This window comes from Oncorhynchus keta, chromosome 1 (assembly GCF_023373465.1).
Source record: "Oncorhynchus keta strain PuntledgeMale-10-30-2019 chromosome 1, Oket_V2, whole genome shotgun sequence".
Lineage (NCBI taxonomy): Eukaryota > Metazoa > Chordata > Actinopteri > Salmoniformes > Salmonidae > Oncorhynchus > Oncorhynchus keta.
Window position 1 is genome coordinate 37,610,493 of NC_068421.1, and position 123,999 is coordinate 37,734,491.

Sequence of the window (123,999 nt, forward strand, 5' to 3'; positions counted from 1 at the left end):
TCCGTACGTCAGCAACAGTCTTTCTCTGTTCCGTCAGAAGTATATTTTGTGTCGATGCATCACCTGCCTCTACCAAACACCTTGACATTTGATGTTGCACTTCCACTTGCCCACAAGTTCTCGATTTTTCTTTCTCTCGTCCTCCTTCATCTCCCACCCCCTTCATGTGGTTAACCTTGCTAAAACATCTAACAAAGAAATTAGTCTGCTTAGCCTTTACTCCCAAGACCTGAATAATGTTCATCTCGCTCTCTGTTACCCAGAGACACATCTGAATGTTGCACTTTATAGAGCTGAAAACACAGACAAAATGGATGCAGTTAAAAGCTGCATAGGAATAAAAAGGTGGGTTTCTAAGTGCACTGTAAATGTGCAATAGTATTTTCTGTTCAACTCACGGCTACCATACATTCAACATAGAAATAAACAACCCATGCACCCCACACAGACAGCATCAGTTGTACCAATCAACATTAGTTGTACCAGCTGTGTATGAGCTCAATGCTTAATGTGCATGAAAAATACCAACTTCAGTGGGAGACCTTTGCCACGTTATTTTGTGTTTTTACTTGTTGTATCACACAGAATCTTCTAGAAAGCATGGAGTTGCATTTGGTCAACACCAGAGACGTACTGCGACATCATACCACACCAATGTGGTAACTTTAGTTGTGTCACTGCATCAGTGGATGAATCAGCCATTCATCATCTTTGTTACCCTGCCATGGCTTCTATACTTTCTCACTTCCGTCTAAATTAATCAACTAACTGACTCAACAGAGCTAGTTGGCATGCTGACAGCTCAGTGTCTGTAGGTCTCTCCCTCAGAAGGAAAAATATGCTTGTTTTAGTGTGTATTGCTATAAACTCCATCTGTGGGAACTGTCAAAAGACAGACCAATACACACAGTAGGAGTCAGGAGGTGGGTTTATATCAAACAGAGGTTGGAGAGGAGAGGGAAGTTAGTAAAGTGCAAACTAAAGGGAGAAAATCCAAAACCAGACAGTAGAGCACAGTCCTGGTTATTCTATGCAAATCTGCTTCCAGACTGAAGCCTAGTGATGGGTTGGAGCCGGCCGAACTCTCATTGGTTATTCTACCCCCCCGCCTTTCATTATGGTTCATCTCTTTAGCTCCGCCTGGTACACACAAATATGGACGGGATACATGAAAGAGAAAAAACTCAATGAAAGTCATACAAACCAATCACCTGGCCACTCTTAAGAACCTGTTCCATAGAATATGCTGTATTTACATTTGGGGATGTCTTCCAGCCCTGCAGGTCAGAGGTAAAATAGCATAATTCATCACATTATTTTAATAGAGCCACATCCTTGAAAATGACAACTAATTAGCATATCCAATGTAAATATTCATGCCAGGTTATAACACCATTTGCCATTAGGTCTGCATAGTTATAACAGCTTTTGTTAAACCATCACAGTTAGATATTCCATCCCTCCGCCAGTCAAAGTCCATCCCTCCGGCACATCAAAGTCCATGAGGTGTAGAATGCCTATCATCCCTAATACAGGATCTGCCTACTATTCTAGGAGACAGACAGAAATATATACAAGTTGAAATACAGAGGTGGATAGAGGAATAAAAGTCTCATGCAGGCTCCAGACAACTCAGGGACAGAACAAAGGACTCACGCTACCGGCTGGCTCCAGGTTAATGAGCAGTCTGGGGCCCCTGTTTTGAAACAGTGCAAAGTGACATATTCCATCACACACCAACACTGCTGTTAGTGATCCCTAAGAATCCAGGTTAACTGGACACATGTTGAAATGCAATACTAAGAAAAAGCCAGAAAGTAGTGTATCAGATAGCATTATAATCATGATCCTGGGAAAAGAGTCAAGACAGAAAAGAGGGCTCAGGGTGTTTCTGATGCAGCAAAAAGCTGAACCTGCAGGTTATAATCAAAGAACAAAATAATCTGAGGAAAGTCCTGGACTGAAAAGAAACAGGAAATCAGTACACAAGGTCATGGCTGCAATGTTTTGAACAGTATGATGGTTCAGGGCAGCCTTTATTATGGTTGTGTACACACAAATATGCACATACATGAAAAAGGCACACAAACTCAATGTAGTCTTTCAAGTCACCACCCAAACCACACTCACCATGGCCACTGAGGTGAAGGACCTCTTTGGTAGATTGCTGCACTTGCCTAGATAAATAAAGGTAAAAAAAAAAAATATTGCAACAGTATAAGGTAGTTAATACATCATTACTTCAGTCTACAAAATATGTTAATCTCTCTGTTTTCCTCTTGAATCGTTATTCCTCCTATTCAACGGCAGCTTTAAGGTCTCCTCTCCTCAGTCTCACAAAGGATTATGGGATTTACATCCCTCACGATTAATAAGATTCACACCCGTTTTAAAACGCTTAACCACGACTTGTCTATTTATTCTGTGTCTGCTTCATAAATGTCTGTATTGATCCAGATGTACAACAGGAGGCATACTTTACAAATATTTTTTATTTAAATCACCAATACAACGCATAATAATAATCCATACCATCATCATATATACATATTTTGAAGGAAATATTTCGACTGATAATTTTGGTAGCTTAAGGACGACAATGTTGCTCTACAAGTAAGTAAAACACTTGTCTGATAATTTATCATTTTTTAAATCAGTGAGGCTCTACATCACACACTAAATGGGCATCCCTCCCTGTCTGTTTGTCTGTGTGAGTGTTAGTTAAAGAATCAAAAAGGGAGTGAATAAGAGCATTTGTCACTATGCCCAACTTCGATTGTGTCTCTCCACTTCTCTAGTCAGATTTTGACATCCAGCCTCAGCCTGGGCCTTTATCCGTGTCTGGGCGTCTAGCCGTCGGTCTGTGTGGGGCTGTAGATCAGGCTGTGGTCGTACCCGACAGCAGTAACATGGCAATGAGGAAGCATCTCCTCCAGCAGGATGGCGACCAGCCCAGGGTTCTGGAGCCTGGGGAGGGAGGACACGTTCAGCCGTCGCAGACCCCTGATACACAAGAGGAAGAGAAGGGATGTTTGTATCAATTTGCGACGTTATGGAGTCCATTGACCCGTATATATACACACATATACAAATATATTTAAGACAAGTGCCATGAGGAAATGCATGGACATTTTAGTGATGCCGTCTCTTTCTCAATTAATCTTCCCATGGTTCCTTGTGTTCTCTCCTCACCTTCTTCTCAAAACGCATCCTCCAATCCATTTTAAGGACGAAGCAAGGAGATAGTCTTTTCTCGGTTCCTCACGTACTAATTGATAAAACACCTCTGTTTTTGTCATTTCCTCCCGTGTTGGTCAGTGTACCTCAGCTTCTGCAGTGCGGCCAGGCCCCCCACAGAGATTCGGGGACAGTTCGAAATGTCCAGCTCCTCCAGGGTGTCCTGGAAGATATAGAGGCGGGACAGGAACCAGTCATCCACCTCAGCGCAGCCACTCACAGAGAGAGTACGCAGCCCCCTCTGTTTCACTGAGAAAGAGACGAGAGAAAAAGGAGTTACATTTTACAGCATTGAGCAGTGGTTCCCAACCTTTTCCATTTCGGGGACCACCAAATCACCGCCGACGGTTTGAGGAACACCATCCGCAGAGTCGCAAAACTTTTTAACAAAACCCTGGCGGTCATATTTAGAATACATTTGATCAGTGACTAACAGATTAAAGGCCTATTATTATTTTTATAACAATATGCATTGTGAAAAATTATGTAAAATAGCATTTAATACCATTAATAGTGCCAACTGTTATTTAATGTTGAAAAAAATAATTTTAAAAACCCTGCGGAAAACAGGTTGAAAACCACTGGAACAGAGTACATACATAATAATACATATCAACCACAATGCTAAGTTATCCATTAATATTTAGGAAGGGTAACTTGCAATGTGAAACAAATACAACCCCCCCCAGACATGAATAAAGTGGTATGTACCAAGGTTTTCCAGGCCTGTGTAGTTAATGAGCGTGTTGCCGACATCCACTTCCTCTATGGAGGTGTCCCGGTGGTTCATGAAGTCCCAGCTGAACTTCCCTCTTCTGTCTGATCGGAACCACTCTGACTGCCCTGCAAACCTGGAGGGTCAAATGACTAGTCATCACTAACAAGTGAATTACACAGTGATCAGCAAATACAACAACAAAAAAACTGGAAGCACATCAATATTCACCAACACGTCAAAAAGGGGGCATGCACAGGCGGTTATGGGCAGCCCAAAATGGCGGAACAGTTACCTGAATCCTCCCTTCAGGCTAAGGATGTAATAAGCAGCTGCAATGTTGTCCCCATAGTTTTGCTGGGTGTAACCATAGAAACTGTGAAGGGAAAGAGACAGTGGTTGGGCTGAGAGCAATGTTTATGGAGTTGGGACAGCCTGTTCCAATTCACTCCCTACACATTGGCCTTAGCCTATAACCCTTCATTGCATGAAGATCTAAAAGGGTCTGGATAGCATAAGCAGAGTTGGAGCGTCCACCATTTTGCTTACCAACGCCTTATAGATGGTGCATTGAAGAGTAAGGGCCAAAGGGGAGGGACTGATTTGGGACCAGATGATAACCTACACGTTCATTTTAGACCGTGGCGCGCTGATAGAAACGCATGTAGCTAGAATAAATCGGTGTGTTTTCCTGTTACACATACAAATTCTTCTGTCGTAGACCTCGGTCCTTGAACCAGGAGCTCCAGCTGAGGAGAGTCTCAATGTCATGGAAACGCTGGCTCAGGAAGAGGAGGAGCCTGGACTGTTTTGAGGGCGGAGCCACAGGGCTAGAGCTCCAGTAACGCGACGCGGCGGCCAAGAGGGTCACCTGCCTACAGCTTCGCCGCATCAACTGACAAGACAGATACACAGAACATGGACAGTGAGAAAGGAGAGAGGCAAATGCAAAGGAGGGGAAAATCTACTTGCCATGCTAATATGCGGTAACTATAAACCCAGGAGTTGTGAGAGGAGTGCTTTAGTTTGCACCTCCACTCTTGTCCATGTGTGATGTTGCATAGTTTGGGTTTTGACTTCATAGACCAGTTCATCACTCCTGTTCTTGGAAGGCCCCCATGTATGTGTAGACTTTTGCACTCCAACTGTTGATTTGATTAGTTAGTTAGTTACTTTTCAGCTCTCAACGGCCCACACTGCTCTTGCCCCCCACGAGTCCCAAACAGATCACTTGATCCACAAAAGTATACCACATCCACTTTACTGATAATCTAGAAAAATGTGATAGGTAGCTCCTTTTTAAAGGTCCACCACTGATTTGTCTTTTACTCTATAAAACAACATTTGAGCAGGCAGAGGTGAGGAGACAATATACCTGGAGCCATAGCTATGTGCCATGAGCCAGAGCGCCTGGTGGTGGTTGTCCTTGCTTTAACCTGCTATTTGTAATTCTGCTAAAATATGGATGCTCATGGTACTTATGTACGCATTTTATCATGTAGGTGTTGCAGAATATTTCCTGTCACAAAAAATGTTAGTATAGAAAATATTGCACTGAGACATCACTAACGTTATCGCGATCCTCTCACCGTTATGTGATCCCTCCACATTTTTTGCTATAGCGTGTATATTCTGGACGCTGAACCCAGAGATTACATACAACTTCAAAATATAGGCTACACTAATGCAAAATACCGGTTTTAATTTGTATTTATTAGCGTCAGCGACGTGAGAAGCGAAGGATATTCTTACCATCAAGGGAGCAGCCATGTTGTTGACGTCCTACGGGGAGTGGTTTGGGACAAACTTAGCGCTTTTGCGTTCTATTTACCTTGTAGATATCTCTCAAAACGCAGGGGGGCGCTCGAAGAAGTCTCACAAAATGGAAATACCCGAAAAAAAGAATGAAGCGCAACATAGGTGATTTCACCAAATTATACACTGTACAACCTTTGCATTCGAGAAGCTACTGTAATTTGACGCCAAGGTATGTCGTTTAGGCCTTTCCATAATAAATTAAGATTTATACTCCATCATCACAGTTGTTGTTTGGCAATAGCACTAGACATTGTGTGAATCTGTTTCTTCTCTACCCTTTACTGTCAATGTCGGCTAACTAGACCACAGCCAAAATAACTTGGAGAATAACAGTAGGGTAACCTATTATTAACTGTCTGAGAGCAGGTCAGTCCTTCTAGATTCATTTTAGGACCTGGAAATTGGTGGATTGGTTAATCATTTGGGGGTGCAGGACTGCGGGTGGTGTGTTGAGTGAATGATTTGATAAAGTATGCCTGGGGAATACAGGCAATATGGAGAATTGAGAGCTGTACTAACTGAAAGAGAGTGATAGAATAGCCTAAGTAAGAATGTAAAAGTGAGGCAACATCTCCCCTGTCTCATTCCAATCCATTTATTCCACAATCCCATTCTCCCAATGGCTTCTCCCTCATCTCCCATTATCTCCATTTCCACTCACGTTGCAGGTATAAGAGAAAAACAGGTCTGACAGATGTGCAGACAGCTCGATACATGGAAGAAAAACAAACATCCCCTTTGTCTCTCCTTGTCTCTTCTCCCAGGATCCACTGGGGCAGTGCCAGACCAACAGACGGCTCTCACCTGCTGTCACTGGTAACTAGCAAATAAGTTTAGCCTCGCTGATGATTTACTCCAGTCCTAATATTTATTTTTTCTATATATATATATATATATCTATCTATCCTGGAAGAAGCTAGTTAGCTTACAAAGAATAACAACAAAAAATATCTAGTTAACAGAAGAAAGGAAGACAAAATAAGGACAAAAGAAGGACAGAAGAAAAAGGAAAAGAAAGAGGACAACAAAGTGAAACAGTCAGCACTTCTATTGCAACTTCGTATTTCGTCGTCCTAACGTAGTCTACACTGCTATCTGCCCAGCAGCTAGCCAGCTAGCAAACGTCCACCGTCTACCGAATAGCAGCACTGTAGAAACTATTACACTCAACTGAACGACTTGATTAGTGTAGTGTTAGCTAGCTACATAGTTGTCTTTGCTGTCTTCGTATCCAAGATAATTGTGTAGTTTAGAGCGTGTAGTCTTAGAGTGATTATCTTAATTTACCGAGGTTAGCTAGCCAGCTATTTGTCGTCCTTAACGTAGGAGACACTGCTAGCTAGCCAACAGCTAGCCAACGTCTACTGAATAGAACTTCCGCACTCAACAACCCGGTCGCATTCCGCTTCGCTCCACAGGTAGTATCACATTTTCATTTCATTTCATTACAGCACAACAGTTTGATTTGTTTGATTGTAGCTAGCTACATAGCTAGCTACATAGCCGTCTGTGTATCAAAGATAATTGTGTAGTCTAGAGCGATTTTCTAGGTTAGCTAGCCAGCTATTGTAGTTCTTTTAACGCAACGTAGCGTAATCAACACTGCTAGCTAGCCAGCTAGCCCCCGAATAGCAGCACTGTAGAAACTATTACACTCAACGGAACGACTTGATTAGTGTAGTGTCAACAACGCAGCCACTGCCAGCTAGCCTACAAAGTCAACAACGCAGCCACTGCCAGCTAGCCTACTTCAGCAGTACTGTATCATTTTAATCATTTTAGTCAATAAGATTCTTGCTACGTAAGCTTAACTTTCTGAACATTCGAGACGTGTAGTCCACTTGTCATTCCAATCTCCTTGCATTAGCGTAGCCTCTTCTGTAGCCTGTCAACTATGTGTCTGTCTATCCCTGTTCTCTCCTCTCTGCACAGACCATACAAACGCTCCACACCGCGTGGCCGCGCCACCCTAATCTGGTGGTCCCAGCGCGCACGACCCACGTGGAGTTCCAGGTCTCCGGTAGCCTCTGGAACTGCCGATCTGCGGCCAACAAGGCAGAGTTCATCTCAGCCTATGCCTCCCTCCAGTCCCTCGACTTCTTGGCACTGACGGAAACATGGATCACCACAGATAACACTGCTACTCCTACTGCTCTCTCTTCGTCCGCTCACGTGTTCTCGCACACCCCGAGAGCTTCTGGTCAGCGGGGTGGTGGCACCGGGATCCTCATCTCTCCCAAGTGGTCATTCTCTCTTTCTCCCCTTACCCATCTGTCTATCGCCTCCTTTGAATTTCATGCTGTCACAGTTACCAGCCCTTTCAAGCTTAACATCCTTATCATTTATCGCCCTCCAGGTCCCCTCAGAGAGTTCATCAATGAGCTTGATGCCTTGATAAGCTCCTTTCCTGAGGACGGCTCACCTCTCACAGTTCTGTGCGACTTTAACCTTCCCACGTCTACCTTTGACTCATTCCTCTCTGCCTCCTTCTTTCCACTCCTCTCCTCTTTTGACCTCACCCTCTCACCTTCCCCCCCTACTCACAAGGCAGGCAATATGCTCGACCTCATCTTTACTAGATGCTGTTCTTCCACTAACCTCATTGCAACTCCCCACCAAGTCTCCGACCACTACCTTGTATCCTTTTCCCTCTCGCTCTCATCCAACACTTCCCACACTGCCCCTACTCGGATGGTATCGCGCCGTCCCAACCTTCGCTCTCTCTCCCCCGCTACTCTCTCCTCTTCCATCCTATCATCTCTTCCCTCTGCTCAAACCTTCTCCAACCTATCTCCTGATTCTGCCTCCTCAACCCTCCTCTCCTCCCTTTCTGCATCCTTTGACTCTCTATGTCCCTATCCTCCAGGCCGGCTCGGTCCTCCCCTCCCGCTACGTGGCTCGACGACTCATTGCGAGCTCACAGAACAGGGCTCCGGGCAGCCGAGCGGGAAATGAAGGAAATCTCGCCTCCCCCTGCGGACCTGGCATCCTTTCACTCCCTCCTCTCTACATTTTCCTCCTCTGTCTCTGCTGCTAAAGCCACTTTCTACCACTCTAAATTCCAAGCATCTGCCTCTAACCCTAGGAAGCTCTTTGCCACCTTCTCCTCCCTCCTGAATCCTCCTCCCTCCTGAATCCTCCTCCCCCTCCCCCCCTCCTCCCTCTCTGCAGATGACTTCGTCAACCATTTTGAAAAGAAGGTCGACGACATCCGATCCTCGTTTGCTAAGTCAAACGACACCGCTGGTTCTGCTCACACTGCCCTACCCTGTGCTCTGACCTCTTTTCCCCCTCTCTCTCCGGATGAAATCTCGCGTCTTGTGACGGCCGGCCGCCCAACAACCTGCCCGCTTGACCCTATCCCCTCCTCTCTTCTCCAGACCATTTCCGGAGACCTTCTCCTTACCTCACCTCGCTCATCAACTCATCCCTGACCGCTGGCTACGTCCCTTCCGTCTTCAAGAGAGCGAGAGTTGCACCCCTTCTGAAAAACCTACACTCGATCCCTCCGATGTCAACAACTACAGACCAGTATCCCTTCTTTCTTTTCTCTCCAAAACTCTTGAACGTGCCGTCCTTGGCCAGCTCTCCCGCTATCTCTCTCAGAATGACCTTCTTGATCCAAATCAGTCAGGTTTCAAGACTAGTCACTCAACTGAGACTGCTCTTCTCTGTATCACGGAGGCGCTCCGCACTGCTAAAGCTAACTCTCTCTCCTCTGCTCTCATCCTTCTAGACCTATCGGCTGCCTTCGATACTGTGAACCATCAGATCCTCCTCTCCACCCTCTCCGAGTTGGGCATCTCCGGCGCGGCCCACGCTTGGATTGCGTCCTACCTGACAGGTCGCTCCTACCAGGTGGCGTGGCGAGAATCTGTCTCCTCACCACGCGCTCTCACCACTGGTGTCCCCAGGGCTCTGTTCTAGGCCCTCTCCTATTCTCGCGATACACCAAGTCACTTGGCTCTGTCATAACCTCACATGGTCTCTCCTATCATTGCTATGCAGACGACACACAATTAATCTTCTCCTTTCCCCCTTCTGATGACCAGGTGGCGAATCACATCTCTGCATGTCTGGCAGACATATCAGTGTGGATGACGGATCACCACCTCAAGCTGAACCTCGGCAAGACGGAGCTGCTCTTCCTCCCGGGGAAGGACTGCCCGTTCCATGATCTCGCCATCACGGTTGACAACTCCATTGTGTCCTCCTCCCAGAGCGCTAAGAACCTTGGCGTGATCCTGGACAACACCCTGTCGTTCTCAACTAACATCAAGGCGGTGGCCCGTTCCTGTAGGTTCATGCTCTACAACATCCGCAGAGTACGACCCTGCCTCACACAGGAAGCGGCGCAGGTCCTAATCCAGGCACTTGTCATCTCCCGTCTGGATTACTGCAACCGCTGTTGGCTGGGCTCCCTGCCTGTGCCATTAAACCCCTACAACTCATCCAGAACGCCGCAGCCCGTCTGGTGTTCAACCTTCCCAAGTTCTCTCACGTCACCCCGCTCCTCCGCTCTCTCCACTGGCTTCCAGTTGAAGCTCGCATCCGCTACAAGACCATGGTGCTTGCCTACGGAGCTGTGAGGGGAATGGCACCTCAGTACCTCCAGGCTCTGATCAGGCCCTACACCCAAACAAGGGCACTGCGTTCATCCACCTCTGGTCTGCTCGCCTCCCTACCACTGAGGAAGTACAGTTCCCGCTCAGCCCAGTCAAAACTGTTCGCTGCTCTGGCCCCCCAATGGTGGAACAAACTCCCTCACGACGCCAGGACAGCGGAGTCAATCACCACCTTCCGGAGACACCTGAAACCCCACCTCTTTAAGGAATACCTAGGATAGGATAAAGTAATCCTTCTCACCCCCCCTTCCCTTAAAATATTTAGATGCACTATTGTAAAGTGGCTGTTCCACTGGATGTCATAAGGTGAATGCACCAATTTGTAAGTCGCTCTGGATAAGAGCGTCTGCTAAATGACTTAAATGTAGATAGATAGATAGATAAAACATATGACATTATAAAATCCATGTACACAAACAACAAGTGTGCGGTTAAAATTGGCAAAAAACACACATTTCTTCACACAGGGTCGTGGGGTTAGACAGGGATGCAGCTTAAGCCCCACCCTCTTCAACATATATATCAACGAACTGGCGCGGGCACTAGAAAAGTCTGCAGCACCCGGCCTCCCCCTGCTAGAATCCGAAGTCAAATGTCTGCTGTTTGCTGATGATCTGGTGCTTCTGTCACCAACCAAGGAGGGCCTACAGCAGCACCTAGATCTTATGCACAGATTCTGTCAGACCTGGGCCCTGACAGTAAATCTCAGTAAGACCAAAATAATGGTGTTCCAAAAAGGTCGAGTCACCAGGACCACAAATACAAATTCCATCTAGACACTGTTGCCCTAGAGCACACAAAAACTATACATACCTTGGCCTAAACATCAGCGCCACAGGTAACTTCCACAAAGGTGTGAACGATCTGAGAGACAAGGCAAGAAGGGCATTCTATGCCATCAAAAGAAACATAAATTTCAACATACCAATTAGGATTTGGCTAAAAATACTTGAATCAGTCATAGAGCCCATTGCCTTTATGGTTGTGAGGTCTGGGGTCCGCTCACCAACCAAGACTTCACAAAATGGGACAAACACCAAATTGAGACTCTGCACGCAGAATTCTGCAAAAATATCCTCCGTGTACAACGTAAAACACCAAATAATGCATGCAGAGCAGAATTAGGCTGATAGCCACTAATTATCAAAATCCAGAAAAGAGCCATTAAATTCTACAACCACCTAAAAGGAAGCGATTCACAAACCTTCCATAACAAAGCCATCACAAACAGAGAGATGAACCTGGAGAAGAGTCCCTAAGCAAACTGGTCCTGGGGCTCTGTTCACAAACACAAACACACCCTACAGAGCCCCAGGACAACAGCACAATTAGACCCAACCAAATCATGAGAAAACAAAAGATAATTACTTAACACATTGGAAAGAATTAACAAAAAAACAGAGCAAACTAGAATGCTATTTGGCCCTACACAGAGAGTACACAGCGGCAGAATACCTGACCACTGTGACTGACCCAAAATTAAGGAAAGCTTTGACTATGTACAGACTCAGTGAGCATAGCCTTGCTATTGAGAAAGGCCGCCGTAGGCAGACATGGCTCTCAAGAGAAGACAGGCTATGTGCTCACTGCCCACAAAATGAGGTGGAAACTGAGCTGCACTTCCTAACCTCCTGCCCAATGTATGACCATATTAGAGAGACATATTTCCCCCAGATCACACAGATCCACAAAGAATTCGAAAACATATCCAATTTTGAAAAACTCCCATACCTACTGGGTGAAATTCCACAGTGTGCCATCACAGCAGCAAGATTTGTGACCTGTTGCCACGAGAAAAGGGCAACCAGTGAAGAACAAACACCATTGTAAATACAACCCATATTTATGCTTATTTATTTTATCTTGTGTCCTTTAATTATTTGTACATTGTGTATATATATATATATATATATATATATATATATATATATATATATATATATATAATATGACATTTGTAATGTCTTTACTGTTTTGAAACTGTTGTATGTGTAATGTTTACTGTTAATTTTTGTTGTTTTTCACTTTATATATTCACTTTGTATGTTGTCTACCTCACTTGCTTTGGCAATGTTAACACATGTTTCCCATGCCAATAAAGCCCTTGAATTGAATTGAATTGAATTGAGAGAGAGAGAGAGAGAGAGAGAGAGAGAGAGAGAGAGAGAGAGAGAGAGAGAGAGAGAGAGAGAGAGAGAGAGAGAGAGAGAGAGAGAGAGAGAGAGAGAGAGTGTCCTTCAGTACCGACTGGCCACATAGAGGGGATAGGATTCACACTGTACATGATGCAGTACACACACACAAACAATATGTCTGCGTGTTTCTCAGTGTGTTAGATGGTATTTATGCTGCTGACGCATAAATAGCCCATGATGTTGATGTGTGGAGATAGTCACTGCAACGTGTGTTGCCAAGGATACCAGGAGAAGTTCTTCAGATTTTGACCCAGTGCCAACTGTTAATGCTTTTTTTTTCTTTAATTGGTTTGGACTGTATTTTCAACTTGCGTCTATCGCCCGCCCCGTTTGCTGCAAATTATAGCCCGTTTCGGTTAATTAATAGTTAGCGTTATCCCACAGGTGATGACGCTGCCGAGGGTAGCTTCACCTTTAAAAGGCCTAAACAATGAGCAATTATCTGGTTGGCTGGGTCTCCAAAGTCCCTCTCAGCATGTCTGCTGTTACTCTGACAGTTGACTAAATAGAACCAACTCTTATCAAGTTGGTTTTGTCGTCCATAGCAGAGTTGGGGTTTATTTTGTTTTCAATTCAGTCAATTAAAAGAGTGAATAGAAATGAAATGAATGACGCGGAAATTGGCCATAGCAGACACGCACACACACCTAGTCCTATGATTGTCTTGTGCAGTTAACGGTTTCAATTTTGTACAAATAAGATGTGTCGGTATCTCATACGGAGTGCTCAGTCCCACAGTTCTGTATACTAGTGCCGTTACCTCGGCTTGGTGTCTTGCTGAACCCACGCTACTCTGGAGATTGGAGCTGACAGCTGCAATTACCACAGTGAGGCATGCAAATGATTGCACGATGCTGAGCCAGTCTACCGTTTAACTCAATGAAATGACTTCATTAACTCCACAGCTGTCTGCCACTCAAAATGGCCAACTGTAGCTTGTTGCACAAAAATAGTAAAATACTGTAGACTCCACTATAATTAAATAGTCTCCATAAGAACACTTCACGGTTGAATTTGTGAAAGGGAATGAATGACATTGCACGCCATCCAGTTTTGCAGATCTGCACACACACACACACACACACACACACACACACACACACACACACACACACACACACACACACACACACACACACCACTTAAAAACCCACCATCTGAATTCCTCTGATGTGCGGCCCTGAGTGCTGAGTGTGAACTGTAGTGAGAGCAAGGTTAGAGATACAACTCCACAGGGACAGCACAGCAGAGACACTAACTCTGTAGATACAAGTTCCCTCGAGCCCATAACTCCTCTCTGATCATCCAGGCCGTCTCTGAGCGAGACGAGATGTCAGGGATTCCCCTAGGGAACTGTTTGAAAGTAGCGTTACATAGCATAGCGCTGGATGAATAATGCATTGGCGATAAGAGGCTACTTGGTGCTGTGATATGGATATAGATTATTGTGTGATGCTACGGTTTATGGGTCTGCACGTTTAAGCGTCCGTCATGCCCGTTGTGTGTGTAAAAGGTTCAGTGACTTCTGACACCGATAAAGCTTTGTTCCAGTTGATAGTAAAGGGGATCAGAGACTGAGTGGTATCAGGTGGTTTGGTTGGTGTGGTTTCATGCTTTCAGTTTAGTTTATTTGACTTTGCTAAAACAAAGAAACAGAGCTTTTAATTGCTTAATTTACAAAAAGGCATTCTTTACATTACTGCTATTAAAGGTCCTCAATGATGTCACCATTGCACTTGATTCTAAGAAATGCTATTTTTATTCACTTGGCCAAAGCTTTTGATACGATAGACCATTCCATTCTTGTGGGCCGGCTAAGGAGTATTGGTGTCTCTGAGGGGTCTGGTCTGGTTTGCTAACTACCTCTCTCAAAGAGTGCCTGTCACCAAGGCTGTACCCCAAGGCTCGATCCTCGGCCCCACGCTCTTCTCAATTTACATCAACAACATAGCTCAGGCAGTAGGAAGCTCTCTCATACATTTATATGCAGTCTTATACTCAGCTGGCCCTTCCCCGGATTTTGTGTTAAATGCTCTACAACAAAGCTTTCTTAGTGTCCAACAAGCTTTATCTACCCTTAACCTTGTTCTGAACACCTCCAAAACAAAGGTCATGTGGTTTGGTAAGAAGAATGCCCCTCTTCCCACAGGTGTTATTACTACCTCTGAGGGTTTAGAGCTTGAGGTAGTCTGGACAAATACTTGGGAGTATGGCTAGATGGTACACTGTCCTTCTCTCAGCACATATTAAAGCTGCAGACTAAAGTTAAATCTAGACTTGGTTTCCTCTATCGTAATCACTCCTCTTTCACCCCAGCTGCCAAACTAACCCTGATTCAGATGACCATCCTACCCATGCTAGATTACGAAGACATCATTTATAGATAGGCAGGTGAGGGTGCTCTCGAGCGGCTAGATGTTCTATACCATTCGGCCATCAGATTTGCCACCAATGCTCCTTATATCATCACTGCACTCTATAATCCTCTGTAAACCGGTCATCTCTGTATACCTGTCGCAAGACCCACTGGTTGATGCTTATTTATAAAACCCTCTTAGGCCTCACTCCCCCCTATCTGAGATATCTACTGCAGCCCTCATCCTCCACATACAACACCCGTCCTGCCAGTCACATTTTGTTAAAGGTCCCCAAAGCACACACATCCCTGGGTCGCTCGTCTTTTCAGTTCAATGCAGCTAGCGACTGGAACGAGCTGCAACAAACACTCAAACTGGACAGTTTTATCTCAATCTCTTCATTCAAAGACTCAATCATGGACACTCTTACTGACAGTTGTGGCTGCTTTGTGTGATGTATTGTTGTCTCAACCTTCTTGCCCTTTGTGCTGTTGTCTGTGCCCAATGATGTTTGTACCATGTTTTGTGCTGCTACCATGTTGTGCTGCAGTCATGTTGTGTTGCTACCATGTTGTGTTGCTACCATGCTGTGTTGCTGCCACGCTATGTTGTTGCCTTAGGTCTCTCTTTATGTAGTGTTGTGCTGTCTCTCTTGTCGTGATGTGTGTTTTGTCCTATATATTTATTTCATTTATTTCTATTTTTAATCCCTGCCCCCGTCCCAGAAGGAGGCCTTTTGCCTTCTGGTAGGACGTCATTGTAAATAACAATTTGTTCTTAACTGACTTGCCTAGTTAAATAAAGGTTAAATAAATCCAAATAAAATATTCCCTTGCGTTGTATTATTCACTTCCTTTCTCACACTTCCTTTTTACACACATACACATCTTTATCTCTCTCTCTCGTACACACACACACACACACACACACACACACACACACACATCTTTATCTCTCTCTCTCTCGTACACACACACACATCTTTATCTCTCTCTCGTACACACACACACACCAAACGTGTTTATAGCCAAGTTACTGTTACTCACTGTGTATTTATTATTACTTGTGTTATTATGTGTTATTACTTTTGTATTATTTCTCAATTTTCTTTTTCTCTGCATTGTTGGAAAAGGACCTGTATGTAAGCATTTCACTGCTGTTTATGAAGCATGTGACAAGTAAAATGTGATTTGATTTGACACACATATTTAGGAAGCAATACAAATTACACTGGCTAATAAAATACTTTATGACATATTAATGTTCTATCAGGGTATGCCAGGAGTCATCGTCAATCATATATGCTGTCTTCTCCTAGCTGATAATTGTTTTTGTACGGCCAAGAGAGGACTGGCTCCTCCTATGCTTAGTGAGCAATTTCACCAATCTGATCTGTCTATTCAAAGCGTCTTAGCTAAAAACCCAATGGTTAAAGTGCATGCTTTGTTTTACGGAGTCAAATCCCATTTTCAAAGTCCCTTGGCTTTACTTATTTAAAGATATTCAAAATGCCCATTTCTAATATCTGCATTTCTACGAGGCCTATATATCACAATATGGCATTGACCTGTTATGTGAGAGCAAGTGTCATACTATGGATTATGGATTTGTTGTATAAGCCTCCAGTCTGAACTCTCATTCACCCGTCCCTTGTTATTGGGCGGCCCTGTGCTCTCTCAGGTGATAAGCTGTTTAATGACTGTCTAATTACAGTAAGGTAGCGGAAAGGTCAGGCGATTAACAGCAGCCTCGTTAGGCCATCTTGACATCCTGCTACTGTCATCCACCCAGATATTACTGTCACGGGATGCATCCCAAGTGGCACCCTGTTCCAATGTAGCGTAGTGCACTGTAAAGGCCATAAGGTGCCATTTGGGATGCAGACACACTAACAGGAAGACAGGAGGATAGTCAGTGCCCCTGGCTGCAGACTGGCTGGCCTTTCTGAGGGGCCTTTCTGAGGGGCCATGGTGGTGAGGGGACAGACTGACAGATACAGCCTTCACTCACAGTCTTATCCATAGTTGTGAAAGTCAACACATACCTCTGGTGCTCCCTGCCTTTCTCCACTCTCTATCTCTTCTCTCTCTGTTTTCTCTTCTTGTCACGATCATCGTATGAAGCGGACCAAAGCTCAGCGTGGTATGAATGCATTCCTTTTATTGAATGACGAAAAACACGACGTAAAACCGAACAAGCTAACAAAACAACAAACGAACGTTTCCGCTAATGAAACATAGTGCTAACATGCAACTAGAGATAGACAATCACCCACAAACAAACAGTGAAACCCAGGCTACCTAAGTATGATTCTCAATCAGAGACAACTAATGACACCTGCCTCTGATTGAGAACCATACTAGGCCGAAACATAGAAATCCCAAAATCATAGAAAAACAAACATAGACTGCCCACCCCAACTCACGCCATGACCATACTAAATAACGACAAAAAAAGGAAATAAAGGTCAGAACGTGACACTTCTCTTCTCTCTCTGCAGCTTATTGTCTCCCCCCTCGACTACTCATTAATTCACTCTGACACAACCATAATGTCCTTCCCTCCTTCCCGCCACCACCCTAGACAGCAGATATGTCCCCCCATCCTCCTATCTCTCTCTGTCCTCCTCTCCTCCATATCTGCTGTCAGGGGTGTACTATGTCATGTTGAAGGGTCTTGGTTGAAATGTAATCAGCTTTACACATATTTCATAGCAATTCCTAATGAGAGTGGTAGGTTGATGTCATTAAATCACCAAGGATTGGACTAGAGAGTAGCCTAGTAGCCATCTCCTCCTCCTCCACTGTGAGATATGGATACCCAGTCACAGACTGGAAATAGACTGGGGTTAGCATCATTATCTTTCTATTAGAGAGGAAAACAAAGACAATCTATTCAGATTTTCCAGAATGGGGCTAGTATCGAACCCGGGAAAGACAAGAATACATAAAACAAAAAACAAAAAATGTCTCAGAGGTCCGTCTTTGAGTACATCAGAAAGCACGTCCGTGTTTTAATTAAGCACGGCCCTCCGATGCTCCCCGTTGTTTCTGATGTGACTGACCTTCCTATTGATTTTGTAATGATGTTATCTGAAGCTGCTCTCGGCCAAAAGCACTTTAAGCTTGCTTCGCTGTATTTTCAGTATTTCTCTCGTCCTTAGAAACAACCACTATATCAAATCAAATCAAATCAAATTTATTTATATAGCCCTTTGTACATCAGCTGATATCTCAAAGTGCTGTACAGAAACCCAGCCTAAAACCCCAAACAGCAAACGATGCAGGTGTAAAAGCCTTATGCGTTTTGGTGTGTGTGTGTGTGTGTGTGTGTGTGTGTGTGTGTGTGTGTGTGTGTGTGTGTGTGTGTGTGTGTGTGTGTGTGTGTGTGTGTGTGTGTGTGTGTGTGTGTGTGCGCGTGTGTGTATATGTGAGAGATAGATACTGTTATTGAAATGTATGATCCCTCTTGAAAAATGAAAACACTCTTGTAAAATCCTCAGAGTTTTACCATAACCTAATAAAGCCAATAGACAGACGATATATTCATGAAAGATTATGGTAATGAATACTATAACTGCATATTCAGCAAAGGAAAAATGGAAAAGGCTATTTTAAGGTGAAAATGGCCGGATGTTCTGCTTCGCGTGAGTAGTCTTAGAGATAGGCACTTTAACAAAGAATGTCTATCAAATGCAACACTTGGAATTTAGTTGTCATACATCAAATTGAAGCTGACCGTTCAACTATTCAAAAAATATGGATTTGTTTAATCATTTATGAGTGGGGGGGAATTATTCTGTGCTACCGTTAATGCATAGATGCGGATTTAGTTCCTGCATTTAAAATGATACAAAATCTATGGAGAATGTAACTACAGCCATTGTGTTGAATCATGGAACGCAGTATCAGGTCTGCTTGAGTAGTGCGTTTTGACTCTGTGTGTCACATGTGCTCCCGCTTCGGCCTCTAGGTCACCAGGCTGCTCTTTATGGCTCGCACACCTGTCACCATCGTTACGCGCACCTGTCACCATCGTTACGCGCACCTGTCACCATCGTTACACGCACCTGTCACCATCGTTACGCGCACCTGTCACCATCGTTACGCGCACCTGCGCGTCATCAGACTCCCCTGGACTCCATCAGCTCCCTGATTACCTTCCCTATGTATGTCACTCCCTTTGGTTCCTTCCGCAGGCGTTGTTGTTTCTGTGTCAGTTTCATGCCTGTGCGTTTGTTCGTGTGTTCTTGTTTTGGATTATGTTACGTTTGTTTATTAAAACACTCCCTGAACTTGCTTCCCGACTCCCTCCTTACACTGTGGACCCTATTAATCTACAGTATGATTTTGGTGAATATTGTATCTCTCCCGTGGGTTGTTATGTAAACTCGTAAATCCACAATATTAAATTCCTTGCGTAAAACTTTATGGATTGAGGCTTATTTTCAATGGAAGACAATTCAACCCCCCCGGTGTGACGCACAACAACAAGAGACACAATCATCACCCATCAAACACTCTCAGATCTCCTGTTTCACAAGGACTATCACCACTGTCTTCCATAGTATTCCCTATGGCCCTAAAGACTTAGCAAGGCAGCAGAAGCGGTTCTATAAGTGAGGGGCCAGCCATAAAAGCAGAGGATCTCAGAGGATCTAAGAATTACATAAGGACTGTACAGCTCTCAGAGTTATTATGACAGAGAGTCCAGTGGTCTTTTGGGAGATAATGTAGGCCTATATTGTCTCCCCCTGTTCCTTCTGGTTATGTAAGGACTGTCTTGTTTACAATGGGTTAGAGTTGGGTGGGTTTTAGGGTCAGAGGAATACAAGATATGGAACCTGATATACAGGATGTAAACAGATCTTTTTATTAGTGTGACTAATTGTAAGATGCAAAGTGTTTAGGTGTTTTTCTATCCTTGTGTTAACTTGTAGATGTGTAGCCTATAGTATCCCAGCTCTGCTCTAAGTGGTCCGTCCCCGGCCTTCACTGCTTGTCAGCCTGATGAATCTCTGCCACGTCGATATGCAGGGTGGCGTGCGGCGCTGAGGAGAGGGCCAGACATCGCCCGTGTCATTCCACGGCAACCTTGCCAACCCATCAGTGTGTGTGAGAGTGCGCGAGGGCGCCAAGGAAGGCTGGTGTTTGGTGTGTGCCGCTAAGATCTGCTGCTTCCTATTAGGGCACGCTTCACTTCCTCTCAGCCACCCCACAGCGACGGCCTCTGTCTCTCTTTCTCTGTCTCAGCCTCTCACTTGCACTTTCTTTGTCTCTCTCTTACTTTCACGTTCTCTCTCCCTCTCCCTCTCTCTCTCTCTCTCTCTCCTGCTCAGTTTGTCTCCTCTCCTCTCTCCTCGGTCTCTTCATGACCATCTCACCGATTCTACCTTTTATCATTTCCTCTCTTCTTTGCTTGTCACCCTCAATGAAGTTCCCCTTAACGCTCTTTGTTCTCCTCACCTCTCTCTCTCTCTCTCTCTCTCTCTGAACACCCTCTATTGGTTCCTGTAGTAGTGTCCCCTCCCCTTCCTCCCTCCTTCTCCCCTGTCTTGTGGCCCACCCCTCCCTGCTTCTCAGCTTCACCCCTGAAGACAAGGCAGGAGCACTCAGGCAGAACATCCAGCTTGTTCCCAGCTCTGCAGCCCTCTAACCCTCTTCCTCTACCCCTCTCCTCCTCCTCCTTCCCTGAGTTGTCCTCTAGCCCTCTACTGCATCCTCACACTGCCCCTTTCTTGTCTCCTCTACCCCTTACCTTCTTCATCTGCTCACCCTGTTACTTTCTTCCCCCATTCCTCTCCTCCTATATCTTTAACCCTCTCTCCTCTTCGAACCGTCTTACCCGCAACCCCCTCTTCTTCTGTCCTTGTTCTCAGTCCACTAATCCTCTCCTCCTCCTCCCTCTCTCATCAGCACTAGGAAACATGCTTGTTTTCATCAGGGTACATTGTAACATTGATGGTAATGTACTTGTTTGCACATATAGTTTTTGTTTCTCTTTGATCTATGCACACATTTGATCATCCATATTAGATGCTGCCCTGCAGTGTATTGCATCATATGTATTTTTTAAGATAGATGACAGATAAACCTAAATGGGCATATTACTGGGATAGTTGTAATGATTTGCCAGCTGGTGAATGTATTGATTGTTATTGATTGTTATGAAGATGGTTTTGATCATGCCGATGATGATGATGATTACATTTGTGATGAATGACACGGTGATGGCGAGGATGATGATGATAATAATGATGATGAAGATGGCGGAGATGTTTATGATGACACTAGTCTTGATGATGATGGGTATGGCAGTGATGATGAGGATGATGATGAAGATGACAAGATGGCTGCTGATGTTCATGATGATACTAGTCTTGGTGATAATGATGATGAGGACGAAGGCCATATTGCTGATGGTGATGACACTGGCTGTCACAGTGGTCAGGAAGTGACGCTGTCCCCCGGCCATCTGTCTGCAGATTAATCCTTGCTGCGCTTAGAGATATTACTGCCAGGCTTATCGCCGTGGCAACCGGCCCTCAATCCCAATTCAGTATGGCGACATCAGAGACACACACATACACACACACTGCACACACTTTCTCTGTTGACAGTGCCGCTGCTTAGTGCAACAGACATAAAAGAGGAATGCACACACACACACACACACACAAATGCACACGCACGCTCACACCGAGGTTATAATAGTTTTGTGTTTATCTATTTTTTATTTAAGTTGACCGGAGCTAGCTGCTATCCCACTGGTGCCAATGCGAAAGCCGTAGGATTTTGCCAAATATTAAAGGTTGTCCCTAAAAAAACTCAGTAACTGTAGTACACAACAACCTCTCCCTCAATGTGATCAAGACAAAGGAGATGATTGTGGACTACAGGAAAAAGAGGACCGAGCACGGCCCCATTCTTATCGACGGGGCTGCAGTGGAGCAGGTTGAGAGCTTCAAGTTCCTTGGTGTCCACATCACCAACAAACTAACATGGTCCAAACACACCAACACAGTGAGACTGAAAAGATTTGGCATGGATCCTCAAAAGGTTCTACAGCTGCACTACAGCTGCACCATTGAGAGCATCCTGACTGGTTGCATCACTGCCTGGTATGGCAACTGCTCAGCCTCCGACTGCAAGGCATTACAGAGGGTGCGAATGGCCCAGTACATCACTGGGGCCAAGCTTCCTGCCATCCAGGACCTCTATAACAGGCATCTACATGTACATACTACCTCAACTAACCGGTGCCCCTGCACATTTACTCTGTACCGGTACCCTCATGTATATATTGTTATTTTTTACTGCTCCTCTTTAATTACTTGTTACTTCTATCTCTTATTCTTATCCATAGTTTTTGAAACTGCATCGGCGCATAAGACTTTTTTGAGCATTCTGAGCCCAAACTGACATTTTTCCAATAAATAGATTAGGAGGAAAAACAACTTAGTTGTCAAAGTGCCTGAAGCAGTCGTCTCTGCCTGCTAGTCGCTAGGCTACCCGAGAAAGCATGCTCATGGGAGAGGGGTAACGCCCACTTACCTGAACCGTGACCCTTTTTTTTTTCAATGGGAAACTGCCTTTCTGCTTCATCTCAATTCCTCCATAATCTTTGGTGATATCGAGTGATAGTGATGCACAAATTAGATTCAGTAGTTTGAAAACCCCATTGAAAACCTAGATTGAAAGTTTAGGGAAAAACACTCAAACTGAACATAATTCATGTGCTTTTTATTGATTTTAAGTTTGTTTTGGAGTCAAAGATAATAGTTTCAGTATAGTTTTAGTTTCTCCAAACGTGTTTGTTAATTATGGAAATGAATTTAGTTTGCTATGATTCGTTTTTGTTTTAGTTCCCTTATAATAACCTTGCCCCGCAAACACACACAGCATTCTCTCCTCCCTTTCCCTCGCTATTATCACGGATGCCATTAGTGCGAGCAACGATTTGAAATTGTTATTGTTTTTGGTCAGCTTCACCATTTCGCCAGCAGCACATGTTGATGTGTCATGTGATAATATTATGCTTTAGTTTTTTCGATTCCATTCACCTGGACATTCTGACATCTCAGTATCCCATCTCTCTCTCTCTCTCTCTCTCTGTCTCTCATACACACCAACACATGCAGAACATAGTTTTGACATTTTGACACCAACATCCCTTCAGATAGGGCTGCACACTATCAATCACCATAAGGTCAAGCTCAGCGTGTGTAACATTCCAGGTTTTATTCAGTCTTCACATACAGTACACAAGTCAGAAACAATGGTCAAGAAGCCTTCAAATAAGGTCAGTTGGATATAAAATGAAATCTGCAGTCAAAACAACAGATTTTCCATTAAAAATCACAAACAAGTGGTTTTTATTTTATTTCTTGGCATAGTTTTTTTTTTTTTTTACATCCATGCAGATGTTGGAGATATACAGAGATATGATGAAACAATTAGATGTTCTTCTACAGCTAATATGTTTCCCTTTCTGCTCCTTTAAGAACACACATACCTGACGTTCAGTCATTTTAGTACCCTGTGGTTGCAACCGAGCCAAATATAGACATTACCTCGTCCTCGACCCACTCTCGTACCCGAACGCGTTCTTGATATGATTTTTTATGCCGTAACCGTAACAACCACTCCTGTAAGGAAGCCTAAGTTCATTTTACAGTGCAGCGGTGTTATTGATCAAGAATCAATAGCTTTTTAAAAAAAACGTTTGACTCTAGCTCGCTAACTATGCTACTTTATGACACAAAGGGCCACTGTGTCAGGTGTGGGGACTGCTGCGGTACACGTAGGCTATACGAACTAGTAGGCGTTTTCCCCACACTAAAGCTTCCCTTCTGAAAAACCTCACAGCCTTAGCCCCATCCTCACTAGATCTAGTAGCTCTCGGTTGAATGAAATTACCTCATCAGTATTGAGATTAAAGGGTTGGAAATTGCCCCCATAAACTAAATAAATATGCCTAATCCAGCTCGATGTGGCTGTTTGTCGACTACATCAGCACCATGCATCGAGTGCACTTGTAGCACGTCGAAGCCTCGGACTCAGTGGGTGTCATGTCCTTCACATAACAAGACAGAGTTGGCTTCATCATGGCTCCGACTCTCAGAGTGGAGAGTGGGATGCTAAAGGAATGTAAGCAAGTATCATCATTCGTGGGGGGGCGTCATGTTCGCTGTTGCCTTCTGTAGATATTCCTGAGCTAGAGTTCCGATGTGTTCGTCTTTCAGGCCAGTGAAGTTGACGGCACCGCGTATCACCCATTGGCACAAGGATAAAGGTTTGATTAAGTCCTTGAGCAACAGACACCACGTCCTCTTAGGGAGATAAATATTGGGATAGCGGTATGTTATGTTTCTATGGTGAAGCGGGATGAAGGAGACCAAGACACACTCTCTGTGCTGAAACTATAAAGCCCTTGTTTATAAAACCTTCAACACAGTCGGTCTCGTTAAAATGTTTAGACGGGTCCCTTTGTCTCCAGAGTGGGCGGTGCCAGACCTGATGACGTTAACCTGGGTCTGTTACCTCTCCACACCCCCCATGCCACTGGTTTGATGCAGCCCTACATGTGAGGTTAGGACAGGTGGCGCTGGTGGTAGTAGTGCACTAGAGTGACAGTACAGCAGGTATTTAAAAGTGTCACAACTTCCAGGGTTTGCTCTCTGCCACCACAGATGGTGTCCGTTCCTGCCAATTGGAAGAGTTGTCTGTCCTTGCTTCCATCTCCTAGGAAATAGTTATCTGAACTTGCCTGGTAAATTACGTCATTGATTCAACGCATCACAGGGTGAGGGTAGATTAGCACCAATGTTTCAGGCTAGAGGGCTGGTTGAGGCTTGGATACAAGAAGTTATGCAACAATACTAATGTGTGTACTGATTGACAATGCTTTATGTGCCCGTTTGAGTTATATGCTGTTTCCTGTTTTAAGAAAGGATGCAGGTGTTGTCTGATAACGTTTAGAAAAGTTTTGTTGAATTAATTGTAGAAATATGAATAAAAACCTGGTTTTAAAAGATTGCTAATCATTTAGAAGTGCATAATTCCTGAGACTGTTTGTATGATGTGCAGTAGCCCTCAATGTGTTGACCTGAAGCAGAGGGCTACACAGTCTCCATAATGTTACTGTGTCGTAGGGCTTCACTGATTCATTCATCAGAGCTAATTAATTCGATCGTAATTCATTTACATTACTCTGGAATGTTGTTTCCTCTATTTTGTCAATGTAGTGTTTATTTACCCTGAAACATTTGTCTTACAGTACACAAAAGTATAATTCAGAGCATTCACATCTCAAGTGTTGTTATTCTAAATATTTTATAGCAGGTAATTCAAAGTATCTCAAAATGGTGGTAAAAAAACAGCAGGGCTGAACCCTACGCTACTCCGTTTAGAAAGGACTAATTGAGTTGGTACTGACTTGTAAAAGAGTTGGAAATTAGAGATTCCTGACATCAAGACTTAATATACGTTTTATCTCAAAAGCTTGGACAACGACTAAAAAAAACTCTTATTTTTTTTAAGAGAGTTTTTAAAAAACAGGTAGAAACATGCTTATTCTAGCCATTGTACATGCCTTAAAAAAGAATACATTTGAAAGCCCATGTCATTTGCATATCACTTTGGCAAGGGAGGGATACAATACTAGTGCATTACATTTCAACACACCACCCCAGTTTGCACATTTCAAATGTTTTGTTCTTTACATAGGAAAAAAATGACTTTTTCAATTTGTCTTTCAATTACATCACTGTACAAAAAAAAGAGCAACAGACAATAAAATGAATCCACAAGTCAGGAAAAAAAAGGAAACAAATCAAGAAAAGAAAATTGCATAATTTTCACATATAGACTGAAGAGACCATTGGACCGCTAGAACCCTGTGAAGTGTTCACTTTGGGAAGTGTCCTCATCCCAACCCTGTTATATACCCCTCAATGAGACCAGACAGGAGAGCAGTGGGGAGCAGCCAGAAAGCAGAGACACGTGGGGGGACTGGAGAGTCCTGTATATCCATACTATACTTCAGACCAACCTTACCAAGCCATTTCTTAAAGACAAGGGCCCAGGATCATTTAAAGAAAGCCCGGCCTTAACCTCCTATTATTACACCATCTCAGCGGTCTTCTGAGAACAAGGCTCCGCCACATCCAATCCCACGGACATTCAACGAGCTCTGAAGAAGGGGACTAATTCTATACTAGAGATTACCGACTGGTATCAGAGGGTGAATCACAGACGAGCCTGAATGAATAAAGAGTCTTCTTTGGCCACTTCACCAGTCACACCTCAATAAGACTATACCACCATGTCAGTAGTGTGCTCAGTGAGGATAGAGAGGAGGAGCATGGGTAGCTGGACTCATACATAGAGATACAACACTAGAGGCTGATTTCATAGAGCCCCAAAGCTCTAGACGGGAACAATTTGTCAGTCATCTTACATGGGGACAGTTCTGAACCATTCTCCATAAACTTGGTTGTAAATCCTCTGTAATTGAATGACTAGACTAGACAAAGGCAAGGCCTTTGTTTTTAGAGGCCTTGGCTCTGTCTGAGCGATGTCATGGCTTTCTGTCATTCTGACTTAATGACTTAAATGTAAATGTAAATGTTCTGTTTAGGACATGGTTCATTTCCTGTTATTTTCAAACAAATGTGCTAAAGGCTAAAGGCTTTCTGGCTTTCCATATTCCACTGGTAGTGGCATCCATATTTCCCCTCCCATGTCTGTTTTCTCTGCTTGGCTTGCATCATATACATTTTGAGTGGTGTGAAATGCATGCTGGGACTGTTCCTCCCTGTCCTCCCCTCTCGGCTGGAGTTAGTTTGGCCCGGGCCCAGTCGGTGTCACTGTAAACCCAAACATCTCCAACCTGGGCTGTCTACTCTGTTTTACAGTGTACCAGACGCAAGTGCCAAAAGAACACGTAATGTTGATGTCAATGTCTACCAGCAACTCCCCCCTCTCCCTCTTCTCTCTCCTGCTCCCTACAGAGTGTTTCAGAGATTACCCACTCCAGGCTGTGTGTCCCTTGGCAGTGCTTGGGGTGACCCCCATTACAGGGTTCCCATATGATCGTGGGGTAGAACACAAGGAGAATGTTCCGGCCAAAGCATTTCCATTCGAGCAGAACCATGCTGATGGGGATTCTGTCTCTGGATGGGACATAAACCAAGGAGCACACACGCATGCAAGCACACACACACAGGCACAGTGTACAGTATGGTGAAGCACCTCGCCGGTCATGTTTGGCCTTCTTATTATTTCATCGCCATGGACACTACTACTGCTCAGTGTACAAACCACTCCCTCAATATATCCACAAGGACCCCCCCTCACCTCCACCTCCCATGTCTGGCCTCACTGCAGGGTCAAAGGCCATTGTGCTGTAAATGTGGGATCCCTTTTAGAGCGTACCACTATTGTAGAAAAGCTGAACCCTGTGTTCAGTGGCGTTGAGCGAGTGTGTTGGGCTTTTATTGCTGGTGCTACAGAGCTTTTCCCAACGAGAGTTCCTTTCTCTCTCCCGTCTGTCTTCAAGGATCATGGTGCAGCGCTTATTGTCCTTGGTACTTTCCTCAGTCTCTTACGGGCATGCCTGCTGATCACCACAGATGAGAGAGATGCAGCACAAACCAGTAGATGGACATGTTCTCTGTCAGGAGTACCAGTCATGACAACACTTAGTTCCTTTCAGAAGCACTGCTTGTGTACATGCCTTTTTCAAATACCTCATGCAATCCTCCTCTCAGACACAAATTCAGTTCCATCGATCGGAGGCAAAATGCTTTGAAATGAAAAAAAAAACAAAGTACCCTCATAAAACCCAACCGTGTTTTTTTTGGCCTCCCCTCCCTCCATAAATACAAATACATCTATTTTGACATACTCTCTCATCTAAAAGAGGAAATACTATGCAGGAACTTTCAAACAAGAAGTAAATCCAAAGGACGGTACCAACTTTGTCACAAAGAGAATATAAATCAACTCATAATAATTATATCATAAACATATAAATTAGTAATACAATGATCTGGTCCTTCACCATAGAGATTGCAAGGAGAAGGTTCCTCTTTTACTCTCTCTTATTCCCTATTTCTCGCTCTCCTTTTATTTCTATCTTTATTTCAGTCAGTCACAAACACACGCAACACATTGGAATGCTGGAGAGATGTTGGTGGGGGGTGTTGGTGTGGAGGGGAACGGTTTGTGACTGTGGAGGTGTCGTTTATGTGTGACCTCCTTGGGTTTATCTCTAAAGTTTACACCAAGGAGAAAGAGGAGAAGACATTACTGTCATCCACCCTCAGTCTCAACGGTGCAGGTGCCAGCAGTGGAGAAGTAGAGGAAAAATGTTTTCAATATTCCTTCATGGTGTTTGTGTTAATAATTGTTTGCCAGGAGACAAAATGTAAACAGCAGTTTCTTCTGGCACCAGCTCCAGGACTCCCGAACACTGGCTCTCTCCGTCATCGTCATCTCTGCAGACCAGCTTGAGAGGAACATCATTCTCTCTCCACACCAGCAAAGAGGAGCGAGAGAGTCGACACCGTGTGTGCTGCTTGTGGAGAGTCGGATCATCGTTGCGACAGCTCTTCCGCTCTTCTCAGTTAACGACCCCTCCTCACGACCCCTCCTCACGACCCCTCCTCACGACCCCTCCTACTCTCTTCATCATGGATGACATAAGCCAGAACAGCATCATGACATAGCCTACCCTTCGGTCCCCTTCTCCACCCCACCGCCTCTGGCCCGGAAACCCTACAACAGCCAGAAGCCTCTCCTTGAAGACTTCCGTACAGCACTTTGGGAACGTCCCAATAAATCAAAATCACATGACAAGGTGACAAGAACAGGTGCAGCTGGTCTCATAATAAATAAAAAAAAATACAGCAAATATTCCTTGGCAGCTTTTTTTCCACGTCCCCCTCCTCCTCTTTCCATAACAACTCTAAAAAGAGAGAGTGGAATGGAGTGGTCGCCCCACTCATTCCCTACCCTGCCCCCTCACTTACCCAGCGTATAGCCCTGTCTCCATCAGACGTAGGCGGATTCGCTGGACTGGGTCCTGCCCATGTTGGGGGGCTGCGACATGTGGGTCATGTCCTTCTTGCGGATCTCGCAGATGGACTTGCGGCGGGCCTGCACGCCCCGGATGGCTGCCTTGATCTTCTTCCAGCCCAGGTGGTTGAGCTCTGCCAGGTTGAGCAGCACGCAGATGCCGCTCACGGCGAACATGAAGACCAGGAAGACCGTCTTCTCGGTGGGCCGCGACACGTAGCACTCCACCTCCTTCACGCAGGGGTAGCGGTCGCACTCGAAGATGCCCGGCACGCTGAAGCCGTATAGGAAGTACTGTCCCACCAGAAAGCCGATCTCCAGTGCGTTACGGAACACCACCTGGATAATGTAGAAGCGCGAAATGCCCTCCTGCTGGCGCTGCTTGGACTTCTTGCCATGCGTGAGCCCCCGCGGCACATTGGGGATCTCCTTGACCTCCATGCAGTCATGCTCGTCCTTCCCGTCGCCGTGGTGCACCAGGATGCCGTTGATGTTACGAAGCTTCCTGGTGCCGCTTTGCCCGTAATCCGAACGCTCCAGCAGCGGGTAGAGGAAGGAGTAGCGTCTGTCACGCTGCTTGGCCGACTGGTGCACAGAGTAGGTGATGAAGCACAGGCTGGGCGTACACACCAGAATGATCTGGAAGACCCAGTAGCGGATGTGGGAGATGGGGAAGGCCTTGTCGTAGCAGGCCTGGTTGCAGCCCGGCTGCAGGGTGTTGCAGATGAACATGGTCTGCTCGTCCTCATACACCGTTTCGCCAACGATGGCCACGATCAGGATCCGAAAGATCACCACCACGGTCAGAAGAATCCTGTATGAAAGAGGCACACACAGAGAGACAGAGAGCGACAGAGACAGAGAGTGAGAGAGACAGAGAGCGAGAGAGAGAGAGAGAGAGAGAGAGTAGAAAATACATACAGTGTTACAGTTAACAACTGGAAGGAGTGGTGAAGAGAGAAAGGATAGTAGAAGACCAACAAAACATATTGGATTAAAGAGACTGAAGTAGCTTTGGGCACAGCAGGAGCAAGAGAGAGAGAGAGAACTTGGATAAGAGATGTGGAGTTGTGGGAATTATGAGAAGTGAGTGATAGGTAAGGATGTCACTGTTCCTTTAGATGAGGTAGAACAAGGGATGCATCTGGAGCACATTCATCTGCTGAGCACAATATCTACAGAGCATTCAGAAAGTATTCAGCCCTGTTTACTCTTTCCACATTTTGTTACGTTACAGCCTTATTCTAAATTGGATTAAATCTGGTTTTTTTTCGTCCTCATCAATCTACACACTATACCCCATAAAGACGAAGAAAAAAAAGGTAGATTCATGTAGAACAACAATTATTTAATCAATTTTAGAATAAGGCTGTAAAGTAACAAAACGTGGAAAAAGTCAAGGGGTCTGAATACTTTACGAATGCTTATAGTTGTCTATAACCTCTACTTCACTCTTCCTATTCAAGTTCAACCCATATCCTAAAGCACATCAAACCAGACTTTCCAGAACACTGCACTTTGTTCTCCCACCATCATTCACCTTTTGTGTACAGGAAGTAAGCACAGCATGTATGAAATACTGTTAAACCAACTTAAAATGCAGTATCCAAAAGTGTTGCTTTTAGCCAAGTGAATATTTTTTTTTAAATCTACTTTTACCGTTCATGTCAAGGTTTTTGCTTTTTCATTATGGGGTATTTTACAATGAGGCTGTAACGTAACAAAATGTGGAAAAGTCAAGGTGTCCGCATACTTTCCGAATGCACTGTACGTATATTAGAGAAATAACAATTATTACGTGAATATTTTTTCCGTGCTACTTCCAGTCATTTTATCTTCAGCGCAACAGTTATTTAAAACAGGGACATGACACATCTCTCTGCTTCATGGTCTAATTTTAGCGTCAGGCTCATTTAACATGTAACCCTCATCCCAGTCCCTGCTAAAGTGGATCTTGCTGTAATTAATTTTGTAACACACAATCTCTGTCTTCCCATTTTTCCTTTCCCCTTAGCAACCGATGACACTATGCACCTCGTCTGTGGTTTACATGCTATTTCTGTGCGTGTGACAGAGGGGAGAGAGAGAGATTACAGTGGTAGTGGGGGTGTGAAGCAATTCACTGTGATTTTTCCGCGGTGTGCTTAATGTGACATGTTGAGACGTATGTATTACAAGCGTGTGCGCTGCTTTTGTATAGCGTAGGGCTACGATTTCATTATGCGAGTGGGCTTCAGAGGCACCCTCCTTTTTCACTGTCAATGGAACTCAGACACTCTCACTCAAAGCTCTCTTCTCATTCATTTTTCATACAAACACAGCAGGCATTTTTAACGCAAGCCTTTTGTGTGGCGTAGCCTGCAGCTCTCGAGGAGTTCAGAGCAATTCACACTTGAATTGAACCTGTATTATAAATGATCATTTTTACTCCGCGGGCACAGATTTACCCACCTGCGTCTGACAATACCAATCCATTGGTCCTGGAACTCATTAACAATATTGTGATAATTTTTATGAAGTGATGACAATAGAACAAAGTGGGATTGTCACCTTAGTTGCCAAATAGTTGGATGCGGATCGGTTGATGCGGGTGAATTGGTAACCTACCAATCGGAGCGGCTTTACTGGCCTGCACATGCCACAGCTGTGGTTTCAAGGGGCATATTTCATCTGACCCAAAGTCAGCCGCTACTCACATGTAGGCCTACCTCTCATCATAGACAGAGACTGCAGAGGTTAAAAAAAAATATGCCTGGAAATAAATTATTATTACTATTTAAAGAAGACATGCTCCCAATCGTGCCGGATGGAAATGCAGTAGAGAAAAAAATGAAATGCTTTTCCAGTTGTCGCCAGTTTAGGGCTGAGTATTCACTGTAGCAGTTCTAGAGCATTGTGCCAGCTAGCGCACTGTATCAGTCACAGGATGTGAAAAAGTATTAGGTACAGAGGAAAAACATCAAGTTACTGTCAAATTAGTTACAGACAGAGATTAAAAGTCACACAAAAAAATGCAGGAGCTAGAGATTTCCTTGAATAAAAAAATGCCATGAGAGAACAAAGGGAGAATGAATTATATAATGGCTTCCACAGGCAACCCCACAACCTTAATCTGCACCAGGGCCAATGGAGGATTCTTGCATTAGGCCTAGTAGTTTGTTTAATGCCATCGAATAGCTTTAGATGATCTATGCCCATAACCCCCACCTGCTTCTTCTCCTCTTTTCCCCTCACTATCTCTCTTTCTGTCTTTCTGTGCTCCTGCTCCTACCATCTCACTCCCTCCTAACCCTCCTCTCTTTCCCTCCCCACCTCTGCCTCGCACTACAACAGAATCAGCTCCAAATAGAGACTATTTCTCTTTTGTTTGGGAACCATTTTTGCTACCATTGTCGGCAGACCCTGTTTAACATTAAAAGGAAATCTCCTTTGTGAATCTTGCAAAAACGTCCCAAAACGATCTGAGTAGTTCTCCGGTCCCCCCCAACAGCCTGTATTTGTTTGTCGTTAAATGAACACCCTGTCTGTATTTTCAGCCAATCCCCAGTGATTACATCAAAACATTATGCCCAGAACCCAAACTGCTTCTTTTAATTTGATCACGGTTTCTCTCTCAAATTTGAGGACAAAAGCCAGGGGAAGGTTTATTTGTATCTGCACTGATCAGTAACTAACAATGTGCACCAACATGTGGAATTACACATTCTTTTTCGGAGTGAAGCGTTGTCACAACCGTCCGTGCACAAACCAATGAGCAGCTTGCATTGTTTGCCTGCTAAAAAAGAAATACAGAGATGCCATTTGAAGTGATGCCGCTGTACATTGTTATGGAGGAAGAACAGCCCCTGTTGTACCCTACGGTCATGAATGTCGCTCTTCCCTAAGTGTGACTTACCGATTCAACCGTGTTTCTTTAAGAAACCCCTGGAGATAATATGTTGATTGAGGAAAGTGTGTACGAGAGGAAGGAGGGGGGCTCCATGGTGCCTTTACCCACAAACCCCCTCCCTCCCCTCCTCTCTCGCCTCGCACCCAGCTTCCTCTGCCAGTTACCATGGCAACAGCCGGTGGGAAGAAAAACCAGAGGTGCCCATGAGCTCTGATTCGAGCCGAGGACCAGCTAAAGTGAAGAAAGGCAACTTAACTACCCAGCAAGCTGAGAGAAACTAAACACCAGCAATAACAATGCTACCAAATCAAACTGGAACTGTCTTCTGTCATCTGTGGATGGAAGCCAGAAAACAATCATTCCACACCCAGGAGAGAACATCTCTCACAACCTGTTGTGTAGAATGGTGCAGACATGGTTGATCTGTGATGGAACCTTATTGATAACCACGAACACGACCGATATATACTAATATAAAAAGACACAAGAGAAGTGTATGTGTTCCATCTGTCTTGTCCAGTGCATAGGCTCCCGAGTGGCGCAGCGGTCTAAGGCACTGCATCTCAGTGCAAGAGGCGTCACTACAGGCCCTGGTTTGAATCCAGGCTGTATCACATCCGGCTGTGATTGAGAGTCCCATAGGGCGGCGCACAATTGGCCCAGCGTCGTCTGGGTTTGGCCGGGGTAGGCCGTCATTGTAAATAAGAATGTGTTCTTAACTGACTTGCCTAGTTAAATAAAGGTTAAATAAATAAATTGGCGAGGTCATGTTATTAGAAAGTATTCAAGTCCTTTTCAGTAGGTGATGGCTGAAAAAGCGATCCATACAAAAGAAGCTGTGAAGAGTCAAAGCTGGCTTGTTTACCCTATGATTTAAGCGTTCCCCATGTGATACTGCTGTGTAATCCTCTTAAAGGGCTCCCTCTTTCCCTGGCTTCTGCTGCTGCTTTACCTGGTCTCATCCCTTTAACTCTCTCTATAAAGTGTTTCCCTGGCTTCCTCATGTCTGTCTTGTGTCAGGCTAACAAGGTTGAGCATCAATAGGACCTAGTTGACTTGACAGCAGGCCATTTGGCACCTAGCCCACAGCTACAGTATGTCTTGTTTCAGGTGAGGTCAGAATCTTGTCCGTTTAGCCAATACTGTATCGACTCTCCCCAGAGAATGTAGCCTATTTCCTCAGCTGCTCACACGTCCCCCCACACACACACACAAACGTCCCCCCACACACACACACATCCCCACACACACACACCCCCCACACACACACACACACACACACACACACACACACACGTCCATACATATACACACATGCAGTGTATGAAATCGTACACACATGCTTACACACGTACTGTATATAAAACATCACCATCAGCACAGACACACTTATATTAATACACAGCCACATACCCAGTCAAGCATACACACAAAATACATGATGCTAATAGTCTGATATAATTATTACTGGGCTGTCCATTACAAATCCACCCACCTTAGAGAGCACGGGAAGAACACAGGAATGTCAGACATTACAGACACAATCAGCTTTCTAATGCTCGGCAACAGCTGTGTGTGTGAGTGTCTTTGCGTATCTGTTTACTTGGGTGTGTCTTTGCGTATCTGTTGGCTTGTGTGTGTTTGTGTGTGTGTGAGTGAGGATGGCACTCTGTTGGCAGGGGAGCGGCTCCCCTCTGCTCCTTCTGTCATCGACTGGAATGTGACAGAGATGGAGGAGGTCCAGGATAGCCCTCAAGACCGGAACACACCCTCCGTGGCAGAGCCAGTACACACTGCTCAGTGCTAAGTGTGTGTGTGTGTGTGTGTGTGTGTGTGTGTGTGTGTGTGTGTGTGTGTGTGTGTGTGTGTGTGTGTGTGTGTGTGTGTGTGTGTGTGTGTGTGTGTGTGTGTGTGTGGGGGTTTTTGTGTGGTTTGGTGTGACATATATAGAGCCAATATTGTATGTGTGTGTAGATGGGTAGAAGGTAATGATCCGTGTCTGTGTTTTTTGTGTGTCTATATAGGTCTACAGTCTATGCCGTACGGATGTAAATCTCATTTTTAGACCTCTGATGCGAGACAGTACCCACTATCTACTTCTCATTAGGTCCTACTACTGGCCTGAAAACAAACACACTATCCCTGTGCAGCTGATCAGTACTGAGAGACAGACTGGGGTCATGGCACAGTGGTGTCCTCTCTCGATGGACACACACAAGGGCACTAGAGTGACTGGAGCTGCATTTTGTACTGATGATTTAATTATACACAGCACAGCCATGATTAATCCATATTTACCACACGAGTAGCTCCAAGTACACTCACAGTCTCACGGCAGTCCTTTACAGAGTCCCAGAGACCTCCACTCCACAGTAATCAACTGGTAACAGTATAGGTGTGCTATAGGGCTGGTATCATCATGGCAACACAGCCATCAGAGTAGAGTGCTGGGTTTGGGAAGGTCATGAGCTGGGAGCTGGGAAGAGAGCAACAGTCAGCGATCGGGGTGGGAGCACGGCTATAATCCGCATTTAATCTGCTGTTTTGGACAATCCAGTGTGGCCCATGCCAACGCCAACACCAAAACCCAAACCCAAATCACTCTCAGTCACACATGCTGGAAGCATTCTCCACTGACTCCCAGCCACACATGGTTAGCACACACTCCTCTATCGCTCCTAAATCTATTCTAAACATGTACAGTACAGAGAAGTATTATTCATATATTCTAAACATGTACAGTACAGAGAAGTATTATTCATATATTCTAAACATGTACAGTACAGATAAGTATTATTCATATATTCTAAACATGTACAGTACAGATAAGTATTATTCATATATTCTAAACATGTACAGTACAGATAAGTATTATTCATATATTCTAAACATGTACAGTACAGAGAAGTATTATTCATATATTCTAAACATATACAGTACAGAGAAGTATTATTCATATATTCTAAACATGTACAGTACAGAGAAGTATTATTCATATATTCTAAACATGTACAGTACAGAGAAGTAAGCAAGGACCCCAGACATTATGATTCACGAGACAAGTCACATCAAGATTGATGTGTACAGTTAGTGAATCAATGTAAAAATAACACATTGCTAGTTGTGCATTTCAGTGCGATGAACGTCTACATTTTGGGTGAAGGTTGTACATTTTAATGCTTGTGTGTTTACCTGTTTATAGGTGGGGGGAGAGAGAGGGAAAGAGAAAAAGAGTGGAGGAGAGGTCAGTGACTCTGGCTGTTGAAGGGCTGTTAATGAGCGTTCAGTCCATGAGTCAGCACTTATGACTTCCAGGGGTTATAAATGACCGTAAGACTGACCTTAAATGACCGTAAGACTCACAGGGAGAGAATAGAATAGACACAGTGTCCCAGACCACTCTTAGGCCACTCTTAATTATTATCTTATTAACGCATGTCAACAACTCACAGTCATGGAGTCATAGATTCAGAGAGAGACATACCATGGTTTTGGCCTCACACTAGTGTTGGGCTCTCCACAACAGAACAGTGAGTTTTCATTACCTTACTTAGCAAGAAGCATATGAAAGGTTGTATCAGTTTGTTAAGAGCCTTTTCCCTTTGTTCTAAGCTTCCATAGACTCATAATGAGATCCACTGATTGTACAAAGGCACCAGCGCTCTCGCTCTATCTGTGAGAGTAAGATGGGTGAAGTGTCTGTGGGTATTGATTTGCACCTGGTGCAGATCATATCTTTCCCATACATCTCTGACACATTGTCTTATACCGCCTCTCAATGTTTATCTATTTTAATAAGGTCTCTCTCTCTCTCTCTCTCTCTCTCTTGTTCCCTGAACAGATAGAACTAGAAGGCCTTGAGAGGGAGGGCGGAATTGAGACACAATCTGCTGCAATGTTTGGGCCATAGGCATGATGAGGGCAGATATGGCATCGGTCTCTCTCTCTCTCTCTCTCTCTCTCTCTCTCTCTCTCTCTCTCTCTCTCTCTCTCTCTCTCTCTCTCTCTCTCTCTCTCGTTCACTGAACAGACAGAACTAGAAGGCCTTGAGAGGGAGGGCGGAACTGAGACAACCTGCATCTTATCATTCTGCTGCAATGTTTGGGCTATAGGCATGATGAGGGCAGATATGGCATTGGTCTCTCTCTCCACCTCTCTCTCTCTCTCTCTCTCTCTCTCTCTCTCTCTCTCTCTCTCTCTCTCTCTGTCTGTATGTCTCCTGTCTCTCCACCTCCTCTCTCTCCCTATCTCCCTCTCTCTCTCTCTCTCTCTCTCTCTCGCTCTCTCGTTCACTGAACAGACAGAACTAGAAGGCCGTGAGAGGGAGGGCGGAACTGAGACAACCTGCATCTTATCATTCTGCTGCAATGTTTGGGCCATAGGCATGATGAGGGCATGGGGAGATATGGCATTAGTGTGTGTGTGTTGTCCACTGTGTCCAACGTTGTCCCTCAGGGCTGACAGCAGCAGTTGACAGGCCTGTGTGAGTGAGCCAGACAGCTCAGTCACACACACACACACTTAATCACGCACACAAACACACACAAAAGGTGTGATGACAAAAGGTGTGATGCTCCCATCTGAGGCCTAAGGAGATCAGACACATGAATAATAATAATAATCCCTGTGTGTGTGTGTGTGTGTGACGTGTTGTGTGTGTGTGTGTACAGTCATGTGTGCATACATTCTACGTGCGTGCGTGCGTGTGTGTAATACATGTCCCAAATGTTTGTAACACAATTTACTTGGAAATAGTGGAAATCAATTCAGTATATTCTTGCCAGTCTCTCTCTGCAGCATGGTAAAGCTGAATAGTTCATGGGAAGATAAGTGAATTTGATAACGTGTTAGGTGGAGTGTGAAGTCATTGTCACATTTAGCATGTGGTTATTCATATTTGGCTGCTAACAGTGTGTGGCTTACTCCGTTTTGGCAGTGTAAACATTTGCCTGAGAGTGTAAGAGTAAATATAGCATCCAATTTACTGCAATGGAAATCAATTCGCTTGTGTTTGCATGCATGGTGCCATCTGGCTGAATGACTGTTGTGGGAAGATGTGTGAATTTGTGTGTGTTAGGTGGAGTGTGTGTGTGTGTCACATGTGTGTGTGTGTGTGTGTGTGTGTGTGTGTGTGTGTGTTGGGGCTAACAGTGTGAGTCAAATGAGGATCTGTTTCACAAGTGTCTGTTTATGTTTGTCTATCTGTGTTGAGAGTGGGAGTAAATATAGCATGGTCTGTGTAAGGTGTTTCACTGGTGTTTGTGTTTGTATGTTATGTGCCGGCCATCTGCTGTGTGTGTGTGTGTGTGTGTGTGTGTGTGTGTGTGTGTGTGTGTGTGTGTGTGTGTGTGTGTGTGTGTGTGTGTTGGGGGCGAACTTGTGAGTCAAATGAGGATCTGTTTCACAAGTGTCTGTTTATGTTTGTCTATCTGTGTTGGAGGGAGCGTGGTCCTTTATTGGTCTGTGTAAGGTGTTTCACTGGTGTTTGTGTGCGTGAATAAGTATGTATTTATGTGTGTGTGTGTGTGTGTGTGTGTGTGTGTGTGTGTGTGTGTGTGTGTGTGTGTGTGTGTGTGTGTGTGTGTGTGTGTGTGTGTGTGTGTGTGTGTGTGTGTGTGTGTGTGTGTGTGTGTGTGTGTGTGTGTGTGAGCTGTCTTGCTCTCTCATCAGCTTCTATAACTTTGACTCAACCACACACAGCAGCTGCTGCTGTCAGCCCTGAGGGACAACGTTGGACACAGTGGACAAACACACACACACACACACACTAATGCCATATCTCCCCATGCCCTCATCATGCCTATAGCCCAAACATTGCAGCAGAATGATAAGATGCAGATTGTGTCTCAGTTCCGCCCTCCCTCTCAAGGCCTTCTAGTTCTATCTGTTCAGGGAACAAGAGAGAGAGAGAGACCTTATTAAAATAGATAAACATTGAGAGGCGGTATAAGACAATGTGTCAGAGATGTATGGGAAAGATATGATCTGCACCAGGTGCAAATCAATACCCACAGACACTCATGGATGCTTAGAACAAAGGGAAAATGCTCCTAACAAACTGTTACAACCTTTCATATGCTTCTTGCTAAGTAAGATAAAGAAAACTCACTGTTCTGTTGTGGAGAGCCCAACACTAGTTTGAGGCCTAAACAATGAGGCCTTTACTTAATCTCTGACAAACCATGGTATGTCTCTCTCTGAATCTATGGCTCCATGACTGTGAGTTGTTGACATGCGTTAATAAGATAATAATTAAGAGTGGCCTAAGAGTGGTCTGGGACACTGTGGCTATTCTATTCTCTCCCTGTGAGTCTTACGGTCATTTAAGGTCAGTCTTACGGTCATTTATAACCCCTGGAAGTCATAAGTGCTGACTCATGGACTGAACCCTCATTAACAGCCCTTCAACAGCCAGAGTCACTGACCTCTCCTCCACTCTTTTTCTCTCACCCCCCCCCCCCCCCTTCTCTTAGGATTCCTAATCATCTGTTGATTGTTTACCCAGCTGTTTGGGGTACAGTAAATAGTCGAGTGGAGCCGTCACACCTGGATTAATCCAGTCAGATAGAACCCCATTGAGAGAAAATCACTCAGATGTCTCTGAATGTAACAGCTGTGTATAGGATATCTTCCGGCTTTTTCAAAGTGACATGGTTTATCCAAACACTCATCCATACACCCATACACAAAAGACAAGGGTTTATCTGTATGACTTTAACAGTGATGACAGGGAGCTTAGCGTTAAAGGATTGGAAGGATGAGTAATTTGAATAATGGATAGAAAATAAGAAACGGTGAGAGAGGAGGAAAGGGTTGTGGGAGGAAAGGGTGAAAAGAGAGATATGGAATGAGAACAGACAACTGGAAAAATCCAGAAAGAAACATCCAGTGGGGAATAAGGGAAATGAGAAAATATTTGCATCGAAATGCATTTGTACACATTTTTATACGCTGTGGTGCATGTTGATAGACACATTTACTGGCTGTAGGGCAGGGGTCAGCAACAGGTGTCCCGCGAAACCAAAACCGACCAACATTAAAAGGTTGGTGCCCCAACGTTTTTTGGGGAGGTGGATTTTATACTGAACGAAAATATAAACGCAACATGTAAAGTGTTGGTCCCAAGTTTCATGAGCTGAAGTAAAAGATCCCAAAACTTTTCCATATGTACAAAAAGCTTATTACTCTCAAATTTTGTGCACAAATTTGTTTAAGTAATTGTTAGTGAGCATTTCTCCACCTGACAGGTGTGGCATATTAAGAAGCTAATTAAACAGCATGATTATTACACCTTGTTCTGGGGATAATAATAGACCACTCTAAAATGTGAAGTTTTGTCACACAACACAATAATACAGATGTCTCAAGTTTTGAGGGAGCATGCAATTGGCATGCTGACTGCAGGAATATCCACCAGAGCTGATGCCATTGAATTTAATGTTAATTTCTCTACCATAAGCCACCTCCAATGCTGTTTTAGAGATTTTGGTAGAACATCCAACTGGCCTCACAACCGCAGACTAGGTGTAACCTAGCCCAGGACTTCCACATCCGGGTTCTTCACCTGCAGGATCGTCTGAGACCAGCCACCCGGACAGCGGATGAAACTGTGGGTTTGCACAACCAAAGAATTTCCACACAAACGGTCAGAAACAGTCTCAGGGAAGCTCATCTGCATGCTCATTGTCGTAACCGATTTTGGTGGGCCAATGCTTTGACAGCTACGGGCACGTTGAACAAGTTGGCTCTTCACAGATGAATCCCGGTTTCAACTGCACCGGGCAGATGACATTGTGAACAGAGTGCCCCATTGTGGTGGTGGGCTTATGATATGGGAAGGCATAAGCTACGAACACAATCAGCTTTAATATTGCAGATAGATTGTAGCTTCCATCAAAGTAATTGTCTGCATCATTTCCAATCCCTCATATGTATTTTTTGTAAATATATATACAGTACATTTGGAAAAATATTCAGACCACTTGACTTTTTCCACATTTTGTTACGTTACAGCCTTATTCTAAAACGGATTAAATAGTTTCTATACAAAATACCCCAGAATGACAAAGCAAAAACGTTTTATTTTTTAAAACATTTTTGCAAATTTATATAAACTCTGAATCTGAAATATCACATTTACATAAGTATTCAGACCCTTTACTCAGTACATTGTTGAAGGACCTTTGGCAGCGATTACAGCCTCAAGTCTTCTTGGGTATGACTCTACAAGCCTGGCACACCTGTATTTGGGGAGTTTCTCCCGTTCCTCTCTGCAGATCCTCTCAAGCTCTGTCAGGTTGGATGGGGAGCATCGCTGCACAGCTACAGTTGAAGTCGGAAGTTTACATACACTTAGGTTGGAATAATTAAAACTTGTTTTTTCAACAACTCCACAAATTTCTTGTTAACAAACTATAGTTTTGGCAAGTCGGTTAGGACATCTACTTTGTGCATGACACAAGTCATTTTCCCAACAATTGTTTACAGACAGATTATTTCACTTATCATTCACTGTATCACAATACCAGTGGATCAGAAGTTTACATACACTAAGTTGACTGTGCCTTTAAACAGCTTGGAATATTCCTGAAAATGATCATGGCTTTAGAAGCTTCTAATTGATATAATTTGAGCCAATTGGAGGTGTACCTGTGGATGTATTTCAAGGCCTACCTTCAAACTCAGTGCCTATTTGCTTGACATCATGGAAAAATCAAAAGAATTCAGCAAAGACCTCAGCAATAAAATTGTAGACCTCCACAAATCTGGTTAATCCTTGGGAGCAAGCCGTCATACCGCTCAGGAAGGAGACGCATTCTGTCTCCTAGAGATGAACGTACTTTGGTACAAAAAGTACAAATCAATCCCAGAACAACAGCAAAGGAACTTGTGAAGATGCTGGAGGAAACTGGTACAAAAGTAACTAAATCCACAGTAAAACGAGTCCAATATCGACATAACCTGAAAGGCCACTCAGCTAGGAAGAAACCACTGCTCCAAAACCGCCATAAAAAAGACAGACTACAGTTTGAAACTGCACATGGGGACAAAGATCTTACTTTTTGGAGAAATGTCCTCTGGTCTGATGAAACAAAAATAGAACTGTTTGGCCATAATGACCATCGTTATGTTTGGAGGAAAAAGGGGGAGGATTGCAAGCCGAAGAACACCATCCCAACCTTGAACCACAGAGGTGGCAGCATCATGTTGTGGGGGTGCTTTGCTGCCGGAGGGACTGGTACACTTCACAAAATAGATGGCCTCATGAGGATGAAAGACTATGTGAATATATTGAAGCAACATCTCAAGATATCAGTCAGGAAGTTAAAGCTTGGTCGCAAATGGGTCTTCCAAATGGACAATGACCCCAAGCATACTTCCAAAGTTGTGGCAAAATGGCTTAAGGACAACAAAGTCAAGGTATTGGAGTGGCCATCACAAAACACTGACCTCAATCCTATAGAACATTTGTGGGCAGAACTGAAAAAGCTTGTGCGAGCAAGGAGGCATACAAACCTGTACTTCCGGCGCCGACAGAGATGGCCGCCTCGCTTCGCGTTCCTAGGAAACTATGCAGTTTTTTTTTTTTTTACGTGTTATTTCTTACATTAGTACCCCATTAGTACCCCAGAACCAAAAAATTTGATCATATTACTCCAGTGCTAGCCTCTCTACACTGGCTTCCTGTCAAAGCAAGGGCTGATTTCAAGGTTTTACTGCTAACCTACAAAGCATTACATGGGCTTGCTCCTACCTACCTCTCTGATTTGGTCCTGCCGTACATACCTACACGTACGCTACGGTCACAAGACGCAGGCCTCCTAATTGTCCCTAGAATTTCTAAGCAAACAGCTGGAGGCAGGGCTTTCTCCTATAGAGCTCCATTTTTATGGAACGGTCTGCCTACCCATGTCAGAGACGCAAACTCGGTCTCAACCTTTAAGTCTTTACTGAAGACTCATCTCTTCAGTGGGTCATATGATTGAGTGTAGTCTGGCCCAGGAGTGGGAAGGTGAACGGAAAGGCTCTGGAGCAACGAACCGCCCTTGCTGTCTCTGCCTGGCCGGTTCCCCTCTTTCCACTGGGATTCTCTGCCTCTAACCCTGTTACGGGGCTGAGTCACTGGCTTGCTGGGGCTCTCTCGTGCCGTCCCTGGGGGGGTGCGTCACCTGGGTGGGTTGATTCACTGTTGTGGTCGGCCTGTCTGGGTTGCCCCCCCTTGGGTTGTACCGTGGCGGAGATCTTTGTGGGCTATACTCGGCCTTGTCTCAGGATGGTAAGTTGGTGGTTGAAGATATCCCTCTAGTGGTGTGGGGGATGTGCTTTGGCAAAGTGGGTGGGGTTATATCCTTCCTGTTTGGCCCTGTCCGGGGTGTCCTCGGATGGGGCCACAGTGTCTCCTGACCCCTCCTGTCTCAGCCTCCAGTATTTATGCTGCAGTAGTTTATGTGTCGGGGGCTAGGGTCAGTTTGTTATATCTGGAGTACTTCTCCTGTCCTATTCGGTGTCCTGTGTGAATCTAAGTGTGCGTTCTCTAATTCTCTCCTTCTCTCTTTCTTTCTCTCTCTCGGAGGACCTGAGCCCTAGGACCATGTCCCAGGACTACCTGACATGAGGACTCCTTGCTGTCCCCAGTCCACCTGGCCATGCTCCTGCTCCAGTTTCAACTGACCTGAGCCCTAGGACCGTGCCCCAGGACTACCTGACATGAAGGCTCCTTGCTGTCCCCAGTCCACCTGACTGTGCTGCTGCTCCAGTTTCAACTGTTCTGCCTTATTATTATTCGACCATGCTGGTCATTTATGAACATTTGAACATCTTGGTCATGTTCTGTTATAATCTCTACCCGGCACAGCCAGAAGAGGACTGGCCACCCCACATAGCCCGGTTCCTCTCTCGGTTTCTTCCTAGGTTTTGGCCTTTCTAGGGAGTTTTTCCTAGCCACCGTGCTTTTACACCTGCATTGTTTGCTGTTTGGGGTTTTAGGCTGGGTTTCTGTACAGCACTTTGAGATATCAGCTGATGTACGAAGGGCTATATAAATAATTTGATTTGATTTGATTTGATTTGATTTTGAGGTCATCTTAGGTTTCATTACATACAGTCGAGAAGAACTACTGAACATAAGAGCAGCGTCAACTCACCATCAGTACGACCAAGAATATGACTTTCGCGAAGCGGATCCTGTGTTCTGCCTTTCACCCAGGACAACGGAATGGATCCCAGCCAGCGACCCAAAAAAACGACTTCGTAAAAGGGAGAAACGGAGCGGTCTTCTGGTCAGACTCCGGAGACGGGCACATCGTGCACCACTCCCTAGCATTCTTCACGCCAATGTCCAGTCTCTTGACAACAAAGTTGATGAAATCCGAGCAGGGGTAGCATTCCAGAGGGACATCAGAGACTGTAACGTTCTTTGCTTCACGGAAACATGGCTCACTGGAGAGACGCTATCGGAATCGGTGCAGCCAGCTGGTTTCTCCACGCATCGCGCAGACAGAAACAAACATCTTTCTGGTAAGAAGAGGGGCAGGGGCGTATGCTTCATGGTTAACGTGACGTGGTGTGATCATAACAACATACAGGTACTCAAGTCCTTCTGTTCACCTGATTTAGAATTCCTCACAATCAAATGTCGAACGCATTATCTACCAAGGGAATTCTCTTCGATTATAATCACAGCCGTATATATTCCCCCCCAAGCAGACACATCGATGGCTCTGAATTAACTTTATTTGACTCTTTGCAAACTGGAATCCATTTATCCGGAGGCTGCATTCATTGTAGCTGGGGATTTTAACAAGGCTAATCTGAAAACAAGACTCCCTAAATTTTATCAGCATATCGATTGCGCAACCAGGGCTGGAAAAACCTTGGATCACTGCTATTCTAACTTCTGCGACGCATATAAGGCCCTGCCCCGCCCTCCTTTCGGAAAAGCTGACCACGACTCCATTTTGTTGATCCCTGCCTACAGACAGAAACTAAAACAAGAAGCTCTCGCGCTGAGGTCTGTTCAACGCTGGTCCGACCAATCTGATTCCACACTCCAAGACTGCTTCCATCACGTGGACTGGGATATGTTTCGTATTGCGTCAGACAACATTGACAAATACGCTGATTCGGTGAGCGAGTTCATTAGAACGTGCATTGAAGATGTCATTCCCATAGCAACGATTAAAACATTCCCAAACCAGAAACCGTGGATTGATGGCAGCATTCGCGTGAAACTGAAAGCCTGAACCACTGCTTTTAATCAGGGTAAGGTGACCGGAAACATGACCGAATACAAACAGTGTAACTATTCCCTCCGCAAGGCAATCAAACAAGCTAAGCGTCAGTATAGAGACAAAGTAGAATCTCAATTCAACGGCTCAGACACAAGAGGTATGTGGCAGGGTCTACAGTCAATCACGGATTACAAAAAGAAAACCAGCCCAGTCACGGACCAGGATGTCTTGCTCCCAGGCAGACTAAATAACTTTTTTGCCCGCTTTGAGGACAATACAGTGCCACTGACACGGCCCACAACTAAAACATGCGGACTCTCCTTCACTGCAGCCGACGTGAGGAAAACATTTAAACGTGTCAACCCTCGCAAGGCTGCAGACCCAGACGGCATCCCCAGCCGCGCCCTCAGAGCATGCGCAGACCAGCTGGCTGGTGTGTTTACGGACATATTCAATCAATCCCTATCCCAGTCTGTTGTTCCCACATGCTTCAAGAGGGCCACCATTGTTCCTGTTCCCAAGAAAGCTAAGGTAACTGAGCTTAACGACTACCACTCACTTCCGTCATCATGAAGTGCTTTGAGAGACTAGTCATATAGACCATATCACCTCCATCCTACCTGACACCCTAGACCCACTCCAATTTGCTTACCGCCCAAATAGGTCTGTAGACGATGCAATCTCAACCACACTGCACACTGCCCTAACCCATCTGGACAAGAGGAATACCTATGTGAGAATGCTGTTCATCGACTACAGCTCGGCATTTAACACCATAGTGCCCTCCAAGCTCGTCATCAAGCTCGAGACCCTGGGTCTCGACCCCGCCCTGTGCAACTGGGTACTGGACTTCCTGACGGGCCGCCCCCAGGTGGTGAGGGTAGGCAACAACATTTCCACCCCGCTGATCTTCAACACTGGGGCCCCACAAGGGTGCGTTCTGAGCCCTCTCCTGTACTCCCTGTTCATCCACGACTGCGTGGCCATGCACGCCTCCAACTCAATCATTAAGTTTGCGGACGACACAACAACGACGAGACGGCCTACAGGGAGGAGGTGAGGGCCCTCGGAGTGTGGTGTCAGGAAAATAACCTCACACTCAACGTCAACAAAACTAAGGAGATGATTGTGGACTTCAGGAAACAGCAGAGGGAACACCCCCCTATCCACATTGATGGAACAGTAGTGGAGAGGGTAGTAACTTTTAAGTTCCTCGGTGTACACATCACAGACAAACTGAATTGGTCCACCCACACAGACAGCATCGTGAAGAAGGCGCAGCAGTGCCTCTTCAACCTCAGGAGGCTGAAGAAATTCGGCTTGTCACCAAAAGCACTCACAAACTTCTACAGATGCACAATCGAGAGCATCCTGTCGGGCTGTATCACCGCCTGGTATGGCAACTGCTCCGCCCACAACCGTAAGGCTCTCCAGAGGGTAGTGAGGTCTGCACAACACATCACCGGGGGCAAACTACCTGCCCTCCAGGACACCTACACCACCCGATGTCACAGGAAGGCCAAAAAGATCATCAAGGACAACAACCACCCGAGCCACTGTCTGTTCACCCCGCTATCATCCAGAAGGCGAGGTCAGTACAGGTGCATCAAAGCTGGGACCGAGAGACTGAAAAACAGCTTCAATCTCAAGGCCATCAGACTGTTAAACAGCCACCACTAACATTGAGTGGCTGCTGCCAACACACTGACTCAACTCCAGCCACTTTAATAATGGGAATTGATGGGAAATGATGTAAAATATATCACTAGCCACTTTAAACAATGCTACCTAATATAATGTTTACATACCCTACATTATTCATCTCATATGTATATGTATATACTGTACTCTATATCATCTACTGCATCTTTATGTAATACATGTATCACTAGCCACTTTAACTATGCCACTTTGTTTACATACTCATCTCATATGTATATACTGCACTCAATACCATTTACTGTATCTTGCCTATGCCGCTCTGTACCATCACTCACTCATATATCTTTATGTACATATTCTTTATCCCCTTACACTTGTGTCTATAAGGTAGTCGTTTTGGAATTGTTAGCTAGATTACTTGTTGGTTATTACTGCATTTCGCTACCCTCGCATTAACATCTGCTAACCATGTGTATGTGACAAATAAAATTTGATTTGATTTGACCTGACTCAGTTACACAAGCTCTGTCAGGAGGAATGGGCCAAAATTCACCTAACTTATTGTGGGAAGCTTGTGGAAGGCTACCCGAAACGTTTGACCCAAGTTAAACAATTTAAAGGCAATGTAAACTTTTGACCCACTGGGAATGCAATGAAAGAAAAAAAAGCTGAAATAAATGACTCAACTATTATTCTGACATTTCACATTCTTAAAATAAAGTGGTGATTCTAACTGACCTAAGAGAGGGAATTTTTACTCTGATTAAATGTCAGGAATTGTGAAAAACTGAGTTTAAATGTATTTGACTAAGGTGTATGTTAACTTCCGACTTCAACTGTATTTTCAGGTCTCTCCAGAGAAGTTTGATTGCGTTTAAGTCCGGCTCTGGCTGGGCCACTCAAGGACATTCAGAGACTTGTCCCGAAGCCACTCCAACATTGTCTTGGCTGTGTGCTTAGGGTCGTTGTCCTGTTGGAAGGTGAACCTTCATCCCAGTCTGAGGTCCTGAGCACTCTGGAGCAAATTTTCATCTAGGATCTTTCTGTACTTTGGTCCGTTCATTGTTCCCTTGATCCTGACTAGTCTCCCAGTCCCTGCCACTGAACAACATCCCCTCAGCATGATGCTGCCATCACCATGCTTCACTGTAGGAATGGTGCCAGGTTTCCTTCAGATGTGACACTTGGCATTCAGGCCAAAGAGTTCAATTGTGGTTTCATCAGACCAGAGAATCTTGTTTATCATGGTCTGAAAGTGCTTTAGGTGCTTTTTGGCAAACCAAGTAGGCTGTCATGGACCTTTTACTGAAGAGTGGCTTCCATCTGGCCACTCTACCATAAAGGCCTGATTGGTGGAGTGCTGCAGAAATGGTAGTCCCTCTGGAAGGTTCTCCCATCTCCACAGAGGAACTCTGGAGTTTAGCTGTGCAGACAGCTCTAGGAAGAGTCTTAGTGGTTCCAAACTTTTTCCATTTAACAATGATGGAGGCCACTGTGTTCTTGGGGACCGTCAATGCTGCAAAACTGTTTTTGTATCCTTCCCAAGATCTGGGATCCCGAGTGGCGCAGCCGTCGAAGGCACTGCATCTCAGTGCTAGAGGGGTCACTCCCGACCCTGGTTCGATTACAGGCTGTATCACACCCCGCCGTGATTGGGTGGTGCACAATTGGCCCAGCGTCGTCTGGGTTAGGGTTTGGCCCGGGGTAGGCCGTCGTTGTAAATAAGGATTTGTTCTTAACTGACTTGCCTAGTTAAATAAAAAAAATGTGCCTCGATACAATCCTGTTTCGGAGCTCTACGGATAATTCCTTCAACCTCATGGCTTGGTTTTTTCTCTAACATGGCACTGTCAAATGTGGGACCTTATATAGACAGGTGTGCGCCTTTCCAAATCATATCCATTCAATTGAATTTACCACAGGTGGACTCCAATCAAGTTATAGAAACATCTCGTGGATGATCAATGGAAACAGGATGCACCTGAGCTCAATTTCGAGTCTCATAGCAAAGGGTCTGAATACTTATGTAAATAAGGTATTTCCTTGTTTTTAAAAAATGGTATTCATTTGCAAACCTTTCTAAAAACCTGTTTTCGCTTTGTCATTATGGGGTATTGTGTATAGATTGATGAGGGAAAAATAGAATTAAACCATTTTAAAATAAGGCTGTAACGTAACAAAATGTGAAAAGACTGAAGGGGTCTGAATACTTTCCCGAATGCAGTGTATACATATATATATATATATATAAAATAATAGTGAAGACATCAAAACTATGAAATAACATACATGGAATCATGTAGTAACCACAAAGTGTTAAACAAATCAAAATATATTTTAGATTCTTCAAAGTTGTCACAACGCTATTATCAAGGAATAAGTTGGCTACTTTGAAGAATCTCAAATATAAAATATATTTTGATTTGTTCAACACTTTTTTGCTAACTACATGATTCCATGTGTTATTTCATAATTTAGATGTCTTCACTATTATTCTACAATGTAGAAAATTGTAAAAATAAATCAAAACCCTTGAATGAGTAGGTGTGTCCAAAGTTTTGACTGGAACTATATATATACAGTGGCAAGAATAAGGATGTGCACCCTTTGGAATTACCTGGATTTCTGCATAAATTGTTCATAAAATTTGCTCTGATCGTCATCTAGGTCACAACAATAGGCAAACACAGTCTGCTTAAACTAATAACACACAAACAATTATACGTTTTCAGGTTATTGAACACACCGTATAAACATTCACAGTGCAGGGTGGGGAAAGTATGTGAACCCTTGGATTTAATAACTGGTTGACCCTCCTTTGGCAACAATAACCTCAAGCGAACGTTTACTGTAGTTGCGGATCAGACCTGCACAACGGTCAGGAGGAATTTTGGACCATTCCTATTTACAAAACAGTTTCAGATCAGCAATATTCTTGGGATGTCTGGTGTGAACTGCTCTCTGGAGGGCAGGCCACAGCATCTCAATCGGTTGAGGTCAGGACTCTGACTGGGCCACTCCAGAAGGCGCATTTTTCTTCTGTTGTTGATTTACTTCTGTGTTTTGGGTCGTTGTGCTGTTGCGTCATCCAAATTCTGTTGAGCTTCAATTGGTGGACAGATAACCTTACATTCTCCTGTCGATGACAGCAAGCTGTCCAGGCCCTGAGGCAGCCCCAAACCATTATGCTCCCTCCACCATAGTTTACAGTTGGGATTAGGTTTTGATGTTGGGCTTCTGTGCCTTTTTCCCCCACACATAGTGTTGTGTGTTCCTTCCAAACAACTCAACTGTAGTTTAATCTGTCCACAGAATATTTTGCCAGAAGCGCTGTGGAACATCTAAGTGCTCTTTTGCGAACAATGTTTTAATTGGACAGCAGTGGCTTCTTCCATGGTGTCCTCCCATGATCACCATTCCTGGTTAGTGTTTTACGTATATGGTACTCATCAACAGAGATGTTAGCATGTTCCAGAGATTTCTGTAAGTCTTTAGCTGACACTCTAGGTTTCTTCTTAACCTCATTGAGCATTCTGCACTGTGCTCTTGCAGTCATCTTTGCAGGACGGCCACTCCTAGAGAGAGTAGCAACGGTGCTGAACTTTCTCCATTTATAAACAATTTGTCTTACCGTGGACTTATGAACATCAAGGCTTTTAGAGATACTTTTGTAACCCTTTCCAGTTTTATGCAAGTTAACAATTCTTCATCTTAATTTTGTTCGAGGCATGGTTCAGATCAGGCAATGCTTTTTGTGAATAGAAAACTCAAATTCTGTGAGTGTTTTTTATAGGGCAGGGTAGCTCTAACCAACATCTCCAATCTCGTCTCATTGATTGGACTCCAGGTTAGCTGACACCTGACTCTATTTAGCTTTTGGAGAAGTCATTAGCCTGGGAGGTCACACTTTTCCCAACCTACACTGTGAATGTTTAAATTATGTATTTAATATAGACAAGAAAAATACAATAATGTGTGTGTTATTATTTGAAGCACACTGTGTTTGTCTATTGTTGTGACTTAGATAAAGATCAGATCAAATTGTATGACTCATTTATGCAGAAATCCAGGTAATTACAAAGGGTTCACATACTTTTCCTTGCCACTGTATATTTTTAAAATATATTTTCCTTTATTATGTTCCCCTAACTGTACCACCCATCCCCTAATTGGAGTAAACTAATGGACAACAACACTTAGGCTTCTACTTCCAGCTTTTTCTCTTCTTTTTTTATCCCATCCTTCAGCTACCCTCATCCCCTCCCATCTATCGCTGAAGACCATCCAGTTTTGCTTTCTAGCTGGCATATATTTTTGACTGTGCCGTTTCACAAAAATTCTGAACCTCTATACATTTTACGGACCCAGTATATTTTACATTAGTTAACTTGTTGTTTTTAGTCCCACCCTTCAGCTCCACTCAACTCCTCCCATTTATCTCTTAACACCATCCAGTTTTGATTTCTATTTGCCATATATTTTTCAACTGTGCTGTGATGTTTCACAAAAGTTCTGAACCTTTCCAGTTGCGTTTTATTGATGGCAATTTGATACCCTGACGAGATTCTGAGGCCCATTGTCTGTCGGGCCATTCATCCGCCGCCATCGCCTCATGTTTCAGGATGATGCATGGCCCCATGTCACAAGGATCTGTACACAATTCCTGGAAGCTGAAAATGTCCCAGTTCTTCCAGACATTGAGCATGTTTGGGATGCTCTGGATCAACGTGTAAGACAGCGTGTTCTAGTTCCCGCCAATATCCAGCAACTTTGCACAGACATTGAAGAGGAGTGGGACTACATTCCACAGGGCACAATCAATAGCCTGATCAACTCTATTCGAAGGAGATGTGTCGTTGCTGCATGAGGCAAATGGTGGTCACACCAGATACTGACTGGTTTTCTGATCCACGCCCCTATCTTTTTTCTTTTAAGGTATCTGTGACCAATATGCATATCTGTATTCCCAGTCAATGTGAAATCTATAGATTAGGTCCTAATTAATTTATTTCAAAATATTGATTTCCTATATGAACTGTAACTCAGGAAAATGAACAGTAAAATCATTTAAAACTGTTGCATGTTCCATTTATATTTTTGTTCAGTGTAGTTTTTGGTTAAAAAAAAGACCAGGAATTCAGCTGGAAGAAATATGTAATTTAGGAAGTCTGTTCCCAAGTATTCCCACTAATAAAAAAAGAGACATATATATATATAGTGTACAAATTATATTTATTTTCCAGCCCTCCTACCATTCGCTCCGATCTAGTTGCCTACCCATGCTGTAAGGGGAATAAGCGACTGTAAACACTAGGGGCCAATGTATCTGAAATGAGGACGGTAATAAATAGACCTGTGTGGGACTCCGCAATGACATTACCCTGAGGCAAGGCACAGGGTATGCCATGCCGTGCAGGCTTGCTCCTCTACCTACAGTGCCTGGCAAAAGTGTTAAATGCCACGTTGCACCACAGACTGTCCAGGAGTTGGCGGATGCTTTAGTCCAGGTCTGGGAGGAGATCCCTCAGGAGACCATCCGCCACCTCATCAGGAGCATGCCCAGGCGTTGTAGGGAGGTCATACAGGCACGTGGAGGCCACACACACTACCGAGCCTCATTTTGACTTGTTTAAAGGACATTACATCAACAAAGTTGGATCAGCCTGTAGTGTGGTTTTCCATTTTGAGTGACTCCAAATCCAGACCTCCATGGGTTGATACATTTGATTTCCATTGATAATGTTTGTGTGATTTTGTTGTCAGCACATTCAACTGTGTAAAGAAAAAAGTATTTTTTGTTGTTGTTGAATTTTTACCCCAATTTCGTGGTATCCAATTGTTAGTAGCTACTATCTTGTCTCATCGCTACAACTCCGGTACGGCTCGGGAGAGACGAAGGTTGAAAGTCATGCATCCTCCGATATACAACCCAACCAAGCCGCACTGCTTCTTATTACAGCGCGCATCCAACCCGGAAGCCAGCCACACCAATGTGTCGGAGGAAACACGTCGCCCGGCCCGCCGCAGGAGTCGCTGGTGCGCGATGAGACAAAGACATCCCTACCGGCCAAGCCCTCCCTAACCCGGATGACGCTGGGCCAATTGTGCGTTGCCCCACGGACCTCCCGGTCGCAGCCGGTTACGACAGAGCCTGGGCGCGAACCCAGAGTCTCTGATGGCACAGCTGGCGCTGCAGTACAGCGCCCTTAACCAGGAGGCCAAGAAAAAAAGTATTTAATAAGAATATTTCATTCATTCAGATCTAGGATGTGTTATTTTATTGTTCCCTTTATTTCTTTGAGAAGTGTATTTGCTATGAAGCCCCTAAATAAGATCTGGTGCAACCAATTACCTTCAGAAGTCACATAATTAGTTAAATAAAGTCCACCTGCGTGCAATCTAAGTGTCACATGATCTGTCACATGATCTCAGTATATATACACCTGTTCTGAAAGGCCCCCGAGTCTGTAACACCATAAAGCAAGGGACACCACCAAGCAAGCAGCACCATGAAGACCAAGGAGCTCTCCAAACAGGTCAGGGACAAAGTTGTGGAGAAGTACAGATCAGGGTTGGATTATAAAAAAATATCTGAAACTTTGAACATCCCACAGAGCACTATTAAATCCATTATTAAAAAATTGAAAGAATATGGCACCACAACAAACTTGCCAAGAGAGGGCTGCCCACCAAAACTCACGGACGAGGCAGGGAGAGCATTAATCAGAGAGGCAACAAAGAGACCAAATATAACCCTGAAGGAGCTGCAAAGCTTCAAACCACTTTAAGCTGTACTCTCCACCGAGCTGGGCTTTATGGATTGACTTTGTGAATAGTAATGCACGCTCAAGTTTTCTGATTTTTTTGTCTTATTTCTTGTTTCTTTCACAATAAAACATATTTTGCATCTTCAAAGTGGTAGGCATGTTGTGTAAATCAAATGATACAACCCCCCCAAAATCCATTTTAATACCAGGTTGTAAGAAAAGGAAAAATGCCAAGGTGTGAGTACTTTACCGTATGGTAAACCCTGTTTCTTGAAGCCATCGTTTGGGCTGGTTGCTTCAGCGCAACTATGATTAGTAAGTAACTATAACAAATCCACCAGGTTAAAATATCATACTAATTGGTGTCCAACCACATGGTTTCCATCAGGTTTAACCTGACTGAAGCATGGGTTCCCTCGCATGGGTTCCCTCACATGTTCCATTACCTACTCCTTTATCTAAGTCTAACCCAACTCAAAATAATAAGTGAATCAAATAGTATCTAATTCAAAACAAGAGGTTTTACCAACTGCTACTCCCTTTGTCTGTTGCTGTCTACAATGTTTTCCCACCAACTGTCCATAGCGCGCATCAGTCATGAAGCTGAGTTATAGCCAAATCATTATGATCTCTGCCTGTTTTGAGGCTCTTCCTTCCAACAATGGGCATCAGTTTCGATCAAAGGTTGGTTCAATAGGAACCCTGGTATGTGGCCAGTGTTCAGACATGCTCTCTCCCTCTCCAGCCTGCCTATCAATGGAAGGAAGCTACTATCTGAACTCAGCCAGGAATTCTATTTCCAAGTGGACGACGTCTGATAAATCATACGCATACACACACACACACTGCCTTGGGAAAGGAATGTGGCATCTCTCCTGCGTGTGTTAATGCTAATGCAATTCATGTGATTCATGTTGAAAAGCAGCCAGTTTGTTTTCGTATTGTCCTGAGGGAATGCACAGTGGCATCACCAGGGGGAATAAGGGAGCCATGATGCTTCCTTCCTTATTCCCTCGCATCTTCAGACAGTGACCAATGAGGTGCCCCAAACCACAGTATAAGGACCAATCAGGGACTTGTGCTCAGGGGAATTTCCAGTTTCCACAATGTTTCTAAACAGCAATGATGCCAAGGTCAGATGTCATGTCATGGAGAGCCATCATTGTCTACCGCGGCTGAACAATAGTGAAGGTAATTGCCAGATAACATGCCAGCTACTTACAGTACAATCTTAGAAAAAAGGGTTCCAAAGGGTTCTTCATTTGTCCCTATAAGAGAACCCTTTTTGGTTCTTGGTAGAACCCTACCCATAAGGGTCCTATGGGGACAGGCAATGAACTCTTTTAGGTTCTAGATAGCACCTTTCTAAGAGTGTAACAGTGGATGAAAAGCAAACATGACAAAATGAGTCAGCTATAAAACAGCTGCTTTAACTCGAACTCTAATACTCCACTTGCTTATGTTTATATTACCATCTTACCCTTTCACACCATTGTCATAGAGAGAGAGAGGACAGTTCTTACACTGATACTGTAACCATAGAAATAGAACTACAACAAGACACTAGAATGGGTAAATCAGAACATTACTTGAATATCGGATTAACATTCTAGTAATTACATTTCTATGACTATAACCAGCCTCTGCAGACTGACGCGCTGACGCCTGCCTCTGTCAGAGTGTGAATAACACTTTGCTCGCACTCCTTCTAGCGTTGGAGACTAATTCAGATGATCAGTGTGGATCATGAATGAGTAGGGGAGGTGTGATCCTTCATAGCACCACTACTGCTACCGGATACAGGTTGACTGGTCTGTCTCCTAATGGAGGCACAGATCTGTGGAAGCCAGGGGTCAGGCAGCTTTGGCACTATGCATAATATACTGTAATTCTATAGCGCTAGTTCTGGAGGAACATTCATATAGACATAGCGATGGACACACGGATTATGATAGTGTTACGAATGTGTTATGAATTCGTTATGTAGGTACCCTTCAAACAATGTGTCAGCCTATAATGAATGTGCTGAATAGTTGATCATGTAATGTATACACTCAAAGTATCTACTCTTGTATGACAAATTATGGACAACTAGCTATAGGGCCCAGTACTGTATTATGAGGTAGCCTACAGTCAATATTGGATGTTGGTTTTAATCTCTCTCTCTCTCTAGGCTTACAGTAGATTTGGCAAGACATGATTTTGTGATGAGAAAACATCAACAATGACTGACAGTTACAGCTCTTTTGTACTTCGCTGTGCTGCAGTTGCACTTTTATGCCTCCACTGCATTAGGACAACCAATGACATAAGAACCTTACAATTCATTTGTGATATAATTCAAAACATACACTACCGTTCAAAAGTTTGGGGTCACTTAGAAATGTCCTCGTTTTTGAAAGAAAAGCACATTTTGTGTCCGTTAAAATAACATCAAATTGATTAGAAATACAGTGTAGACATTGTTAATGTTGTAAATGACAATTGTAGCTGGAAACGGCTGATTTTTTAATTGAATATTCATAGAGGCTCATTATCAGCAACCATCACTCCTGTGTTCCAATGGCATGCTGTGTTAGCTAATCCAAGTTTATCATTTTAAAAGGCTAATTGATCGTTAGAAAACCCTTTTGCAATTATGTTAGCACAGCTGAAAACTGTTGTTCTGCTTAAAGAAGCAATAAAACTAGCCTTTAGACTAGTTGAGTATCTGAAGCATCAGCATTTGTGGGTTCGATTCCAGGCTCAAAATGGCAAGAAACAAATATCTTTCTTCTGAAACTCGTCAGTTTATTCTTGTTCTGAGAAATTAAGGCTATTCCTTGCGAGAAATTGTCAAGAAAATGACGATCTCGTGGAACGCTGTAATATAATAATAATAATATATGCCATTTAGCAGACGCTTTTATCCAAAGCGACTTACAGTCATGTGTGCATACATTCTACGTATGGGTGGTCCCGGGAATCGAACCCACTACCCTGGCGTTACAAGCGCCATGCTCTACCAACTGAGCTACGTAGTACTCCCTTTACGGAACAGCGCAAACTGGCTCTAACCAGAATAGAAAGGGGAGTGGGAGGCCCCGGTGCACAACTGAGCAAGAGGACAAGTACATTAGAGTGTCTAGTTTGAGAAACAGGCACCTCACAAGTCCTCAACTGACAGCTTCATTAAATAGTACCCACAAAACACCCGTCTCAACGTCAACAGTGAAGAGGCGACTCCGGGATGCTGGCCTTTTAGGCAGAGTGCCTCTGTTATTTTGCCCATCTTAATCTTTTCTTTTTATTGGCCAGTCTGAGATATTGCTTTTTCTTTGCAATTCCTGGAGTCGCCTCTTCACTGTTGACGTTGAGACTGGTTTCAGAAGAAAGTCTTTGTTTCTGGCCATATTGAGGCTGTAATCAAACCCACAAATGCTGATGCTCCAGATACTCAACATGTCTAAAGAAGGTCAGTTTTATTGCTTTTTTAATCAGGACAACAATTTTCAGTTGTGCTAACATAATTGCTAAATATTTTTCTAATGATCAATTAGCCTTTTACAATTATAAACTTGGATTAACTAACACAATGTGCCGTTGGAACACAGGAGTGATGGTTGCTGATAATGGGCCTCTGTACGCCATTGTAGATATTCCATAAAAACATCTGCCATTTCCAGCTACAAAAGTAATTTACAACATTATCAATGTCTACACTGTATTTCTGATCATTTTGATGTTATTTTAATGGACAAAAAATGTGCTTTTTTATCAAAAACAGGGACATTTCTAAGTGACCCCAAACTTTTGAATGGTAGTGTATATGTAATATAATAAAATAATAACTCAAAAGCTCAGATATGAATGAGGTTTCTCTTTAGTGAGTAACAAAATGTACATCCCAAATTACACCCTATTCACTTGATAGTATACTACATTACTTGTGACCATCGTCATACGTAGTGCACTATACACTAAGTGTACAAAACATTATGAACACCTGCTCTTTCCATGACATAAACTGGCCTAGCTGAATCCAGGTGAAAGCTATGATCCCTTGTTTATGTCACTTGTTAAATCCACTTCAATCAGTGTAGATGAAGGGAAGGAGAAAGGCGGGTTAAAGAAGGATTTTTAAGCTTTGCGAAAATTGAGACATGGATTGTGTATGTGTGCCATTCAGAGGGTGAATGGGCAAGACAAAAGATTGAAGTGCCTTTGAATGGGGTATGGTAGTAGGTTCCAGGCGCTGTGATTTGTGTCAAGAACTGCAACGCTGCTGGGTTTTCCCACGCTTAACAGTTTTCCGTGTGTATCAAGAATGGTCTTGACACAACTGTGGAATCAACATGGGCCAGCATCCCTATGGAATGCTTTCAACACCTTGTAGAGTCCATGCCCCAACGAATTGAGGCTGTTCTGAGGACAAAAGGGGTGGGTGCAACTCAATATTAAAGCCAAATGAGCACACTTTCCACTGCAGTCTTGGAACATTCATTTATCTTTATGCAGATGTCAGGGAGGACCAGTGACCACACTGCCCATAATGAGGACACAACCAACCCCACAGCCTTCTGTAGAGACTTCCCAGAAGACACCATAGCAAAGGAGACCACTTTCTGCTGCATGCAGCTCTGAGAAAACACGCTCTCTGATGCCTTCTACACTTAGGACATGACGCTATCAGAGTAAGAGAGAAAGAGAAAGTGTGAGAGGGTGTGAGAGTGCAAGAGAGAGAGAATAGAGAGAGAGGGAGAGAGAATAGAGAGTGAGAGGAGAAAGTGAGAGGAATGGCCTGGGCGAAAGTCAAATGAGGTCTCTGCCTCCTCGTGCTGTTTCAAACTCTGACAGCTGAAGCCCCTTGGACCAATGGCATCTCTCCTCTCCCCATTCTCCAACATCAATTCTCCCCTCCCTCCCTCCATCATACATCCCATCACTTTGTCCACAGGATTAAAACAAAGCCTCTCAGCTTCTGATCAGCCACTTTGGACAGGAAGCCACAGACTCCATCAGACCATATTTGCAACACATAGAGATGACACACAGAGGGGAAGGTTCATTGAGAGCATCAAACTGACCATGCAGAAGAGAATATCCTTGCAATAAGCCCCCTATCCAATACCTAGCATACAGTGTATTCTAATCATCCCCATCAAAACTGATGGAGGATAGAGTGCCCTTTGCAGCCAACACCAATGACATTTATTAACAATCTGCCCTTTTAAAATGGTCATGTAAGTTCTTATTTTTATTTTTGTATAATTTTAATGTTATGGCCATTGTGTTTGTGATTGAGCCTTCGGAATGGAATCCAAAGACAAAGTGAATGTGACATTAAAGCTTTTGAATGTAATGTAATTTAAACTCTAGATCAGGTCAATTCAAATCTGGACTTTGAAGCCAGTTCCACTACTGATTTTCAGTATTTCCCTCTAACCAGGGACTGATAATGACCTGGGACACCAGGGTGCAATTCATTATCAGGTAGAACACAACCGGCAGTACTCTGGACCTGCAGGCTCAGATTTGAATACCTCTGCTCTAGATATCAGTATGCTGCTTACCTTCCGATCATGGTGGAATGCTGCTGGACGGCAGCCTCCAGAAGGCGCTCCAGGATGGTCCACTCCCCCATGATGGCCGTGGTTCCTCCTCTGGGTACAGGAAACCCGCTCCTCCTTCGGGGCTTTGAGGTGCCCTAGGCTCACCTTCGTCTACCCACCGGAGGGGAAGCGAGAGTGCTGCTGCTGGGTGGGACTGGGGGCAGAGGGCGTCCTCTACTACAGCTCACTGGGCCCCCATGGCTGCCTGGTGGATATCCATGGACCCTGGCTCCACCCCCACCGCGCTGACCTGAGATGACTGGAACGGTGCCGCCGTGCAGACGCGCGTGCACGTACAAGCACTGTATCTGGTGGCAGAGTTGGTGTCCCTATTTTCACTAGTTCTGCCCTCGCGTGGGTTCTCTCTCTCTGCGATCCTGCCCTCTAGGTGTACCTGGCCTTTCTACCTATCTCTGTCTCCAGCTGCTTTCACACACACCTGCTCGCTACCACAACACACATAGAAGAGCCTCACACTCTCTCCCCAGCTGTCGTAATCCCTCAGCCACTGTGCTGTGTCTGGTAAAACACAATGAAACCAGACTCACACACTCTAAACGCCCTGCCATGCACTGAGACTTACAGTGTGCAGGAACAGTGATCCATCGCACCCAGTCTCACAAACACACTTCACGCTCGCACATTGTCCTCAACAGTCAAAGATCAGCGTCTGTCTTCTCGCTCCACTCCTCCCTCATCCTCCTCTTCCCTCCCTCCACTGTCTCTCCTCCGTCCTCTCTCTCTCCTTCCCTGTGGCTAGTCTTGTGCTTCTCTGCCTCTCTCTCCACCTCTCCCGAACAAGCTGCTACCTGCCGCTCTCCCTCCACATTGTCTAGTTTTCTGCTTCACCCTCCCTCTCTCATCTCTCCTCGTTCTGTTCACACTGTCAGCGGAGTAGTGTACCTCTCTCTCTCTCGTTTATCGCTCGCTCTCCCCCTCTCTCACTCTGGCAGAGAGTGAATATCTGCTTCGCTTCTGCTCGTAAGGAACGCTCCCCACTGGTTTCTCTCAGCGTGATAGAGGAATAATAGCTCTTCTTCTCCTCCTCCCTCCCTCTGCCTTCATCTTGCTCCTCTCACAGTTTGACTTCAGTCTCTCCGTCTCCACCTGCCCACTCCCTCTCACTCTCTTACACTCTCGGTCTGTCTGCAGCCACCCGGTTCGCGCGTGTCCAGAGGGTTAGAGAGGAATCATCGCTCTGCTCCTCCCTCCATTGCTCTGTTTATCCCCTCCTTTCTCATCTCTCACTGTTCCACTCCAAATACAACACAACCGAGACACAAACCATTTTCCATTATCACTCTCTTCCAGCCTTGCCTTTCATCCATCCCTCTATTTCCCCCACCTCCTGGTGTGCCTGTTCTACCTCTCCTCTCACCTTCTGTGTGTACACAGAGCGTTCACATTGACAACTGTGTTTATTGGCACTGGCATGGTGTTGGGGGATGCAAATGTAGAAGACTTGTCGTGGTCACCTCTGCTGTTATGGTCACTCTCAAATGCACAAACACTTGCTAATTCTCTGGTGGAAGATGATATTCAACGTTTGGAGCAACGTGGGAAAAGTCTAATGCTGCAGTGACTGTGAGAGCCTGTTGGATCTGGAGTGATTTACTCAGGTGATGCACCCCCCTCTCTTCAGGATCCAGACCCGTATCCTCCCAAATGAATACAGCCGTGGGACTGACTGGTAAAAGCTACTGTATTGTACACAGTTCATATCACTGTTACCCATCCTCTCACGTTCAAGGAAGCATCCACTGTGAGGTTCAGGTGAAGACCATAAATATCTCCCAAGAGGGTCTTTGACATAATCATGTCCTGAATGAGTGACCTATGGTCAGTACCTGTGCAGTCAGTAGGGGAGGGGATGAGGTACTCACCTTCACTATTCGTGTGTATTTGAGAAAGGACAGCTCGAAGACTGGTATATAAGGACTATAGGTGAGAGGACTGATGGTTGCTGACTCAGGGAGCCGCGTCGAGACACACTATAATGAAGTGATGCAGGTGAGCAGTGAGAGTGTTCATAATGTGTAACGCTCTGCTCCACTCACAGCCCACTCACGGCCCACTCACAGCCCACTCACGGCCCACTCACGGCCCACTCACAGCCCACTCACAGCCCACTCACGGCCCACTCACGGCGCACCATTGTCATCTACCTCATGCTAATGCAATCTGACTCCATCAAAGGCTCGCACATGTATGTGGTGAGGGAGAATAGGAGATAAACATCAAAACCATCGCTCTCAAACACACACGTAAATCTATACACTCAGAATGACTGAAGGTCATGGTAAACCAAGATGGCTGGTAGCATCGATAGATTAAACGAGAACATTATTGTCCATTGCGTTGTGAAATAGCCATACCATAGGTATGGTTTACTACAGGCACAGTCTCAGAGGCACCAGTGTGTTGAGTGTAACTACTGTGAGTAGGGGCAGGGCGATGTGGGCATCGGAGGTTGCCTGGCTGGAAGGCACAGGGATTAGCGTTGTGGGGAGGGATCAGAGGCGGGTGGTGGGCCACTCTTTAGGTAAAGATTACATTTGCACCCCGATTAAGGGATAAGCAGCTTTGTCGGAGCTCCAGGCACCCACGGGACCTGGGGATACTTCCATACTGCCTGGCCAGGGGTAATTAAGGTTTAAGGTCTCCCCTCCCTGTCGGTGTCCTCCTCCTCCCCAACTCCATATTAATGCCCATGATTTTGGAATGAGATGTCCATCGAGCCTGGTGTCCACATACTTTTGGCCATGTAGACTACATTATATGGACTCTGTGTAAAATAATAGTGGCGGACATGATTTTTGAATGACTACCCCTTCCTCTGTCCACCATACATCTGTAAGGTCCCTCAGTCAAGCATTGAATTTCAAGCAGATTCAAGTACCAAGACCAGGGACCTTCTTGACAGCCTCAAAGATGGGCAGTGATTGGTAGATGGGTAACAATAAATCAGACATTGAATATCTCTTTAAGATATTAATTATCAAGTTAATATTCCTTCCTGTCAAGTTACTAACACTGCTATGGGTGATGTATTAAACCACCCCGACGCATCAAAGATGCAGTCGTCCTTTTGAACTGAGCTGCAGGACAGGAAGGAAACTGCTTAGGGATGTCACCACGATGCCATTGGTGATTTTAAAAGTTGGCTGTGATGGAAGAAAACTGAGAATGGATCAACATGTGACTCTACAATAATGACCAAAATGACAGTGAAAACTATACATAAAAGATTCCAAAACATATATATACACATACATATATATATATGCAACAAGTCACTAAAGTAATACTGACAACAAAAACAGCAAAGGAATACTCTTTTTGGCCTAAATGCAAATTCAACACATTACTGAATAACTGCCTCCTTATTTTCAAGCATGGTGGTGGCTGCATCATGGTATGAGTATGCTTGACATAGGCAAAGAATGAATCTTAAAAAATATAATCTCATCCACTTTTACAGTATTTTGTGTAGACAATGGACAAATATGTACAATAAAATCCATTTGAATCTCACTATGTAACACAAAATGTGAAGAAATCCAAGGGCCGTGTACTTTCTATAGGCACTGAATAATACATTTGAGACACTATTTTCGCAAAGGTCACACGACCACTAAGATATTTCTATATACCACAAGCACCATGGATACACTATGTACACTAAACCCTTTAAACATTGTTGAAATTGTAAAAATATTTTTGTAAGCAATGTATTATATTTTTAAGCTGTTGAGTAGACTTCTGGTGACAAATTCAAATTTCATGTGGAGACTTATGCTTGTGGTCTTGAGATAATTTTAAGAAATCATACTACACCTTAATAATGCATTACTTATTTGTTGAGAAGCACAAACAGATTTAAATAGCATAATCAGAGTAAAAATAAAAACAATTTCATTAATTAACTTGCTTTAATGAAATCAAGTCAGATTACAGCAAATCAAGTGATTTTGTACACAACAGATATAACTGAAAGAATGTACCCAAGTCCACATGTTGACAAGTGGCTTTAAACGTTTTTCTTCCATTAACAGCCTTGTTATTCACTCAGGAATCCACTCCTAATGAGGGAATTAATCTTGGTTTTGCAAGAACAAAAGACAAGATCACCAACTGGGAGAGACGGACAGGAGAGAGCCCCCTTTCTGAAGCATTTAACATTCCCAACTGATGCCGACAGACCCAGAATCAGTGTATTTAAATATCCAAATGCATTAGAACTGACCCTGAATCTGACGGGCGCCATCTGGATTGGGCTGGTGCATGAAAATATCATTGCACAGCAAATAATGTTCCAAATCGTGGTGACTTGGATCTTCAATATTTTCCAACACAGATTTAAAAGGGTGGCAAATCCATCACTGACTTAAAATGGGCTGAGTTGATTGGAGACATTTGAGGGGGCAAATAGTAGCTCTTTGGCTGGCTGTCGCCCAGTGGCGGTGGGTGAGGCTGTGTTGTGAGTGACATCACAGTCCTGAACAGTTCCAGAGGTTGGTTTGGTCTCTAGGTGATCTCCCTGAAGGCCCTCTTCTCAACATACTTCACCTTGTGTCTCCTCTTGAACCTGCGGGAGGAGGCGGAGCACACAATCAAAGCACTTCAATGGCTTTATCAAATCAAGACTATATTCTCTTGTATAATAAAGACAAAATGAGATGTGGAGGGGAAACAGCACATTGCCCTCAGTTCCCAGGAGGCTGTTTACACAACAGCTCCCTGAGTTCCATGATTGTCTTCACATTTCCGTGGAAATACTGTGAGCGCAAGGATGGGATCATCACTGGACATAGTCATGCTTATGAAGCTGACAACCAAAAGAGAGGTATACTACAACACATGTTAGCCAGCTAACTTTGATAAAACAACAAAAGTAACTATTTTCTGGTTCATTAAGACAGCTAAATGTGTGTTTGGTTGTTGGGTCAATTAGACCAAGCCAATTTAAAGCTCATCATTCAAATTTTTTAAAATTATTTCACAATATTATGGGCTAACGCATAGATCCTGCTTTGTAGTATACCTCTCTGGAAACAGACAATAATGCAAACAAATCTAGAATGTTCTACTATGAAAGTTATGAGTTACTGACATGCAGAAACAACTATGTATAAATATATACCTGACATGAGATGCTGTTTGTTTTACAGAAAGGGAGAGAATAACTTACTTGGCTCGTTCTCTGGGCTCAATCATGTTCCTCTTTTGCATACTCTTGAAGCGGTCCTTGAGGACACTGCCCTCTGGCTGCAGGACACATAATTACATGTGGAGAAGGGAAACGTGTCAGTACACATCAGTAAATCCATATAAATAAAGATTGCTCTGATGAGGGACCTTGCTCCAAAACGGGTCAGCATGTGACATTATTGTGAATTAAGTTGCCGTGCTGTAAATTTTTCAGCATTTCAGTTCCACACACATGTACGTGGGTTCAAAAGGTCAGCCCAGTGTGAATGCATTGTAGACAGTGAGAGGGATGGTCAGTCACAAACCTTGAGTGTCCGCAGGGATCCAGGAATCTCATCACTCAGCTGGATCTCTAGATCCTGAGCCTGGAACCTGGGGAGATATGTGGGGGCCAAGTTCAGACAGAGTATGGAGATCACAGAGAGGACAACGGCACAGACGAAACTCACACTAAGGGGAAAGCAGCACTATGGAAATAAGGCTAAATTACTTGGTTTGTAATGGGGTATAGGTTTTTCTGGAGCCCATTGTTATAGAAATGTCTAAGGCTTCTTCCAGTGAATACTGGGATGCGTTTAACCTGCTTTTCAAATTGGCCAGGAAGCTCTATGGAGGACCTGTTGCATCTCGCTCTAGATATAAATTGTAATAAACAACCAAGATGGTAGATGAGAATAGTGGCATTCTTGTGGAGGTACTGACTTGAGTCTGCCGAGACGTCGGGGCATGGACTTCTCTGCCTCCTGGTTGGCCTTCCGCTGGGCCACCCTCTCTCTGGTCCGCTGCTCCCGCCTCTTCAGGGTCGCCTGGATGGAGCGCAGCTGGAAGAGCTGCTGCTTCTTGTCAGTGAACACCCTTGCCGCCTGCTTCTGTTGTGACTGAACAGCAAAAGAGACACCTTCGGTCAGATCCTAAGCTAGCACATGGAGGGGAAAGGCTAAAGCACATTAGGGGGAAAAGGCTTCGTAGTCTTGCATGCCTTTATCTTGTCGGCTCGCTCTCTCTTCCTTTCTTTCTCTGTCTTTTTCTCCTGCTGCAAGCCACCACGAATAGAAACATCATCCTCCTCCTCCTCTTCCTCCTCCTCCTCCTCCACTAACCCTTCCACTAGTTCCTGGAAGACTGTCTCCTGCAGAGAAACAACAGAAGAAGGTCAGGCAAAAATGGAGCTGAAGGACCACATACAGGTCTGAATTGTGTAATGATGAACAGTGGGTGGGGGGTTCTGTTGTCGTACCTCAGTGGCAGTATCCTCTTGTTTGACAGCAAGCTGCCTCTCTATTCTCAGCTCCGCTCTCTCCCTCTTCACCTCCACCTCATGGGCCTCTAGTAACAAGGCCTGGGAGAAAAAGGTGAGCACTTCAATACATCAACCACAGCATTACTCAACATGAAGAGACAGAACACTACACATCATGGGCGCAGAAGCATTGATAAGTTGGCATTGGCATTTAAAATCACCATTTAAGTGTATTAAGTTACCTGATGGGAGAAGAAGTCTGGGTTGTAGGAGCCTCCAGGGGCTATGACCTCCACTGCCGGGAGAATAGAGGGCTTTGCGTTGAGCTTCTCTGGTCGCTAAGAATGAACAAGACAGCGTTTAAAACTTAAATACAGTAAATATACAAACACTCCTATTTGCCTAAGTATCCCTTTTCACGATACAGCACATACAATACTGAGAGACTATAAACTTTAAGGCAGTGACAATGCTGCATTCTCACCTTCACACGCCGTTTCCCCGTTTGCTCAAGGTAGTAAGGATCTGCGGTCTCTTTGGCTGCAATATGAATAAAAGGTGGTCACAAAGACTGACAGAAAAACTCCAACTATTTATTTGACTTAGTTTAGCATTTTGAATAGCCAAACTTACCCTCTCCTCCCCACAAGTCATAATAGGGTCTGTCTGGGAAGTTGTTGGCTGCCGTCTTTGCCTTTGACGTTTTAGTTGCCGGTCTGCGGTTCAAGAGCCGTTTCTGTCTCCGTGGCAACACACCCATGGCCGCCAATTTCTCAGCATTCTCTGCAATGCGGCGGAGTTTCTTTGCGTTTGGTTGCTGGTAGGCCAAAACACTGGGGGAGAGAGGGAACTGAATTTTAAATAGTGCCCTAGACTTCAGTGTGTACAATCACATCTTATTATGAGAAATAAGCTAACCAGAGTACACTTGTGTACTTATCAAAATACAGCCTTGCTGCATGACTCCAGTTTACAAAGTGGGGGGAAATCTGCGTAGTATTAGTTTGTGCACATTAGCAAAACCTTTCGCAAACAGAAAACAAAAACAAGTTCAGGTAGTACCTTTCCCGTTTGTTTCCATTTCATTACTAGTAAATACGACCCAGTAGAGGGGAAACAGCACATTGCCCTCAGTTCCCAGGAGGCTGTTCACACAACAGCTCCCTGAGTTCCATGATTGTCTTCACATTCCCATGGGAATACTGTGAGCGCAAGGATGGGTTCATCACTGGACACTGTGCCATGCGCAAGCTGACTGAACCGGGCCAAACCATCTCCAGCTAAGGGCCAGGGAAGGATGGGGGTGAGAGGGCAATTGTCAGGGTATATCAGAAAAACTCACTCTTTAGGTGGAGGGACAAGGGAGTCATGCTGCAGGATCAGGTCTATCCTCAGGGGCCGCGACTTTGACTTCTTCCCCTTCTTTCTCTCTTGGACTTCTAGCAGACACAGAAAACACAAACTTCAGTGATTTGACACTCCAAACATTAACAAAGTTGAAGCAGAAAATATATTTGACGTAAACAGTGATATTGCTTACCTGGCAGGACACTTTTTTTCTGCTCTCCGATGTCCACAAAGAACAGGCTATCATCTGGCTTCTCAGATATCAGTCCTCTGTCGAATAAAATATTTTAAAAAAAAGTTTAACTAGGTAATTCAATTTGAATCAAAATATGTAGCTACGGCATAAAGCATGTGTTAAACTCTAAATAGAAGTATTAACGTTAGCTAGCTAACGTTAGGTAACGTTACATAAAAGCAGCCGAATCATAACGTTACTTGTAAACAGGGTAAGAAATGATTCAGTTTAGGTGTGTTGCTCTAGCCAACTCCCTTGGTTAACCAGCTTAGCTTGCTTGCTAATTAGAATAAACAACCCAACGTGTACATTAGCATTGTAAGGTACAACTTCCATTTTTTGCAAGATGTTGACCTGGACTGATTGACATGCAAACCTAGCTTGCTAGAATAATCAGATGTTTGATAATGTCGCAATACCTGCTAAATATACGCTTATTAGCAGGTAATAAAAGCTAGCAAGACAGCTAGCTCTGTTGGCAAACATGCTGCTCACCCTGTAGCTCTTTCCTGAAGTCTCACGTCATCCAAAAACTCTTCAACATCTTGAATATCACTGTGTTTGTTCCAATTCTTTTTCTTATTCTTATTCACACGCTTCCTCCGGCCACTGTTCAAGTCATCTGATTCGGCCGAAGATTTAAAAGATATGAATCCTGGCTGCAACGCTGCCACGCGTTTGAGTCTCTTAACCGCCGCCATGCTGGATCAGCCTTCTTTTCTTTGATGAGGTTTAAGGGCAGTTGGTATCCAATAAATGTTGCATTACCGCCACCTACTAGACTGGAGTATAATTCCCTTAAAGCTTGCTTGAAAAAAATACAAAATTAATAAATACAACAAATATCCTACCATCTAACACTACTAAAAACATAATAATAATGTCTAAATAAAATACCATACTCCACTATTTAAATCTATCTAGTCCTAATTCAGGCCAACAGCCTGAAAGAATGGGACACCACCACTTAAAAAACCCTGTAACTCTTCTGATGTCATGTCTCACACACCCAAATACTTATCTGCAGCTGACACCACAACCTTTATTTTCTTGGACTTACGTTCCATCCCTGCAGTACAGTTGATAACCATTGCCATAAATGCCAAAAATCCAATCTTACTGAAACGTATATCACTTGCTGGTTTATCCCTCTGTACTGGTACAGAACTACTAGTCACACCACTCCTCTCAGGATCCCTCCCTCTGTACTGGTACAGAACTACTAGTCACACCACTCCTCTCAGGATCCCTCCCTCTGTACTGGTACAGATCTACTACTCACACCCCTCCTCTCAGGATCCCTCCCTCTGTACTGGTACAGATCTACTACTCACACCCCTCCTCTCAGGATCCCTCCCTCTGTACTGGTACAGATCTACTAGTCACACCACTCCTCTCAGGATCCCTCCCTCTGTACTGGTACAGATCTACTAGTCACACCACTCCTCTCAGGATCCCTCCCTCTATACTGGTACAGATCTACTACTCACACCCCTCCTCTCAGGATCCCTCCCTCTGTACTGGTACAGATCTACTAGTCACACCCCTCCTCTCAGGATCCCTCCCTCTGTACTGGTACAGATCTACTAGTCACACCCCTCCTCTCAGGATCCCTCCCTCTGTACTGGTACAGATCTACTAGTCACACCCCTCCTCTCAGGATCCCTCCCTCTATACTGGTACAGATCTACTAGTCACACCCCTCCTCTCAGGATCCCTCCCTCTGTACTGGTACAGATCTACTAGTCACACCACTCCTCTCAGGATCCCTCCCTCTGTACTGGTACAGATCTACTAGTCACACCACTCCTCTCAGGATCCCTCCCCCTTGACCCATATTCCTCTACTTTCTTCACTGCCTCAGCATATGACAACTTCTGCACTACTCCAATCTTGGAAACCTCAACCTGCCTCACTCGCACAGGACATTTGTGATCCCCTGCCCAATGGGCACCCCTACAATGAGCACATTCCACTACTTTCCACAATGCTACGTATTCCTTTCTCTCATGCCCTTCTGCACACTTCTCATACCTAGGAACCTCCCTCCTACACACTGATGCCACATGCCCATAAGCTTGACACCTGTAACAATGTGAAGAATTCAGGACAGTAGCTCGTAACATCACTTTGTCAGAAAAAGACTCAACATCAAAACTCAAAAGAACAGACAATGACTCTGCTGTTCCTCCACTCACGCCACTGTCTGCATCGCACCAAACAATGAGCAACACAAACACCGGGAATCTTCCCCTTCAGTTGGTCAGCTTTCACATTTACCACGACCCCATTAAAATCACTCCTTTCAATGGCGCCCTTTTCTTGAGTGCAAAACAATTCCAATCTCTTGCCCCCATTCACTTAACACAGAGCACATGCTCCCTCTGACCAGCAGAAACACATACAATTATCAGACCACTTCTGGTTTCCTTCACCGATTCCACAGCACCCAACTCTGTTTTCACCTGCCCTGAGACCAAAAATGGATCTGCCAATAGGCAAGGGTCCACTTTTTCCAAAAACGTCACTCCTACTGTCACAGACTCATCTTTATCCTGACCCTCGGTGCAAGCCTCAGGCTCCGAGAACTTCACCACACCTACCACATCCAACGTTATGGTGCATTACCGCCAGCTACTGTACTGGAGTGTGGGCCAGAACCAGGCATTAACTAAATCCTACCTGCCAGATCCGTTGCTCTTAAAAAAGACAACAAAATATTTGAGACAATATCTAATGACGTTCTACTCAATATACACTTTAAACTAATGTCCTGTATCAATTTCTCCCTCAAATTAGATCTGAGCCTCTCTCTTTCCCCCTGATACTGCCCACATGGTAGCAATATATGCTCTACGGTCTCTGTTTCCTGGCAATAATCACACTTTCCTGTTGGATGCTTTCCTCCCACATTTAAGGATTTATTCAACTGGCTGGGTCCCACCCGTAATCTTTTAAAAATAGCCTCCTCTCTTCTGTCCCTTCCTGCCGTGGGTTTATAGTACCTCATAAAGCAGGCCCTGTCTGCTACGTGACCTAAGGGACTGGAGACTCCTTAGCACTGCACATGAATCAGAGCGAATAACTACTCTGTCTGGCTTGACTTCCTCCACCCATTGCAAGGCCAACAGCATGGCCAACAGTATGGCCATCAGCTCTGCCGTTTATACAGCCAGATGATCTGTAAATGCGTTTCCTGACTCTCACCCCACATTCCTGCACTACAAATGCTGACCCAGAATGTCATGTCCTCAGATCTTTTGAACCATCTGTGTATATGGCAACAAAATCCTGATACACTGTAGCCAGACGTCCATTAAACAAGTCAGATGGATCAACACCCTCCCTATCTTTCTGTAGTCTCTCCAACGCTTCTAGATCAACCACTGGAGGCGGGAGTAGCCACGGTGGATTTACAGGGATAGCTACCATTGGACTAAACTCCCTTCCATACAGTCCCATCACCTTCGCCTGGGTATTACCCACTCACCCAAAGCTTGTGTTCTGTCTTCGCTCATGTTCCCAGCATGCCCGTAAAATCCCTTTTGCAGGATGAGACACCCCATGTCCCTGTAGGTTGACCCACAAATTCATTGCCAGCTGCTGTCTCCTAATCTGCAATGGCATATATCCCCCATCTCCACCTGTAGTGCAGCCACTGGGAGATGTCCGAAAGGCCCCACTACATATTCTGAGTCCTTGTCCCTGTATGACATCGAGCCTTTCCAATGATGTCCGGGCTGTCGAACCATACGCTATGCTACCATAGTCTATTACAGATCGGATCAATGCAACATACATGGTCCTCAATGAGGAACGCCCAGCTCCCCAATCCTTCCCCGCTGCTCGACACCACCATACACTTCCCTAGTTGCTTCCCTCTGCGCCATGTCCTTACAGTACACCAACATCTCTTAACACATTAGCATTACAACTTCCCCAATCAACTCCTTTATCACAGCCGTTCACCTTGTCGGACTCATCTCCCCAACTCCTCTGTCCTCCCTAAACTTCCGAACCACTTTATGTTCCTACTGACCTCCATACTTGCTTCATTTTCTTCTCCATCACTATCTCTTACCATATCTCACCCAGTCTCAGCGTAGCGGTGCCAACTGCCACCACACCGAGTAAAGTTTGATTGTTTGTTAATCAAAGATGAACCGCTTTCGGCCTCTCTGGCCAAATCTACTACCAGAGCAGTACCCGGGAGTTCAACGAGCGTCTGCGTAGCCCTCCGACGTCTCCAGTCCATGCTCTGCTGGATCAGCTGTAGAATGTTTTTTCTTTTGAGGTTCAGCATGAGCTGATGGGCCTCTATCGCCACCTCGAGGAGGGATTGTGTAAAAACCACCCCTGGAAATAAGATATTTGTAGGCCCAAAATGTATAAAATGAAGATTTTTGCTATGTATTTTTTTCTAGGTATTTTAATACTTTTGCGATTTAAAACTTGTTTATAATACTAAAGCAATGTTTGTCACAATACACAAACCTTCCAAGAAATGTCATCTGAGAATCTAAGTTGTTTGATTTCTTACATTAACAAATTTGGTAACAGAAATCCAGTAATTGCTAATTTTGTAATTATAAACATTTTGTCTCGTGCACTCACATGGAATCACGTGTCCCATAAAACACCTTAAATTAGTCCATAAATGTCATACATTTAAATGGTCAATATCTGCCAATGCAATAAATAGACATTTTAAAAACATCGCACATTATGTAGTATATCACGCTTTTCTGAATGTATTGATCATATTTTTCAGTTAAGATGATTGATAATTGATTGAATGGGTCAATTGATAAACGTGTAGAAAAGTTGGTCTCTCTTGTCGCAGCAGATGCATTGTGGGTAACCTGCCATTTTAACCCAATATAGGACTCCATTCTGTTGTGGGAACAACGCAATAAATAAGGACACGAGACCAGTTTCACATTTAAACATTAGCTGTTGTATCAAAGGTAAGTGTCGCGTTTGAATTATATATTTTTAATTGTGTATTTGTGAATTTTCACTTTTTTTGTTCTTTAGATAGTATCTTTTTGCAACTAAATCCGCGATCATAGGGAAACCCAAGCTCGACGACCGAAAAAGCAAGCTATTATCTGCTTGTAGTAACTAGAGACCAAAGCATTACTGTCGAATTTGACACGGTTATGCACCGGTTCTGAGTGATCTTCTGAGTACTGAAGTTTTCCAATCGATTCCCAGTGGTGTTTAGAACAATCTTCAATGTGTTTGTTAGTATAAAGCGGCAATGTCATCGTTTAAACGTCGTTTTAATTGTCACCCTCTTGTAAAATACATTCGAATTTTCCTTCCCGTTAGTACGTTCCTGTTACAGCAGCCATCGTCTCCAATGCGTAAGAGGCGGGGACCTATTTGGTGAAAAACATTGCTCATTGGCGAAGAAGGAAGAAAATCCCGCCCATCAGATCACTAAACAAGTCCCGATTGGTAGTTGTATGAAACCGTTACGCTGTAATTCGCTCAATTTGATGTTCATCATCGCGTAATTGAGCCACAGACTTGGGTACAATCCGTGTTGTAAACAAATATCAAATTTTAAGCATGTTGATTGGTAGGTTACTTTAAGTGGTATCGGCTACTAGTTCCCTGTTTGTTGTACTCTTAATATAATTTTGGGATTATCCAGTACTAACCGAATCTGATTACTTTTTACATTTGGATTAATTTTCCTTTAGAATCGTTAGACAAAAGATCCATCGAACGCTTTGTGTTATTCTAGTGGTCTCTACTTGTGATCAGGTGGAACAAATGTAAACGTTCCTTTTTCCAATGATGAATTGAAAGTCTGAGATTAGAAAGGTGGTTATGTATTTTGTTATAACAGTATTTCTAAATGTAACAGTCTTGTTTTTCAAAAGTATCTCAACGGATGACAATTTTTGTTAAGGTAACATTAGTTAACTTTGTAATCAGATGACATGTAACAGATTATTCCAAACCCTGTTGATTGGATAGTGTATCCAATCATTAATAGACCAAACAATGTGCTTTTTATGGTTTCATAGAGCTGAAATGTGTCTCACCTAAAATCAAATGCCTCATGAAAGCTTGGCATTTTGAAGTATGACATGTGGCATTTATCAGGCTCACATAGTTTTACGCTGCAATTTGATATCTAGTTGGTTACACTTCCATTAACATTCCTTTCTCAACTTTGCCTTTATTCAGGTAATTTGTAGGAGCCATGGCCCGTACCAAGCAGACAGCCCGTAAATCTACTGGAGGCAAAGCCCCACGTAAGCAGCTGGCCACCAAAGCTGCCCGCAAGAGTGCCCCTTCTACTGGTGGGGTCAAGAAGCCCCATCGCTACAGGTGGAGAGTGAAACACATAGTGCCTGAACAGCCTTTCACCCACCTGGTGTCATGGTCTCCTTTAATAATTGTGTAGATGGAGTAAAGGACCACAGTGGTTAATTAATTGTGTGTTTTACCACAGGCCTGGTACTGTGGCCCTGCGTGAGATCCGTAGGTACCAGAAGTCCACTGAGCTGCTGATCCGCAAGCTGCCCTTCCAGCGCCTGGTGAGAGAAATCGCTCAGGACTTCAAGACTGACCTGCGTTTCCAGAGTGCAGCCATTGGAGCCCTGCAGGTCAGGGTTTAGGATTTCTGTTAACCTGCCAAATAACACTAAAACCAGACCTATCGGGAATCTGTACACTCAAAGGGAAACTTAATAATTTTGCCAATGAGGCCCTTTATCATCTTTTGTTGAGTCTGCTGAACTACTGAATGCCATGTCTGTCCAGTATGAAGAAAGTTAGTTAGGTTTGCGAGCTAATGCTAGTTAGTATTAATACAATGACAAAGTCTATGGGTATCTGCTAGCATGCTCATAGATGTAAACATTTAGTCATTGTACTAATGCTAGTTAGCATTGGCTCAAACTTTCTTCATACTGACTCAGGGGAAGTAAAGCGCCTCATTGCCAAAATTATGAAGTTTCCCTTAAAAGGTGGTGACCTCCTGGCAGTCATCTCCCCAAATGGTCAAAGAATGCATTGGTCCATACCAAGAGAGCTTATGCATGTCAGCTGAATTCAACTTTTTTTGTCTGCAGGAGGCCAGCGAGGCTTACCTGGTTGGTCTGTTTGAGGACACCAACCTGTGCGCCATCCACGCCAAGCGTGTCACCATCATGCCCAAAGACATCCAGCTGGCCCGTCGTATCCGTGGGGAGCGTGCTTAGACGCCACCCTTTTATTTTTTTTTATACCTCAGTCTGTCTTTTCCTCCCTTCCCACTTATCCTTATAAGGAGCTTGATTTGAGTAATGTGACACGTAAACTGTGTAGTCTTGTCCCCCTTAGTTCTCTTAGCAGCAGACTTTTAGGGTACTTTGTATCTGTTTTGAAGCTGATCTGAGTCACACCTTTGTGTATGCAACTCGGCACAGCAAAGGGTGCATGCATGAAGCATCTTGGGCAAGCATTTCCCCCTCCTACTATTACATTATGACAGGGTTGGTTTTCTAATTGATAAACATGTGGTGTTTTTACATGTACCCTTAATTATCATTTTTTTACAACTAGTGTTTCTACTGTTTACATGATACATTTACAAATGGTTAATTGTGTTCTGAAATTGATCAATAAAAATGACTTTGCATGATTCAAAATATTGCATAGGCCTATGTAGCACAATGTTTATGTATTTCTCCCATGTTTTTATCCAGGTAATATTTTAGTTCCTTTCTCAGGTTGTGATGCCCGTTTCACACTGATTTCGTTTTATTTTTTACATTTTTAAGCAGACATTTGTAAAAATCCAGAATTCTCATACAAAGGTGATAAACTACTGTTCCACAACTGGTTGAGTGAAGTGATTGGCCTGTACTGAGTTGTATGCTGCTGGCAATGGTATTTTAAATAGTGAACCGTTTTAATGTTATTTGAACTGTCATATTCATTGGCAAAAGTACCCACTTGTTTTACTTGCCAAGTACAGATTTTTTTTAATAGAAAATGGTGAGTGAAAATCACCAGTATAATACTACTTGACTAAGTATTTGGTTTTAAATATACTTGGTCAAATTCCTTACTAAGCACACGGCACCGTTAGCTTTATTTATTTTTATGACTAGCCAGAGGCACTCCGGCATCATTTACAAGCATGTCCAAAATCTTTACATCACATTCAGACTTTGCGCGTCTTACTATATTTCTTATAATATAATTAAGATGTGTGGATTGTTTAGCTATTACTGCATTGTTGGCGCTAGGAACACATTTCGCTACACCCGCAATGACATCTGCAAAATATGTGACTGCGGAGTGAGTCTGCCTGATCAGAGGGAGTAAGGATGACCAGGGACGTTCTCTTGGTAAGTGCGTGAATTTGACCTTTTTCTTGTCCTAAGCATTCAAAAATGTAACAAGTCCTTTAGTGTCGGGGATAATGTGTGGCGTAAACACTTTGTCCAAAATATTATTAAAGTACAGATACCCCAAAAAACTAAAGTAGTACTTACGCATTTTTACTTAAGTACTTTACACCACTGATTGGAAACCAGACCTTTGACATTGCAGGCTGACATTTGCACAAGACTTGTGAATGTAAGGTTGTACGATGATATAGAAATGCACAATAACTTCAGCATAATAGCTTTCTTGAGCATGGCAAATTGAAAAGCCAAAACGTTTCCACAACATCTTGAGAAAAATATTGATAGCAAGTATGTTATTATGTTCGTATATGAAATTTGGAGACTGATATATAAAGTAACATTCAGTGGCGTACAAAAGAATATCCAAAGATGTGTCTGAAGCAACACAAATGAAACGAAACTAGAAATGTTTGTATACACTATGGCATTCTGGGAGAAATGATTGACATAGCGGCCATTTTCCCGCTGGACGGTTGTTCCCATTGTGGATACGAGGAAGAAAATACTGACACCGCCAGACAAGCGAAACACTTCTCACATTCTTTTTAACCACTTTTGGTGTAGGTAAGTCAAACACTCGACTGCTTTTAATTTACGTGATCTTCACATTCGAAAAGTTTCAAATTGCTTCAATTGTGGTGTAATTTTGTTGGAGATCCATCTCGTTTTCGTCGTAGAGGAAAATAAACCCCACTGTCGAAACGGCACAGAATTGCAGCCTTTTCTACAGCTAGTGCAACTGGAAGAAAAAAAATTCAAATTATGCGCGGGTTCGCTTCGGTTGTACGCATGCATTGGTGGTCGAAGTCCGTTTCTGTGCCTACATACGAGTTCTCTGAGATGTCTTTTATGTATATTAGTTGTTTGATGATATTGTCAAACAGCTGTTTATTTAAATATCAAAGTTTTAGTGGTACTCCTTTGCTCTTCTGCCTATGGTCTTTATCCCGGTTGCGCATCAAGCAGCCGCCATCGTCACAGCGGAGTGGGCGGGGCTACCAACGTCTAGGAGTTGTAGATTGCGCCTCCTCGTGACAGAACATACGCTGATTGATCTTAGTCATATGTTTACACAATAAGATTGACTAACCAACCAATGCCGTCGTTTTCCCCCATTGATTGATTGATTGATTGGCCCACTCGACTTTGATTGGGAAACTCATGTTGTAGACTCTCAACACTTTTTTTTGGTTCTAGATGTGTTCAATGACAGTGAGTGGAACACCCAATTACTGTACAGAAATAATCTTGTTTCACAGGGATTTTCACATTTTGTGAAAGTTTTGAATCAGCTGAGGTAATGGATGAATACAAATCCAGTTACTTATTATCAGGTATAATTGCAATGAAAGTGTAAGCTATAGTAATTTTTGTGGTTCTCCCCTTTGTTCAGGTGATTTGTAGGAGCCATGGCCCGTACCAAGCAGACAGCCCGTAAATCTACTGGAGGCAAAGCCCCACGTAAGCAGCTGGCCACCAAAGCTGCCCGCAAGAGTGCCCCTTCTACTGGTGGGGTCAAGAAGCCCCATCGTTACAGGTGAGAGTAACAGTGAGGCTGAAAGGTCTTGCCAAAGCTGCCCTCTGTCCCTGAGCCACACTAATGTTCCTTATTATGACTCCATCACCACCTGATGCAAGAGAGAAGGATTTAGGCCTAAAGAGTTTGATGACATGTTTGACTCTGGATTTCTGTAATGAATCCATACAGTTGTGCAAAAGTCATGGGATTGTTCTAACTGTGTGTGTTTCCTTCCAGGCCTGGTACTGTGGCCCTGCGTGAGATCCGTCGTTACCAGAAGTCCACTGAGCTGCTGATCCGCAAGCTGCCATTTCAGCGCCTGGTGAGAGAAATTGCTCAGGACTTCAAGACTGACCTGCGTTTCCAGAGTGCAGCCATTGGGGCCCTGCAGGTCAGTGCTAACCCCAACCAAGGGACACAAGCTGTCATAAACCACATATCTCAAGTTCGAGGCAGGAAGACTATAATTGCATTATTACTTTTTTTTAAATCGCACACTAAAGAGCAATGCTTTGATCGTGTGCCTGACTGTATGACAAAATATAATTTTACAGGTTGATATTGTGAGCCGTTTCTCCAACCTGTTCTTTGTTGTCTGCAGGAGGCCAGCGAGGCTTACCTGGTTGGTCTGTTTGAAGACACCAACCTGTGCGCCATCCACGCCAAGCGTGTCACCATCATGCCCAAAGACATCCAGCTGGCCCGTCGTATCCGTGGGGAGCGTGCTTAGACGCCTACCTGATTTACCTCTCCTCCCCTCAACAGTCTGCCCTCCCCTTCCCTCCCCCTCTCCTCTTATGTTGGTAGTGATTTAGAGAAACAATGATTATGATAAGAATGTGTATAGCGGTGTTTTCTTAGTACTCTCGACAGCAGACTATTATAGGGTACTCTTTTGTGCATGTACCTGCTTGTTGCTGGTCAGATCCCCCACCATCACACCATCAAATCAGATGTTCCATCGTCATGATGCCGTGTGGAGAGATCAGATAAAACAAGACAGGGAATCTGACATAGGTTGTGGTCGCAGGAGGAGGGTGTTCAGGTTTTTGTCTGCAGAGTGGAGTACCTCTTTCTCTGCAGGGTGCTAGAACAACTGCCCTAGTCCCCTTCCTCCTTCCCCACTCTTCCAGTGAAATAGAGACTGAGCTGGTATCTTTCATGGCAACACATGAACGAGAGTCCAGCCCCCCTTTTGTGTGTGAGCGTGCAGATTCTGATCAGCACAGCAAATTGTATACAATTCAAAAACATCTCTGGAGCAATTGTTTATTACAATATTGATCATTATCGTGGGTATTATTTTTATTTGTTATGCTTACGCACATTTTTCATAGTGGATAAAAGATTTGTGAATGAAATGGAGGTTGATTCAAATAAAATTTTGTACAGAAAACAAAATTGCCGTAAGCTATCATTTCTACAGGTGTTGAAGCTTGTGATTTGTTTTAGCTGTCGAAGGGGATTCTAGGTAGTTCATTCTCATTTCATTGCCTCTTATATTGGCTCTATTTTCCCTTTGTCTTTGAATTCTCAAATTTGGCTTCTGCGATAAATAATTGGAGACAGCATTTTAAGGCTTTTGCAAACAAATAGTGAATCCAGTGTTCTTTTGTGATCACTCCTGAGGGGCCTTGTTGTGAGGTTTATGGAGCTGGTGGTCGATGCTCTCTTGCAAACCAAAAACAGTCTAATTGGTAAAGTGATCATGTATGTTAATGTTGAGCTGTAATGGTCACGGATATTTAGACCTCGCCCTTTGCTTCTCAGGTTGTGTCACCCTTTTAACTTAAAATCATTTATGTTTCTTAATTGGAATTTGAAATGTTAAGATGTTTAAATAAAACAATGTTTGTAATTTCCAGATATCTCATATGTGGTAATAAATGGATGTTACACACGTCTCAGTTTTGTTTAGTTCATTGACTGAATCAGTTACTACTAACAGATATTTAATATTATGGCCAGAGCTGTAAAAAGCACACATTTGATTAAATATTATTTGTCATATACACATGTTTAGTAGATGTTATTGCGGGTATAGCGAAATTCTTGTGAACAATCCTGAGTTAGGTTTGTTTGCTATTAGCATCACAATCTGGTGTTTTTCTTTAATGCGCTAAATCCTTGTGTAAAGGAGTTACACAGAAGTGTCCAGTACTGAGTTGAGGCAATGGAAAAACATAATACAAATTAAAACATGTTTTTTTCTCGTAATAATTTAGAGCTAAAAAACGACCAATAGAGGGCAGTAAAGTACCACATTTCAACAATGAGCCATATAGACAAGCCATACTCTGAATGAAGTGAAGACTATGGATGGAGGGGTATCCTTAGAGCCCTATACTAAACATTATTTTAGGTATCCCTTCAACAGTATTCAGACCATTGGAGCTGTGCTGCTCTATCTGAGATAAAACTGAAACCTTACAGAAACAGCATTGTATGCCCGCTGTGGTAAATTAGGCCTAGAGCACAGTGTCATTCTATGTGTCCCTGTTTTTATGCGACATCTTCAGATCAGAGAGAGAACATCCCCATAGAGAATGTTGAAAAAGTGCTTTGTTTCTTTATTTGATCAGTCATCACATTGATAACTACATTAACACTAGCAGAACAACTGGGCTCAGCCTCAGAGACCCATGCATTCTCTTCAACATTCACACCAATTTAGATTATGTTTTATTGTAGAAGTTGTGAAAGTCTGTCCTAATGAACTGCTAGAAGTGAAAATATATGATTGAGACAGCAAGCATGCAAGGGCCTCAGAATAGCACATCTCTCACAAGGGTGGACACCGGACAGGAAAAATCAACATAAAGATCGAATCGGCCTTCTTGACTTTTAGAAATCCTCCCTGAACAAGTATGTCTGTTTTCCACCAAGTTGCTTAGCTTGTTCAGGAAACTAGTAGAAACCTGTTCATTATGGTAATTCAGGCGTTGTCCACATAATTCCTATGCACATACCTATGTTATATCGTAGGTGTAGTTTGCAGACTTGTTAATTTTAACAAGTCTGCAAACAAATCTGCTAATAATATAAAAAAGTAGCAACTGATTAGAAATGCTTAACCGGGTTGTTGTCCTCTGAAGTAAATTAGGGTAATTATCTATTGTGTACATCAATTTGTGTGTGAGTGGGTCAGGCAGCAGGACAGAAAAATATTGGTCTATATATATATATATATATATCTACAGAGTATATTCTCCAGTTCAGGAATAGCTGTCCCTCATTCCTAGTTTCCACCCACACTGACCTAATCTAGCCACCGGATCAGTGTCCTTGTCAATTACTGTACCACACCTTTTAATCTGTACACACAGACGCACACTACAATATATACAGTACGTATAGCTTCCATACAGATTAACACCAGCATAAACACACAACAGTAGGCATTCTACAGACAGGAGAGAACAATATAAAAGCAGGCAGATACGTTTATTAAATAAATACCTTTGGAAATATTCAGACCCCTTTAACTTTTTCCACATTTTGTTAGGTTACAGCCTTTTTCTAAAATGTATTAAATTGTTATGTTTCCTCATCAATCTACACTAAAAACCCCATAATAAGAATGCAAAATATGTTTTAAAAAAAACGTTTTACTCAGTACTTTGTTGAAGCACCTTTGGCAGCGATTACAGCCTCAGGTGTTTTTGGGTGTGATGCTACAAGCTTGGTACACCTGTATTTGGGGAGTTTCTCCCATTCTTCTCTGAAGATCCTCTCAAGCTCTGTCAGGTTGGATGGGGAGCATCGCTGCACAGCCAATTCCTTAGACCTCATGGCTTGGTTTTTGTTCTGACATGCACTGTCAAATGTGGGACCTTATATATACAGGTGTGTGCTTTTCCAAAACATGTCCAATCAATTACATTTTCCACAGGTGGACTCCAATCAAGTTGTAGAAACATCTCAAGGATGATCAATGGAAACAGGATGCACCTGAGCTCAATTTCGAGTCTCATAGCAAAGGGTCTGAATACTTATGTAAATAAGGTATTTATTATATATATATTTTTTTTATACATTTGAAAACATTTCTAAAAACCTGTTTTTGCTTTCTCATTATAGGGTATTGTGTATAGATTGACATTTATTATTTAATCCATTTTAGAATAAGCCTGTAACATAATTCCACATAACAAATGTGGAAAAAGTAAAGGGGTCTGAATACTTCCAGAATGCACTGTACGTAGAGATGAAGTGCACTACTACACAGTACATCAGAGATAGTTGTGCTATTATTTTATTATTTTTTCACTATATACACTGAACAAAAATATAAAATCAAAATGTAAACTCTTGGTCCCATGTTTCATATACTGAAATAGAAGATCACAGAAATGTTCCAAATGCACTAAACGCTTGTTTCTCTCAATTTTTTTGCACACATTTGTTTACATCCCTATTAGTGAGAACTGTGGCATATCAGGTGTGGCATATCAAGAAGCTGATTAAACAGCATTATTATTACACAGGTGCACCTTGTGCTGGGGACAATAAAAGTAAACTCTAAAATTTTCAGTTTTGTCACACAACACAATGCCACGGATGTCTCAAGTTTTAATGGCACGTGCAAATGGCATGCTGACTGCAGGAATGTCCACCAGAGCTGTTGCCAGATAGTTGAATGTTAATTTATTTGCCATAAGCCGCCTCCAACGTCGTTTTAGAGAATTTGGCAGTACGTCCAACCGGCCTCACAACTGAAACCACGCCAGACCAGGACCTCCGCATCTGGCTTCTTGACCTGCGGGATAGTCTGAGACCAGCCACCCGAACAGCTGATGAAACTGTGGGTTTGCACAACCGAAGAATTTCTGCACAAACTGTCAGAAACAGTCTCAGGGAAGCTCACCTGCATGCTTATTGTCCTCACCAGCGTCTTGACCTGACTGCAGTTCGGTGTCGTAACCGACTTCAGTGGGCAAATGCTCACCTTCAATGGCAGCTGGAACACTGGAGAAGTGTGCTCTTTACCAATTAATTCCGGGTTCAATTGTACCGGGCAGATGACAGACAGCATGTATTGTGTTATGTGGGGGCGAGCGGTTTGCTGATGTCAAGGTTGTGAACAGAGGGCCTCATGGTGACGGTGGGGTTATGGTATGTGCAGGCATAAACTACAGACAACAAACACAATTGCATTTTATTGATGGCAACTTGAATGCAAAGAGATACCGTGACGAGACGAGATCCTGAGGCCCATTGTCGTGCCAGTCATCCGTCGCCATCACCTCATGTTTCATCATGATGATGCACTGCCCCATCCTGTAGACAATTCCTGGAAGCTGATAATGTCCCAGTTCTTCCATGGCCTGCATACTCACCAGACATGTCCCCCATTGAGCATTTTTTGGGATGCTCTTGATTGACGTGTACGACAGCGAGTTCCAGTGCCCGCCAATATCCAGCAAATTCACACACCCAATGAAAATGAGTGGGCAACATTCCGCAGGCCACAAATCAACAGCCAGATCAACTCTATGCGAAGGAGATGTGTCGTGCTGCGTGAGTAAAATGATGGTCTCACCAGATACCGACAGCTTTTCTGATCCACGCCCCTATCTTTTTTATAAGGTATCTTTGACCAACATACATATTTGTATTCCCAGTCATGTGAAATCCATAGATTAGGGCCTAATGAACATATTTCAATTCACTGATTTCATTCAAATCAAATCAAATTTTATTTGTCACATGTACCGAATACAACATATGTTTGTCACATGCAATACAATTTCACCTTACAGTGAAATGCTTACTTACAAGCCCTTAACAAAAAATGCAGTTTTGAGAACAAATTCCCCCCAAAAAGAATAAGAAATAAAAAGTAACAAATAATTAAAGAGCAGCAGTAAAATAGCAATAGCGAGGCTATATACAGGGAGCACCTGTACAGAGTCAATGTGCGGGGGCACCGGTTAGTTGAGGTAATTGAGGTAATATGTACATATAGGTAGAGTTATTAAGGTGTCTATGCATAGATAATAAACAGAGAGTAGCAGCAGCGTAAAAGGGGGGAGCAATGCAAATAGTCTGGGTAGCCATTTGATTAAATGTTCAGGAGTCCGCTCCGGTACCGCTTGCCATGCGGTAGCAGAGAGAACAGTCTATGACCAGGGTGGCTGGAGTGGCTGGCCTTCCGCTGACACTTCCTGGTATAGAGTTCCTGGATGGGAGGACGCTTGGCCCCAGTGGTGCACTGGGCTGTGCACACTACCCTCAGTAGTGCCTTGCGGTCGGAGGCCGAGCAGCTGCCATACCAGGCAGTGATGTAACCAGTCAGGATGCTCTCGATGGTGCAGCTGTAGAACCTACTGAGGATCTGAGGACCCATGCCAAATCTTTTCAGTCTCCTGAGGGGGAATAGGTTTTGTCGTGCCATCTTCATGACTGTTTTGGTGTGCTTGGACCATGTTAGTTTGTTGGTGATGTGGACACCAAGCAACTTGAAGCTCTCAACCTGCTCCACTACAGCCCCTTCGATGAGAATGGGGGCGTGCTCAGTCCTCCTTTTCCTGTAGTCCACAATTGTATTGATCACGTTGAGGAAGAGGCTGTTGTCCTGGCACCGCATGGCCAGGTCTCTGACCTCCTCCCTATAGGCTGTCTCGTCGTTGTCGGTGATCGGGCCTACCACTGTTGTGTCATCGGCAAGTTTAATGATGGTGTTGGAGTCGTGCCTGGCCATGCAGTCATGAGTGAACAGGGAGTACAGGAGGGGACTGAGCACGCACCCCTGAGGGGCTCCCGTGTTGAGGATCAGCGTGGCAGATGTTGTTGCCTACCCTTACCACCTGGGTGCGGCCCGTCATAAAGTCCAGGATCCAGTTGCAGAGGGAGGTGTTTAGTCCCAGGGTCCTTAGCTTAGTGATGGGTTTTGAGGGCACTTTGGTGTTGAACGCTGAATTTTAGTCTATGAACAGCATTCTCACATAGGTGTTCCTTTTGTCCAGGTGTGAAAGGGCAGTGTGCAATAGAGATGGCATCATCTGTAGATCTGTTGGTATGCAAATTGGAGTGGGTCTAGGGTTTGATGGTGTTGATGTGAGCCATGACCAGCCTTTCAAAGCACTTCATGGCTACAGATATGAGTGCTACGGGTCAGTAGTAATTTAGGCAGGTTACCTTAGTGTTCTTGTGCACAGGAAGTATGCTGGTTTGCGTGAAACATGTTGGTATTACAGACAGGGAGAGGTTTAAAATGTCAGTGAAGACACTTGCCAGTTGGTCAGCACATGCTTGGAGTACACGTCCTGGTAATCCATCTGGCCCTGCGGCCTTGTGAATGTTGACCTGTTTAATGACACTTTGCCTGTTTGATGGTTTGTCAGAGGGCATAGCAGGATTTCTTATAAGATTCAGGGTTAGAGTCCCGCTCCTTGTAAGCGGCAGCTCTACCCTTTAGCTCAGTGTGCATGTTGCCTGTAATCCATGGCTTCTGGTTGGGGTATGTACGTGTGGTCACTGTGGGAACGACTTTATCGATGAAGTCAGTGACTGATGTGGTGTAGTCCTCAATGCCATCGATGCCATCGATAGAATCCCAGAACATATTCCAGTCTGTGCTAGAAAAACAGCCCTGTAGCTTTGCATCTGCGTCATCTGACCACTTCTTTATTGACCGAGTTACTGGTGCTTCCTGCTTTAGTTTTTGTTTGTAAGCAGGAATCAGGAGGATAGAATTATGGTCAGATTTGCCAAATGGAGGGCGAAGGAGAGTTTTGTACACGTCTCTGTGTGTGGAGTAAAGGTGGTCAATAGTTTTTTTCCCTTTGGTTGCACATTTAACATGCTGGCAGAAATGAGGTCAAATGGAAATGTAGCTCAGTAAGATCTTTGAAATTCTTGCATGTTGCGCTTATATTTTTGTTCAGTATAGTATATGAAGCATAACCTGAGCATGGCTGGGTTTCAGCTTTATGTTGATAAAACCAAATGGTATTATTCACTTAATCTGATTCTTTATCTGTTTGCTTGTTTGCAGACAGTTAAATTAGGATTAACACTTCCGAAAGAAGCTTTGACAATTCATTCTAAGTAAGTGAGACCATTCTATGTGAGGCCATGAGAAACCCCTGCATCCGCTCTCATCCAGGCACTCTCTCCTAATTCATTGCAGCACTTTGATTCACTGCGAGTCTTCATAGGCTTGTGGCTCTCTGGACCTTTCTGGGCTGTCGTGTTGGTAGAGACAGTGACAGGACCTACAGGGAGACACAAAAGAGACCGATTTCAGCAACATGAGCATGTCTGACTCTCGAATGCATTCTCAGATCACAGAGAATATATTGCTCACATAGTACCTGCAGAATAAACAAGAAAAAAAATGCTTATCATTTGATATGACAAGAACAATAGAACCAGGATATCTGCGTTGTAGGAGGAAATGGTTATTTTAGTATGTGTGTCCTGGTTTCTTTAAACGCCTTCACTCCCTCTCTCTGTGCATCATACATTGTACATTCCCTTAAACCATTTTATAGCATCACTACTATGCTAAACACTACTGAAGCCCACCCCAATTCTACCCAGCTACTAAAGGTTCCCCCCCTTTCCCCCCCTTGCGCCTCTCCCCTCCCCCTGGCACAGAAGGTTGACCCTCCAGCTCGTGTCACCAAGTGCTGGGACCGGCCCCCCCGCCAGGGCCAATGGGCTACCCGGTGTTGGTGTGCAGTGGCTGTGGGCGGGTGGCTGTGTGTGTGTCAGTGTTGGGTCACGGCGTGGGGATTAAGCAGGTGTGAGTGATTGGGGGTGACAGCGGTCTCAGCATTAGGGGCCTCGGGGGAGATTTCTCGGCCCTGTTTTAGACCCACTAAGCTGGGATTTGGACCGCAGTAGTGTGTCAGCAGTGATGCTGCCCTGCCCGGTCCTCCTTCGACCCACCCACCACCACCCGACACGTCCACCCTCCACTCCTGCCCCCCCCTCTTCTTGTCTGACCTCCTTTCCCTCCACCCTTTTCTGTCTCATTCCTTTCCTCTCAATATTCCTCTCTACAACTCTTCTGCATCATTTAACCTGTGTATATATTTTTCATCTCACTCTTATTCTGTCCCTTCAGCTCTTGGCATCAGTACTGCCACCTCTATGTCACTGTACACACTTACACACGTTCTACTCAGCATGACACCTGTCACTAGGCCCAGTGCTGACTGTGTCTGCTTCCAGCATGCCCTCAGTCTTGCACTTTAAACAGTGAACAGGCTTGGCTCTGGAAGGCCTTGTCATCATAAGCGTCTTTGGTGGTGCTGTTATCCTCATCAGGAAATGTTTTATCAGAGTCAGGCTGCATAGAATCCAGACATATTATAGAGTTGTTTTTTTACTGTTCACATCCCGTTGCAGGCGAAGCCATACATGACCTTAGTTGGATAGCTATAAAGGACACTTTGGAGCACACAGCAAAATCTAGCAAACAGTAACTGGTTCATTGCTCATGCACCGAGGCCTAGTCTAGTGACGGCAAACACAACCTGTGACTCTATTGCCGGGCTGGGTCGAGATCTACCATGGAGATCCAGTGAAGTGAGCTCAAGGTTTACAGGTCCTGTTCGCCAACAGTTAGCAAGACATCCAATAACACGGCTTGTTGCCAGATGGCGGCGTCTGATGTACGTCTGAGGGACTGAGAGAGGGCGTGTTCTGTTGAAGGGTGTACTGTAGCTCATGATGATCTGTTTGTCATTGATCACATGTATGTAGATGTGCCTCTTTTCTTCTTCAAATTCCAAGGGTTCAACTGTCCTAGATGCTCTATTCGCTTATCAATATAAACAGCATTGAATTTGGAAACCTGACCGGAAATGAAAATCACGATTATGAATGACTTTGCATGTGTGACTGTCTACAGATTCTGCTATGTGTGTATGTGTGCGTGTGCGCGTGCGCGTGCATATGAGTGTGTGTTGTGTGTTTGAGTTGGGGCATGGGAGGTGAGAGAGTGTGGTCTGAGATCCCCATTACAGCCAGTCTATTGTAATGCAGCATATTAAGATCCTCACCCGCCAGCGTGTACTAATTAGAGACATTCCACAGGATTAAACAGCCAATTAACAATAAGAGACCATTGTGAGAGTGTGACCTTGTGCGTCACCACAAAGGGGTTTGTGTGTGTGTGTGTGTGTGTGTGTGTGTGTACGTGGGCATGCATTGTGAGTTTTGGTGGGTTAACAAGGTGTTTTGTGGTAAATTGAAAACGTGTGTTAAAGTGTGTTGAAGTGTGTCAAAGTGTGTAAATGTGTCCCTGTGATTTAGTTGTGCATTGAATGAGGATAGATGTGTGTAGAAGATCCTGAACGCCTATGAGTGGGTGTGACAGCATGAATGACACCCTTGGTTAGGGTATCATTTCTCTGTTGTATTGTTTGTATATCGTTATATTTTCAAATTGTGTGACTGTCCTTGTCAATCAGTGTACCAGTGTTCTGTTACTTGTCATGTTGTGGGTTTGTTGTGGACCCCAGGAAGAGGAGCTGATACTTTAGCTAATGAGGATCCAAATAAATAGACAAACAATAATGTATGTGCCGATGTTTCATTGTGCTTGTTGTAACAGAGTGTGTATGTTGCTCTTTCGTGAGTGGTACCTGTGAATGTAGGGCAAGCATGGTATAATGGTGTTGTTAAACAGTATGAGTGTTGTGTGAGTAAAGGGCGGCAGGTAGCCTAGCAGCTAACTGTGTTGTGCCAGTAACCGAAAGGTTGCTAGTTCAACTCGCTGAATTGACTAGGTGAATACAGTGGGGCAAAAAAGTATTTAGTCAGCCACCAATTGTGCAAGTTCTCCCACTTAAAATATGAGAGAGGCCTATAATTTTCATCATCGGTACACATCAACTATGACACACAAAATGAGAAAATCACATTGTAGGATTTTTAATGAATTTATTTGCAAGTTATGGTGGAAAATTAGTATTTGGTCACCTACAAACAAGCAAGATTTCTGCCTCTCACAGACCTGTAACTTCTTCTTTAAGAGGCTCCTCTGTCCTCCACTCGTTACCTGTATTAATGGCACCTGTCCACAACCTCAAACAGTCACACTCCAAACTCAACTATGGCCAAGTCCAAAGAGCTGTCAAAGGACACCAGAAACAAAATTGTAGACCTGCACCAGGCTGGGAAGACTGAATCTGCAATAGGTAAGCAGCTTGGTTTGAAGAAATCAACTGTGGGAGCAATTATTAGGAAATGGAAGACATACAAGACCACTGATAATCTCCCTCGATCTGGGACTCCACGCAAGATCTCACCCCATGGGGCCAAAATGATCACAAAAACGGTGAGCAAAAATCCCAGAACCACACGGGGGGCCTAGTGAATGACCTGCAGAGAGCTGGGACCAAAGTAACAAAGCCTACCATCAGTAACACACTCCGCCGCCAGGGACTCAAATCCTGCAGTGCCAGACGTGTCCCCCTGCTTAAGCCAGTACATGTCCAGGCCCGTCTGAAGTTTGCTAGAGAGCATTTGGATGATCCAGAAGAAGATTGGGAGAATGTCATATGGTCAGATGAAACCAAAATATAACTTTTTGGTAAAAACTCAACTCGCCGTGTTTGGAGAACAAGGAACGCTGAGTTGCATCCAAAGAACACCCTGCGTACTGTGAAGCATGGGGGTGGAAACATCATGCTTTGGGGCTGTTTTTCTGCAAAGGGACCAGGACGACTGATCCGTGTAAAGGAAAGAATGAATGGGGCCATGTATCGTGAGATTTTGAGTGAAAACCTCCTTCCATCAGCAAGGGCATTGAAGATAAAACGTGGCTGGGACTTTCAGCATGACAATGATCCCAAACACACCGCCCGGGCAACGAAGGAGTGGCTTCGTAAGAAGCATTTCAAGGTCCTGGAGTGGCCTAGCCAGTCTCCAGATCTCAACCCCATAGAAAATCTTTGGAGGGAGTTGAAAGTCCGTGTTTCCCAGCAACAGCCCCAAAGCATCACTGCTCTAGAGGAGATCTGCATGGAGGAATGGGCCAAAATACCAGCAACACTGTGTGAAAACCTTGTGAAGACTTAAAGAAAACGTTTGACCTCTGTCATTGCCAACAAAGGGTATATAACAAAGCATTGAGATAAACTTTTGTTATTGATCAAATACTTATTTTCCACCATAATTTGCAAATAAATTCATTAAAAATCCTACAATGTGATTTTCTGGATTTTTGTTCTCATTTTGTGTGTCATAGTTGAAGTGTGCCTATGATAAAAATTACAGGCCTCTCTCATATTTTTAAGTGGGAGAACTTGCACAATTGGTGGCTGACTAAATACTTTTTTGCCCCACTGTATATCTTTTTTGATGTTCCCTTGAGCAAGGCAATTAATCCTAATTGCTTTTGTAAGTCGCTCTGGATAAGTGTCTGCTAAATGACAAAAATGTAAGAAAAATGTATTTTGTGAATGTGTTTTTAGATGTTTTGGATTTCAGTGATGTAGTGCTCATCTCTTCGTGTGCTTCTGTATGTGTACACATGTATGTGTGTACATGATGTGTTTACATGTATGTGTACACATGTATCTGTGTACATGATGTGCATGTTTGCATGCGTTTGTGTGCGTGTGTGCGTGTGCATATATCCAAGTGTATTTGTGTGGCGGGTGGTGTGTGCGTCAGCATGGCACGTGTCAGAGTGTGGTTAGGGATTATAAGGACTCAGGCCTGTTGCTCCACTTCCTTGATTACTACTGCTGTCTGCTGCCATATGGGCCGGGGGAGAGTGCCCAAGCCACTGTACACCCCCTCCTTACCCCACTCAACCCCCCCACCCATCCAGGCCCACCAGCACACCACCACACACACGTTCTGTCAGGACACCTGGTCTCACACACACACACACACACACACACACACACACACACACACACACACACACACACACACACACACACACACACACACACACACACACACACTCCAACGTGCGCCAGCACAAACAATAAAGCTGATATATGCATTCATGCGTGGTCTCATATGCAATGCCTTATGGAGAGCAGAGTGGTCCTACCCTACCCTAACCTACCTAACCTACCCTAACCAACCTAACCTACCCTAACCTGGTCTGTGTCTGGTACCTGCAGCACAACCCTGCCAATCAGACAGGCTCTATTTTAGGCAAGCAGTTTGAATGAATGGTTCAATCTATGAATTTAGATTGTAGATTGAGTCTGTCCAATAATAACTTAACTATCGATTTATATTCCAGTAGTATTGTCAGAATTAGTGTAGTAGATGAGTTACTGATGTGTTCTAGAAATGTGAAAAGAAAGGAAAATATCCTCAATATCCTGTTTAGATGCTCAGTGTGCAGCTGTTCTCCTTTCTTTTACATGTCATGTCTTTAACCTGATCTGTAACTGTGAAACCTGCTGAATCTGCAAATTGTGAATACACTTCACTCTGCATACCTTCATACATCCAGTTCAATCCAGTTGATTACCAACCAGAGCTCTTCCTCCAAACACACTGACACAATTGAAACATCACTTCTCTTCAGAGGAGTCATGCCCATTAGGGGCACAAAGGGGCATGTGCCCCTCAGATTTATCCTGGGGGGTGGGGGGGGTGGGGGGGGCAAGGTTAGTAGACTTTAGACTTTAGAGAGATGTTTACTCTACCTCTGTCCACCACAGAATGCCCTCTCTAAATGGATGTACAGTACAAATAAAAGTACATGTTGTCACCTGCTCCAAGAAGGACTGAAATGGGAGACATACGTGGTCAATCTTGCAGCTCTTATTTCTTGAAGGGGGGGGGGGTGCAAATGATTAGCAATTCAGGGGGGGTCACAAATTCATTTGACAGATTATACATATATGATAAATGCGTTACACCCTGATCTGTTTCACCTGTCTTGTGCTTGTCTCCACCCCCCACCAGGTGTCTCCAATTTTACCACATTATCCCCTGTGTACTCATATCTGCATTTTATTTTGGTTTGTTGCCAGTTCGTCTTGTTTTGTCAAGTCGTCTCAGTGTGTTTCCTGTTTTTCCCTGCTCTCTCGTGTTTTGTTTCTAGCCATTCCGGTTCTGACCTTTCTGCCTGCCGTAACCCAGAACCTGCCTGCCGTTCTGTACCTGTCTGATTCAGACCTGGTTTATGAACTTCTTCCTGCCCTGACCCTGAGCTTGTCTGCCATCCTGTACCTGTCGGACTCTGACCTGTTTACAAACCTCTGCCTTTCCTCGACCTGCCCTTTTCCTGCCCCCTGTGTTATAATAAATGATCTGAGAACTGAACCATCCGCTTCCTGTGTCTGCATCTGGGTTATATCCCGAGTCGTGATAAAATGTATACTAATAAAAGATTGCAGGAATTGATACTAATAAGTACACACACGTATGCTATGTGACATAGTAGCATAGGTTGAAATGTAGTGGATTTTACCAAAGGATCATTGAAAAGGTCATTTGAAACATGGACTATATGCCTGAGTGAAGGCCCAGTGTACTTTGAAGCAGCATGGCAGGTGTTAGCCTGTGTAATCCCCAGACAGGACAGTGTGGTCCAGGGCAAGACAGGGTGTCTACTCTAAACGCCGGTCATTAGCACAGTTAAACTGCTGCCTGCCCTGCTGACTCACCCAGTCCCAGACCCCACCTGCTGCCGTCTGCACAGGATTAGGAATCTGCCCATCTGCCCTCAGACGCAGTCAGCAGCACACGTGTCGTGAGTGTGTGTGTGTGTGTTTTACAGAGTAGTGGCATTGATTAAGACACAACCCAGACTATGAGTATTGATTGGACACATACCGAGATTTAATAGACATCGACTGAGCCACAAATCCTGGCTGGGGACTGTGTATTAACACTGCAACACAATACGACATGTTGCCTTCAGTCTGTGTCTCCTTCAATATCCAATTTCTCTACAAAACTAACTTGAATAATTCAGGAATATTCATAAGACAATCAACAACAAAACCTTTGCAAAAGAGACAGCTAACATCATCTAACCATGAATGCATGCAAACATGAAAACTTTGAAAGCATGATTTAATTACCATTATTTGTAGTATGTCCCATATTGATATACAGCATAGCACACATTATCAGAGTTTGGCAGGACTGATTAGATGCATAACCAACGGACAGATTCATTTATGAGTAAATATCTTAGTGAGCAGCACCAGACCTGCACGTTATAATGAGAAGGCCCAATATTTTAACACAGAAGCAATAGTTCATAGAGATAGTAATTCAAAGGACATTTATACTTTACGAACCCTACCCATCCGTATTATAAGAAACCCTACACAAGGCTTACTACATTGTAAATCTTTAACCTGCCCCATGCACATACAGCTGAAGTCGTAAGTTGGAAGACCCATTTGCGACCAAGCTTTAACTTCCTGACTGATGGTCTTGAGATGTTGCTTCAATATATCTAGATAATTTTCCTACTTCATGATGCCATCTATTTTGTGAAGTGCACCAGTCCCCCCTGCAGCAAAGCACCCCCACAACATGATGCTGCCACCCGGTGCTTCACAGTTGGGATGGTGTTTTTCAGCTTGCAAGCCTCCCCTTTTTCCTCCAAACATAACGATGGTCATTATGACCAAACAGTTCTATTTTTGTTTCATCAGACCAGAGGACATTTTTCCAAAAAGTATGATCTTTGTCCCCATGTGCAGTTGCAAACCGTAGTCTGGCTTTGTTATGGCGGTTTTGGACCAGTGGCTTCTTCCTTGCTGAGCAGCCTTTCAGGTTATGTACCTGTTTGTACCTGTTTCCTCCAGCATCTTCACAAGGTCCTTTGCTGTTGTTCTGGGATTTATTTGCACTTTTCGCACCAAAGTACGTTCATCTCTTGGAGACAGAACGCGTCTCCTTCCTGAGCGGTATGACGCTGCGTGGTCCCATGGTGTTTATACTTGTGTACTATTGTTTGTACAGATGAATATGGTACCTTCAGGGGATTTGGAAATTGCTCCCGAGGATGAACCAGGCTTGTGGAGGTCTACAATTTGGCTGATTTCTTTTGATTTTCCCATGATGTCAAGCAAAGAGGCACTGAGTTTGAAGGTAGGCCTTGAAATACATCCACAGGTACACCTCCAATTGACTCCAATCATGTCAATTAGCCTATCAGAAGCTTCTGAAGCCATGACATAATTTTCTGGAAATTTCCAAGCTGTTTAAAAGCACATTCAACTTTAGTGTATGTAAACCTCTGACCCACTGGAATTGTGATATAGTGAATTATAAGTGAAATAATCTGCCTGTAAACAATTGTTGGAAAAATGACTTGTGTCATGCACAAAGTAGATGTCCTAACCGACTTGCCAAAACTATAGTTTGTTAACAAGAAATGTGTGGAGTGGTTGAAAAACAAGTTTTAATGACTCCAACCTAAGTGTATGTAAACTTCCGACTTCAACTGTACACTGTAGTAGGAACCCTATCCTAACAAATGTACCCAGACTGAATGGCCTGTGATTACAAATGGCAATCTGGGATTGGTAAATCTATTTTTGCTTTGTTTTTGTTTGAATCACAGATTGCTCCTTTAATACATGTTCAAAATGAGCTGTGCTATACTCCCATATCATTAACTCTAATTTATATTATACTCTATTGTACATCAAACATTAAACAATGTATGTAACATAAAGCAGGAACCACTAATGAAAATATAAAGTGATGATATACACTGAGTGTACAAAACATTAGAAACACCTGCTCTTCACATGACAAAAACAAAATGTATTTGTCACATGCTCCGAATACAACTTGAAATGCGCACTTACAAATGCTTATTTAGCCCTTAACCAACAATGCAGTTCAGAATATTTACTAAATAAACAAAAGTAAAAATAGTAAAATAAAACTGAAAAGTAACACAATAACAATAACGAGGCTATATACAATACACGGGGGTACCGGTACCGAGTCAATGTGTGGGGGTACAGGTTAGTCAAGTTATTTTGTACATGGTCTATACCTATTGTACTCAGTGCACGTGACAAATAAAATGTTATTTTATTTGATGTAGGTACGGATAAAGTGACTCTGTATGGATAATAAACAGCGAGTAGCAGCAGTGTAAAAACAATTTTAAATGTAACCTTTATTTAACTAAGAAAGTCAGTTAATAACAAATTCTTATTTACAATGACGGCCTACCAGGGAACAGTGGGTTAACTGCCTTGTTCAAGGGCAGAATGACAGATTTTTACCTTGTCAGCTCGGGGATTCAATCAAGCAACCTTTTGGTTACTGGCCCAACGCTCTAACCACTAGGCTACCTGCGGCAAAGGGGCAGCGTATTAATGTAATAGTACGGTGGCCATTTGATTAATTGTTCAGCAGTCTTATGGCTTGGGGGTAGAAGCTGTTAAGGAGCTTTTTGGTTCTAGACTTGGCACTCCGGTACTGCTTGCCGTGCGGTAGCAGAGAGTTGACTTGAGTGACTGGAGTCTTTGACTGAGACGGTGAATCCAGGTAAAAATCTATGATCCCTTGTTGATGTCACTTGTTAAATCCACTTCAATCAGTGTAGATGAAGGGGAGGAGACGGGTTAAAGAAGGATTTTTAAGCCTTGAGACAATTGAGACATGGATTGTGTGCCATTCAGAGGGTGACTGGACAAGACAAAATATGTAAGTGCCTTTGAACGGGTTGTGGTAGTAGGTGTCAGGCGCACCGGTTTGAGTGTGTCAAGAACTGCAATGCTGCTGGGTTTTTCACGCTCAACAGTTTCCCATGTGTACCAAGAATAGTCCACCATCCAAAGGACATCCAGCCAACTTGACACTACTGTAGGAAGCATTGGAGTCAACGTGGCCCGGCATCCCTGTGGAGCGCTTTTGACACCTTGTAGAGTCAATTTCCTGACAAACTGAGGCTATTCTGAGGGCAAAAAGGGTGCAACTCAATATTAGGAAGGTGTTCCTAATGTTTTGTACAGTCAGTGTATCTGTGCACACAGACTCACTACAGTCACTGCCTGGCTTAGTTACATAGCGTAATCCCTACATCAGTCTAATTTCATTATTGACACAGCCTGACCTTGATGCCACGACAACCACTGACATGGATATTAACACTTCACCATTAACCGTTTACGATTCAATGGAAATGCCAGTATTTGCCAGATTTACACATAAGGACAATCACATACAAAAACACAATCACACAAGACACATAAAGAAAACTATTGGAATTCAAATGTAAAACATAGCACAACAAAAGGGTTGAAAAAACTAAACACACACCTGTAAAAAGTATGTCGGTATGCAGCTGATAATGTCTCTGTGGACAGGTCCTACCCCACGCCCCTCCCACTATACCCCTCCCTTCCTCTCTCTCTACTTCCTCTCGTTCTCTACACTCCTTCATCAGGAATCACACAATTATTATTCCTTCCAACTATAGAAAAGGCCCCCAGTGGGGTCCAAACCCCTTACCCTCCTCCTCGGGGGTTACCTGTTCATCCATCCATCAATCCCTTCATCTATGTACGACGATGGTCCCTCCAGGTCCATCTGTCAATCATATCTCCCAGTGCCACAGAGATCTATGTTCCTGGGTACAACACTTCCCCATTGTATTGGAGAGCAGGCCCCTATATCTTATCAGTCATCAATTCGTTCCAAACAGGTCCTTCGTGTCCTTCCTATGGACTAGCGGACTCCCTCCATCCTCTCCCTTCCTCTGCCAATCTGACTACAAGCCCCACTATCCTCCCTTTATCCCGAGGTAAGATACTTACTTTTCAGATAAAGCATATTATGATAAATCGGCTGAACTCTGTGCGTGTGTGTGTGTTGGTGTTGGTGTCACAATGTGTGTATCGAACAAATACCATGAAGTCAGGGCTCTAGCAGCTGCACACTAACACTGTTGGGGTTTTGGGGGTTTTGGAGGAGGAGGTTGTTGTGTTTGGTTTGTATTTTTTGGCCCATGCTTAATGCAACCAATCACCAATGCTCTATATCGGTGACCTCTTAAACTTTGTAGTGATCATTGGGTAAGCTTCTCTTTCCTGTGCTAACACAATCTCTCTCTCTCTCTCTCTCTCACACACACACACACACACACACACACACACACACACACACACACACACACACACACACACACACACACACACACACACACACACACACACACACACACACACACACACACACACACACACACACACACACACACACACACACACACACACGCACACACATTCCCTGAGAGCCATAGCACTGTCACCCATGAGCATAGGCCCTGTACATCCAAGGTATCGCACACTCACATAAGTACACTCAAATTGTATATGCAACCAATCAAGGTTACATTGTCTTAACATGGCCTGGATGTTAAATAGAGATTAATAGCCCTCACTAATAAGTCACATCCTCACATTCATGACAGTTTTTTCATTGAGTCCCTGAATATCCACAGGCCTCTGCTTGTTTTACAACAGAGGGCCCCTGGAGGGGAAACTGGCTCCACAAACTAATGTTTTGACCCCAGTAAATATATCAATACATGTATAGGCTGATTACTACGTGTCTGGTGCAAATATATATAATATTACACATTTAGACATTGGTTTGGAAAGTAACATGTTCGCATTTGACCTGTTTTCTTTGTAGCCAAACAGGAACAATATGCATTGAAAGAGCTTACATTTTTGGTAATTAAATTAGACAAGAGCAACCATGCAACATATGGCTGCAGTCTTCTGACCAAGTGGGAGAGAAGTCGGGGTCAAATGGGGAATAAAATAGTTTGGAGAAGATGAAAATGTTATCAAAATACAGCAGTTGTTATGCCTCTGAGACTGATTGCATGCCAGTTTAAAATAATATGATGTTTCTAAGTGGTGTGTGTGTGTGTGTGTGTGTGTGTGTGTGTGTGTGTGTGTGTGTGTGTGTGTGTGTGTGTGTGTGTGTGTGTGTGTGTGTGTGTGTGTGTGTGTGTGTGTGTGTGTGTGTGTGTGTGTGTGTGTGTGTGATTAGATATGGTAAGCCTCTTATGTGGTGGTTGTGTCCTGAATTTGTATCTGCCCTGGGTCCTAGTGCAACCATACCACAATTCATTGCACTGCACAGTACATTTCCAAGAGAATCTCCTCCTAAAATATAAATTCACAACTGTTATTAGAGTTGTTATTGACAGCACAAAAGAACAACAGCAATACTTTCAGAAAATAAATCACCAGTTTACACGTTTCTGGAAGACTTGAAATATAATAATGATAGGCTACTGCCAAATGTCTCAAAATGCAGTGCTTCTTCATGCACAATTTGTAGGCTCTATATTTTTTTGTGTTTACAATGTCCTCCGTTTTAAACACAATTTTAGGATAAAGTAAAGTAGACTAGAATGAAAAATAATGAATGAAGAAATAAGCTAGTGTAGGTCAAACACAAACACCTTAACCGAGCGTGTGTCTTTAACTTTTATCGAATTAATTCGATAACCCAAATGCATAACATTTGCATTTCATGCAACAAAATCGGAAATAAAACTAAAGAAATCAGAAAAAGTATGGAATTTTCAATGTTGGGCAAGGAAATATGCCTAACCAAAAGTCAATAACTTACATGAATACAATTTGGTTGTCTTTGAAAAGGCTACCGGTTTGATCATGGTAAAACTAATATAACAATCAGGAAATGCGTGGAAAAACGTACATCATTCATATTAAATACTATATTTGAAAAGCTTTTGTACGGGTTAATTGTTTCTCCCAACGCATAAAAGCATATCCTAAAATTGTAGTGAAGGAATGGTAAGAGAGCGAGACCTAGAAGCGCAGACGAGCAGGTGCACGTGAGTGCGCGTGTAGGCCTACTCTGACACGCGCTCTTTGTTTTGCTCCTCAGAAAGTCTGTAACACGGAGTTTTAGTCTTTAACCATCAACTGTTGCGCTTCTTGTCATATTTACAAACAATAGGCTAATTCGATCGTCAGCTTTCGGTATTATCTATATGAAATGTAAAGACGAAAACCATACCTGATAGCCTAGTTGAGCAGGTGATGTGGCCTCTTGAAACACATATTCCCAATTGGACGGTTAAAACAACACACATACTCACGCTGTGCGCACCGGCAGATGCCGCAGGTAAAGACGTTTATTTGAGATTTAAAATGTTCAACATGCGGGTATAGTCTCTCTCTCTTTATATCTCCGCCGTGGCTTTACAGATTCAGATAAACCCCTTATACAGTTTGGGCAGTACATGGGTCTGTGTGGATTTTAAACTATAAGAAATCCGATTCAATTAACAAGAGCAGAGAATCGGCTTTGGACACTGTGAAATTGTCTGGCCACAGGGATAGGATGAGACACAGGCCGACAATCGCAGGATGGACAAACAACTCATCGCATTTAAATAAATCACCAAGACTTTACAGGCCATTTGCATCACCGGAGTAGACATCTACAACGAATAAAAACACTGGACAACGTAACCTAAAGCAACACAATGTTCTCAGTTCCAACTCAACAACAAGTGGCTTTGCGGTTTATTATAACTTTTTGTCCAATCTTAATGCTGTCTTTAACATTGTTTTACACCACAACCGACGAAACTATCAATCAAAACATTATGGTCATGATTAAATGCAATTAAATGCGCTGAGGGACGTGCGCTAACGAGTACAACTTAAATAGACTTCTGCAAGTTTGCTTATAATAATTCACCCACTTATTTGGAATGAAATGCACCAAGAGACTCTAAAAAATGTATGGCTTTAAATTGCAGTCTTGACCATAATGTTGATAGCATGTTACTATTTTGATAGACAATAATAAGATGCCCTATTAATTATAATATTACAACAAATAACATCATACCATTATTATTATTAATATCATAATTATAAGTATTAATATTGTTATTATTATTACTACAGAAAGATGAATAGTAAAAGAGGGAGTATGTTGGGGATCAGTAGGGGGTTTAATAGAGAACAACGCGGCCTTTATGCAGTTTTAATCCTGCTTGTACACCCACCCCACCCCAGCCCCTTCCATCCCTTGAATTTCCTCACTCAGACGACATCGCCCAATTACTTCTGTGTTTTTAAAGCGGTGTAAAATGTACGAAATGTACTCTTCTGATGGCTATCAAGCTTTCCCTGACAGTGCAGCACTGTTATTCAACTCCTAAAGGTCCTCTTCGTCTCCTGGAAAATGACTTCAACAGAGTTGCTAGCTTGTCCTTTTGTCTTTAACAATTCAAAACGGACTATAACACACCAAACGTATATGCTACTCGGAAATGATGAGTGGCACATCTATTTAATTTAATGAATGAGTGTAACATTTTATGTTTTGGTTAAGTGGATTGGTAGGCTATGCAGTTACTCTACGTTTTAATTCAAAATTGTTATACCAAGAGAGAGAGAGGGAGAGAGAGAGAGAGAGAGAGAGAGAGAGGGAGGGAGGGGAGGGAGGGGTCAGAGTCTACTCGTCGCAAGAACTTCACTCTAATTAGCCAACTTCTTTCTTGGTTCGCTCAGTTCCACGTTCTCACCCCAGCTTATCGCCACTCACGGGAAGCACGACTCGATCCTCTTTGCTTCAACAGACAGGCTCTAGTTCAGTCCAGGGAACGCGATCTGACACCGGAAGAATAAGGAACCATACCTTCCCTTCTTGACGCCGAAGCGCACTTCGAAAGCGCACGTCTTGGATTGAAAGGTTCATCACAATTAGAACGGTGATCATACCACTGGCTAGTGTGTTTAATTGTTGGTTTCAGGCTACTTTGTAAGTGAAATTGAAAGAATACACCGGCACCACAATACCTATTGAATAGATGTGCTTTGAAAGAGCTTGATCAACAGGTGTGAAGGCAGCAGAACAAGGAGGCGCCCTGCACCTGCACTCTTTACCAGTGAGTAGAGTGGTACTACTGTAGCCTCAAAAGTTTGCAAAGTACTGCAAGAGGGTCAGAGACAAAGGAGGAAAACAAAAAGCCGATTGGCATTTATAAAGAAAAACAAGTGATAGAGAGAAAGAGAGAGGGAGGGACAGAGAGAGGAAGAGAGAAACCCGGACAACCCTTGGAGAATAGCAGAAGACCCGGCCCCCGGCCTGAGTGTAAGAGAGAGAGAGAGGGCGAGGGAGCGTTTTAAAGCCGGCACAGGCATGATGTCCTACATTAAGCAGCCTCATTACGCCGTGAACGGGTTAACTCTGTCTGGTCCTGGCATGGATCTACTACACTCTGCCGTCGGATACCCAAGTAAGTCATATTTGTAACTTTTTCATGTTTTAGAACTGTTTGTCTCAACAATTGCCTGAATTCCAAGCGGTACTGATAACATATCCACGAGCACCGAGTGCGTAAAAGGAACAGTGCACAACATCCCCATGATGTTGTTTACGTTCTTATTGTTAGACTTTTGACGGCGAATTGTGGATGATATATAGTCATACTACGGATACCATGTCTTATTCTTAGCTGATCACATGTTGAGGGTCATCACTCACATTGTTTCAAATGGAAATGCCTTCGTGCTCACATACAACAAACCATGTTTGTATTTTTAAAGATGTGGTCAACGTCCATAGTAACTTGTTTCAAGGGCTTGGGAGTAAAATGCCAGCTTTAAAATGAGATGACCTATATACTTCATGTGTAAGTGATAACAACTATTTGTATGAAGAAAAAAAATGCAGATGTTTTATTTTAGATTTTTGATTGACCCAGGGCCTTGCGTTGTGAACACCAGTCTAATTTACAAAGACCTGTAGTTCTAGATATTTTAGGTTCCTGTCAGTTGTGAAATCAAGGTTTATAGAGCTCTACCTTCATGTGAAAACATTCATGTTTTATCAAGAGACATTTCTTCCCTTTATCGAACATATTTGATTTAGTGTTTGTTTATGTTTTATAAAGCAACAGTGTTTAGCTGAATTCATGTATAATGTGAAGAGATAGGAGAAAAATGTAGAACACTCTAAACATTAAATAAAAAAAAACATTTGTAAGAAAGGGAAATATATATATATAGCCTAAATATAGGCTAGAGACATATGTTTATTTCCTATACCATTGGAAACAAAGCACCCATGGATATACAATATATGTTTTAATAGAACATCATATATACCTCAGTATAAGTAATTATTAGTAACATTATATTACACGAATATATACGAATTAAATTCTAAATGAGCCTAATGGAATTTAGACTATTATTTAACTTGGCAATTTGACAAAATCTTTACACCAAACAAGTGATTCACAGTTCGTTCTTCCGTTCTATTTTTCTCATGTTCCATTTGAAAGCATTCTGGCCAAGGGGGAAAAGGTTCACAAAACCAAATATATGATGAGTTAACGAAATATAATAAAAAATAACTTTTGTGTGTGTGTGTGTATTTTAGACATCCCCAGAAAGCAGCGTCGGGAAAGGACCACGTTTACGCGCGCGCAGTTAGACATCTTGGAGGCACTGTTTTCCAAAACGCGCTACCCCGACATCTTCATGAGGGAAGAAGTGGCCCTCAAGATCAACCTACCAGAGTCTCGTGTACAGGTAATAAACAGGATATATATACTTTCATGCATAAATGCCCACCAGAATTGGTCAAATGATCTTGCAAAAATGAAAGTGTGGGTCAAATGTCTATTTACAAATCTTCAGTGATTGTTTGGCCAGAATGGGAACTGAGTTGTCTGAGAACTCACCACATGCTCCTCCACAGGTATGGTTCAAGAACCGCCGTGCTAAATGCCGCCAGCAGGCACAGCAGAGCACAGGCCAGTCTAAACCTCGTCCACCCAAGAAGAAGGCCTCTCCAGCCCGGGAGGCCAACTCTGAGGCCAGTGTCAACACCAACGGGTCCTACAGTCCAGTACCCCCTCCCCTTGGCCCCGCCATCACCCCCAGCTCCAGCAGTGCCAACGCGACCGTGTCCATTTGGAGCCCTGCCTCCATCTCCCCGCTGCCAGACCCCCTGTCAGCCTCCACCACACCTTGCATGCAGCGCTCCTCTGCCTACCCCATGACCTACACCCAGGCCCCGGCCTACACCCAGAGCTACGCAGGCTCGTCCTCCTACTTCACTGGCCTGGACTGCAGCTCCTACCTGTCTCCCATGCACTCACAGCTCTCCGCCACCGGGGGCGCCCTCAGCCCCATCACCTCCATGGGCGGGCACCTCGGCCAGTCCCCTGCCTCTCTGTCTTCGCAGGGCTACACAGCCGCCTCGCTGGGCTTCGGGGCCGTCGACTGCCTGGACTACAAGGACCAAGCTGCCTCCTGGAAACTCAACTTCAACGCAGCTGACTGCCTGGACTACAAAGACCAGAACTCCTGGAAGTTCCAGGTCTTGTAGGTGGGAGGAGGTAAGGAAGGGACCAGCCAGGAGAAGCTCCCATTCCATTCAGTGTTAAAGACTTGGACACATAGATGGTCAACTAATCATTTCAGTCCACGAACTCAATGACTGAGAAAATGTCATTATTTTTTGTTTTATGGAAAGCAATGTGGAAGCAGATCCACTGATGTTGGGCTTTGTGATTTTTGGGAAGGTGACAAGAATCAATATTGTTAAATCAATGATATCCAATCAATACAGTATTATCAACGTGAGGATGCACAATCAATGGGACATTGAGGTAATAAAGTTAGTCATATAGAAGTGATGACAAACAAATCGACATGTAAGAAGATAATTGCGATACTAAAATTGAGAACTGATTTTAAAAAGGAATACATACCACACGATTGAAAGCAATACCTGTAGAATGAAATTAATTTGATGATTACATTTCGAAAAACAGCATAATTAACAAAGGTCCATTCTTGTATGCCATAATCAGGGTTTTGAGGACCAAATTAATAGAGATTTGCAATTTGAAGGCTGGATGAAGTATCAATTTGATGGAGAGAACAAACAATTGATAAAATAAAAAAAGGATATTAAATATTGGTTGCAATGAATCCCATTGGTCAGGTAGCTGATAGTCAACCCCAAGTTGATTTCTGAACAAGATCTATCACTCCTTTAGTGGTCTTGTTGTGCTTAATGGTAACCTAGAATTAGAAAGGAAAAGTGGAATTCCACCCCCAAGATGGGTGGGCTGGCCTTGACTTTAGACCAAATTGGATTCAGTGGTTATTTTTGTCATTACTTCAGGACAATTGAAGGTTGTGTCCATTGTAATGAAGAAAATGACTCTGCCTTGAATTTGATATTGAACAAACAGAGGGAGTTCCAGCAATAGGTGAAGACTGACTCCAATGGGGACAATGTTGTTTTCTTTTGACCTCTGTCATTTGTTTTATGGTTTATTTTTGTTATGAAGCTGCTTTTCATATTTGGTGAATTGAAAGATCCTGGAGCCAAACAGACAGACACACAGGCAGACACACAGACAGACACACAGACAGACACACAGACGTGCATGGGTTTCTCAATAAGCAAGAGGGGATGGGTAAAGCAAGGATAACCTTTGGTACTGTCAAGAAGAGATCATAGGCTATTGTTGTATCCTTTTACCCAGTAGCTTTGAAGGGAGGGGACCTTCGGCAGACAGTGTGTTAGAGTGAAGTGGGGTAAAGGGGTAAAGGAGGGGGGCTGGGTTAGGGTGATAGGGTTAGCAACAAACCTCTTGTCTTTGAGCACCAATCGTGGAATGAATCACATCTGGGCACAAGGCATTCTGGGATATGCAAGGATGACAAATGTGCAGCCTTTGCGTTTCTATCCAACTGTGTTTGTTGGGCGGATGGGGGGCTTTGACGATTACTTCACCAGTACTTAAATACTAAATTTCCCCTTAATGACTAAACTAACCCTGTTGCCGAATATACTGTTACAATGAGATATTTGCAGGAGAGAAGACTCAACAGTAGAAAGGGAAGGGTCTGGCCATGACTGCGCTACCCTTGCACAGAAAGCACAGACCATCTCTCAGTTGTTACCTGTAAAGAAGCGAGGGGTACCATTTTGTGTTGATGTATCGTTTCATCTTTTTGTATTAGAGTTTAACATATTATGTTTCTTTAAATTTGTGAGTCCTTTGAAGTAAAATTGTGGTAATTTGTTTGAAGTTAATATTATCATTATTACTATAATTATTATTATTATTAATTCTAAAGCTATTATGAATATTGCTATTATTCAGTTTATGTCGTTCTTTTTGTAAATATTAAACTTCACTTGAAAATGCAATCACGTCTGGTACCAACAATGTGTTACACAGACACACCACGCAAATTTCTAGAAGACTGGCAATTTTAATTGTAATTTTTTTTCTGTTTTCTGGTCTCTTCTTTTCTGAACAACGTTTTTCAAACTCAGGGGTTTATCCAATAAAGTTAGTGGTGAGAGCATACAACGCTCTGTATACTTCCTGATCATCCACATTCATTATTTGCATTCTAATCTATGCTTTTTTTCTGACACGAATGACTCCCCCTCTTTAGTATTAGTATATTGGACATATCTCCTGTGTGTTTGCCCACCCCCCACTTCTACATGGGATAGCTATTGAGTTTTAAGACATTAAACAACTGAAGAAAACCTATGTGGTCATTGTGTTTTGTGCTCACGTTCCAGTGCCCTGAGCCTCACAACAGCCTAAAAGACTGTGGTTGATGGATACAGTACCACTAGCAGGAGTAGTATAACTGTATTATCCAAGAGAAAAATTGCTTTGCAGCTACGAAAATAACATTTAATCAAAGACCAGTATAGTCAAAGATTATCCCTACACAATCATTACATCTAGTTCATGGGCTGAAAAACTCATTCACCACAGATCAAATCAAATATGCAACATTCCTCTTTTAAAACTGCTATATAAATGCTTGCATAATAACCACGTGCATAAAAATGGGCCCCAACAAAGTAATAAGACAATCCTATCAGCGTGCAAATGAACAGCAGCAGTCCAACCTCATTGGACACTTTAGCGGCACTCATCAAACCAATAAGAATGAAGCAACTGGTATTATGCTGTTAAGATCGCATGGCTCTCCTAGATCCCTTTCCCACATGTGTTATCCTGTTGTATCCCCGTATCCCTGCAAAGAGAGCAGGAAGTAAAGTATCTATCGTACATACACAGAGTGGGATTGAAAAGTGACGTCCGGGGACACTACTCTAATCCATGCAAACGTTTGAGAGGGGAGATGTTGAGAGGAGAAAGGACAGAGTGGATGCAAGTTATGAAGATTAGAAGTAGGCCTAAGTCTGCGGGGGCCCATTGATTAACCTCCTAAAAACAGAGAGAGGTCGGGATTTGGATGGCTAACATATATTTCCATGTGTTTTATTAGTAAGTCAGCTATACCAGTGTTCTGAAAAGTGCACTGGACAGGTTGTAAAAAGACCAATGTATGTAACAAACAAAAAACCATCTGGGACCATATTCACAAAGCGTCTCAGAGCAGGAGTGCTGATCTAGGATCAGGGTCCTTCCTGTCCATATAATCTTATTCATTATTATCCAAAAGACCAAACCAATCCTAGATGAGCCTAAATAAAACTTTGCATAACCATCTAGAAGACTAATTCTGTACCTGTTCTATGAGTCAATTGTGATATTTGTTGATTTGTATAAAAAAAAATACTTCCGCACTATCAACTGAGTACGGCATTGACATATTTGGGTCAAAGTTTGTTTTAGGGCTGTAATGGCACAGCATCTCTGTTCGGATCTTTGCATTTCAACATGATGTCCACAGAGAGAGTTACAAAGATTATATAATCTATGTAACTCCCTTTTATTTTTTTTAAGGAACTCAGGTGCAATTTCAAAATAGGGTAGTGCATCATCAGTTTTCTTCTTCTCATGTCAGTCATTGTATACCTTACAGAGCTATTTATAACTTGTCAGAAATGTCCAGATCAACTAGCCCATGTCAGCTAACATTTTTTCGCCCATAGATATTGTTGTAATGTTAAAGTCACTCAAATATCATATGAACGCACATAAGACATGGCAATATGTGTAGAATTGCAGAAAATTAGTTTTAAAATGGCAAACATTTCTCTGCACCCCATGGCAAAATGTGTAGAATTGCAGAAAATAAGCTAAAAACCTGCAAAATGTTCTCTCTCACAGTTTGTGTCATGTGAACAGTGCTCAAATAACAAGAGGGAGTATTTTGTGTCACGAACCGTGCTTATTCCCATAGAAATAGACATGGCACATGGGCGGGAGGAGGGGAGGGGGGATGTTCCCTTAGTGATAGAAGGGGGGCCTGAGTGAAACATCTTTGGAAACCCCTGACATAGATGGTAAGGATACCCAAAAGGATAGGAGATATCTAGTCAGTTGCACAACTGAGTGCATCCTCTGATTCAGAGAGGTACGCTGCCTTAATCGACATCATCAGGGCCCAGTGAGCAGTTGTTGTTGGGGGTTAACTGTTAACTTCAGCTACTGGTCCAATGCTCTTAACCGCTAGGTTACCTGCCGCCCGTATTCATTATAGTCAGGGAGCGGAGAGACGAACGGTAGAGAGAGAGAGACAAAAAGGAGGGAGGGGAATAGAGAGAGGGATAAAGAGATATGAGAAATGAGAGACGAGGCAGGAGAGGAAAGCGAGATGAGAAGTAAGGAGATGGATAAGAGATGCGAAAGAGGAGTAGAGCGATGGAGGAAACAGACGAGAGGACCAGAACCTCCCCCATGGTAATCCCTGGGAGCAGCATATGGACTAGTAAAGCACAGAGACAGAGTGGGACAGAGCAGGAGACAGATACACTTGGGACTTAAAAATATGATTCATTTCTTTGCCTCTAATCCCTGGCAAACAAGCTGGCCACCAGGCTGTTCTGTAAATACTGTAATCATCCTGCGGCCAGGCCGGCGGCCCTACGAGACGTAGCCAGCCCTACAGTCCAATTTCTTCTTAATCGATTCCTAATCTCAACAACCCAACAACTCACCCCCCAGTCCACCCCAACATTCTGCACGAAGGGGGTGGGTGGTTTGTAAGGAGTAAAAGCAAATGAAAAATAAATCACATTTCCCAATTCTGTTCTGTCTAAGGCATAGTTTCACAGTGATGAATTGGCGTCAGTGATGAATTGAGTTGGGGGGACCATTGTTTGTGAGAACATGATGGCATGTAGGACGCTTGGGTTCTCTGGCTTTGGGTTCTAGACTACTCTCTGTGATAGGTTGGATGGAACTAGAAAGTGTGGGCGCAGGGATGGTGGTGGAGGGGTGTGTGTGTGGGGGGGTAAAGGTAAATAAAAATGTCCCAATAATGCTCTGCTCTGCTCAGAGGCGTAGTTTCACAGAGGTAAATTGGTGTCACATAAGAGTTGGGAGGGAGGAACATTGTTTGTGAGAACGCGGTGGCATGCTTGTGTTCTTTTGATTCAAGACTGGGTTCCAGGCAGAGCGTTCTTGACTGCTCTCAGGGATAGGTTGAATGGTTCTTTATCTACAACCGTTTATCATTTATTGTTTGGTGAGACAACTGAGAGGTTATGTGAACAGAAAGGAGCCAATCAAAGGATACTGGATACCACATGCTTTGTTTGTAAATAAAAGCTGATTAAAAGTCCATTCCAATTCTATAGGTGCAACATTTGAAAGGAGGAAAATCCAATGAATTTGTTCATCTCATGAAAGTGAAGTTTTAATCATTTTTTTCCCCCTACAAAATAAAGTCCAAAATAAGACTTAAAAGAGGAAGAAGACAGACACTGAGAGAGAAAGTTACATTTTGTAGATAAGAGAAGATGGAGAAAATTTGGCTGCCTTTGTTTTAAATAGCATCTGTGATAATTTACAATCCCCAAAAGCCTGTATTCTCTATGACATAAAGCCTAATCCTAATATGCTATTGGTTGTAAATTTACATCTAAATATGACCAACAATAACACATAGCTTATGTCTATCCCTGTCAAGCTTTATACGCCATTCACTGTATTTCTCTTCAATCAACCAAATGACATCACAGATGCCCATTTGACTCTTTAAATGGTGTCTAATTCTGATATTGGTTGTTTGATATGACAAGGCTGAAAATCTCTTTTTACTAATAAAACTGCAGTATGAATGTAATCATATTCTATCATTATCACTGTAATTACTGTTCATTCCATCATATTGCAGATTGAGTGCCTCTTTTTACATTGTGAAGATACACTTTAATGTTCGATTTCGCTGTACGATTTTAATTAGCTATCTTCTTTTTTCCCATTTCCCCTCCCTCTTGTTTTTGTTTCTTTGTTAGAACTTCTATTTTACGACGTGAAGCCCGTTGTTACTTGTATTAAGAAGTCCTACACTAAGAAAGTTATTATTGTTATTTTAGGGAAAATGTTCTGTGATGATTACTGTCATGATTCATTTAAGATAGAATTGCAACAGGAATGACCTCACTCCATAATTTGTTTAAAGGATAAATACAGTATGCTCAATTAAAATTCATGTAGTAATAAGATCAGTATTATGGTTAGGCCTCTCACTGGATCAACACTTGACTGACAATCATGTTATATACTTTTACTAAGTCAATACGGGGGCTTAAAGTTCAACACCTAGTTATAATCGAGAGTAAAAGTCAGAGTCCGGATCCAAGATTATTGTTAATGTCTTGGACTGAGATTATTGTCCGGATTAGATTAGTTTATGAGAGACGTCTGATTTTGGCGTAGTCAGGGTTGGAGGAGGGAGGGAAAGAAGGTAGGTCAGCCTTACAATTAGGGTTAAATTGAAGTAGAACTAACTAGGGGATTGTGGTTCCTTCTCTGACTTGGAGAGAATACTCAAACAGGAGCACCAGGCCAACCTGTTCCGATGTCTGCCAATAAACATGTCCACTATCATCCTTAGTCCCCCTCTCCTGTCCTGTCGCCCTGTCCTGGCCCCCTGGCCTGTGTCCAAGTGTCCACATGTCCACACTTCTTCTCACCTCTCCTTGCACTTTGTTATTTTTACTGATCTAATTTAGAGAATGTCCCAATCCTCTTAGTGTTTTGCCCCTTCAGCGCTTCGCTAAGTGAATTAGACAGGATTACAGTCTCTCTCTCTCTCTTCTTCCTCCTATCTCTCTCTCTCTCTTGTCTATGGTGTCGCTGTCTCTCCAGCCTTTCTTCCTCTCCATCTCCATGTTCTTCTCTTCTCTTGACATCGTTCTCTCTGCTGGCAGGATTACTGTCCTTCTCTCTCCAGATGACAAATTGGTTCCAACATTACCCATGACAGCTGCCCTCGAAGCCCAGTGCATCCTGGGAAAAAGGATATTTAATGAAATTTTGACCTGTAGTACATAAATGAGGGAAGAGAACGAGGCCTACATATTGGAACAAGAGTGGAATACAAATTCATTTGGGACAAAAACATGAAGAAAACTAGAACACCTAAAAATTACAGTAAAATTCTTTCCATCACTATCATGTTTTCATACAGTATAGTGTTTTCTGGGTCATCATGGCACGGCTGGCCATGGGCGACTTCTTCCAGTAGCCATTCCCAGTCCTGCCAGGCCCTGCTGTGCCAGTCTCTCACAGACTAATATGGAGAGTCTGGCTCAGAGGAATTCACTGGGTTATAGTAACAAGTCCTAGTCCGTTTAGGATTTCTATCTCACCTAAATGATATGTTTGACAACATACTGCAGATAGGGACTTCTGTTATAAACCTGTCTGTTGTTATAGATTTAGACTTGCCAGCAGCATACCACCCTGCATACCACTGTTGGCTTGCTTCTGAAGCTAAGCAGGGTTGGTCCTGGTCAGTTCCTGGATGGGAGACCAGCTGCTGCTGGAAGTGGTGTTGGAGGACCAGTAGGAGGCACTCTTTCCTCTGGTCTAAAGAAATATCCCAGTGCTCTGTGTAGGGTGCCGTCTTTTGGATGGGACGTTAAACGGGTGTCCTGACTCTCTGAGGTCATTAAAGATCCCATGGCACCTATCGTAAGAGTAGAGGTGTTAACCCCGGTGTCCTGGCTAAATTCCCAATCTGGCCACCTAATAATCCCCAGTTTACAATTGGCTCATACATCCCCCTCCTCTCCCCTGTAACTATTCCCCAGGTTGTTGCTGCAAATGAGAACGTGTTCTCAGTCAATTTATCTGGTAAAATAACGGATAAATAAAAGACTGCTGTTATGAACCTGTCTGTTGTTATAGATTTAGACTGATGTTATGAACCTGTCTGTTGTTACAGATTTAGACTGCTGTTATGAACCCGTCTGTTGTTATAGATTTAGACTGCTGTTATGAACCCGTCTGTTGTTATAGATTTAGACTGCTGTTATGAACCCGTCTGTTGTTATAGATTTAGACTGCTGTTATGAACCCGTCTGTTGTTATAGATTTAGACTGCTGTTATGAACCCGTCTGTTGTTATAGATTTAGACTGCTGTTATGAACCCGTCTGTTGTTATAGATTTAGACTGCTGTTATGAACCTGTCTGTTGTTACAGATTTAGACTGCTGTTATGAAACCGTCTGTTGTTATAGATTTAGACTGCTGTTATGAACCCGTCTGTTGTTATAGCTTTAGACTGCTGTTATGAACCCGTCTGTTGTTATAGATTTAGACTGCTGTTATGAAACCGTCTGTTGTTATAGATTTAGACTGCTGTTATGAACCCGTCTGTTGTTACAGGTTTAGACTGCTGTTATGAACCTGTCTGTTGTTATAGATTTAGACTGCTGTTATGAACCCGTCTGTTGTTATAGATTTAGACTGCTGTTATGAACCCGTCTGTTGTTATAGATTTAGACTGCTGTTATGAACCCGTCTGTTGTTATAGATCTAGACTGCTGTTATGAACCCGTCTGTTGTTATAGATTTAGACTGCTGTTATGAACCCGTCTGTTGTTATAGATTTAGACTGCTGTTATGAACCCGTCTGTTGTTATAGATTTAGACTGCTGTTATGAACCCGTCTGTTGTTATAGATTTAGACTGCTGTTATGAACCTGTCTGTTGTTACAGATTTAGACTGCTGTTATGAACCCGTCTGTTGTTATAGATTTAGACTGCTGTTATGAACCTGTCTGTTGTTATAGATTTAGACTGCTGTTATGAACCTGTCTGTTGTTATAGATTTAGACTGCTGTTATGAACCTGTCTGTTGTTATAGATTTAGACTGCTGTTATGAACCTGTCTGTTGTTACAGATTTAGACTGCTGTTATGAAACCGTCTGTTGTTATAGATTTAGACTGCTGTTATGAACCCGTCTGTTGTTACAGGTTTAGACTGCTGTTATGAACCTGTCTGTTGTTATAGATTTAGACTGCTGTAATGAACCCGTCTGTTGTTATAGATTTAGACTGCTGTTATGAACCTGTCTGTTGTTATAGATTTAGACTGCTGTTATGAACCTGTCTGTTGTTATAGATTTAGACTGCTGTTATGAACCCGTCTGTTGTTATAGATTTAGACTGCTGTTATGAACCCGTCTGTTGTTATAGATTTAGACTGCTGTTATGAACCCGTCTGTTGTTATAGATTTAGACTGCTGTTATGAACCTGTCTGTTGTTATAGATTTAGACTGCTGTTATGAACCTGTCTGTTGTTATAGATTTAGACTGCTGTTATGAAACCTGTCTGTTGTTATAGATTTAGACTGCTGTTATGAACCCGTCTGTTGTTATAGATTTAGACTGCTGTTATGAACCTGTCTGTTGTTATAGATTTAGACTGCTGTTATGAACCCGTCTGTTGTTATAGATTTTGACTGCTGTTATGAACCCGTCTGTTGTTATAGATTTAGACTGCTGTTATGAACCCTGTCTGTTGTTATAGATTTAGACTGCTGTTATGAACCCGTCTGTTGTTATAGATTTAGACTGCTGTTATGAACCCGTCTGTTGTTATAGATTTAGACTGCTGTTATGAAACCGTCTGTTGTTATAGATTTAGACTGCTGTTATGAACCTGTCTGTTGTTATAGATTTAGACTGCTGTTATGAACCCGTCTGTTGTTATAGATTTAGACTGCTGTTATGAACCGTCTGTTGTTATAGATTTAGACTGCTGTTATGAACCTGTCTGTTGTTACAGGTTTAGACTGCTGTTATGAACCTGTCTGTTGTTATAGATTTAGACTGCTGTTATGAACCTGTCTGTTGTTATAGATTTAGACTGCTGTTATGAACCCGTCTGTTGTTATAGATTTAGACTGCTGTTATGAACCTGTCTGTTGTTACAGATTTAGACTGCTGTTATGAACCCGTCTGTTGTTATAGATTTAGACTGCTTTTATGAACCTGTCTGTTGTTATAGATTTAGACTGCTGTTATGAACCTGTCTGTTGTTATAGATTTAGACTGCTGTTATGAACCTGTCTGTTGTTACAGATTTAGACTGCTGTTATGAACCCGTCTGTTGTTATAGATTTAGACTGCTGTTATGAACCTGTTTGTTGTTATAGATTTAGACTGCTGTTATGAACCTGTCTGTTGTTATAGATTTAGACTGCTGTTATGAACCTGTCTGTTGTTACAGATTTAGACTGCTGTTATGAACCTGTCTGTTGTTATAGATTTAGACTGCTGTTATGAACCTGTCTGTTGTTATAGATTTAGACTGCTGTTATGAACCTGTCTGTTGTTATAGATTTAGACTGCTGTTATGAACCTGTCTGTTGTTATAGATTTAGACTGCTGTTATGAACCTGTCTGTTGTTATAGATTTAGACTGCTGTTATGAACCCGTCTGTTGTTATAGATTTAGACTGCTGTTATGAACCTGTCTGTTGTTATAGATTTAGACTGCTGTTATGAACCTGTCTGTTGTTATAGATTTAGACTGCTGTTATGAACCTGTCTGTTGTTATAGATTTAGACTGCTGTTATGAACCCGTCTGTTGTTATAGATTTAGACTGCTGTTATGAACCTGTTTGTTGTTACAGATTTAGACTGCTGTTTTGAACCTGTCTGTTGTTATAGATTTAGACTGCTGTTATGAACCTGTCTGTTGTTACAGATTTAGACTGCTGTTATGAACCTGTCTGTTGTTACAGGTTTAGACTGCTGTTATGAACCTGTCTGTTGTTATAGATTTAGACTGCTGTTATGAACCTGTCTGTTGTTATAGATTTAGACTGCTGTTATGAACCCGTCTGTTGTTATAGATTTAGACTGCTGTTATGAACCTGTCTGTTGTTACAGATTTAGACTGCTGTTATGAACCTGTCTGTTGTTATAGATTTAGACTGCTTTTATGAACCTGTCTGTTGTTATAGATTTAGACTGCTGTTATGAACCTGTCTGTTACAGTTATAGAATTTAGACTGCTGTTATGAACCTGTCTGTTGTTATAGATTTAGACTGCTGTTATGAACCTGTCTGTTGTTATAGATTTAGACTGCTGTTATGAACCTGTCTGTTGTTATAGATTTAGACTGCTGTTATGAACCTGTCTGTTGTTATAGATTTAGACTGCTGTTATGAACCTGTCTGTTGTTATAGATTTAGACTGCTGTTATGAACCTGTCTGTTGTTATAGATTTAGACTGCTGTCATGAACCTGTCTGTTGTTATAGATTTAGACTGCTGTTATGAACCTGTCTGTTGTTATAGATTTAGACTGCTGTTATGAACCTGTCTTTGTTATAGATTTAGACTGCTGTTATGAACCTGTCTTTGTGATAGATTTAGACTGCTGTTATGAACCTGTCTGTTGTTATAGATTTAGACTGCTTTTATGAACCTGTGGCTTTTTGTTATCTCCCAATGCATTTTGATATGGTATGTACAAGGGAATGCTGTTAAGAAGCTGCTACCACTGACTGTTATCATCACCGACCATCAATAACAAGTCTCCAGACGTAATCTCCTGAGAGATTGGGGGAGGAATAGAGAGGGAGGGGAGAGAACAGTGCAACAAGCAGGCGGAGGGGACTGCCCACATGGCTTGATACACACAACGTTATACAATGAATACATGAGAGAGTGGTCAACAGAGGAACAGAACAGACAAGTAGAGACACAGTGGAGTGATCTCCAAAACAGTCAACCAATCATTTCACTGTGACCCCATTCCTGTGGGTCACATATCCTTCCTCCTCACTTATGTAGAAGACCATTATCTGTTATTATCTATCCTCTGATAACAAATTATTGTTAGAACTCTAACAGAGGTCCATGACCACACACAAACTGCACTTTAACCAAAGTATGGACATGGAATTTAAGATGCTTTCTTTGTACAACCCCCCTTTTTTACATTAAGCACTCTACTGTACACGGACTCTTATTTCTCTCCCCTTTTCCCCTCTTTCTTCTTAATGCCACTCTCTCTCGCTCTGTACCCTCTGAACCCCCCTTCCTCCCACCACTTCTCCCTCACTTTCAGTAATTCCACCGCTCTCCCAGCATCCTAATCCAGAGCTGACCTCAATCCAGTGATGTAATGGGTCATGTGATGCTGGCGTGGGGAACAGGGGAGGTAAAGTGGGGAAACATGTCTTAATCTGTGCTGCCGGGACGTGGTGACTAATCACAGGCGGCGAGGGGGGTTGTGGGGGGGTGTACGTATTTCCATTAAGTTTCAAAATATCAGAGTGGACCATTTGGAATTTCAAGTCAACATGTTTATTCATGATGACTCCAATGATTCCATGAGACTCGATGTGTCTGTTTCTGCTGATTATTGATAACACGTGTCAGGGTTAGACAAACAAGTACAGACACAGTATTCAGAACCAGGGCCCAGATTCACAAAACCTTCTTAAGAAGAAATTTCTTCTTAACTGCCATTTTCACTTTAACTGTAGACTTAAAGAAGAAAGTTAAGCAAAGTTGCTATTCCTCAAAAAGGTTATTGGATATTTTCTAGTGCAATTTCTTGAAAATAAAGAAATAATGTTGTTGATTCCAAGATACCTAAACCCTTGTCTTAAACTCAGGGCAGTGAAAGGGTTTATCACAGTGCCATCCGTTTTGTCACTAAAGCACCTTATACCACCCACCACTGCGACCTGTATGCTCTAGTCGGCTGGCCCTCGCTACATATTCGTCGCCAGACCCACTGGCTCCAGGTCATCTACAAGTCCATGCTAGGTAACGCTCCGCCTTATCTCAGTTCACTGGTCACGATGGCAACACCCACCCGTAGCACGCGCTCCAGCAGGTGTATCTCACTGATCATCCTTAAAGCCAACACCTCATTTGGCCGCCTTTCGTTCCAGTTCTCTGCTGCCTGTGACTGGAACGAATTGCAAAAATCGCTGAAGTTGGAGACTTTTATCTCCCTCACCAACTTCAAACATCTGCTATCTGAGCAACTAAGCGATCGCTGCAGCTGTACATAGTCTATCGGTAAATAGCCCACCCATTTTTACCTACCTCATCCCCATACTGTTTTTATTTATTTACTTTTCTGCTCTTTTGCACACCAATATCTATCTATACCTGTACATGACCATCTGATCATTTATCACTCCAGTGTTAATCTGCAAAATTGTAATTATTCGCCTACCTCCTCATGCCTTTTGCACACAATGTATATAGACTCTCTTTTTTTTCTACTGTGTTATTGACTTGTTAATTGTTTACTCCATGTGTAACTCTGTGTTGTCTGTTCACACTGCTTTGCTTTATCTTGGCCAGGTCGCAGTTGCAAATGAGAACTTGTTCTCAACTAGCCTACCTGGTTAAATAAAGGTGAAAAAAAAGAAAAAAGAAAAAGATAACAGCTCATGAAAGCAATTGAACATGTTTAATTCACTCAAACTTCACCTGAAAGTTTCAAAATTGAGTATTTTAAACCCAAGAACATGTTTTAGAACAGTAATCTAGGTGTGAAATATGCTAACATGATTGCCATTGCTAGCTAGATAGCTAAATTGGTTGCCTAGCAACAAACATATTTTAAGAAGATTCATAAGAAGATATTTGAGAAGTTCAAAAGAAAATCATTACAATATTGTTGAGGAATTGCACTTACAAACTATCTTATGAACTTTTCTTCTTAAGAAGCTTCTTAAGTTTTCGTGTAAGAAGTGTTTTGTGAATCCGGCCCCTGTTCTCCATTTATACAGCACTAGGAGAACAAAAATAATACTTTCTGTGACAGACTCTTCACTAAGCATTACCCTACCCCATTACCTACAGCAGTTTGTCCATCCTTTGTGGATTTATTTACTACAGGAAAATGTTGGCAGAATACACAGAGATACTTACGTATATCCTTGTATTAAAAAGTTTAAATTTAATTGCTTTTAGATTACCAAAGTAATCAACTTCTCTATGAGAAAAGAAAAATATAGAATAGAATGAATTAATGACACGGGGTCAACCTCATTTCAACTTGGGGAAATTGTTATTTTGTGGATTTATTTCAACTACAGGAAAATGTTGGCAGAATACACAGAGATAGTTACCTACTACACTAAGCTTGTCCTGTACAGGCCTATTGATCTGTTTTTACCACACGACAAATCACAAATGGATCAAATGTTCAATAATGACTTACTGGATACAATTGGCACTTTGAATGGCATGAGATTACTGACCAGTCAAGCCATTATAAAAAAAAAGAAAAACAGATGACAAGAAAATATAATTGGATAGAGCAAATTTCATATAGAGTTTCTACCATTGTTCTCTGCAGATCCTCTTGAGCTCTGTCAGGTTGGTTAGGGAGCGTCGCTAAACAGCTATTTTCAGGTCTCTCCAGAGATGTTCGATCGGGTTCAAGTCCGGGCTCTGGCTGGGCCACTCAAGGACATTCAGAGATTTGTCCCAAAGCCACTCATGCGTTGTCCTGGCTGTGTGCTTTGGGTTGTTGTCCTGTTGGAAGGTGATCCTTCGCCCCAGTCGGAGGTCCTGAGCGCTCTTGTCATGAGAGGCTTTTTATTCTCTATTTTGGTTAGGCCAGGGTGTAACTAGGGTGGGCGTTCTATGTTCTTTTTTCTATGTTTTTGTATTTCTTTGTTTTTGGCCAGGTATGGTTCTCAATCAGAGACAGCTGTCTGTCGTTGTCTCTGATTGAGAACCATACTTAGGTAGCTCTTGCCCACATGGGTTTTGTGGGTAGTTGTTTTCTGTCTCTGCACCAGACAGAACTGTTTTAGTTTTAGTTCGTTCTCTTGTTATTTTATTTTTGTGTTCAGTTTAAATAAATATTAACATGGACATGGTACCATGCTGCATATTGGTCCGATCCTTCCTACTCCTCCTCAGAAGAGGAAAACCGTTACAGCTCTGGAGCAGGCTTTCATCAATGCATGTTCTCTCTCTGTACTTTGCTCTGTTCATCTTCCCTCGATCCTGACTACTCTCCCAGTTCCTGCTGCTGAAAAACATCCCCACCGCATGTTGCTGCCACCACCATGCTTCACTGTGGGGATGGTGCCAGGTTTCCTCCAGACGTGACGCTTGGCATTCAGGCCAAAGAGTCCTTTAGGTGCCTTTTGGCTAACTTCAAGCGGGCTGTGGCTTCCATCTGGCCACTCTACCATAAAGGGCTGATTGGTGGAGTGCTGCAGAGATGGTTGCCTTCTGGAAGGTTCTCCCATCTCCACAGAGGAACTCTGGAGATCTGTCAGCGTGACCATCAAGTTTTTTGGTCACCTCCCTGACCAAGGCCCTTCTCCCCCGATTGCTCAGTTTGGTCGGGCGGACAGTTCTAGGAAGAGTCTTGGTGGTTCCAAACTTCTTCCATTTAAAAATGATGTTGGCCACTGTGTTCTTGGAGACCTTCAATGCTGTAGACATTTTTTGGTACTCTTCCCCAGATCTGTGCCTCGACACAATCCTGTCTCGGAGCTCTATGGACAATTCCTTTGACCTCATGGCTTGGTTTTTGCTTTGACATGCACTGTCAACTGTGGGACCTTATATAGACAGGTGTGTGCCTTTCCAAATCATGTCCAATCAATGGAATTGACCACAGGTGGACTCCAATAAATTTGTAGAAACATCTTAAGGATGATCAATGGAAACAGGATGCACCTGAGCTCAATTTTGAGTCTCATAGCGAAGGGTCTGAATACTTATGTAAATAAGGTATTTCTGTTTTCGAAAAACCCGTTTTCAATTTGTTATTATTGGGTATTGTGTGTAGACTGATGAGAGAAATAATGAATTTAATCCATTTTGGAATAAGGTTGCAACGTAACAAAATGTGAAGGGGTCTGAATACTTTTCGAATGCACTGTAGCTGCTATAACAAGAGCCGTCAGTAGGGGGAGGCCTAGAGCAGAGTAGTCAATGACAGTGATGTGGTCAGAGTGCCAGACAGAGAGAGAAAGCGAGAGTGAGAGAGCTAGAGAGAGTGTGTGCACAGGCTCTAGCTGAAACCTCTGGCACTTTTCCAACCCACTCCCTCCCCTCTGGCCTGGTCTACTACTGGAACAGTGAGATCTGAAGAACACATGTGTGAGGGCCAGTGTGAGGAGCCTGAACAATAAGCCCCTCACTCTGTTACTGTATTCATATTCCAGCACATCTGATGACCCTATTCAATCAAACCCGCAATAACAATGTTGACAGTGTATTTGTGCGCACGCACACACACACGCACATCTACTTTTAAATAGGAAGCTGTGAGGGGAGCCTACCTGATTGGTAGTAGTAGTAGTTGTAGTAGTAGTAGTATGAGTTGTAGTAGTGGTAGTAGTAATAGTAGTAGTAGTTGTAGTAGAAGCAGTAGTAGTAGTAGTTGTAGTTGTAGTAGTAGTTGTAGCAGTAGTGATATTAGTAGTAGTAGTAGTTGTAGTAGTAGTGATATTAGTAGTAGAGGTAGTTATAGTAGTAGTGATATTAGTAGTAGTAGTAGTTAGTTGTAGTAGTAGTAATAATAGTAATAATTGTAGAAATAGTAGTAATATCAAATATAAGTAGTATCAAATTAGGCACATGTGCCAAATACAACTGGTGTAGACCTTACAGTGAATTGCTTACTTATGAGCCCCTAACCAACAATGCAGTTTAAAAAAAACATATATACATATATATATATACATATACATATATTGTTATTTTACTGATGCTCTTTAATTGCTTGTTACTTTTATTTCTTATTCATATTTATATATATATATATATATATCACAAAAGTGAGTACACCACTCACATTTTTGTAAATATTTGACTATATCTTTTCATGTGACAACACTGAAGAAATTACACTCTGCTACAATGTAAAGTAGTGAGTGTACAGCTTGTATAACAGTGTAAATTTGCTGTCCCTTCAAAATAACTCAACACACAGCCATTAATGTCTAAACCGCTGACAACAAAAGTGAGTACACCCCTAAGTGGAAATGTCCAAATTGGTCCCAATTAGCCATTTTCCCTCTCCGGTGTCATGTGACTCATTAGTGTTACAAGGTCTCAGGTGTGAATGGGGAGCAGGTGTGTTAAATTGGGTGTCATCGCTCTCACACTCACTCATACCGACTGGTCACTGGAAGTTCAACATGACACCTCATGGCAAAGAACTCTCTGAGGATCTGAAAAAAATAATTGTTGCTCTACATAAAGATGGCCTGGGCTATAAGAAGATTGCCAAGACCCTGAAACTGAGCTGCAGCACGGTGGCCAAGACCATATAGCGGTTTAACTGGACAGGTTCCACTCAGAACAGGCCTCGCCATGGTCGACCAAAGAAGTTGAGTGCACGTGCTCTGCGTCATATCCAGAGGTTGTCTTCGGGAAATAGACGTATGAGTGCTGCCAACATTGCTACAGAGGTTGAAGGGGTGGGGGGTCAGCCTGTCAGTGCTCAGACCACACGCCGTACACTGCATCAAATTGGTCTGCATGGCTGTCGTCCCAGAAGGAAGCCTCTTCTAAAGATGATGCACAAGAAAGCCCGCAAACAGTTTGCTGAAGAAAAGCTGACTAAGGACATGGATTACTGGAACCATGTCCTGTGGTCTGATGAGACCAAGATAAACTTATTTGGTTCAGATGGTGTCAAGCGTGTGTGACAGCAACCAGGTGAGGAGTACAAAGACAAGTGTGTCTTGCCTACAGTCAAGCATGGTGGTGGGAGTGTCATGGTCTGGGGCTGCATGAGTGCTGCCGGCACTGGGGAGATACAGGTCATTGAGGGAACCATGAATGCCAACATGTACTGTGACATACTGAAGCAGAGCATGATCCCCCCTCCCTTCGGAGACTGGGCCGCAGGGCAGTATTCCAACATGATAATGACCCCAAACACACCTCCAAGACGACCACTGCCTTGCTAAAGAAGCTGAGGGTAAAGGTGATGGACTGGCCAAGCATGTCTCCAGACCTAAACCCTATTGAGCATCTGTGGGGCATCCTCAAACGGAAGGTGGAGGAGCAAGGTCTCTAACATCCACCAGCTCCGTGATATCGTCAGGGAGGAGTGGAAGAGGACTCCAGTGGCAACCTGTGAAGCTCTGGTAAACTCCATGCCCAAGAGGGTTGGTTAAGGCAGTGCTGGAAAATGATGGTGGCCACACAAAATATTGACACTTTAGGCCCAATTTGGAAATTTTCACTTAGGGATGTACTCACTTTTGTTGCCAACAGTTTAGACATTAATGGCTGTGTGTTGAGTTATTTTGAAGGGAAAGCAAATTTACACTGTTAAACAAGCTGTACACTCACTACTTTACATTGTAGTGTAATTTATTCAGTGTTGTCACATGAAAAGGTATACTAAAATGTGAGGGGTGTACTCACTTTTGTGATATACTGTATATATATATATATATATATATATGAATGAATGAATGAATGAGAAATAAAAGTAAGAAACAATTCAAGGGCAGCAGTAAAATAACAATAGCGGGACTATGTACAGGGGGATACCGGCACAGAGTCAATGTGCAGGGTCACCGGTTAGTCTAAGAAATTGAGCCAATATGTACATGTAGGTAGAGTTATTATAATGCATAGATGATAACAACAGAGAGTAACAGAGGTGTAAGAGGGGAGGGCAATGCAAATAGTCTGGGTAGCCATTTGTCTAGATGTTCAGGAGTCTTATGGCTTGGGGGTAGAAGCTGTTTAGAAGTCTCTTGGACCTAGACTTGGTGCTCCGGTACCGCTTGCCGTGCAGTAGCAGAGAGAACAGTCTATAACTAGGGTGGCTGGAGTCTTTAACAATTTTTAGGGCCTTCCTCTAACACCGCCTGGTATAGAGCTCCTGGATGGCAGGAAGCTTTGCCCCAGTAATGTACTGGGCCGAACGCACTACCCTCTGTAGTGCCTTGCGGTCAGAGGCCGAGCAGTTGCCATACAGGCAGTGATGGAACCAGTCAGGTATGCAAATTGGAGTGGGAGTCTAGGGTTTCTGGGATAATGGTGTTGATGTGAGCCATGACCAGTCTAGTAGTGATATTAGTAGTAATAGTAGTAGTGGTTGTAGTAGTTTGTAGTAGTAGTTGTTGTTGTTGTAGTAGTAGCATTAGTATTTGTAGTAGTAGTAGTGCAATTAGTAGTAATAGTAGTAGTAGTAATAATAGTAGTTGCCGTAGTAGTATTAGTCGAAGGTATACAACACTATAACACAGAAGCATAGTTCCGATAGGGTTGTTGTGTCAGCATGTTTCCCGTAAACTAGACTGTTCTGATTTAGTTTACTGTAGTCTATATTGTAGCATACAGAAGGATCATCAAGTCTCAGAACACGTTGAATGATAATGTATCTGTGTACTTCAGCCTCAACCGGTTACATTTCAGTACAACATTACCAGTAGCACTTCAGTATAATTGAGTGTGTGACATTTTAGTGTGTATGTCAATACTCTCTGAACTATACTATCATTGACTCTAGGTAAGACTAAGGCCTGTCATAAAGCAGGAAGGGTGAATAATATATGCAGTATAATGTAGTCTCGAGAATCAGTATGCGTCCCAAATTGCATCCTATTCCCTGTATAGTGCACTACTTTTGATCAGAGAGCTATAATATATATGCCATTTAGCAGACGCTTTTATCCAAAGCGACTTACAGTCATGTGTGCATACATTCTACGTATGGGTGGTCCCGGGAATCGAACCCACTACCCTGGCGTTACAAGCGCCATGCTCTACCAACTGTGCTACAGGACCCTGCTCAAAAGTATTCCACTCTATAGGGAACAGGGTGCCATTTGGGACTAGGACATGGCTGGTGTGGGGCCAGGTTGTGCTGTTGCTTGTGGCTGAACAAGGTTAATCTCCTGCGCCCCCCTCATCATCTCTTTGTGCACTACGCCGTACTAATCTCTCCATGCCTCTCTGTGCTGCTCTAATCTGCCCCCCCCCACACCCCCATCACCCCAGTCTCTGGAACTGCTCTGATAATCTCTCTCTATCTCCTCCTCTCCTCTCTCTCTCTCCCTGTCCCTGGTCCCTCAGTCCCCCCACTGTTTCTGCTGCTGGTGGAGGCAGTGCTCTGCAACCCCGTGCTAATCTGGGGTCTGTCCGTCAGCACTTTGAGAGGCAGACAGACGGATTGGGCTGTAATCCCCAGAGTGGCACAGATGGAGCAGCACTATGCAGACCTTGGGGAAGGTGAACACACACACACTGCGTCCTGTTTCAGACCCACTAGGTCGATAGAGACCAACACACTACTACTAGACACACAAACACACACAGTGTCCACACACCAGATGAAGATACTGATGGATTCTGTTTGTCCCAATGCAGTCCAGATGTATAGGAGATACAGTTGAAGTCATACGATTACATACACCTTAGCCAAATACATTTAAACTCAGTTTTTCACTAATTCCTGACATTTAATCCTAGTACAAATTCTCTGTTTTATGTCAGTTAGGATCACCACTTTATTTTAAGAATTTTAAATGTCAGAATAATAGTAGAGAGAATTATTTATTTCAGCTTTTATTTCTTTCATCACATTCCCAGTGGGTCAGACGTTTACATACACTCAATTAGTATTTGGTAGCATTGCCTTTAAATTGTGTCAAATGTTTCGGGTAGCCTTCCACCAGCTTCCCACAATAAGTTGGGTGAATTTTGTCCCATTCCTCTTGACAGCGCTGGTGTAACTGAGTCAGGTGTGTAGGCATCCTTGCTCACACTTTTTCAGTTCTGCCCACACATTTTCCATAGGATTGAGGTCAGGGCTTAGTGACGGCCACTCCAAAATACTTGACTTTGTTGTCCTTAAGCCATTTTGCAACAAATTTGGAAGTATGTTTGGGGTCATTGCCCATTTGGAAGACCCATTTGCGATCAAGCTTTAACTGATGTCTTGAGATGTTGCTTCAACATATCCACATAATTTTCCTACCTCATGATGCCATCTGTTTTGTGAAGTGCACCAGTCCCTCCTGCAGCAAAACACCCCACAACATGATGCTGCCACCCCCGTGCTTCACGGTTGGGATGGTGTTCTTCGGGTTGCATTCCTCCCCCTTTTTGTTCTATTTTTGTTTCATCAGACCAGAGAACATTTTTCCAAAAAGTACGATCTTTGTCCCTATGTGCAGTTGCAAACTGAAGTCTGGCTTTTTATGGCAGTTTAGGAGCAGTGTCTTCTTCCTTGCTGAGCGACCTTTCAGGTTATGTCAATATAGGACTCGTTTTACTGTGGATATAGATACTTTTGTACCTGTTTCCTCCAGCATCTTCACGAGGTCCTTTGCTGTTGTTCTGGGATGGATTTGCACTTTTCGCACCAAAGTACGTTCATCTCTAGGAGACGGAATGCGTCTCCTTCCTGAGCGGTATGACGGCTGCGTGGTCCCATGGTGTTTATACTTGCGTACTATTGTTTGTACAGAACGTGGTACCTTCAGGCGTTTGGAAATTGCTCCCAAGGATGAACCAGACTTCTGGAGGTCTTGGCTGATTTCTTTTGATTTTCCCATGTTGTCAAGCAAAGAGGCACTGAGTTTGAAGGTAGGCCTTGAAATACATCCACAGGTAGACCTCCAATTGACTCAAATTATGTCAATTAGCCTATCAGAAGCTTCTAAAGCCATGACATCAT

The 123,999-nt window shown here is 43.3% G+C and overlaps 8 protein-coding genes across 17 annotated transcripts in view; 3 read left to right on the plus strand and 5 right to left on the minus strand.

Annotated features, from left to right (window-relative positions):
• Positions 1 to 1,062, minus strand: part of LOC118384388 (ras and Rab interactor 3-like) — a 20,135-nt gene extending 19,073 nt beyond the window's left edge. For both annotated transcript variants that reach the window (XM_035770885.2, XM_035770876.2), the window contains exon 1: positions 1 to 1,062. This exon is cut by the window's left edge and continues 1,562 nt beyond it. The gene's annotated coding sequence lies outside the window, so the exon portion shown is untranslated.
• Positions 1,063 to 2,472: 1,410 nt separating this feature from the next.
• dmac2 (distal membrane arm assembly component 2) lies at positions 2,473 to 5,864 on the minus strand. Of its 4 annotated transcripts, none has more exons than XM_035770930.2 (6): positions 5,705 to 5,864; positions 4,657 to 4,847; positions 4,248 to 4,328; positions 3,949 to 4,088; positions 3,324 to 3,486; positions 2,473 to 3,003 (listed from the first exon to the last, which is right to left on the minus strand). In XM_035770930.2, the coding sequence occupies exons 1-6, from the start codon at positions 5,720 to 5,722 to the stop codon at positions 2,850 to 2,852; spliced, it is 747 nt and encodes a 248-aa protein (XP_035626823.1). In that variant the 5' UTR covers positions 5,723 to 5,864; the 3' UTR covers positions 2,473 to 2,849. The 4 variants fall into 4 exon arrangements, 3 of the variants coding, with proteins under 3 accessions (XP_035626823.1, XP_035626830.1, XP_035626813.1); XM_035770937.2 differs by lacking the exon at positions 4,657 to 4,847 and adding an exon at positions 4,925 to 5,097 and having other exon boundaries at positions 5,705 to 5,737; XM_035770920.2 differs by lacking the exon at positions 5,705 to 5,864 and adding an exon at positions 4,985 to 5,698.
• A 21,453-nt stretch (positions 5,865 to 27,317) lies between these two features.
• LOC118384404 (gap junction delta-2 protein-like) lies at positions 27,318 to 60,308 on the minus strand. The gene is made up of 2 exons (XM_035770906.2): positions 59,129 to 60,308; positions 27,318 to 29,842 (listed from the first exon to the last, which is right to left on the minus strand). Exons 1-2 carry the CDS (start codon positions 59,197 to 59,199, stop codon positions 29,005 to 29,007), a joined length of 909 nt encoding a protein of 302 aa, XP_035626799.1. The 5' UTR covers positions 59,200 to 60,308; the 3' UTR covers positions 27,318 to 29,004.
• Positions 60,309 to 62,611: 2,303 nt separating this feature from the next.
• LOC118384426 (ribosome biogenesis protein NOP53-like) lies at positions 62,612 to 71,521 on the minus strand. The gene is made up of 13 exons (XM_035770955.2): positions 71,282 to 71,521; positions 67,696 to 67,982; positions 67,159 to 67,235; positions 66,961 to 67,057; positions 66,252 to 66,451; positions 66,103 to 66,158; positions 65,861 to 65,956; positions 65,616 to 65,717; positions 65,358 to 65,507; positions 65,081 to 65,256; positions 64,684 to 64,750; positions 64,359 to 64,435; positions 62,612 to 63,755 (listed from the first exon to the last, which is right to left on the minus strand). The coding sequence occupies exons 2-13, from the start codon at positions 67,899 to 67,901 to the stop codon at positions 63,695 to 63,697; spliced, it is 1,365 nt and encodes a 454-aa protein (XP_035626848.1). The 5' UTR covers positions 67,902 to 67,982; positions 71,282 to 71,521; the 3' UTR covers positions 62,612 to 63,694.
• Positions 71,522 to 71,999: 478 nt separating this feature from the next.
• LOC118384444 (histone H3.3A) lies at positions 72,000 to 74,857 on the plus strand. Its single transcript, XM_052523972.1, has 4 exons — positions 72,000 to 72,167; positions 73,405 to 73,548; positions 73,673 to 73,826; positions 74,295 to 74,857. The coding sequence occupies exons 2-4, from the start codon at positions 73,421 to 73,423 to the stop codon at positions 74,421 to 74,423; spliced, it is 411 nt and encodes a 136-aa protein (XP_052379932.1). The 5' UTR covers positions 72,000 to 72,167; positions 73,405 to 73,420; the 3' UTR covers positions 74,424 to 74,857.
• Positions 74,858 to 75,447: 590 nt separating this feature from the next.
• Positions 75,448 to 79,046, plus strand: LOC118384430 (histone H3.3A). 4 transcript variants are annotated; one of them, XM_052523982.1, is made up of 4 exons: positions 75,448 to 75,557; positions 77,014 to 77,157; positions 77,377 to 77,530; positions 77,741 to 79,046. In XM_052523982.1, the coding sequence occupies exons 2-4, from the start codon at positions 77,030 to 77,032 to the stop codon at positions 77,867 to 77,869; spliced, it is 411 nt and encodes a 136-aa protein (XP_052379942.1). In that variant the 5' UTR covers positions 75,448 to 75,557; positions 77,014 to 77,029; the 3' UTR covers positions 77,870 to 79,046. The 4 variants fall into 4 exon arrangements, with proteins under 4 accessions (XP_052379942.1, XP_035626862.1, XP_035626879.1 ...); XM_035770969.2 differs by lacking the exon at positions 75,448 to 75,557 and adding an exon at positions 76,037 to 76,184; XM_035770986.2 differs by lacking the exon at positions 75,448 to 75,557 and adding an exon at positions 76,071 to 76,180.
• Positions 79,047 to 80,294: 1,248 nt separating this feature from the next.
• LOC127931405 (uncharacterized) lies at positions 80,295 to 98,324 on the minus strand. Of its 3 annotated transcripts, none has more exons than XM_052523968.1 (2): positions 98,125 to 98,324; positions 80,295 to 85,358 (listed from the first exon to the last, which is right to left on the minus strand). In XM_052523968.1, exon 2 carries the CDS (start codon positions 83,840 to 83,842, stop codon positions 83,204 to 83,206), a length of 639 nt encoding a protein of 212 aa, XP_052379928.1. In that variant the 5' UTR covers positions 83,843 to 85,358; positions 98,125 to 98,324; the 3' UTR covers positions 80,295 to 83,203. The 3 variants fall into 3 exon arrangements, with proteins under 3 accessions (XP_052379928.1, XP_052379931.1, XP_052379919.1); XM_052523971.1 differs by lacking the exon at positions 98,125 to 98,324 and adding an exon at positions 95,591 to 95,807; XM_052523959.1 differs by lacking the exon at positions 98,125 to 98,324 and adding an exon at positions 95,572 to 95,807.
• A 1,284-nt stretch (positions 98,325 to 99,608) lies between these two features.
• On the plus strand, positions 99,609 to 103,863 carry LOC118395217 (homeobox protein otx5-like). Its single transcript, XM_035788969.2, has 3 exons — positions 99,609 to 100,363; positions 101,512 to 101,663; positions 101,833 to 103,863. Exons 1-3 carry the CDS (start codon positions 100,267 to 100,269, stop codon positions 102,463 to 102,465), a joined length of 882 nt encoding a protein of 293 aa, XP_035644862.1. The 5' UTR covers positions 99,609 to 100,266; the 3' UTR covers positions 102,466 to 103,863.
• Positions 103,864 to 123,999: the final 20,136 nt, after the last annotated feature.

Excerpts from the sequence above, each read along its gene's own strand:
- dmac2 (XM_035770920.2), bottom strand. The coding sequence starts at position 5,014 with ATGCAACATCACACATGGACAAGAGTGGAG. Across the intron at positions 4,848-4,984 it reads ACACATGGACAAGAGTGGAG|TTGATGCGGCGAAGCTGTAG; the intron begins GTGCAAACTAAA and ends CTGTCTTGTCAG. Across the intron at positions 4,329-4,656 it reads GGTCTACGACAGAAGAATTT|TTTCTATGGTTACACCCAGC; the intron begins GTATGTGTAACA and ends TTCCCTTCACAG.
- LOC118384404 (XM_035770906.2), bottom strand. The coding sequence starts at position 59,199 with ATGGGGGAGTGGACCATCCTGGAGCGCCTTCTGGAGGCTGCCGTCCAG. Across the intron at positions 29,843-59,128 it reads CATTCCACCATGATCGGAAG|GATTCTTCTGACCGTGGTGG; the intron begins GTAAGCAGCATA and ends TCTTTCATACAG.
- LOC118384426 (XM_035770955.2), bottom strand. The coding sequence starts at position 67,901 with ATGGCGGCGGTTAAGAGACTCAAACGCGTGGCAGCGTTGCAGCCAGGA. Across the intron at positions 66,452-66,960 it reads CTTGTCCCTCCACCTAAAGA|TGTTTTGGCCTACCAGCAAC; the intron begins GTGAGTTTTTCT and ends TCTCTCCCCCAG. Across the intron at positions 63,756-64,358 it reads GAGCCCAGAGAACGAGCCAA|GTTCAAGAGGAGACACAAGG; the intron begins GTAAGTTATTCT and ends CTCCTCCCGCAG.
- LOC118384444 (XM_052523972.1), top strand. The coding sequence starts at position 73,421 with ATGGCCCGTACCAAGCAGACAGCCCGTAAATCTACTGGAGGCAAAGCC. Across the intron at positions 73,549-73,672 it reads AAGAAGCCCCATCGCTACAG|GCCTGGTACTGTGGCCCTGC; the intron begins GTGGAGAGTGAA and ends GTTTTACCACAG. Across the intron at positions 73,827-74,294 it reads CAGCCATTGGAGCCCTGCAG|GAGGCCAGCGAGGCTTACCT; the intron begins GTCAGGGTTTAG and ends TTTTGTCTGCAG.
- LOC118384430 (XM_052523982.1), top strand. The coding sequence starts at position 77,030 with ATGGCCCGTACCAAGCAGACAGCCCGTAAATCTACTGGAGGCAAAGCC. Across the intron at positions 77,158-77,376 it reads AAGAAGCCCCATCGTTACAG|GCCTGGTACTGTGGCCCTGC; the intron begins GTGAGAGTAACA and ends GTTTCCTTCCAG. Across the intron at positions 77,531-77,740 it reads CAGCCATTGGGGCCCTGCAG|GAGGCCAGCGAGGCTTACCT; the intron begins GTCAGTGCTAAC and ends TGTTGTCTGCAG.
- LOC127931405 (XM_052523968.1), bottom strand. The coding sequence starts at position 83,842 with ATGGCCAGGCACGACTCCAACACCATCATTAAACTTGCCGATGACACA.
- LOC118395217 (XM_035788969.2), top strand. The coding sequence starts at position 100,267 with ATGATGTCCTACATTAAGCAGCCTCATTACGCCGTGAACGGGTTAACT. Across the intron at positions 100,364-101,511 it reads CTCTGCCGTCGGATACCCAA|ACATCCCCAGAAAGCAGCGT; the intron begins GTAAGTCATATT and ends TGTGTATTTTAG. Across the intron at positions 101,664-101,832 it reads TACCAGAGTCTCGTGTACAG|GTATGGTTCAAGAACCGCCG; the intron begins GTAATAAACAGG and ends GCTCCTCCACAG.